We start from the raw sequence: 144,179 nt of genomic DNA on the forward strand, positions 1-144,179 counted from the left end.
ACCTTAGAATGGTAAGTACTGGGCAGGCCTGCACATTGGAAACAACCTAAAAGCTTAAAGAACTATAGATGTGTATGGACAACATCAGTTTTGTGGTTTTTTTTTTTTTTAAGATAATGTCTCATTAACGTTGGAATCCATTCCTTTAAATTAAAGAGGCTTTGAGAGTTAACAGAAAGGAAATGTTATCTAGTCAAATACATCTAATTCAAATCTTGTCCGCTATTATTCTTGAAAGAGAAGTGATCTTAAACCAGTGATCCTCAAATTCTGGTGACCAGTTTCCTCAAGAAACAGATTAGAAATGCAAATTATTGGTCTCCGCCCAAATCTATAAAATCAGAAACTTCTGGGAACAGTGTTCAGCAGGGTAAATTTTTTTTTTAAAGATTTATTTTTATTATTTTTTTTTTCATTGGAAAGGCGAATATACAGAGGAGAGACAGAGAGGAAGATCTTCCGTCCGATGATTCACTCCCCAAGTGAGCGCAACGGGTCGATACTATGCCGATCCGAAGCCAGGAGCCTCTTCCGGGTCTCCCACGCAGGTGCAAGTTCCCAAAGCTTTGGGCCGTCCTCGACTGCTTTCCCAGGCCACAGGCAGGGAGCTGGAAGGGAAGCGGGGCTGCCGGGATTAGAACCGGCGCCCATATGGGATCCCGGGCGTGCAAGGCGAGGACCTTTAACCACTTGTGCCACCGCGCCGGGCCCAAGGGTAAATTTTTTTAAGATTCATTTATTTTATTGGAAAGTCAGAGTTTTAGAAGAGGAGAGACAGAGAGAAACAGCTTCCATCTGCTGGTTCAAACCCTCACCCCACCCCAAGTGGCTACAAGAGCTGGAGCTGAGCCCATTTGAATCCAGAAGCTTACTCCAGGTCTCCCACTTGGATGCAGGATCCCAAGGCTTTGGGCCGTGCTCTACTGCTTTCCCAGGCTACAATCAGGGAGCTGGGAAGGGAAGAAGAGCATCCATATGGGATAATGGCATGTGGAAGGCAAAGACTTTAGCCACTAAGCTATCATGGTGGACCTGGAATTTTTAGTATGTCCCTCAGATACCCCAATAGACAGTAATTAGAGCCAAAAACTTAAGCCATTGTTTTCTGAAACTCAGTTTCCTTGCTTATCAAATACTCATGTCTTCTGTGTTGCTCCCCAAGTTCTGTAAAATGGTGTGGAAGAGTCAAGCATAGTTTCTATAAAATTGCGGGTGTTCAATAACTTTTTAAATTGAAGAGTAATCATTCTGAAAATATAATCCAAGTACTGTAGGTGGTCATGAAGCCCATTCTTTGATGCACTGATTTTTTTTTTAAAGTACTCTTTTCATTAGTATCTTCAAGATCCACAGTACAGGTGAAAATGTGAATGACACCGCAGATAGAACATCTTAACCATTTTCCCTCATGAGGTGTGCATTTAACCTGGCAGGTAAGAAGCCATTATCATATCTGTATTCTGTATTGGATCATGCGGGTTTGATACCCAGCTCCTGCTCCTTCCACTTCCTGCTGAATGCAGACCCCCAGAGGCAACCGTGATGGTTCAAGTGGTTTAATTTCTGACATGCACGTGGGACACCTAGATTGAATCCCTAGCTCCTAGCTTTCTTTGGCTCAGCCCAGTCCTGGCTATTGCAGGTTATTTGAGAATTTGCCAGTAGGTGGAATCTCTCTCTCTTTTTCTCCTTCCCTTTCAAATAAAATTAAAATTCTCCTTCCCCATCTTTTTTACTCCCTGGTTTTCATATAGGATGTCTCTTGCTCCTCCAGGCTCTCTCAAATTCATTACCAGCTGTTATCTGTGCACACATCCTGACTGCCTCCCTGTTTCATTTACTCTTCTCCACCTTAACAACGCTTTTTATCTTTAAAAAGCGTTGACTTTTCCAGTAGAAACACAATAAGTGATTTTTCTTTTCCTGGTTGGATAAAAGATTTTAATTTAAGGGAACAAATACATTATTTGTTCTCAACTACTGAGGTGATCAACATGTTGATCTAATAAAATACATTCCAAGGATAAAGTTTTTAGTACTATTTAATATGCATATACCTACAGACTGGAAACTCTCAAAAAGCATTAGCACAAGTTTTCAAAACCATAGTTACAAAGTTTCTGAAAATTCTGTTTTTTCCTCTTCTACAACTTTTCCTAAATTCTAGCATTAAAAATGTATCTAATGAGAGTTTGGGATGTGTTCAGTTCTGGTTGACACTTTGCAAATCATCCTCACAAGCAGTAACATTTGAATCTTACAGCATCTCTCAGGGCTGAAAAGCTGTCTCCTGTTATCCCATTTCCATCTCAGGCATCTTTGCTCTTACAAAGGCATGAGCATGAAAAGCAGGGTATCACAGACTCTTCTGCCAGCTACGACAAAAAGGTTCCATGCACCAGGCACTATTAACTGAGTGATCGCATTGAAAGGGCACTAACATGTGGGTTATATAGACTATAATATATATGTGCTTTTTTACATGTTAATTATTTATAGACAAATGTATACTTGGTATAAATATAAAGTAATAAGTATACCAGTAGGTATGTATTTCTTAATACACATGAAAAGATTAGTAATTCAGGATATATTCTTGCCCACTCTCTCACAGAATAGGCTGCTGCACTGCTTTGTTCCCTGCGCTCCTGCTGCCCTGACCAGTCCTGGTTAGAACTGGAGCCCCAGAGTCCAGCAAACACCCATGCAGTAAATACATCTGCAGCTTGTATCACCCTGGATGGGACCTCTCCAATCAATTATGGCTGGTGAAACAGGACAAGAGATCATATAGAAATCTAAGTAAATGACACACAGGGACAAGCAATTGACAGAGCTGCCATGTTAGGCTGGGAAGTGCCCCAGTTCCCAATGAGCTCTGGCGCTTCTATCCTGAGGCAGCATCTTGGCTTCCAAATTGTCGTATACACCTAAGGGAAGTCTGAGGTCGCAGGACATGGTTTTGCTCTTTTAACGTGGAAAAGTTGGCATACCGCTCTGATGTGGTAAAAGATTCTTAAGCATTATCTGAACTCATCTTTGTTTCATTCATTCCATCTTTGTTTCACTCTTTTTTTTTTCTTCTGAGAGACAGTCAACTTGATAAAGATCAAATAGTGCAGTATTGTGAGGAAATGCTTTCATTTTCCTAAACAGAATTTCTATTTCCAACTACTGAAGGGGAGAAAAAGCTTCAAAGAAGTTTCTTTCTCTTCACTACTCCAATTATGTAGATTATAAAGATAAGCAACAGAGCTCATGTTTGCTGTAAATAAGCCAAGCATGTGAGATCCAAACAATTAAATAGATTGGCCAGTTCCACTTAGGTCACTCTGCATGTTAATTGGTGATGCATCCAAATTGTTTTCTGTTTGTAGTTACACAACAATACTGCTAACCACATAAAGTCAGGAGTCTGTAATGAGCAAGCAAGGGTTGGGAGTGGCAAAGGAGACACAGGCATGCCACTGGGTACCAGTGGAACACGGGTGTTTGTCATCCAACACCGCTTACCTCAGAAATGCTTTAGCGTAAGAGGGCATGTTGCATGTTAAAGTCCCCCTCCCCGTTGGCTGACTCTGCATCAGAACAAATAAGCAGATAAATAGGGAATAGATATTTTTAAGTCAAATAGTGTATTATGTGAGTATACAGTGTTTCTTCTGCTACATAGTGCATGTCTAATGAAGTGAATGAAAAATGAATCAGGGAGGAAAATATAACCCCTTATTTGTGCCTGTTTCTAACAGATAATTAATCTCTATGTGTTGTTGACATTTAGGATTCTGGCTGACCTAAGACAACGAAATGGGGTTCTCTCTCTCTTGCTCTCATACACACACCCCCTTCCCCTCACACACCTGCAAGTAATAAGCCCCTAAGTGCCATGATAGTCACAAACACAATCTCTGTTTAAAAGATGATAACTCAGTTATTCCAAGATAGGAGGCTCTCTCCCACACCTGCATAAAAATGCCAGGGGGCTGTTAAAACAAGTGACCCGGTGTTTATTTCCAAATACCAACAGTGTTACTGCTGCAGCTAGATAAATACCACATGACACAAGGGATAGCATTCTGCCATGCCCTAGATAGATCCAGGTTTACAAAGATGAAGACAGACAACACTGAGAACTCAGACAAGCAAAAAAAAAAAGATGGGATTTCCTTCTGACAATGTAGAAAGCAGTGGATTTTTTTTAAGCTTCCTAGAAAGCTTTGTACAACCACAATGTGAAAAATCATTGTTAAATTACACAGATCTGGGGCCCGGCGCGGTGGCGCAAGTGGTTAAGTCCTCGCCTTGCACGCCCGGGATCCCATATGGGCGCCGGTTCTAATCCCGGCAGCCCCGCTTCCCTTCCAGCTCCCTGCCTGTGGCCTGGGAAGGCAGTTGAGGACGGCCCAAAGCTTTGGGACCCTGCACCCGCGTGGGAGACCCGGAAGAGGCTCCTGGCTTCGGATCGGCATAGTATCGACCCGTTGCGCTCACTTGGGGAGTGAATCATCGGATGGAAGATCTTCCTCTCTGTCTCTCCTCTGTGTATATCCGCCTTTCCAATGAAAAAATAATAAAAATAAATCTTTAAAAAAAAAAAAAAATTACACAGATCTGGAAGTGGACTTTGACTCAAACAAGTATAAAATTTTGAAGCTGGGACACTAAGAGCGGTGTTAAAATGACATGAAACTAACAGCAGCAGAGGCCTGGGAAGATTCCAAAGACCTTATTCACAAATGTAGAAAAGTTACAAATGCTCCTCTCCTCAAATACAAGGATTTTTATTGTGACGCAAAACTCATGACAAAGAGTTTTCTTCCCACGCTGTCCCTCTGTCCCTAAGGTTACTCCCCAGTTCCTGCCTCCCCTGGTACCTAGGGGCAAAGATGACATTGCTGTGCTTGTACGAATTTTCACCCATTTATATGAGAAAACTGACAGGTATCTACACCTCCAGACATTTAAGTACAATATTTTTTGAACCTGTGTGACCAGGAAGATTAATCTGTTATTGTGGATCAAAACCTTCAGTGTTCAAGATCTACACAAAGCAGAACTTTCAACAAATGCTTTCTAAACACTTACACATGCCAGACTCAGTGCTGGACACTGGAAGTCCTTAGAGGATGCAGGGCCATTCAGCAAGTGTTCATTGCTACTCACTAGATCCAATCAAGATGAAATTGGTGCAAGAGATATTGTGAGTTAAAATATCTTGATTGAAGACTTTTACCCAAAAAACGCACAATTTTATTCTTTTTCGTATAACTCAGACAACTAACAAAACTGTTGACAGAATGAAGTAAAAATAGTAGATGTGGATCATAATTTAGCAGCTTGATTTTCAACATGTAACTAAGTGCTCCTGAAATATTCAAAAAGCCTTTCTCAACTACTTTATTCTATCACGTGGTTCACACTACTGATATTGAATCTATTGAGCATTTTCTTCCAGTGTTGTGAAATCTGAGATTGTACTGGTGCATGCAAGTACCCAAACATTCAGGCTGCCATCGGAAGAGTTCCTCATAGCCCAAAGTATAAACGTTGGTATTCTCCAAGAAATAGGAGAGAGAAGAACACAAATGAAAATAACACAAATGCCCTTATGGCTTCTTAAATACCTGGTAATTTTAATCACTCTGCTAACAAAGATTGTAAACTAAACATATTCACATCAGAGAAAAATATGCCATGCTCATAACATCATCTTATTATTACACGTGATTAATAACCCTTAGTTTGTCAAACTCTTTTCTATTGAAGTAACTGAACCACATCAGGGCATTCATGATTTTAACAGAATTTTCCTGTTCATAAAAGCTTCTACTAAAATGTTATTCACACAATAAGTATAACTGTATGGTGTGTTTCCAGGGGAAATAAAATAGATATGGAATTGGAATTTATTCTGTTTAGAACCCAGAGAAAGAGAAAAGATTCCCCCTGCCTTAGCAGTTTGAAAGCAAGTGAAACAACCCTTTCCCTTCCCAGAGCTTTCTTTTCTTTAAAACACCACACAATTCAAATTCACTTCCCAGAATATTCAATCAGATCATTTAAGAGAAAGAGGAGGGGAAAAAAAGGCTGAAGGAAGCCAGGTGTCATTAATTCAGTTATAAATTATCAGCTGAAGGCTGCCTCTCAGCATTTATATTGCTGAACAAAAATTGATTGCTTCAAGGGCGTTTCAGACCTTTTGATGTTCCCATCTTTTAGCCCACCACAAATCTGAATCCTTAACAGAATGATTATAGCATTATAGTAATCCTGAGAGCCAATACTAAAGGATTTGCAAGAGCAATGGGGATCAATAGTTTGAAAAAGAATGTCTTTTTGAATTGACAGCACTGTCTCGCCTGATCGTGAACCTGAACAAAATCAGTGGAGACTAAGTACACAAGCAATGGAGCAGGCCAAGCAGAGCTGCTGCCATGAGCCCATTCCCGGAGCACTTGAATAGGCTTGAGCACTGAATATTTCCAAAGGATTAAACCCAAACTAATGGCAACCCAAAGATATTTTGCAAACAATCAGGCTGCCCGCCCACCCTGCCAAAATGGTTAAGATAATACATTATGTGTCTTGGTCTGTTATTCAAAAGACTAGCTTCAGCGACAGGTTCAACATTTGCTTTTGCATAGAGCTTGAGATTATGGAAAATTGGTTTAGAGGTAACTCTGTCTTAATGGCCGTCCCTTTTGAGCCACTTTGAAATTGAGAATCCCGACAGTATTATTACAGGATAGACTGAAAAGCACCACTTCCTTAACTCAACATGTTATAAAACCTATTGGGCCAGAATTGTTTAAAGACACAATTACCCACATTCATGAGACTTCCAACTTGTAACATTACTTGATACCTCAAAAGAAAGAGAAAGACAGCTGACTTTTAAAAACTCCTTGAACAATTCAAGGATTAGCATAAAATTATACATGAAAGAGAAGAAGTACAGCAGTGGCACTTGCTCACTACAGTGGGGCCATTGTTGGACATGCAAACAGACTCCGTGAAAGTGTGACGGCATCCTAACTTTGTCTGAGGTCTCACATGCTTGAACATTGATGTATATATTTTCCAGTTCTTTGTTTCCTCCATTAGAAGCCAGCTTAGTCCGTTGGAGAAAAGGATCAGGAGGCTTCAGATGGCCCACATCTGGAGAACATCCCATGGAAAATTGTGAATGGCTAAGTAATCTCTTTCAGTACCAAGACAAGGAGTGGTAATTTATGACTTAACAGACTACAAAACCTGCCATTAATTCTAGCATACAAACTTGAAACCAAATGGGTTGGAAGAATAAAATATGCAACAGCAATTAACAAATGGAAAAATTCATTTCAAATGACACAAGCATCACACTGCTTTCTATAGATGAACAACAGTTTTCCAATGAAGTTCATGATTTTGGCTTCTGCCTGGGAGAACCAGGCTGACCATTGCAGGGCTGTGGTGATGGTGGCCTCATATTTCTGGAATATAAAGAAGTGGTTCAGATTAAAAGCATGTTAGAGTTACAGTTCCTGAGTAGTGTACTGGAGCAGATGTAAACATTTTATTTGGAGGCTATGCAGAACATGTGATCCCTAAAGTTAACCTTTTTCTCAAGATGTTTAAAATGTTTTGTGGCTGTTCTTGTCTAAATGAATCAAAAGAGGGATAAGCAGGAACTAGCATAAATAATAGCTGCTGTAAAAGGGGGCAGCAAAATTGATAGCTCTACAAATGGCAGCCACCTGTACCAGGAAAACTCAAAGAGAATGAGTATTTGAAGAGAAAGAATAATTGGAGATGTGACAGCAAAGAATAGAAATCACTCCCCAGAAGGTATTTAAAAATCTCTTCTCTCTCCTACTCAATCATTGTTCCCTTAAAGTCCATAAATTAAAATGCAATGTGTATGTTATGTACGTTATGAGCATGAATACTCACGTAATCTAAATCATCTTAACTTCACCCAACTTGTTTTTATAATGCCAGACTCAATTCCATTAATGATGTAAGACTAAAAAAATCTTACAGTGAACTGTTAAGTAGCACATTCTCTCATAATCTTATTGTAGTAGTGAAGGTCTGTTAAATATGCCCCATTATAAATGCACAAGCAACTTCGACTTACCTAATTATTAAAGATTTGTTATTCTTTCCCTAACCAGAAGTATAGTGGATGTATTTCACTAGAGGTATAAGGAACTTGTAAAAGTTTTCTCTCCAAAAATTTAACCATCAGTTGGTGGAGCCAGTTCAATAATAGCTTTATTGAATTAAAATAAAAGTTTCAAATGAATCTATTATGGAAAAAGAAATGAGTTTCTAATTGTTAAGAGATGAAGACTATTTAGCCCTAAGTGTTCAATAAGTTAATAATTTCATTCAAGCAATGGGTTGATACCAACCTGTCCTGTAGTAAAGCCCCGGAGATGAATAAGGCATTTTGAAGAATGAGCAACATAACCAGAATAATCTATGCATCTTGAAACATGCCTGCAAATAGCACAAAAGTATATTTAGGCTTTGTTCCCTGGTTCCTGACATAGAGCTCCTAAAATTCACGCAATACCCTGAGTAATAGGGGAGGTTCTTGCTCACACCTGAGTTCATGTTAATAGGCAACTTAAAAGTGGATAGTCTAAAGATGAGTCTGATCACCAGAAAGACCCAAGGAATGAAGAGAACTGGATCACTCAGTCTTACTCACCAACCTTCAAGAGGGAAAGGAGGTATTGGAGATGAAGTTCTATTAAAAGTTCTTTAATAATTAACAAGATTTGATGGGCTTCTGATTGCAAACACACTAGCAAAGTGGTGTCCTGGAAAGGGCATAAGGGTTTTCTGCAAATACATACCTATCCACACTTTATTCTGTGTATCTCCTCCATTTGAGTATTACATTTCATCCTTGATAATGAACTACTAAAGTATCTTCCTAAGCTCTTCAGTTATCAACAAATTCTCAAATCTGGAAAAGCTCATGGAAATCCCTAATTTGTAGCTAAAATGTCAGAAGTTCAGGTAGAAATCTAAGACTAGTAATTGTCATCTAAATTGGGGGACAGTCTTGTGGGGCTTAGAATTTTAACTTGTGGGATATAGGAATACCTGGAGTGACACTAAGTACAGGTAGATAGCCTTAGAATTGAATTGAATGGTTTAACATCCAATTACTTTACACAGAAAACAAAAATCAGAGAATGGCTTAGTGTAAAAAAAAATTGTCAGAAGTTGTTATAAATAATGGGAATAGTTTTCATCAACTAGTGCAAGAATTGCCACAAGTTTGAACCAACTGAAGAATTATACTATGTCTTTACATTATAAAGTCTTTTCTAAAAATATCTTTAAATTACATTTGATCAGAGTATTTCACAGCATATTTTAACATGAAGCGCCTTTATTCATTACACTACTAACATTTTTGTCTTTTTTTAAGATTTATTTTTATTGGAAAGGCTGATTTACAGAGAGAAAAAAAATCTTCCATCTTCTGCTTCCTTGCCAAAATGGCTGCAACAGCAAAGGCTGAGCAGATTGGATGCCAGAAGCCAGCAGTTTCTTCTGGGTGCCCCACACAGGTATAGGGTCCCAAGGCTTTGGGTCATCCTCTACTGCTTCCCAAGTCAGATTCCACTACTTTTCAAGGGGACAATTAGCCAGCTGAGCCAATGTACTGGGCCTACAGCTAACATCTTTGAAAACAAGAGTCCTAGATCTGGCGTGGTAGCCTAGTTGCTAAAGTCCTGATTTTGCATGCGCCAGGTTCGCATATGGGCTCTAGTTCATGTCCCGGCTGCCCTACTTCCCATCCAGCTCCCTGCTTTTGGCCTAGGAAAGCAATTGAGCACAGCCCAGTCTTAGGGCCCTGCATCCAAATGGGGGGCTCTGGAAAGGGCTCAGCTCTGGCCATTGCAGCCACTTGAGGAATGAACCAATGGAAGGCAGATTTTTCACTACTTCTCTCTGTAAATATGACTTTTCAAAAATAATAATAAGTAAATCTTAAAGAAAAAGGAAGCAAGCGTCCTACAGCCACACTTCAGGTAATTCTGCTATTCATCACCCTCAAGGACCAGGCTCTGGTTTGAACCAAAATAGAGGCTCAGCATAGAGAATTTACCTGGGAGTATAAACACTGTACAGCTTCCTTTCTAGGTGTGAGCTAGTACTAATGCTTTGAAGTACTCTTCATTCAACCTGGGACACCCCTTCAAAAGCTGGGTTGGAAATAAATAAATTTAACTATCATTCCTTATATTTGCATCACACTTAAGTAAATTCTAAATCTACAAAACTAAAATAGGTAAAATGTTCTCTTTTAATTGTTGAAAAAAATAACTATTTTAGAAAACATATGGAGATGAAGCTCCACTTCACAGAAACCAAGCATCAGGTGAATGACACAAGAGCACAGGTTGAGTGGTGGATCTGGAGTTAGATGGCAGTGAATTTTTGTACTTGACCACAGATGAGAAGGAACTTTGAGTCTTTAAGCTATCTGGTTGCTACTCTGCAATTTTAATTAAAAACAGAGAATTAGTCATATAGATGGAAAATACTTCAAGAAACTAAAGGCTAAGAATGTAAATTGTGCTGCAAACCACTAAGACCTTGGGAAGTCAGTTTTTTTCAAATCTGTCCAATGACATTTTAGATTTTGTCTGCCTCTCCTCCATTAAATGTTCTCTCTGTAGGTAGCCTTTCTCTCACTTCTCTGTACGCATGTCCCCATACGTCAGCATCTCAGTTTTACATGTTACTATTCCAGAGCAAATACAGATCTCAGTGCCAAAGTGAAACTGTTGAGAGACACAATATGCTTGGTCCATCTTAGGCCAGGTGTCCTGGCAACCTTGGCTAAAGACACATGTAATAGCATATACAGATACCTTCAAGGACCTACCTTGTGGAGCTGTGAGATTCCCAAAGAACCAGAGATGATGAGCACTCTTTGAAAGGTGTTGGAGTTGTGGTTTAGCAATTTTTGTAAAGATAAGCTTTATTGCCCCATAAATCTATAAAGATTCATAAATAGCACCTAACATCAACAATGGAAATCCCTGAGAAACCAATTTTACTGGTTTGAGGGATACAACCTCACTTCTGGGAAGATGCACCAACTTTCTCCTTGTTATCTGGCTGTATGAACTAATTTTTCAAGAAAGAAACTTTTAAGGTTATTTTCAGATATAATCCCACTTAAGAAGAATTATCATTTTCCAAGGCATTGTCCAAAATTTACTAGGTATTATAACCCAATTTATAATCCAACAACTATTTAATGTGTTATTACCTTCATTTCCACCATATAAATCATACCACTGATGCTTAGAGATCTTAAATAAATCTGCAAAGGTCATACAGATAGAAAATGACAGAGTCAGGTTTAAAAAGAGGCTCATTGTGGAGACCACAGGGTAATCAGTCTGGCCAACCCAGAGTTAAGAACCGAAGTAAACTGAAGTCAGAGCTGTAGATTCACACACAGACACACAGCCAAGTACCAGCTCCCTTCCTCACAATACAAAAAAAAAAAAAAAGTTCAGAAATCCAACAAAGATTACAAGTAGCACACAAAACTTGTTTCCAACTCAAGACCAAAAAAAAAGTGGCCTTGGACAACAAGTAGGCTCATGTGCTTCATACTATATGTAAAGATACAGTCCACAGGCTCTAGAAATTAAGTTTTTCTTTGGTTCATAAGAATTAGAAAAAATCAAGAGAGTTTGTATTGGGATAAAAGCTTTACAACCAGGTTTTGTTCCCTGATGTTAAATTAGTTAATTTTAAAATATATGCACTTAAAAATAGCGTTTGATCTGCCCACAAGTAAACCAAGAATTTTCAGTAAAATGGAAAAAGTTTTAAAATCTGGAAGTGATATAACAGTGTCATGAAAAATAAAATGCATCAGTTGTTTGATAGCAGCTTGGTGCCAGGTCTGATAGACACTATAGGATCCAGAGATTTTCCAAACCAATGGCAGATGGTAGAGGATGGTTATGTATACTAATCAGGCCTGATAAAGTGTGAGACTTTTAGTGTGCATCCATTAGGAAATATGTAAACCTAGTCTAACCAAGCTTTACTTGGAAGGAAGAGAAATTCTCTCAGTACCAAAGTGGACCAGTGAAGGTCACTGTGACTTTCTAAGTATTATTGATTCCTCTGGAAACACTTCCAGGTGACTTTGCTGACTCTCACGGATGTTTGCATGTTGCTCCCAAATTACATAAATGCTGTCTATCAACACAATGATGTTCAGAGGTTAGTCCACAGTGAATCACATAGTCCTGTGCAGGAACTACAAAAACAACAAAATAACAACAGCTGAGGAGAGGAAAATAAAACTGCAGTGATTAGGAGAAATCAGGGCAGGGGACAAAGAGAGTCCTGTAGGGCTGAGCAGAAGCAGCTGGTAATGGCAGAAGCCTGACTGTGATTATCACAAGGCTTCCTAAGAGAAGAGCCTGTCTGGGATTTGAGGGAGAAGAATGCGCAGCGGGAAGACCTGCTATACACTTTGCTCTCTGGTTCTCTGCAAAGGAACCTCAACCTTATTCCTAGACTCCCCAGCAGAGCAGACTGGGAAGCTCCATTGCAAGGTGACAAGAGCATGAGTTAGAGAAACTGAGAGTTCACTGAGCATAAACTATTCACAGCCTTATTAGAAATAAAATGCCCTGGTTATTATATTAGTACATATGGTTTATCAGCGTTCAAAAAAAAAAAGGAGCTCAAGAAATTGCACTCACTGCATTAAATGGTGCAAAACTTTTCTTTCCCTTCCTGGTACAGGAGGCCCTTTAGAATGTCATTCTGTGGCAGGCATAACATCATTTGGACCATTTATCATACAGCTGAAGATGTGTGAAATTGCTAGTTAACACAATTCCCTCCGTTGCTCTGACAGATTAAAAACCAGCTCTCACTGTTTGCAAGATGTTGTTCTCTCTATAAATTAATATATTATAAGTGAAGCCAAAAACCACAGCTAATATTGACATTGCCATAATATTAGACAAAGGTCCATTACGTGCTCAGGAACTCCATGTTGCAGCCTTGCATAGATTATATCCACATTAACTAGCTCCACATTTCCCCATTTCTCTCTCTTCCTCTTCTGGAGTAACCCTTTGAATACTTACTCATCATATTCCCTTTGAACTTGGATGGCTGTCCTGTGTTTCTATGGGTTGTGGCACATAGTCTTCAAATTAGAATATTAAAAAATCAATCTACAAACAGTCGATTGATAGAATTACTACTGGAAAAAAAACTGGGCATGGGGGAGAAAGAGAAGGATTTAATGCTTTGCAAGAATGTAAACCATCTCTACAAGCAGAAAGTATAATCCATTAGCATTCCAAACAGGCTGTGCAAAGCTTTCAAATAGACTGAGCTGGTCTTGCCCCTCTCCCCATGTGCACACATCCCAGAGGTTGCTCCATTCTCAGAGCTTCCACACACATGGCTGGCACAGCATCTGGGATTTTATCACCACCACAGAGATTGGATCTGCACGGACCCACTGCTGGTTACTCCAAATTTTTCTCGTGACTGAATTGCTTGATATGCATTAACTTGCATGGTATTCTTTGTAGTTGATTTTTGCAGATATTTGCTCTTTCGACACATTTGTAATACAAAGAGGAACATATGGCCCCCAAAAGCTATTTCTATATGTATAGGTTCCAGAGTTTTCATATCTTTTTTGTTTCTAATTTAGCTCTCTTTTCTTTAAAAAAAGAATGCTGCTACTTTTTTTTACACTTTAAAGATGTTTTTGTACAAGGACCACATATAGTCATATTTAAAATTCCTGAAGGTCAGTGGTATTCTAGTGTATATATTTTACTTGGAGTTGAATAATTATCTTCAGGAGGCTTAACAATAAGTACAAAGAATGGATTCCTGTGGAATGGGAACACAGAGGGCTATATTTTTGTGGGATGGCTATCTTTTAACTGATATTTCTCCTATCCCTTACAACCCACATTCTCAAAGGCCATACCTACATCTCAACTAGGAATATCTAAAAGACTCCATTGGAAACTGAAGTAGAGACAAATGTGGAAAATGTACACTAATGGGAATAAAATAATCCTATCAAATAAAAATGAAAAATTAGGGTACTGATATTGTAGTGCAGCAAGTTGCCTGCAACATATCAGTCACTGGTTCATGTCCAAGATGCTCTAATTCTGATCCAGTTCCCTGCTAAGGCACCTGGGGAAGCAATGCAACATGAACCAAATACTTCATCCCGTGCCACCCACATGGGAGCTCTGGATGGAGTTTCTAATTCCTGGTTGCTGCCTCGCTGAGAGCTGCACATTGCAGCCATTTGGGAGAACGAACCAACAATTAGAAACCTGGCTTTCTCTCTGTGTCTCTCCTACCCATCACATAAGCTTTCAAATAAACCTTTCTGATACATATCATTTGAGGTTTCCTGATTCTCTATGCAAAAAAAAAAACCCTCTAGGGATGAAACTTATATATTTATATTATTTTAAATGCTGAAATAATTATTTAACAGTATGAGGATTGAAGTTCTCTGTTGCTAATAAATTATACAATACAATATTTTTTTAAAAAAATAAGAATTAGGGGAAATAGCTAAAGCTCACTCAATTCATCCAACATTTTGCTTTCACAATGCAAAAATAATAATAAAAAAATTTATACACAAATATAAGCAAATGGTTACATGCATGAGCTCCAAGGTTTCAATCATGATCTGTCATTGATTTGTTGGTGGCCTTATATAAGTAATTTAATCTCTATTTAATCTCTAATTTAATCACTATTAAGTGATTTGCATTTACTTAATAGTGGATGTTAGCATTTCTACTAAATATTTTAGACAGGATAAATGATATTAACTGGTACCACAAATAATTCCAAACTTTTAATGTACCCAACACAACAAAAAAATCTCACATTCATGTCATAGAACAGGATGTCCCAAGATTTCCCCTAGATAGTAACTTCTCCATAATCAATTACCTTGATCCATCATTAGATTCTTTTTGTCCTGTACACATAAAGAGATTGGGAAAAGGGAGGATATTTAAGGGCCTACATCACTTCCACCACATGACCACAATTCACTGGCCATGATTTAATCATATGGTTGTACCCATATGGAAAATATAGTCTTAACACACCAGATGAAAAGATAAATGTCTTTAAGTCTATCAAAAACAATGGTATATATACATATTATCCAGTGCTTATGAATATCAAATGAGAAACACATACAAGCAATCTGGCACGTAAAAGGTACTCAGTAATTGTCATCTGTTTCATTAATTATTGTATGAGTTTACGAATTTTAATCACATCATGTTTTCAAGACTGTAACATATCCCTTCCACAAAAATTTCAAAATCATTGTGTATATGTGCATTGTACACCCTTTTACTTGACTCAGGATAAAATTTTTTTGCAATAAGGAGATAAAAACAAAACCTGAAGCAGCACTGAGTTCTATATTTTCTAATAATGTCATTCCTTATTTTTCCTAGATCTGCTTTCATCTTAGTTATTTTTCTGAGCAGGGAAAAGAGTAATGGTGTGGGGATATTACCTGTAGCCTGATAGCACTATTGTGTTGCCAATCAAGAACATGATCTCCCCATCTATTTTATAGCTCTCATTTTAAACATGTTTCTAGGAGTCCATATATTTTCTTGAAGATCCTAAACATCACCTAAACTGAGACTACAATTTTTAAAAGTAATAAGCTTTGAGATAACTCACATCCACAAGATGTACACCTGTTAGAGCAGAGGAAAATAGAATTACATGATTCAAATCTAGAGGTAGTACATCTGGCAGACTACTGAAAAACATAAGCAAGTTGTTCCTTCCAGGATTACACTGTAGAAGTTAACTCGGAGATTACTGTTTTTCTTCAGAAGCTATAGTTATCACCATAGAAGCAAAACTGTGCAGAAATCGCTCCTTGTAGATATTTTTACTTGTTTTTGAAATATTCACTGCATTTATTTGAAAGACAGAGTGAGAGAGTGGGGTAGAGAAACAGAAAGGGGAAGAGAGAAAGAGATTTGCTAGTGTTTCACCTTCCAAAATGGTCACAATAGCTGGAGCTGGGCCAGTCCAAAACAAAGGTTTTAGAATTCAGTCCGGGTTTCCCGCATACATGCAAGGACACAGGTATTTGGGCCCTCCATCAGCTGCTTCCTGGGCACATCAGAAGAGAGCTGAACCAAAAGTGGAACAGCCAGGCCTCCCACAGTGTCCCATGAAATGGTGGCATTGCAGGTGGCATTTTAATCAAGTGCACTACACATTTACTATTTTGTCTTAGGGACTTTGTTTCAAGTACTTTCTAGCAAGAGATTAGCTACTGGGGTAATGTAGATTAAAATGGATCCCCCCCCAACAAAACTCAATTAATTTCCCTAAACTTGATGATGCTGTACACCAGAGGTAGGATGTAAGATAGTTTCTATTATATTTATCTCTATTTTACAATTGAAGAAATGGAGATCCAAAGAGTTAAGGGCTTGTACAAGATAATTTTGCTAATTAGCAGCAAAACTGGAATCTATATACAGGGAATCTGGCTTAGGAGCCCATTCATGTTCTCAAATACTGTCAGCCCTTAGTTACCTGAAGGTGATAAACTCCCTGAAATCAACAAATGCAATACACTACTTCCCATGCCATTTATGCATAGAATTGTCATTTGCTACTAAAAAGTCAATAACTGGGCCCTATGGGCCCTCTGGGCCTTAATACCTGAACATGGAAATCCTTAAGCTTTTACACATTGTTCTAAGACACTGAACTCAAGACATAGTTATTCAAATAGGAGTCAAATTAGGAACACTGCAAAGCATAGAAAAGAACTTGTACCCCATCGTCCTTACATAGGATCTGAATCTTGTGTTTCAACAAACTTTCTATGAAAAGATGACACTGAGACACAACTTTAGGAGGCTGACAAATTGATCTCCAGGGGGAGACAGACAGGTCACCAGCCTGACACTCCCAAGAGGAGGAACCCATTGTGTGACCAGTTACTTCAATATGGTAACAAAAATACTTACCTTGTCAGGTTTCCTGAGCTAATAACATTTCTCAGATTCTCTGAGTGGAAGCGCAAAAGAAATTCCAGGCCTGATTCAGTGGGCCATTAAAAAAGAAGGGCTTTACCCTAGCTGTGATAAGTGGAACTAAAGTTGCCTCCAGTCCCAAGAGTCCCATCTACTGGCTGTCCAAACACACTGATCTACGAAGAGCAGTCTCCACATTGCTATGGAGATTTGGATGTAACCAGGTGAACTACCCTTTAAAAGCAGTTTTCTCTGGCTGATAGCAGAGAAGGAAATTTGAGATGCCACGCAAGAGAAAATTTTTACAAGCCGTTGCTACTTTAAACTTGCAGAGAACTGGGTACCGGAGAGTGAGGACAGATATGAAGAGTAGAGACAGGCCTCCAACCCTAGCCTGTACTATGAACTCTAAGATCTCAGTTTCACAATCCCAAGGAACTGAATTTCACCAATAAGCTCAGTGAGCTTAGAAGCTGATTTTATCCCTGTGGCCTCCAGATAAAGAGCACAGCATGACCGAAACACTAGCATGGTTTTTACAGCCCTGAGCAGGGAACCCAGTTATGCCTTCCAGATTTCTGACCTACAGACCTGTGAGCTGATGCATGGGTTTTGCTTTAGGCTTTGACATTTGTGGTCATTTGTTATACAACAATAGAAAATGAACACATCTTCCCCAACTCTTGCTACTACCTTTGCTTAAAAATCCCTCCACCTCGACGATTCTCAGCACTTTCAAAATTTTGACAACTTTGAAAAAAAAACCTTCATTTGAGTGCTTAATGGCACTAAGACTGTCATATACTGAATGTTTTTGTCCTCCAAAACTGCTGTGTTGAAATCTAATACCCCAAGTGGGAGTGTTTGGAGAAGAGAGCTTTAGGTAACTAAATTGCTATGGTGATGTCCTCACGAATGGGACTAGTACCCACGTATGAAAAGAAGTCTTGGAAAATTTGATGCCTTTACAGCCCTGCGAGGCTCCAGTGAGAACACAACCATCTTTGAATTAGGAAAGGACCCCTAAAGACACTGAATCTCCCCGCATCTGGATCTTGGACTTAGCAGCCTCCAGAAATGTGAGAAATATCTCTCTGTCGTTTATAAGTCACCCAGTCTATGCCATTCTTTTACAGCAGCCCCAATCGATTAAAACAGAGGCTTTCGCTGAGCAACTCCCAGCCCTAGGTGACTATTTTTTACAAAAGAAAAAAAAAGGCAACTAAGCACTCTGAGCTTTGGTTGTTAGAGAAAAGAATCTCATCAGAGCACAGGAAGGCTTTCCAGCCCCCTGCTGTGTGTCACAGGCTGTGTGCCCAGTGCCACACTCCTCAAGTGTTGACTTGAAAAAGAAAATCTTTCTCTTCCCTGATGAGTCACATGAGTAGAAACTGCCTTGGTCTGCAGGATCATCACCCACTCATCTTACCTTTTCTGGGCTACAGATTGCATATATATCTCACATTTTGCTTTGGAAGATGTATTGATAGCATTAATGGATTATCAGCCAGAAATGCCTCTTTTCACATTTTTCTTCCTAAAAACAGGATACCAAACACTGAATGTGTACAAGTGAATAGGTGGACAGACGTACTGGTAGATAGATACAGAGAATATAAATGATACATAGGTACAGAAGTCTAAGAAGAAAATATACCAAAATGTTAAAAGTAACTGTCTAAATTCTAGACGGTGGGATCATGACTATTTTATAGGTTTTATTTTATTTCTACTCTTCTTCAAAGAACATACATTTCCAAGTCAGAAGTAAATTATCATTATTTTAAAAGGAGGAAATTGATAAGGCCTGAATCAGGCTTCCTTGGAATGATGGAGCTTATTTTGAATTTGCACTGCCCAAACCAGTGCACAGATAATTAGATGACTTGAGCTAGAAATTCAAGTCCTGACTTTGTCACTTAGCCATGGAGCCTTGAGAATGGTGATTTTCCTCAGCCCATCATCAATACTATGAAATGTTTTCCCATCATTCAAAAAATTTTTTAAAGTCCCATTTCTTTCTTCCCTTTATGGATTGTTCTTATGAAAAATTCTAGGCTAAAATATTTGAAGTATGAGCTTGGTGCCATGTAAACTAAACAAAATTATGAGTAAACATTTTTTCTATCGTTGCAAAAATAAACCAAGGTCTGGATTAGATTGTGTGAAGAAGACTAACTCCTGGGACCCAGATATTTTGAAAAGCACAATTTTGCGTTCACAGACTACCTTAGGGCAAAGTCTGTCTCCATGAATATACACCTTTCTAGATAGTTCCATTCAGCCATCATATCAATTTGTGTTTCCAGTATATTTGGCTACTTCCATAATACACAAAACTGTTCAAAGAAAAACAATCAATTTTCACTAAGCTACAGCAGGCCCTGGTTCCCCACTGCCACCAACTGACAAGAGGGAGTTGCTGATTAGAGTTGTAGGTCCCACAAAAAGGACCAAGAGTCCTTGGTGTTCCCAGGCCTTGCAAACACAAGCCCAGGGCTTCCTTCTCACCTCCAGCAACCTTGTCAGAGGTTTACCCTTTACCTCTCCCCGCCTCTCTCTCTTTCTCCTCTGTCTCACACACACATACACACAATCAGTATTGATATTCTTGATTACAAATTTCTAAATTTTAATGTTTAAGTGACTGATGATGTACCTTTTTCCAAGAACTTTTACATTCAAATTAATGGTTCTTTGTTACTAGGTATGACTGAATTTACTCAGTATTATCAACAAACTTTCCTATTTACTCCACATATCAGAAAACAGGTAGCAGTTCAGTTTGCTACTTTTGCACAGATTAGACCATGGACATAGGAGGCTTGAGCCTTGGTTTCCGTAATGTGGTGCTTCAGACCATCGGCTCTGCACTCAGAGCCTGCTTAAATCACAGCTTCATTGCTAACAGTGAAAACCTGAGCAAATATTTAACCTCCCAGACCCTCAGTTTGTTTGGTCTGCACAATGGAGATAATAATAGGACTTAATTCATAGGAGTTTAGTGAGGATCCAAGAAGATACTACATACAAAGTCCTCAGCACAATGTCTGGCATGCAGGAATAATTTCATAAATGTTAATCAGTATTCCAAGGAGCAGATTAGGCTAACAAAACCTACACTCCTTTTCCACTTGGATTTCACGATGAAACTAGGGTGACATACCAATGTCATTTCTCCCTAAAAACTGGAACTTATTTCAAACATTTTTATTCAGAATATGCAATGTGAGTTTCTTCTGCCCACTCTGCCTAGAGCTCTGTTTCCTTCTGAAAGGAATTTAGCTCACTACCTTTGCTGAGACAACAAGAAAGACAAAGAAACTTATCCCCAATTCTGTCACATTGTAGAAAAGTTGAAAAAAGGGACAAAGCCACCTCCCTCCCAAAAGAAATTTCCACTCAGTGATTCTATTCTAACCACTCCTTATCAAACTTCCCTCCTTCTGGAAATGTCAGTGTGCTTTGAGCATTGGTGGGACCATGAGCAGTTGAGAACATTGAAGAAGCCAAAGAGAAACTAACAACCCAGTGATGTACTCTCCCAGAAGCAGATTCACAGATGACAGTATCACTTCAGATGTTCAGGTACATATGCATCTGAAAACAGTGTCTCCATTCCCAAATGCCTGAACCCAGTTCCAACTGAGAGAGCTGGCTTTGATGAGAAGGCATACAGCTAGCAGCAAGAAGCAGGAGCCCCATGCAGACAATCTGTTGGAGAAAACTGGGGGCCACTCTGGGGAGGATGCCAGCTCTCCCCCAACCCCCACAAAGTGTAAGCAAAGCTCAAGTTTACAGGCAAGCCACAGAATATGTGTACTTTCTTGCAGTATGGGATAAATGGATAACAGAGGGATTGTGAGAAAGGATATTCAAATGTTCGTGTTCCTTTATACTTTTCCCAGTCGGTGTTTTCCTCGCAAAGGGTGAGAAGCTTGTTCTCTTTTTTGTACACTGAAGGGTATTAACGTTTTATGGAGAGGAGATGGATTGGTCTTTTTGAAGTGCTTGCTTTGCTATTATTGCTCAAAGAAAGAAATCAGTTCCGCATTAAGCCGAGGCTCTCAGGGTAGCCTGGGAGGCCATAGGGACGCCGCGTTTCCACTTTCTGAAGCCAACATGCAACTAAAGAGAAAGTCGTGGGATTCTTCAGGTCTGCTTATAGCCACTTGCAAATTAGTAGCTATAATTGGATCAACTCTACCCAGCTGTTGTTTGTTGCTAAATGGGTGGAGTAAGGAGGAACTCCTTTTGTCCCCTGTGGGACTATGGGATAGTAGGAAAATACCTCAATCAGACTGCAGATTAGACAGCAGTGAGGTGACCTCTAAGACCCCAGAGAGTCCACAGATTTCACTCAATGTTTCCCAATTACTACAGAGTGAGAAAACTCAAAAGGCCACTTTAAAAATGCAGCCAGCCACCAGCAAATGACAAAAGTATTGTCTCAACTTTCATCACCTTTTCTTGCTATCACATACCTAAAAGTTGAGTGTTCTTCCTTGCTTTGGCTGTGTATTTGAAATTATACAGACATGCCCTCTTGCTATTACAGCTAACTGCCCTTCTCACCCCAAATCTCTCTAACCATCTTCCCCACTCTCCCAATGTTGATATTCCCATCATGCCTGTTTCATGCAATGTTTGTTCCTGGGCTCACAGTTGCTGTCACAGTCCAGATTTTCACAACACACAGAGGAAACAGAGGTCCACTATTGTCATTTATGACCACAAATTATTAGAGTTTGTCTGTATGAGAAAACAGAAGTTCTGACTCATGACCCAAGTGGCCTAGGGAAAATCATTCAAAAATTTCCAGTCTCAGTTTCTTCAAGCCCTCTTCAAGCCCTCTTCCCTTTGTCTATTACCATGGTGATAAACTCTGTGCTTTGGGCACAATAGGATTCTTTGTATATCCTAGAAAAAATATGCAACCAGACTTAAAGCCATTAAGGACACTTCCCAATTCTTGGATACTTAAAAGAACGTAAATACTCAATTATATTTCTTGACGCTTATGGTTTTGGCAAGACAGGAATAAGAAACATGCAGGTGGAAATGAATTAATGGCATCAATACCCTAAATTTGTCCTCCTCTAAAGGGTTTTTGCATGGGTACCATCTTGACCAAAGAACAGTAGGTCCTGTAGGGCTCTCCTTTACGGACAAGAGGAACAAACAATGATGTGATCTACTGCCATATGCTCACTTTATCTTCACCAGGACTTACTGTCCATCAAGTGCTGATAAGATGCTATCTCTGAGACTTCAAGTCAAATTCATGTCAGAGAAAAGGAACAGTAAATCTGTTTCCTGTCTGGGCATTAGAACAACATATTTTACAGTAGACTACAGATGCTAAATTATTTGAATCCTCCTTCAGATGTTCCTAATTTACATTGTCTGTGGCAAATAAAAAGATAAGTACAATCCATATTGCAAATGCATCCTACCATGATAAATCTGTGGCCTTCTCTTCCTGAGCCTTGTCCACATCGCAGAATTTATACTGCAGTCATAATAATGTCAGACCCACACTATGAATATCTTCCTGCTAATTATGCCTAGTTTTTAAAACAGTGTCCATTTATGAAGACAGTATTATGGCATTCTTGATTACAACCTAAATAATTCTGTAAACATAAAACATGCTGAATAATATTGGAAATCCACTAAAGGACTACAATAAAAATAAAACTATCACATACATTCCAGTGAATCTTTTTCTTTTAGCAAAGAATGCTTTTGACTAGATATAATGTCCTCTAAAATCCCCAATCAAAAATTATCCAAAAACATTAATTGTGGCTTCAATTCAGCCATTCAAACAAAATTAATAGAATTTGAGCAAAGAACAGTGTAAAACTAATAATTGCAACTACCAAAGTTCTAATTATAGTAAACATTTGTTGGATGATGAGCTTATTATGGTGTTGTATTTCCACACTTTGAAAATATTACTTTTATAATCCTCATATATCAAAGTTTTCAAATAAATTCTTCCAAATTTTATAACTACAGATACTAAGAGTTTAAGTGCTTTGCTTCGGGTCATGCTGTTTAGGATGTAATGGAGTGAATTAAAAGATTTTGACCTTGAAATTACACTTAGGTTGAGTGATTTTGTGAATTCTCATATTCCAAAAATTCCAAAAGCAGAAATGACAGAGAATTTCCCCAAATGGACTTCTAGCCTATTGCGTCAACTCCTTTTTTTGCATACATGTATGTAAGCTTGGGAGATTTCACAAAAAGGTTATATTCAGGGGCTATAAGAATTTCATAATGTAAATATCTAAGAATCTGACTTTGTTCAAAGTCAGGTTGTGTTGATAAGTAGACATAATTAGATGGGAGATGGGGTTATCACCTCAACCTATGACAGGTACATGAGTAAGGAGAGTTCCATGAGCTGACCAGAGAAGCGTAGTACTAAGTTCAGAATTTTTAAATATGACAAATCCAATTCCATTCAAATGAACCATTCCAAACGTGGAGAACCAAGTAAATCATCAATACATATCGAACAAGTTAGGGATGCTAAAATGTGATTTTCTTCCTTTGATAAAAAGAAAAGTACAAATCGAATTTCCCATTTTAAATTCAAATTTTAATTTTAAAATCTTGTGCTTTAAAAAAAAACCTGAGAAGCTAATAGCTTCATTAAAATTGCATTTCTCCCCCTCCCCAATAAAATAGTCCTAACTTCTACTCAGTATAATGAATTGATCTGGCAACTTCTATATAAGGAAACTTAAAATTGCATGACAGCCTCTGTGTTACCCCACACCGCAGGACATCACCACAAACAAAATCTTACACTTGAAAAGAAAATTACTCCATGTGCCTTGGACTAAATTGAAAACATTAGCAAAGATCTGTGCAAATGAAATTTCACTGATCAATTATAACTTACTAAACAGGACTTAGTCTGAAGTGAAAATTGCAAGCTTTTGGTCTACTAATTTTTTAATATGCAAAAGGCTTATATCTTCACACCCTTAGAAGACTATTCCGCCCTCAGGGGATAAATGCAAATAAAAATCCAGTTCCATTCATTTCCTCCAATATCTCACATTAGGACTTATTCATTTAAACCACAGACAAGGAACCCTCTAGTCTCCTCCTCCCCTAAGCCTGAATCTAGGGAGACTCTCTCAATGTATGCTCAGCCACCAGCTACCACAAGTCACTTAAGTAAACACAGAGGCACCTTGGTGAAAGCAATTGCATGGTCTGAATACCATCAACCGACACTTCTATTCAGTGACCCTCTCAGGTCTCAGAAATGGTCTTTTCAAATTCCAGGTCTTGAGGTATTGATTTCAATCAGCAGCTTTTCCTAAGAGCATCATTTCAAAAATAGCCCTGTCACAATTTCTACTATCTCATCTTAGTTTTATCTGGGGTTTGTATTCCTATTTGAAACTGTTCAGCAAGATGACACCAGAGGGTTTCACTGAGGCATTGATTCAGCTTCATGCATAGGTAATAGAACATATTCTCCTGTATGTGATAAAACATTAGTATGTAAATTTGGTGGAGAAAGCTTTTAGACTTAAACAGTCCAATTTTTTTTTTTTGTCTTCTTGTAAAAATAAAAAGTCCGAATCAGATCAAACTCATCATAAAATTCTCAAGCTTACCACTGAACTGGCTACAATAAATCAGCATCGCTTCTATGCTTTGTGGACATGTGAAGATAGTCTGGAAGTGCGAAGGACTCACAAAGATGTGTATGTGTGCACACATGTGGATAAAGCAGGACACACGAAATCATGTCCTATAATTTCAAAGTGAATTTTTTTACTAAGTGCCTTTTTTCTTGCCAATTGCATCTCTACTCTCTTCAGTTTTCTAAAGTTATAACTATAAGCTGGTGAACAAATATTTATTTAAGATCAATGATTTTAAAAAGCAGCAAACATGCATCACTATACCTGCTTTGAGAATGTGGAGGCTGAGTCACCCAAGTTTGACCTGTTCAAATGCAGGCTTATAAAACATTTTTTTTAGACATTTGTCAAACCAGTGGTGATGACTGTTATACTACTATAGTATTAATAATCTGTTAAACTTTGCTGTATATAGTTGAAATGGTCATTTTCCATTCAATTGTTTTTACCCATTGCTTATGTTCCCACTAAACTAAAATCTTTTCATTTTTTACTAGGTAAACTTCGTAGTTGGTGGAACTCTAAGCCTGTTTCCTATAATGTAAACTTAAAATATATTATCTCCAAAAAGAATAAAGTGAAATTGGAAAAGAGAGCAAAAAAGAGCAAGTGATGAAGAAACAAGAAAGAAGAAATAAATAAATAAATAAATAAATAAATAAAAGATGAGGGAAGTAAGAAACCAGTTTAAGATTAAGTGATTTATCAACATATCAAATAAGACCCATAATGAGATTTGAAGCCAGATCTTCAGAAAACATATAGGGCTAGCATGATTGTGACCATGCCCCTACTGTTACATGTAATGTGGGGGACAAAACAAGAAAATGAATTATAATTAAAAATAATGGAGGAAAGGACCAGTTAGCCGGTAACACGGTGAATAAAGAAGTACATTAAAAGAATAACTTGAGTAAAGTATGATACCCTATGACAGTGCCAGCATGCTGTATGAATGCCAACTTGAGTCCCAACTCCTCAACTTCCCATCCAGATTCCTGCTAATGTGCTTAGGAGAGCAGCACAGCTTCAGGCACCCATGTGGGAGACAGGAGGAAGTTCTTAGGTCCCGGCTTTGGATTTATCCAGCTCCAACCATTGTAGCCATTTGGGCAGTAAATCAGCAGATGTAAGATCTCTCTCTGTCTCATTCTCTGTCCTCTCAGTCTCTATTTTTTTTCTCTCTCTTTCTCTCTCTTTCTCCAACTCTGCCTTTCAAACAAATAAAATAAACCTTAAAAAATAAATCAAGTAGATTCTGAGAAGGACACCTAACTAGATTTTGACCATTTGGAAAAAAATATATTTCAAATTAAGAATAAAATCACGTTATTATTTTGAATGTCAAAACGCAATTTGATAAAACACCATTACCGATGTTTTCAAATTTACTAATCTAAAAATTTTAAACAAAATTTAAAACAATTTTAAACAAAATTTAAAACAAATTTAAATATTGGAAAACAAATGTTATACACCAAGAAAAAAACATGATCCACTTAGAATATATAAAGGAATCAACAAAAATTTAAGAGGAATCACAAGTTTAATAAAAGGTGGTTAGAATAGGGTAAATATGCAAAACATCAAGAAATTCTCTCTATGATGTTAATTCCAAGCTGGAAAATAGTTATGGGGAAAAAACATGTCTTAATAGCTCACAAAATTATTAAATATATAAAATAAACTTAAGATTGACATGAGGCCTATACGAAACAAACCATGAAGCTATTTTCTTGGCAAGGAAAAGGGGTTATGCACAAATGTGGGTAGTGTCGAATTTTAAAATAACTTTGGAGGGAAATTTGATAACACTTTTTGAAAACACTTTTTAAATTAGCTATTATGCTTCTCAAAATCTATTCTATGGTGCCCAGCAAGGTAGCTAGTGCCTAGAGTCCTCACCTTGAATGCACCAGGATCCCATATGGGCACCGGTTCTAATCCCGGCAGCCTTGCTTCCCATCCAGCTCCCTGCTTGTAGCCTGGGAAAGCAGTCGAGGACAGCCCAAAGCCTTGGGCTCCTGCACCCACATGGGAGACCTGGAAGAAGCTCCTGGCTCCTGGCTTCAGATCAACTGAGCTCTAGCTGATGTGGCCACATGGGGAGTGAACCAGCAGATGGAAGATCCTCTTCTGTCTCTCCTCCTCTCTGTATATCTGAATTTCCAATGAAAATAAATAAATCTTTTAAAAAATCTATTCTATGGAAAGTCAGTCCCAGATAAATTGGGCTGGGCACCTAGATTGGTGGCTAAAATGTTGCTTCAGACACCTGCACCTCATAGCAGAGTAGCTGAGTTCTAGTTTCAGCTCCACTCAGGATTCCAGGCTCCTGTGGATGCATACCTGGGAGATAGCTCGTTACGGCTCAAGTATTTGGGTGCCTGCTACCCATAAGGGATGCCTAGATTATACTCCCAGCTCTTCCCAGCCTAGCCTCAGCCATTGTGGACATTTCAAAAATGAATCATCAGATTGGAGGTGTATCTGTGTGTGTGTGTCTGTGAAATAAAATTATTTCACAATACTATGAATAGACTGAAACACAACTACATTTACTGCTATAAAAACATTCCATAATCCATCACTGAATGAAAAACAAGTGGGGTTACCAAACTATATGTGTTCTCTTTGCTAATAAGCACACTTGTGTATTACATTCATTACAACTAGTCTAGTGCTTTTGTGATGTTTTTAAAATCTTGCCACTGGCAATACATTCAAATATAATAACATTGAACTATGTGCTGTGAGAGTCCAGTAAAAATTTCCTAAAGGGAATAAGATGCAGTTTCTGGCTTATCATAAGAACTGGGTGCCCTGAGGGATGATGAGGAATTTTCCCCAACTAAGAATGGCTATGGAGGATTCCAAAGAGAGAAATGTCTGCACCGATGTCCAGCATGGTGAAAGAAATGATACATCCCAAAAAGAGTGTAAAAACTTAGCACAGAAGAAATGCAGTGTTCAGGACGGAGGAAGTCTGGGGTGCAACCGTGAAGCACCTGATGTGACAAGCAAAGGGGTTTAAATTTCACTCAGCTGCAGTTGAGATGCAAAGGGGTTTTTTAGCAGGTGAATGATATAAATTTTTTTGAAAGAAGATCCTGCTGACAGTATGGGGATATGTGTTATCTGAACAGGCAGGGAAAACTTTGAGGGATAAAGTAAGGAAGTGGAATTTGTGACGGTATCTCATGCGATGATGGTAAGATTTGGGGAAAATATTTTTAAGTGGATCTATGTCATATAATACAACTTAGTGAAACACGGAATATGCATCAGACATGCAAGAGATTTAGGAGGGAATTAAGGGAAAAAGAGGATTTTAGAGGCGAGGAGGTTGAAACTCAAAGGCATGTGTATTTACCATTACCCAGGCACTGGGCCAAGGTGTCCTATATATCAGCTCCCTTACATACAAGTAGGTGATGTGATCATTAGCATGGGTGAAACTCAGAGGGATTGCTGCCCAGGTGTTAAAATCAGAAGGCGGAAAAAGATCGTTACTCCGATTCTACTCCTAAAACAGAAAACATGAAGAAGGCATAATAGTGCTTCTAGACTCTAGAGTACTATCTTGGGTAGCATAGGATATTTTGTATCAGTGACTATAGAGCCAGATGAGCTAGCCTGAACTGAGTCTCATTTCATTTATCATGCCCCATCATATGCCAGCCATTCTTCTGCAGGCTGTTGGAGACACTACAAAGCACAGGGAATAATCTCTGTGTTGAGGGTTTCATTGGCCCTTGCTGCTAATGAGAGAACTCATATTCTCTAGAGAGTATGAGGGATCAGCTGCCAAGACTCCTAAACATATCCAAAGCCAATTAAAAAAAAAAAAAGTGGTCTGAGAACAGTGGAGTGGTGCTCAGTCTTAAAGAGGCCACGAGAGGAAGGCTTCAAAGAAGGGCAGCATATACAAAGTTAGAAGAGGTGTGAGGATAGCTGGGTTCTCTCCAATGGTCTGCTTTTAGGGTTCTGTCTGTATTTCCAGTGGTCCACTGGATGTTGGAACATGGAGGAACTTGGCAAGAGTTAGCGGGTGTTGACTAGATGATGAATGAAGGGGAAATGGAAAATTGCTTGACTGTACTCTTGGAAACCCATAACCCTAAGAGCTATCTACTGAGCACCTGCTGTGTTCCAAGTGCTCCACAAGCATTGCATCACAGAAATCTCACCAAATGACTTTTCTGAAGCATGAGTTCTCAGCATCCCTATTTTACAGAGGAATACCAGACAGAGTGTTTGCAATTGTATTACAAGTAAGAAGTGGAGTTGGGATTCAAATTAAGGTTAAACTCAGATCGTAAGGACCCTATGCTGGCTATGCTGGTGCTCAAAGGCAAACTCTGCAATGAGGGAACACCTAATACACCTGTCCCCTGAGCATTTACTAATTCTATGAGATGAGAGATGATTTGAAAACAGCAGTAAAAACAGGAGTTCAGTAATACTTAAATTTGAACAAAGAGAAGGTCAGAATGCTATTTGAAAAACAGTGAGACATTGATGATGATTTGTACTTAAGAGAACAGCATGGTAAAAGGGGTATTTTAGAAACACTGTACCTTAAAGGGATGGGAAATAATGCAAGAGAGGTAAGAGTGTCGTATCTGTCTGTCTCTCTCTTTCTCCCTCTCTCTCTCACACACACACACTTTTTGTTGTTGGTAACATGAAGAAAGTGGATGCTGACCAGAGGACTACCTGTAAATTTTTTTCTTCTTCATTTCTATTCAAATTGTAGAGATTATAGCATATTCAGAAGCAGAGCTAAAAGATAAAAGATAAAAAATCTTTTATTCTCAAGAAGAGAATAATTAACAGTGTGATCAGTGTTACTGGAAAAAGAGTTACTCTTGTAAAGAAAAGTCACATGCTTCATGTAAGAAGCATGCAGAAAAGAAGAGAAAAAAACACAGACATATTTTGATGTGTTAAAGAGGGATATTGAAATATTTTAGGAAGGCAAAGACTACAAAGCACACAGCCTCCGATTTGGAGTAGGATTCAGGTTGCTTTCAGGATTTAAAACAGCTGCTGTAAGGTTTGAGTCAAGAACAGCTCAGTGACCACAAGACCCCAGTGCCTCCAAGGCTGGCCTTGTCTGAGGTGTGTGTGCCTGTAGGAAAGCATGTGTCAAAAGGATGCTAGTTTACTTTACAGTCCTAAGGAGGACCGGGGAGAAATCCTACAGAAATGTGAGGAAGGAGACAGGAGCAAGCATAGAAGGCTGGTAGTCAAAAGAGCAAACTTCATATCTCATCTAAGTGACACTGATACAAGAAGCTGTTGTTTTGTTGGTAAGTTGACAATGGCATGATGGCTATGGAGGGGTACTTCAAACAGTTCAGGGAAAATTGAATTAAAAGGTAAGTTGAGCACAAAAAAATCTTGAAATCCATTCATAATTCATAGCTTTTTGAAGAACCTTATGCCTTTAAAGTCCTTATCATTTGGAGATGATCATGGAAGTAAAATGACATGTCGTAAGAGCTGTAGAGCAGGTGAGCATTTGGAGCAAAGAGGCAGAAAACCTCTAAAGGGGGAAATCTAAACATAAGCCACACGGACAGTGTGCAAGAGTGCTCAGATTCTTAAGCATCCCAATCTCCTTTGGCGGACAGGAAGAGAAGCTATACTATTGTCCATAAAGGAAAAATTAATCTCAAAAATGAGACATTCAATGTCTTACATTAAAAGGACCTACATGATTTAATTTTATGCAGAACACCCATCAAGCTTATTTATGTAGCAGATGTGGGTATTTAAACAAAGGACATGTGTGACTGAAAGATATATCGGTAGTGTAAGAGCCTCCTTACCCTCAGGCCTCTTTTCCTCCCATCTGGAAAAAAAAATTTTTTTTTAACTATTGACAATCTTAAGTTATGTAACAGAATTGCAAGTGTGCATTAAGAAGGTGTCTCTGACCTTTTAAGTTAAGGGATTTAGCACGGCACCATGGACGAGCCCCGTCTAGCCTAACTAAGGGTGCATGTAATGAACACAGGCCAGAATCAGAAGTTAGAAATTCTCTGAATAATGAGCTCCAGTGATTATCAGGATTATTTCTTCTCATGTTAGATCCCAATTACTCATTCCAGGGTGAGCCCTGAAGACACTATTCATTAACAATTCTAGGTTCCGTTTTTATTTTATCAAAAATATATGCATACGTGTGTGTACATGCGCATGTGTGCGCACGTACCAAACAAAACTATCAGAAAATCCTCACCAGAAACTGAGAATGATTTCCTTATGGCTCAGGAGATACCGCTAAGATTTTCTTTGGGATTTACTTAGATGGCACTCAAGTAAGATTCCCATATGGAATTACTCCCCACACAGGAGCCTGACCTGGGGGAAGCTGAACAAAGCAGAGATTATTTACAAACTCCTAAAGCAGGGGCTGTTTTACATTTCCCCACCCTGGATCTAATTCCACTGGTGAATACAGCACATATTAAGTTATAAAGCATAATTACAAAAAAGCCAAGAAGTAGTACAGAAGGCCAACTTTTCTGACACTGCAAGATGGAAACCAGTGATGGTGGTGGATGTCTGGAAGGATGCTTCAGGTTCTGGCACCCATGAGTTGCCAGGTTCATTAAGGCAACCAGAGACAAACTGATCTCAGCAGGCGCATGCCTTTACTTGCAGCCACCTTACAGGATTCATCAGCCTTCCTATCAGATAACCTGCAAATAACATACTTTCATAAAATAAGGGAAGCACATAATGTCATAGTTACAACAGCCCCTTAAGATCTGTCTGCAGAGTACATTCAAAACAGGCCCTTAAATAACACAGCCATTACTGACACATATTGATTCTTGCTTGAGTGATATCTGGTTGGTTTTCATCCAAGGCAGAAGGACTTTTCCATGAACCAACAGATCATTTAATGACTGTCATAAAGAAGTAGTATTACATTCAGGTAAAAACAGATACCATGTCTAATTACTGTTTAAGTCATTTGTATTTTGTGAACTAAAAAAGTTTCAAAAACAAGTCAGCTATCATGGAGATTCCACTGAAATACTTTGCTTGTAAGCTTCTGGGTCCTACACATTATGGGGTCACAGCCATGAAAAATAAACACCAGGATATCACGCAACAGAAAGCCAACATGTGTACGGACAGCAGGAGTGGCCCCATCTCTTAGGATGGTTAATATTTGTATCTGTGTATTAGCAGAGATATAGCAATTGCAACTCACAGACCACACATGCATATTTTGGAGCCACCATTTGATTGGATGGATTGAGTGATCTGCTTTATACAACCACCATTTGGACAATGCTTTCTTTCATGCACTTCTTTTTTCTTTTAATTACATGAGGAAAGTAGAATGAAGAAAGGTGTAGTACTAGAGGAATCCTGCCTGGGTTTAAATTTCATCTCCACTACTTACTGATTTTGTGATTTAAATTACTTAGCTGTTCTAAGTCTGTTTTCTCACTAAATAAATGGGCTGTAATGATATCTTCTCTGTGTTGATCTCTACTCAGATTTCTACGAAAATTTCATTTCTATGGAAATCTGAGTTTGGTTCAGTGCCTGGCACATAATGATTCCATAATTCCATAAATGCCTGTCTTTCTATGATTATGTAAAGAATTTAAACTTTCAAAACACATAAGGAAAATTAAGGACCCACTGTATTTTTTTTTTGCAGTATCTTATAATGCAGAATATTCTTTATGCCTTTGAGGTTTTGGGTTAAATTGGAGGAACGGTTATTTTGGATAATAAAGCAGGTGTAAAAGAATTGCTTTCAGAAACAAAGCCACTGTGATAAATTTTTGAAGATTCCTGTTGTAAAATATCTGAGAGATGCTGTAAGTAATAATGATAATGGTATTTTGTTCAGTTTTGAGTTAACGAAAAAAAAAAAAACTTTACAAACTTTAAATAACATTTCCAAAGAATTTACGAAACAATATGTAGGTTGAGCTGTCCAATGGTACACAACGACTGGAATACATCTTTTTGCAAGAAAACAATAGGACCCGGCGCAATAGCATAGTGGTTAAAGTCTTTGCCTTGGACGCACTAGGATCCCATATGGGCACCGGTTCTAGTCCCAGCAGCCCCACTTCCCATCCAGCTCCCTGCTTGTGGCCTGAGAAAGCAGGTGAGGACGGCCCAAAGCCTTGGGACCCTGCACCTGCGTGGGAGACCTGGAAGAGTTCCTGGCTACTGGCTCCAGATCAGCACAGCAACGGCCATTGCACTCACTTGGGGAGTGAATCATCAGACAGAAGATCTTCCTCTCTGTCTCTCCTCTCTCTGTATATCTGCCTTTCAATAAAAATAAATAAATCTTTTTTTAAAAAAAAGAAAACAAAAAATATACATCAGGCACTATGGAAATGTGTGAAGGACAATTCCTCAGAAATCTATTTTTGGAAATTTTTAAAAAATATTTGAGATTCCAAAGCAAAATTGAGTTAGTATATGCTTTTGAATAACAGCAAACAAATCAATCTCAATATATTTTTTCCTTGGGCATTAAAAATATAACCAATACTTTCAAAGTTTTCAATTTATTAAGTGTGGACTGGAGAAGTACTGTTTGAGATGTTCTTTAAAAATATGGAAAAGCCATCTTCCAGAGTTTGATGAAAATCAGATCCATTACTTAGAAACTATGATGAATATATGTGTAAGTATCTAAGCCTGCGTCTCTTACGCATGCGTGCATTTATATGTGATAGATAGTAGATCCCAGCAGAATTACAAGCACCTCAAATGGAACTTGCCTCCTTACAGTACTTGTCTTCTAGGCGATAGCTTGTTATGTCACATATAGATTTATCTTCCAATGAATAATCAGACTCAAGCTGCATATTGGCAACTATATTTTAAACCAAAAAATTCCTCACATAATAAATACATTTTATGCACATTAACTTTGAATTTACTTCAGAAAGCTATTTACAATATAAATAATTATAAATGGGAACACTTTGCAAGATATCATTGACATAGCTAATATTTTCTACTTTACATTCCAAAGTAAAAGTTCAAATTACAGTTTTATACTACAACATTACTAAAAACTATACATTGCAAGATGATATTTGAAATATTGGCAATCAATATCTTCTCTCACAAATATAGTCCTTTTTATAGCATGTCAGTCAAAAATCAAACATAAAATATTTTTTCTTTATGAAGTGCCTACGCATACTTTTTTCGAAATACTTCCCTTTGGAAAAAAAATGGAAAAAGAGTTACAGTACTTCCAAATTTTTCCCATGCCTATTTTATTTCTTTTGAAATGTAAACACACCAGAGTTGCTGGGTAACAATTTTGCTTTAATTAAATGTGTCCCAAATCAGCAAATTAGAACAAACTTCCCCATTTAAGTTTATGAAAGTAAAGTCCCATGCAGTAAAATTGCAATAAATAAAACTACAAATGTTTGGTTTAAAACTATCAATTAGGATTTCTTGTGTGAACAACTATGTGTGTGTATGTTTATACACATACACACACATATATATCTCCCATCGTATATAGGATATGTATATATCCCATCATGTATATATACACACATATAAAATTGAATATGCCACATTTTATGAAGCCTCCAGATGATACAAAAATCATGCTTTTCTGTGTGTTTTCTTTCTACATACAGCGCTAGAGAATGAGCTCTGAATAAATGAGTACAGTCTCACCTTGGGAGTTAAGCACTACCCGTACAACCCTTGTGCACAGAAATGAGCACTACACGGAAATTTCCCCCTAGAAATGTTCTAAGTGTGACCTTTTACACGTGTCCATAGCTGTTCTGTCTCATAGTAAGAAGTAGCCAATAGAGTTTGCTGTTAGACTCGAATTCCTAGTCACAAAATCATGAAGTGTACATAACTTGAGTCTCTTATTTTAGGACTGTAGGATTTACACTCTGTATTAAGTTATTCAGCAAATAGGATGTCAGTCTACATCTATGATAGGAGTGAACCAGGAAACCAAATCCGGGCATTTGAACTTCTTAGATCAGAAAAATTATATGGAGGTATAATTTTCTCCATTAGGCAAGGTGAGTGATCCCAAAATGGTCAAATATCCTTTCAGTTTTCCAAATTGTATTCACTCTGTCATTTCCAAATATGAACAGAATTGCACAGAATATCTTAGTAATAATCTATTGGTTTAAAAGAGAAAGAGAGAGAACTACAAATTATTAAATCTAGATTTAGAATGTTTAGCTGTACTGTCTTTTAATCAAATAGTCTGGATCTTTAGGCAAAAAAAAAAAATTTCATTTCATTTCAAAGTGTCTATGCATTTTTTCCAAATGACCTTGTTTTGTAATTAATCCTCATCCCCCACTGGGGGAAAAAAAGGAATGGGAGGGAGGAGAAAATAGAAAAAGAAAATAAAATGGTGCATACTAACCTTTTCTAGAAGATCCCATTAAAGCTTACTTTAACTGGGATTCTTTGCCCAGAGGCAGCATGTGGCTGCAGAGTGCAGAGAGAATTAAGAACAGTACCCAGTGGAAATATCTGAGCCCTATAAAATATAATCAGGAAATAAGTGGGTTTTCTGTATAAACACTCGAGGCAAATCATTTATTGTATCCTGTCTCATTTTGAATGTCACAATCAGCACTCATATTTATCTTTTATCAGGCAATTATAGTTCAGAAAATCTAGGATGTTTTATTCAGCAGAGTATGTCAAAAGAACTGTGAAACTGAAGTGCAACAAAACATCTGGCCTATAATGATTGTGAAGTAACAGTGTGCATCCAAAAATAACATATTTTTAATCTGTATATTCTCAACCTACTGGTAATAGAATTTTCCCAAAAAATCACTAGGAAAAACTTATTTCTTTGGTCATCCATTTTTTAACAGAAATAGCAAGTAAAATGAAAAGTAAGATATTCCTAACATTACTAAAGAGCATGAACGTTATAGCATCTAATGAATTCATCCATATTGTACCAGTGTAACTGGATATAGCATAACACATTTTTATGAATCCTCAAAGTGGTATAAAAAAAAACATACTTCTTTCACAATTTCAGTTAAGTTTTGTGATTCTTAGTATTTTATCAAAGTTACAAAAATGAAAGATTAAAACTGAAGCTAAGTGCGGTTTAATGTTAAATGATTAGATTATTGGTAATTTATCTTTTATTTTATATCCTATATTTTTAAGACAAAATTAATATCTTCATTATGAGGAGATATGTTCCTGCAGAGCTTAATAATGTAGATTATATATTTTTAAACATCTATGTGTATATTAAGAGTGTACCTTGCCATAAAATGTTAGCATTTTAAAATCTTTCTGTAATAGTGATGCTATGTTGTAAAAAAAAAAAAGTAAATACTTAATACTGTGAGCGTATTAGGCATTATATGTAATGTTAAGAGAGTTGTTATGAAGTTATCGACATGAATTAAACTTTAAAATTATATATATATATATATATATATATATAAAACATGGTCTATCTAACCAAAATTTTAATCAAGATGTAATTTTGTTAATTTTGTATTACTTTTTAAAAGGCTGGCCATGCTAATTGAAAGAGCTTTGTCTCTTGTGATTATCTGCTAGCTTCAGAGTTCACAGTCTATTCCTTCTATGAATGAACTATTCTCCCTTCAAAAAACTCCACTGAAATCCTTCAGTAAGTCTTTCCTTTCGTATCATTTCATTTTCCATGGTTCTTAAACTATTCATTTCCTCCTAACACATCTGTCCCTGAAACATTTGGTAGAGTAGATCTATCAATAAAACTCATCTGTATATACTCCCTTTCCAAAATACTTCATATTATCCAGTTACAGAATTCTGCAGAAACCCTCAGCATAACTAAAACCTTACTTTATATTGCGAATTGGTTTAAAATCCACTCTAACAATTCCAGGGGTTTCCCAAAGTTAATTTTTTTTCAAAAATTGCTAAATACTTTGCTAATATAAACTTAAAATTTAGTTTCAATTATACTTTGAACATTTTTGCAGAGCACAGATGTGGCTTTGTTATACCCATGAAATAGTTATTTAATTTTATTGTAGCCTTTTCCCTAATGTACAAATAACCAAGGATTTAACCTTCAGTTATCATCAATCGGATTGTCACTTGCCTATGAACTACCACACAATTGTATTAAATGATGAAACTACTGTATAATCCCTGAGTGCTCAATGTCATGCTCTGTTTTAAGATCTTCAGAATATTCCATTCCTCCTTTATGGCAGAAGTATCAGGCATGGCCTCTAAGTGAAATTTCCCTAATTACTTAAATTGCTGTGCTTTGATTCCTGTAGAACAGAATATTCAAGAAATCCTACTATTTTTCTTCTTCCTTTTAAGTTTCTACCACCAATATGTTGGATGAATCTAGCAAAGTGACTATACTGTACATGACTAAAAGAGCTCACATACCTGCTTAGGCATACAGACTTCTGTTTGTAGTTAGAAAATTCAGAAATATCCCCCTTCACAACTCATAGTAGAGTTAGTTAACCAGATCATGCCTGCTGCACCCATGGACCATAAAGCATGAACACTGGAGCTGCCTTACAAACCAGGACACTGAAGCTCACAGTCAGGGTCTAGCCAGACCCCAGATATCTTAGCATCCAGTGCAGCACCCTTGCTGGCACACCAAACAGATATGAAACCCAGTTTACTGTTGTAATTGTTTACAAACAATAAGAAAAACAAATGCTTAGCCTATTCTTAAGCCAAGTATTCCTCTCATCTTTTTTAACCACTTCTCTATCGGTCTCTGCTTTTATCTTAGATGCTCTCCTGCGGCTTTCCACATGTTGTCACATTGGCACATCTGTGCTTTGAAATGTTCTCAAACACTTCCACTGCTGTCATGTAGCACTTCACTGATTTCCCTTCATTATTTTTGCACTTATCAGCCTTTTTTCTTGGTGAACTGGCTTGGATTTTGTGTTTGGCTGGTTTTATAACCAAGCCCCAAACATGTTCTTTACCTATTCTGAGCCTTAAATTGTTTATCTCGGGATATTGTTTCATTCCACTCTGCCTCTGGCCTTTCCATCTTCGAGAAACTACTTCCAATTGAGCACCCAGGTATTTTGATATGTTTCCCAACATCTCAGTGCTTTTACTGAGAAAAACCCTTACTGCTATGTCAGTATAATCCTGGTCCTTGTCTAACTCAAACGTAAGGTAAAAAATTGCCACTTCCTGATTGCTCATAATGGATACCAGGTGAAAACTCATTCTTGTACTACATCCAGAACCTTTTCTCTAATTTTACACCTGAGCCGAATGAGCTGATTGGTTTGCAATCACAAAGGGGAAAAAATCAGTTTAAAAAACTCTCTCTTTCTCAGTCATTTTTAGGAGTGTGAATTTCCTGAAGAAGTTCAATATGCTAAAGAAACTTGCCCATTGTTGGTGTGTTTATGATTAATTTTCCAAACTGTGTGTGTAATGTCTATTCAGCAGCTTGTGAATATCAATGTGTGTGTGTGTGAGTTTCACAGGATCATCACAATGTAAAGTTGTCACTCAGACATAAATGCTTATTCCATTTATGGATATTTCAATACAAAATTTATATATGCTGCTTCTCACGTAACCGTAGGGGCAATATGTGTATTTGTTTAGCTTCATTATCTGTGTATAACCCTGAATGCTAGTGCTATATTTTCTTTCATTTCATAGGAACACATGTCAAATACCCGGTGACTTAAATTATCCTAACAATCTGTGGCATAATAAATGCTGGTAATGGGGCATTAAAGTATAAATATGTTTCAGAGACCCTAACAGAACAAAACATTTTAGAAAAAACATCAGCTTCCATTGGTTATTATAACAGATGTTCCCTTGTGTCCTTGTGCTGGATCTGGCTGCATTCTTAGATGGGAAGTTACATCAAAGTGTGAGCCATTACAGCCCAAGGAATAGTTTCTAATGGTTTCAGTGTCATACAAATGTTCCAGGGCATATCCAGTTAATGTATAAGCATGCTTATCAAAATACTGCCGGTGAGAGCCAAAGCAGTTTGGAGAAATGGCAGGATGGTCTCCTGCTGTCTGATGAGGAGACATATCTGAATGTAGATAGTCTTTAGCTAGGATCAAACTGGATTTTGAAACACGATCCGAGTTGGGGCTGCTTATCCGAGACAGTGCAGTGGGACTGTTGTCATAGTCATTTTCATGGGGGCTCAGCATCTTTCCCTCTCTCTGCTGGATGTGGTCACATGGTGAAGTGTTGGCAAGAGCAGAGCTGTGGCAGACTTCGCCTGTCGGCAGGGGCTGTTGGTAATTTGCAAAACAGGGGGAGTGTTTTTTCCCAGCTCCATTAATGGATGCCAGTTGGTCTGGGGGTGCTTTCCTTAACTGCAATCTGTTCTCTTCCTCTTTAATCATTTGCTGGGTGGCTCGAATCAGAGTTTCAATTTTGCTAGGTTCATGAGGACTATTTTGATACTGCTCAGTGCGGTACCGGTCACCTGATTCACTAGCTGACCCAGGATCTGGAGAGCTGACCACACTATCTTCATCCCAATGGCCTCGTCCTAGAAATCAGAAAAAGTAAAAAGTAAATATTCCTAATATTCACAGAAAATCACACACATTTGTTGTTCATTTTAAAAGAAATCTGTGTCTTTCATTTCTAATCCATGTACCTATTTGACCCAGGCTCATATTTGTCAATTGGTTTTATAGAATTTTTATTTGTACTGGAATTCAGCAGTATCAGTGGGTTTTAAATGCAGGTAGAGTTTATACAAAGAATGTCAATTAGTGAAATGGTAAAGTTAGTTCATACTTCTCTGCATATATGCTATATTGGACCTGACTACAAATAATAACAGGATGGTATGTAGAATTTGACTTACAGAATATTACAATGTTAGATTCATGGTTAGAAAATATTATCAATGGAGTTTGAGGAACACATTTATATATAGGCAAAAATAACCAAAATATCACTTAAAATACAAATATTGCTCAATATGTTTAAAGTAGGATTACAATAAAATTCTAATTATAGCTTTTAGAGTAATTGTGGGTTTATATACACATATGTGTACATATAAATAGACATATACATATATCTTATCCAAATACAAAATTTCAATCAAATCTAGATACAAATATATAAGCTTTGTTGGTAATAATATAATAACTCACATTCTAAATTGTTTTGAAATAGATAAAAAGCAAATTAAAATAAACAAATAAATAAAATTAACAACACCAATTCTGCACCACAATTAAACTTTAGTATGGAGGAACAGTGCATTCAAAGCATATTTCGTAAGCCAAATTCTCTTTAAAACAGTCTGAAATCATTATGAAAGGCCAGAAGAAAAACAAGTAAGGACTTGTGAAGGCTGCTTAATGCAGCAAAGCAGCCCTGGATCATACCAGTCATTGCCTTCCTTTTCTGCTTTCTTCTTATTTTATTTCTAATATTTTCTTCCAGACCATGTAGGTTAAGCCAGGATTTTCACTTCACTCCTTTCTTTGGCAAGCAATTGCCCTTTGCCCTGGGTTTCCATTACCCATCTACTGAACTGTTCCTTCGCTCAGAACAGGTTATTTACTCAAAGTAAAAGCAGGAAAATCAAAAAAAAAAAAAAAAGAAGAAGAATGGGAACAAATTAAAATTACTCATAGCAGGCAGCCAGTGTCTGGGTGGTATTTGGCAGGACAGGTTTATGATACAGACAATATTGTCCAGCACATTTCTCATCCTGAAGACAAGAACAGTAATATCAGGGTCCACAGATCAATGTTTATATCTCTGAAAATAGGCAGTTTTCTAAAGTCTGCCTGGACCTAAAGCATAGAAAGAACAGAATGAGTCTCCTTAGCCAATTTACTATAAAATAAATATGGAAATGCATCATCAATAATCAAAGTTTTAACTGCAGTGCCCATTTCCCCGTGTTTGTAAAGCCATATAATAATCCAAATTGTATCACCCCATTCCTTACTCACAGGTGCATTGTAGATTGTCCTAACAGTGGGCAAATTGGGGGCAGAGGATTACTGGCATTTCAGATCTGAGAGGCTAAGCATTTGTGATATGAGGAACCATCCATAAAATAAAAACCAGCTTTCTCCCACCTGTCAATCACATCCCTCTTAAAAAAGATTACTATAACCTATAGCCAAATAAGCTCTAACTACCTGTCGGTACTTGAAGCCTAAAAGCACAAGAAATTTAAGTAACATACACGCAACAAGTTCAGTAGATGTATTCAATGATTTAACTTTCAATAATTTTTGCTGTTGAAACAATCATCAATTTTTACTCGCCTATGAAAAATACACGTCTCACAAATGTTAGCCAAACTAAGACATTTACAAGAATGGACTTGGTTTTTGAAAAACCTCCTTAAGTTTCTAATTTGTAAAGTAAAGGAGAAAACCACTAAGATCAGTCCCTCCTGCCGCACACCTTGGAGTGTTAGAATTCCAGCCCCGGGGCCGTGTCAGTTCACCTGCTCTTACCGTGGAGCCTATGCACAGAAGCGATGTGAGGCATGCTGTTTTCATAGCCGTCTCTGCTTTCCGGGGAGGCCTTGGTCAGAGGCAAGGCTGCACGAGAGCTCCACCAGGGCTCCCTCCCGGGCTGTGGCGTTCCCAGGAAGTACCTGCCAGCCTCACACCGGCCTCCCTCACAGGCCTGGCTATGGAAATGCCTCTCTTCAACCAGCCTAGAAGGGTCCAGGGCGAAGCTGTAGCAGAGGGAGCTGCGGTCTGAGAGCTGTCGGTAGGCGCAGGACACATCGTGCTGGGAACCCGGCCTGTCGCCAGGGTCCAGCAGCTGCGGAGAGGCAGAGTCCGTCAGGGGACTTCCGCCCCACTGGCTGTCGTGATCCGATTCCGACCTTTCCGTGTGAAACCCGGAGTACTGGAACCAAGAGGAGGAAAAAGGCCCATTTCAAAAATCAGTCAATAAAACAAAGAATGACACACAGACTATTCTGCATATACCCCAAGGTCATACTCGCCTTAGGCAGAAAAGAATATTTTAGTTTCATGACTGCACACCCCTAACTTGGAGTCCCCTAATTAATCACAACGAATTCAGAGCAAACCCTTTAGTCTGCTGAAAAGTGGTTTGCCTAAGCCTACACACAAAAGATAATAAAACAAAGATTCAAACCCAAATCCTTTTTCACTGCCCAAATGTTTTATCAAGGGAACTCTAGGAAAATTCTATATTTTATTTCTATTTGTTTTTCATATTTTTCCTAATCAGCAAAACAGCAGAAATGAAGGTTCAAGGACTCAATATGCTAAGTGTCAATTCAGTTAGGCTGTTAGCCATCTGAACGCCAGGCTGTGCGTGCCATAGAACGGTTAATAAATAACTACCTACTCCAATATTAGTATAAGTTTTAAAAAGTCATGCCCTAGATCAGGCCTACTCATGAGATGTACTTCTTTTTCTTTCCAGTTAATGCTGGAGATCACCAGAAATAAGTAGACCTCAGGCAACACTGCACCTTATTGGAATTGCGTTGCCCATCTACTTCAAAACTATTGAATTGGATATCGAAAAACATTAATGATGCTCAGCAAACCTCCCTAGGAAATATCATTAGTTTGGAGGTCCTCATGAACCACTCAAATTAGTAACATGGTAACTTTTCCCAATTTGGGATTGCCTGATGCCAAAGTAATTATGCCAAAAGTAACTGCCATTTACTGACAGCATATTGAATTATCTGCCTGCAAATCTGTTAATCATCAAAATTTATGTATTTTATATCAGTTAATGCTTATAACATCTGGACAGTCATGTAGCACTATTCAATAGATGAGGAAGAGTTTTAGTGAAAAGTCACAGACACCACACTGTCTAGCTGGTTTTAACACCTGCACTGCAATTTCCACTTTTACAATACAGATAAAAGCACAGTTTGGAAAAGGGAGGTGGGAAAAAGGATCCAATACCAGGAAGATCTGTAAAGAAGAAGTTGCCTCACAGTCCAGGAACAAAAATATATGCCAGCATTATGATCTTTTTTATCCCAGAATAAAACAGGATAAGAGAACGGTATGTGTGTATGTTGAGGAGGGGGTGAACAAGGAATTGCGAAAGAAAAAGCTCTGGGCTCCAATTGTTTTACTCGTATTTGCTGGTTAAGCAAGCTTCATCCGTAATGAAACCTTTGAACAGGACAAACTTTACCTTTCTCCCTTGGCCCTGAGCAAAAGGAAGAATCAAGACTTTCCCATATCACTGCAAAGAGGGACCTCAACCTGCAGCTCTCGTACTTCATCAGAGAGAAAAAGTATACAGGTTCCTTCCAGGAAGTTCTGAAGAATGCAAAGAAACATAGTACATACTTGGGCCAGGCACAATGTCTCTGTGGCTAAATCCTTGCCTTGCACATGCTAGGATCCCATATGTGAGCCAGCTCACATCTCAGCTGTTCCACTTCCCATCCAGCTCCCTCCAGCTCCCAGCTCCAGCTCCCTCCCTCCCTGGGAAGGCAGTAGAGGATAACCCAAAGCCTTTGGACCCTGCATCCGCATAGGAGACCTGGAAGAGACTTCTGGCTTCTAGCTTCAAATCAGCACAGGTCCAGCTGTTGTGACCACTTGGGGAGTGAACCAGTGGACAGAATATCTTCCTCTCTGATTCTCCTCTTTGTAGATCTGACTTTCTAACAAAAAATAAATAAATCTTTAAAAAAAATAAAGCACACTCTCAGGATAGAGGTCTGTGCAAATTCTAAATTCATGATCTTTGATTGTGTTGTCCAGATGTATCTATGGGCAATTTGTATATTACACTAATTTCAAAATAAACAGAAAAATCCAAGTTTTCCTGCTACAGTACCAAAAAAAGGGAAGACATCAAGAAATCTTGAATCCTAATTCCCTATGTCACAACTTCTACCTGCCTTGAGTCTGGTTTCCCACTGGATGTGGGCCTTTCTTAATACCAGACACCAGTTTCGATTTCACTGAATCGGAGAGCAGCACACCCTCACCTTTCAGGGTGGGGATTCCAATGCTATACTCCTGTCCCTTGATGACCTCACCATATGCTTAACTCCAAGAAATTCAGACCACCAGTGCTACTCTAAGCTAGGAGAGGCACAGATTCCACTTCTTTTTATAAAAGCATAAACCAGGCCTGTTTCTGAAGTACTCCAGTCAAGACTTCTGAGCTCTGTTGAGAGAGCAAAATGCTTTTCCTGAGTGTATATGGAAAGGTACTGCTGGCGCGGCAAAGAACATTCTGTCCTTCACTAACAAAGAAAAGTCAATACAAGGCAACTCTGGCACAAAGGAGGTGTACATTTCAAGAACACCTCCAAAATCTGGAAGGATAAGCCTCTTGCCAAGAGGCAGGAAGCTGCAACAGCTAGTGCACTGTCCTGAGAAACTGAAGTGGACAGGAATGTCTCCTTCGAACAAGAACTGAGACTGGTTTGATGGTAGGGATGAATTATCTAGCAATAAACTTTTGTTTCTAAACAAGATTTATTAATGTATTCCAGCAGTCACCATCTATCACTGAGCCACATTCATCTCCTATAATTGAACTTTACTAGGAAAAAACTATTATGAATGCTACAACCCCAATATTTGATCTGGAATATCTCAGATACTGTTTGAGTATCTGAAAAATAGAAAGGGCAGGAAGAGGGAGACGCAGCCCATGCATACACAGCCTATGCTGCACAGTCTCCATGTGAAACCTCAGGCAAATACTGCATTTCTTTTAGCAGGTAAAAATTCATGATATGCTTAAAGATCTTTTATACGACCAAAAGCTAAATCCAATTAGGATCATTTAATGTAAGGTGCCAGGGACAAGCAGCCAAGAGAACTTTCAGTTCTATCCCCACTGATAATTCTCTGGGTAACTGGGCAAATAACATCATCTTTCTTAGCCACCTCTGTAGAATGACATACAGAGTTAAATTAGACTTTTCCAAACATTTCCTTCAGCTTTAATGTTCTATACGATACGATATTATTTAGTCATATTAGTCTGTTATATATATGATACAATGTGATTCCATATCATCAAGTTATCATGTAAGCCACTTTTTTACTTTTATATAAATTTTTCCATATGGGATGTCCATCGACAGGTTACAAGATAAAGAAAATGAATGTGTGTGGAAAGAATGTATACTATATACATATATGTATATGTGTGTTTGTGTACACATATAATAGACATTGTATATGTGTAATAGTAGACACAAACTATGGAATACTACTCAGCCATAAAAAGAATGAAATCCTGTCTTTTGCAATAAAATAAATGTAACTCAAAACCATTATGCTTAGTGAAATAAGCCAGTCCCTACAAGACAATTATCATATGTTTTCCTTAATCTGTGGTAACCACTACACAGAGTACAAAAAATGTAATCTATATGACCGAGATGGACTTTGTGAGTTTTCTTTATTGTTTACAGCCTTTGTCTCTACTTTTGAAGAATTGTAGTTGTTGTTCTGCTTGGTAGATCTCTTTACCTGGTGGAGTGTTGGGCCTGTTTTTGTGAAATGAACTCAAAATTTGCCATTTAAAAAAATGTTTTAAAGGAAGGAAGAAGTGTGGGTATAGAGCGTGAGCAGGAGGAAGAGTAGGGTGGAAAGTATCACTGTGTTCCTAAATATTTATTGTGAAACGTGTGAATCTGTTCACTTTATATAAGAAAGAGTAGGGTGGAAAGTATCACTGTGTTCCTAAATATTTATTGTGAAACGTGTGAATCTGTTCACTTTATATAAGAAAGAGTAGGGTGGAAAGTATCACTGTGTTCCTAAATATTTATTGTGAAACGTGTGAATCTGTTCACTTTATATAAGTAAAAGTAAGTTTAAAATTTTTAAAAAATATTTTGCAAACTAAAAGAATAACTTTGAAATTATATCATAGTCTATGAAGTGCTAAGTAATGGGGGAAAATTAAACTTCATATAAAACACCTGTAGTAGGAAAACATGAAAATAGAAAAACAAATACCTCAGCTGTTTAAAAGTCTCATAAAATTATAAATAGTTTTAAATAGCACTCCAAACTTACTTAAGTCCCTTTACCCAACAGTGTGTGATACATATACAAATAAACACACATATATACACATGTGCAGGCACACATGCAGAAGCAGAGATCAGAAATTTTAAAACGAACAGTCTATTCAAAAAGAAAAAAAGAACATCACAACAACAAAGCAAATGGAAAGATACGACAAAACATGACCAAACTACATAAATTAAAAAATAAATTGTAAGCTTCAAAAGGAAAGATAGATTTGAATGAAAAGTTTAGTAATGGACATTTTAAGAAAGCTAGAAAACATCTAGAAAAATAAGTGAATTTTACAAAGTCAGAGAGAAAGCACACAGATTCAAATATATATAACATTTATGAAGAAGGCAACGAAATTAGAATTTTTAAACCAATTGTAAAGAAACAAAAGCATCTGTCTACCCTATTTCAAGACTTCCTATAAGGCTACTATAATTACTGTATAGTACCCATGTTGAGGAAGATGCACAAATCAACAGATCCAAGTGAAAAAACAGAAACAGGCCCACATAAATGTCCACCTGATTTTTGACATTTCAACATGTAAAGTTCAACTCTGAACAAATGGTGTTAGAAAAATTGGACATTCAGAACTACAAACTAAATAGAAGTCAATGTGTTACAACTTCTATAAAAATTCAAGGGATCATACATCTAAATATAAAACAAAATTACAAAACTTTTCAAAAGTAGCACAGAATAAAATCCTTAAGAGCCAGGACTAGAAAAGGAGTTCTAAGACTCGGAAAAAAAAAAAAGTCACAATCTAAACGAAAAACTAATAAATTGGATTTGATTGGTATTTTAAATTTTTATTCTATAGATGATTCTATTCATAGGATAACAAAACAATCTACAAGCCAGGAGAAAATACTTATAAACCATATTTCCTAAAAAGGACTAATATTTGGAATGCAAGATGAACTACCAAACTCAGTAAGTTTAAATATGGGCAAGAGACATGTATTGAGATTTCACCAAATAGAACACAGAAGTATAAGTCAAAAAGTTCATGGATAAGTGGAATAAAGGCTTCAAAATCTTCATAATTCCCATATAGCCTTTCTATACATACATATACATATGCATATGTATACATATAGTATGTATTTTCCATAAATTCTTGAAGACCTTCACACAGGCAGTCAATAATCACTTGAAAATTTTTTTCAATACCATCAGTGACTAGGGATTTGCAAATTAAAACCACAATGAAATATCACAAGACTCCAGCCAGGCCAACTAAAATAAAAAGAGTGACAATATCAAGTGCTAACAAAGACACAGAGCTATTGCATCACTTACACAGTGCTAATGGGAAAGTATTGTGTAGCCACTCTGGGAATCAACTTCGTAGCTTCTGGAAGAATCTCAATGTACAAGGTGGGCAGAATGGCATAGCAAGTAAAGCCAAACCTTGAAACACCATCATCCCATATCAGATGCCTGGGATCCAGTCCTGCCCCAAATCTAATCCAGCCTCCTCCTACTGCACACCTTGGTAGGCAGTAGATGATGGCGCAAAGTGCTTTGGTCCTGGTCATCCGCATGAGAGACCCAGATGACCATCCAAGTTCCTGGCTTCAGCCAGGACCAGCTCTGCTGTTGCAAGCATTTGGGGAGTGAATAAGCAAATGGGAGAATAATCTCTATCTCAAATAAATTATGCATAAATTCTAAAAAGTAAATTAAGGCAAGCTTTTTACATAACAGAACTCTCCATAATTTTTAAAATAAAATCAGCATTGTGGCACAACAGGTTAAGCAGCTGATTGCAACATTAGTATCCCACATAGGAGTGCAGATTTCTACACCAACTACTCTGCTTCCAATCCAGCTTCCTGTTAATACCCCTCAGAAAGCAGCAGCTGATGGCCCAAATGTTTGATTTCTTTCTTCCTCTGCATCTCCCTGCCTCTTGTTCAGTCTCGCCTCTTCCCTATAACTCTGCCAGATAGAAGATAGGCAGATAGATAGATAGATAGATAGATAGATAGATAGATAGATAGATAGATAGATAGGGACCAGCACTGTTACCAAACAGGTAAAGCCATCACCTGCAACAGTGGCACCCCATAAAGGCACTAGTTCATGCTCCAGGTGCTCAATTTCCAATTCAATTCCACATAGATGGCCTGGTGAAAGCAGCAGAAGATGGCCCAAGTGTTTAGAGTTTAGAGCTCTGATACTCCCATAGGAGACCCAGAAGAAGCTACTGGTTCCTGATTCTACTCTGGTCCAGCCTCGCCATGAAAACCTGCAGATGGAAAGTCTCTCTCTGTCTCTTTACCTCTCTCTCTCTCTCTCCCTCCCACCCTCTCTCTCCCGCTTTCTACCTCTCTCTCTATATATATATGTGTGTATATATATATAGTACATATACATATATGTGTATATATATGGACTATATGTATATGTGTAACTCTTTCAAAACAAATGGATAAATCTTTAATAAATTAAAATAACATTAAGAAGGACTGGGTAAGGTAGAGTTCTCCTCTGCTCTGCCACCTTCCAAATGTACCACAGTGGATCTAGAACCAGGAGTCAAATTGAACCCAAGTCTGCCACATGGGTGACAGAACCCCAATTAGGCCATCATCACCGTTTATCAGAGGTTGCACAGGCATCTGGAATCAAGAGCTGGATTAAAGAATAGAACCCAGGTATTTGTACATAGAGGACATCTTAATCACTAACGTATCTTCAGGATTTAAAAAAAAGAAGAAAGTTTAAATTTCATAGATACATATCACACTTTACATATTAATAATCTCAGTGTGTGCATCATTGAAATTTGCCTAATATTAAGTTACAAAGAAAATTTCAATACGTTTGATGAAATACAAATACTATAAACAATACTTTCTGATAACAATGAACAAAAAATGTGAACTAAAAACAAAATAAAGTCCTTTCTATCTTAAAAATACATAATAATTCTTGAGGTAATTGGAAAATACTTTTAAAATTACAGGATTTCTAGGGGGAAAAGGTAATGAAAATATTACATACCCACACCTATAGAATATACAGCAATAGACATCTCAATATACAAAAATGAAAGAATTGAATAAATTCAATTCCCATATCAAAGATAGAAAAAACAAATCAAAAGAAACTATACTGAAAAGTGATAAAAAAAGATACAAACTGACAATTCAATAAAAGTACAAAAGTAGCCTTTAAGACATGAAAAGATGTTTAACTTCTTTAAAACATAAATACAAATTAAAACATCACTGAGATGCAATTTTTCAGCCATCAGATCACCAAAACTCCTACAGCCTCACAACCTGTCACTTCGCAAGGTGTGAGGAAAGAAACACTCCCATATATTGCTGATAGAAAATGACAAACTGGTAACAACCCCACTGGAAGAGAACGTGGCAGCTCCAACAAAATTAGCATTTATGCTTTAACCAGTTTCTCCCTTCTTAACCAATGTCTCACTTCTAAGAAATTATTCTAAAAATACATCTCTAATAATGAAAATAATTATGTGTATTATTCATTACAGCACCATTTATGATGGTAAATTAGTAGAAATCACCCAGAGGTTCAAAATAAGAGATTAATTTAAAAACTCCAGTTTATGCACATATGGAGAACTAGGGAGAAGTAGGCACAGTTCTTTTTGAAAAGGTATATTCTCATATACCCACATATGAGAACCAAAAATATACACTATGTAATCTTGTATTTTAAAAATAAAAGTAAAATGTATAGTTATCTTCTAGCTTTGTAAAAATAAATACAAAACAATTAACAAAAAAAAACAGATACTGTTCAAGTCAGGGAGGAAGAGGGAAATACAAATGTATTTCTTAGCTCTTCGTAATGAAAAGTCCTAGAATCAATGTCATGCCAGGAGCATAAGCACACTTACTATTCAACACTTAGTTTCTAAATACCACTCTCTATAGATAGATAGATAGATAGATAGATAGATTTAACAAACCAACACAAAAGCTTCTGGAAGAAATAGCTGATTCCAGGACTGGAGCAAAGAATGTCCACAAGCAGCTTAGAATATGTTAATGCGCCACATGCAGAAAGTGCTCAAAAACAAATGATGTCAAAAAGATGAAGGAGACGGCTTGATTTGACCAAATGCAGGAAACTTGAGCAAAAGTAATAAGGACAGCAATCAATGAATTGTAATCTATTGCAAATACAGGAATCTGTGAGTTTAAAGTAAATAAAAGAAGGGAGAAGAGAGAATTCCTCCTTAGAGTGAAGCGCTAATTAATGAATGTAGGGGGGCAGTGGAGTTAAAACACAAGTATGTTACAATCACTGTAATAAAGATTTCGGTAAGCACAAATCATCATGGATAAGTCCACAAAAGAAAATTTGAAGAGGAAAATATTGTTTTTATGGTTTTAAAGCATATCCCTCGCAAATTGTATTGTAATTTAACTGAGACTCCAACATGGGACAAGCACAACTGTAACAGCTACTTAACCTGCTGTTCCACGACACCTACACTTATCACAGCACTTCTAAACATGTGAGCATGTCATACATATGCATATGTCATGTAAAGGTGATCAATTACTGTAGCTTAGGTGAGCAGGAATCATTACCATACTACAATCTTGTAAAAATGATTTTTACCTAGAATATACTATCCAGAGACCATATTTTCAAGCTCATCTTACAATGTAAGAGATAAAACATACATGACGAACATTCCCAAGTGAAAAAAGAAATCAAGCCCCTAGACAATCATCTAAATACTAGGGCTTTCCGGCAAATACTCCAATTGTCAAGCTGCTGGATACTTAGAATCACCGGTTCCTATCATTTACACTTACAAGCTAAAAATGTGTCTTAGGAACAAAGGAGAAATCCTGCCTGATTAGTTAATATGTAAGCCTGTGGATGGTTCTAGTCACTGTGGATATCTGCAGTATTTCAATTAAATTTTTAAAAAACACATTTTATGAGCTATGATGTATCTGCTCTTCTGCCTTTGAAAAGATAACATTTAGTCACTTAGTCAATATACTAAATTGTTTAATTCCTTATTTAAATTACGTTGCAGCAATCAAAGTTCACTAACAAGAAATTTTCATTAATTTTACTGAAAATTACTGGAATTTTTCATTCTGAATAGCTATACCTTAATGTGTCCCAGTTTTATTTAGTGGTTAATTTTTGAAATAAGTATTCATATTTACCAAGTTAGAAAGTGAATCATCAAAGTTCCTTGTTCACATGAAACATGAAGGTAAATACTACCCCCCTCAAAAAAAGAAGAGAGCTAAAGTTGGCAAGCAAAGAGCTTGAATGACTTCCAGAAGCAAATATAAGATGAAATCCACAGGCTCCTATGTGGGGAGCAGTCCATGAAAGGCCCACTCTTCTAGAAGACATTACCTCCTCAGGCTAGAGATCCAGGCCAACACTTGGGGCTTAATATGCACTCATGGGAACCATTTACCACCATTCATACTAATAATTCATTCTAATATTTATTAAGCACCTACCACCATCAAGGCTATATGCTAAATGATATAAAAAACACAGCCACAGTTTCAACATGTCTGTATATAAGTTTATAAACAATGGACAGAGCACAACCTTAAAACAAGTTAGAAAAATCAAAGGCATGAGTAGAAAAAATATTTAGTATAATTTGGAAATTCAAAGAAAGGCCAATTGCTTTATCCCTCAATATTGTAAGCTGTTGATGAAATGGAAATGAGCTGTGATGATTAAGAGGTCACTTACCATATTATTTGCAGATGATAGCTAATACCCAAAACAACAGTTACCATTTTAAAATACTTGCTATGCATTAGTCACTAAGCTAAGATTCCACAGATATTACTTTATTAAATGATAACAAAATCTTGAAAGTATACTAATCCCTTTAAAAACACAGCAAGCATGGCTCAAAAAAATATTTCCCAAACGCATCAAATTATAAAATGTAAGAGGAGAAATACAGCTCAGGTCCAGAGCCATTGTCCTTTCTCTGTCGCATGTTTAGATGTACTTAGATAAGGACAACAGTGCCCTACTCTCTAAGGAGTAAAGAGCGTAGATCCCCAAGTATGCATTTACAAAAGCAACTTTCTCCAACATCTTAATCCCAGGAAACCATGACCGCACTCTCAGGTGATACCCACTGATCACTAACATGGTTTTCTACCAAATTTACACTTGTAGATACTCTTCTGATAGGCAGTCATGAGATTAATTCCTCTTCAAAAGCATGTTCCAGGCAGGTGCTCTGCATGCATCTGGATGTGGCAGCAGCAATCCAGCCCAGGAAAGATGCCAGATGTTCCAAGAGATGCTAGAGCTATCTATTTTTATTCTGGCAGTCCATTGAGGTTTTTATCATTTTTAGCTGTAAAATATATAAAGAGACCCTCTTATGGTAAAGTCCTGTTTTCCATGAAAAACTTTCACTCTATCATGCATGAGCGGCTTTCCTCGTGATTTGTGTCTGAACCATGAGAAAAAAACATCACAGATGCAGACTGCATTGCACTTAGAACATATGCATGCTTTTAAATCACTTTTATCTTACTTTTTACTAATGTAACCCTGAAACATAAAATATGTTCTTTTTTCATTCACTGTTATGGGAAGAACAGATGGTCAAAGAGTTAGATTAAAGTAATACAGCATGTCCATTAAAATAACCCCACTGCCGGGGATGCTTCTCTCAAACAGGAGTCGTGTTTATTATAAAGAATGACTTTAACTTACACACACTGGAAATTGCCAGAACTGTAAGAAAAATCTAATGTCAGAATCAAATGCATTTCTAAATAAAAATAACGCAAGTTATTTTGCTAATCTGAAAGGCTAACTGAAAGCATATGCCTGTGATAATATAACTGAAAATGTAACTGCTGTTCAGTTATAAAAGTACTTTTCTAGCTTATCTTGTAACTAGAAAAACTAACAGCAAATGCCTCAAGAATATCAGTTATGTTCTATATTCCTGTATAGATAGAAATTTTTGTGGCTGCTTCATTTTTTATTTGTCTTACTAACAAATAGCAAAAGTGGTTCATGCTTAAGCACATGAAAAAAGATAAATATGATTTCAGCATGGCTCATAAACACCTAGTATTGGAAAAGACCTGGGATATTTAATATCCAGTTTAATCACAAATAGTTCCAAACTTAAACTTCAAAATTAGAGAACTATTCTAAAGAGAAAGAAAAATATTTGTAAATCTTGAGTCATATTCCAGGGCTGAGGATAATTACAGAAGAAGAAATGAATAAATATTTCTATCTATATCACAAGTAATTACAAGTCAAATGCCAAGTCAAAATTGAGTCCTTAGAAATTTGAAGCATTTGGAATATTTTAAATTTAAACTTTCTAAAATCAGTTTTTAAGAATATGTTCACAGTGCTTTTATTCATTGTTTTTTTGTGACTTAATCTATTTACATATAGTCTATTATTTATTGTGATGCTACTTTTTTCACTTTAATTATTTTAGTTACTTTTAGCTCCAAAAAATATTCTGGCAAGAAATCTCTCCTACCTGTAAATTTTCTGATCTATTTCATAAAGTGAAAGCATGGGAAGTTTTTTAATGGGCCTCAAATGTGGTTTGAAATGTCATAGGCCTTCTCTTAATCCACCCCCTACAGTTACAAAAATGTTCCTGGGATTCAGTTCTCTCATTTTTCTCACAGAAAAGTAACCATAGTCGACATCTCATTAGCTGTCAGAGTGATGTGCAGCTGGAAGCGAATCGGCACGCCAGACGAGGGGCTAGTTTCCTCTAACGTAATTCTATAAAGAATCTCCTATAGGATTCCATATGGAGAGAGCTGTTCCCAAAACCATGAAATCCACAATCCATCCCTTCTGCAAATCCAAAGGTAAAGTCCTAAAGACCTGCAGACATTTTCATTGCCCCAGAGATTTTAAGCAGATAAAGATGAACAGAATAAACATATAATTAAATCCAGTACTTCACAGCATTCACAGCAGTAAATGTTCAAGAATATCTCAACTCGAATACAGAAATAGTCTACGCCATTGGATAAACCCTGAGTTTCCAGGACCAGTAGCACTCATTTTAATGGTAATCCTCTTTCTTGATGGGCTTCAGGCATGAGCCAGAACTACTTCGATCCTTTTACTGATACTCTGACTCACTCTCTGATTTTCCACATATAAGTGGCAGATTAAATGGACTTGAATCAGATGGGTACAGGTGGTGCCACCTGCTCCAACCCCTTACCCTAGCTTTGTTTAGTGTGCACTACTTTATTCTGGGTCTGGACCAAAGAAGGGCTGTCCTAGCTGCTCTTGGCAGTGTCCTAAAAGTGGGCCAACATATTGGTAGGCATATTATCAGCCTCTGCATATTGGAAGAAAAGGTCTATCAGTTTGCAGTTTTGTGAAAAGAAATTGGAGAGCAAAGATTCTCCACTTGGTTAATCGGCTTCCAACTGGTGACCAAAAATGGAACAATGGGTCTACCTTTTATTCTCCCACAGTATGCACAATAAAAATTAAAGAATATACATCAGAACCTTTCCCCCTTTTCTTAAAGTATAAATAACAAATAAAAGCATATATATTTAAGGTGGACCACATGATAATTTCATGTATATTCACATTGTGAAATGAATATCACCATCAGGCTAGTTAACACATCCATCACTTCTCAGAATTACCTTGTGTGTGGCAAGGTCAGGCAGAGGGTAAAAAAAAACTTTAGATATTCTCTTAGCAACTGTTAAGCATGTAGTACAGTATCATTAACTATAATCATCATGCTCTACATTAGATCTGCAACACCCATCCATTTTACAATTGAAAAATATTTTTCCCTTTGGCCAACATCTCCCCATTTCCTCTACCCTGGAAACCGCTTTAGTACTCTTTTTCTATAATTTCAAAATTTTTAATCTGAAAAGTAAATTGAGTCATACAATACTTGCTTTTTTATGAATTGTTTCACTTAGCATAACACTCCCAATGTTCATACACTTTGCTAAAAATGACAGGATTCCCTTCCTTTTGAGACTGATTAATATTCCATTCTGTGTGAGTATATAGATGTATGTATCACAATTTCTGTATGGTTAAATCTATCAGTGGATATACAGGTTGTTTCCATTTGATTCATTGTGAATAATGTTGAGATAAACAAGAAAGTGCAGGGACCCTTTTGTGAAGATTTTACTTCCTTCAGGCACACACTGAGAAGTGGGGTCACCAAGTCATAGGACATCCCAGCTTTTAATTTGTGAAAGAATGTCTGGGAGTAGGTATTTGATCTAGTAATTAGGATACAGCTTGGCATGCCATATCCCATATTAGAGTATATGGTGATGTCTGGGCTCTTCTTCTCATTGCTGCTCTCACCCTAGCAAGCATCAAGTACTTGGGTCCTGCACACCCATGTGGGAGAACCAGACTGAACTGGCTCCATTCTTCCCAGGCCTGGGTGTTTGGAAGTGAATCAGCAGATGGGAGATATTCTGTCTCTGTGTGTGTGTATCTGCTCTCCTCTCCTCTCCTCTCCTCTCTTCTCCCTCTTTCCCTTCCTCCCCAGCTGTATTCTAGTACTACATTATCTTGATTAGTATACCTTTGTAACAGTTTGAAATCAAGGAGTGTAACATCTTTACTTTCTTGTTTCTCAAGACTGTTTTGACTACTTAAGGCATTTCATTATTATATATGAATTGTACTTATATTTCTGTCTAGTCTCATTCCCTTTCTAAGGGATGAAGCTTCTAACTCTTATTTATCAATGAGAATTGATGTTACCTGTGGGCTTGTCATTTAGCAGTTTCATTAACTTAAAATATTTCCATTCTATAGTCATTCCAAAAATAATATGCATGTATTAGGGACACTGTGTCATTTTATCCTTTGCTCTCTTACTGTGGTATATAATACTTACTAATTTGTGTGTGTTGAACCACCTTTACATCCCAAAGATAAACTCCACTTAATTGTAGTATGTGGTCCTTTGAACATGATGTTCAATTTGGATTGTTAGTGGTTTGTTGAGAATGTTTGTATCTATGCTTATCAAAGCTGTTGGCTTCTAATTTTCTTATGGTATCATATTCTGGCTATGGAATCAAGATAATGTTAGTCTCTTAAATAAGTTTGGAATTGCTTGATCTTTGATTTTTTAATAACTTGAGAATGATAGGGATAATTTATCTTTGAAAGTTTAGTAGAAATCACAAGGCAAACCATGAGGTCCTAAATATTTCTTGTCTGAATATAAACTCAATCTTCTAACTCACTATTGGTGTGTTCAGATTTCCTGTTTCTTAATTATTCAGACTTTCAAGTTTATGTCCTGAAAATTTATCTACTTCTAATTTATCCAATTTGTTAGCATATAGTTGACTCACAGACATCTGCTATGAATCATCGCATTTTTGTGGCATTAGTTGTAGTGTTGCCTCTTTCATTTCTGATTTTGTGTCCTTTTCTTCCTTTTTTGATTAGTCTAGCTAAAGACTTACCTATTTTGTGATCAAAAAAGCAACTCTGACTTTTGTTGATCTTTACTGTTTAACCTTCTATTTCAATTATTCCTGCTCTAATTTTATCACTGCCTTCTTTCTGCTATTCTTGGATTTAATGTATTCTTTATTTTACACATATTTGAAGTTCTTTTTCTCTTACAATATCTACTTACAAATTTACTTCTCAAAATTTATTTTGCTGCATCCTATACATTTTTATGTATCGAGGTTCTACTTTCATTTTTATTGTCTTTTTAATTTTTGTTGATCCTTTCATTTTTTTTTTTTTCCTTTTCAGCTCCTGGTTACCCAAGAGTGTGTTATTTGATTTCCACATATTTGTGAATTTTCTTCCTGTTACTGATTCTGAGTTTCATACCATGTGGTCAGATACAAAGACTGATATAATTCCAACCTCCTTGAGTCTATTAAGGTAAGGATGGGGAGAAGTCAAAATCCCTGGATACCACTGTTTATCCCTTCCCCCGGCCTTGTGCCTAAGGAATGAAAATTAAAAAGCTGAAGTTGTGACCTTGTGGCCCAACATGCTAAAAGTCCTCTTAAAGGGCTGGTTTTTGTCTCCCAACCAGCCTACAGACATAGTTCCCTAAGGAGTCACCTGTAGCATGTTATTATTACTTTTTAAGATCTATTTTTCTTTTTTTTTCTTTTTTTTTTTTTTTGGAAAGCCAGATACACAGATAGGAGAAGAGGCAGAGAAGAAGATATTTCATCCATCACTCCCCAGGTAGCCACATTGGCTGCAGCTGAGCCAGTCTGAAGCCAGGAGCCTGGAGCCTCTTCCGGGTCTCCCACATGGGTGCAGGGTCCCAAGGCTTTGGGCCATCCTTGACTGCTTTCTCAGGATACAAGTAGGGAGCTGGATGGAAATTAGGGCTGCTGGAATTAGAACTAGCACCCAAACAGGATCCCAGTGCATGCAAGGTGAGGACTCTGGCCACTAGGCTACTACACCAGATCCACATGTTATTATTTATAATAGGTATTTAACTAAATGACAGAGTTACTAAAAAAACTAGGGCACAATGCAAAACACATTGAGCCATTAAAAATCATTCCCAAGGCCAGTTCATACTAGGAAGAGATCTAAAAATTCACCTGCTATCACAATCTAGGTGAGAATTAATTATAAATTGTGCAGGTTTTAAATGTTCATACAGGGGTGACTAAATAATCCAAAAAAAAATTGTTGCTGCACAGTCCAGCACATCAGACATGTGCTAGAAATTTTAGATATGCCTAACACATGAAAATCAAACCAAAATAACTAATCAATACTATTGATAGAGCTATAAAATTACCCTTTGGGTAAATTTTTCTAGAAAGTCCTATTAAAAATGCTAAGAATTTACATGTTTAAAATATGTTAATATGAAAGCAACAAAAATATTATATCTTTACTTTTTAAAAATGAGTAGAAACAATTAAAATTATGTATAATTAAAAACTTCACCACTGAGTCACTAAAAAATGTACTGTGCATCAACTGACATGTAAGAAGCAATTCAATATAAATATGCCATTAACTACTGAAAGTAAGCTGTTGAAGCATAATTTCAAAATAAATCTATAATGACCAAAATATATCAATAAGAAGAAGTACATGTAACCAAGCATAAAAATAATCCTATACCTTCTTTCTCTATTTGCCTTTTGCATCACCAGAAAAAATTTCATTTTTATGGACTCAAATCAAGACATTTATGCTCTCATTTCTGTTTAAAAATATTTACTAGTTCTCCACAAATCAAAATTGGCCTAGCAAATACTTGTCATCAATGTTTTGGCACCAAGCTGTCTCCAATACCCACCTAACTCCCAGTCCTCATTCAAGAAAACACACACTTTCTGCTTCATGCCCAGTCCCAAGCACAGTAATTGTGTGTTCTTGTCTTTCCTCATATTCTCAGTCTTAAACCCTTTCTTCACTCCTTTATATCCACATACCTGAGTCCTACACTCAAGGCCAGGCCACCCAGCAAAACCCTAGTCAGCCAAACCAGAGTACCCACTACTGACAGCTATTGAGCATTCAGTCTTCTGTATACTTTGCCACTGTAGCTATCCTGCAAACAGTAAAAATATTTCATATTTCATTTCTTTCTATGTGTATACCTGTTACACAATAACTATATGGTCAGGTTAGTATCTTTCCACTCTAAGTACTCAACTGGCATCTGCTAAGTAAAAGGAACTCAATAGCAATGATGCAGTAAAATTAGAAGTTAGTTATTCTTTAATAATATAATGATGACTTTGACCAAAAAAGACTTTTGGATAGCTAATTTTTTCTTTAAAGGTTCTAAGTATTTGGAAGCCAAGATGGATGCGCTTGTTGATAAATTTTTCTTTCTATAGATACAATGAAGAATGTGCCATGGATATCATGCTTTTCCAACATGCACACAGAAGACACTCTCACTCCACGACGATTTATTGCAAATGCCTATTCATTTGTCAATCTGCATCAGTAACTCCTGATGTAAAAACAAAGGGAACATGTTTCATTTCTGAGTTCTATGCATACGCAGCCAACATAGTAAAACTCAGTCAACAACTGACTTAGCACCATGATTATCTAAAATAAACACAATTTTAAAATGATCTTTATGAGGCACATAAGTGTTAAGTAAACTTAATTTATGACTGTTTTTTCAAATAAAACATACGGCTAAAATTCTAAGGACTGAAGAGAAATCTTATGTGGACATTTATCTGCACATGAGCATGATTTTTATCTATCAGACATTTCACAAAAAAGTACAATTTTGGAGAGGTCAATGAGATAAAGACAGATTTTCCTACTTTCTGCTTATCTGTATTTGTTTTTTATTTTTTTTCAGCTATAAAACACTCATAACTTCCAGATTAACTCCTCCACACTGACACACACACCAGGAGTAAAATAATGAGAGTGAATGCATTTCTTTAAAGAATAGTTTACAGTAACTTAAAAGACAGCCGTCACTAGAGCATGAAAGAATATGGAGACTAAACAATAAGGTTTTGGAAATCTAACACAGAGATTTTGTTTTTATGGCTTAATTTTTAGAAACAATGCACAAACTTCTTCTTAATATTTCCCAACTTATTTCTTCTTTCATTAATGTGCTCATCACTCCTACATATTTAAGGAGATAACGACCCAAAGGCATATTACATTATTCAGAGTAAAAAGAGACGCTAAAATTTCTTCTCAAGACATTGGATAGAACAAGGAAAGCTTTTTATTAGATGGTCAATAAAAAGAAACAGTTCCAACTCCACAGTGACCTTCACTATAATTTACAAGTAAAGGGCTCATTGCTCCTAACAAAACTCTGAAAAAACCTAGGCATCAGACATCTATTATCCCATTTGCTACAGTGAAAAAAACTTGGTCTCTGCGCAAGATTTCAAGCCAAGTGATCTAAGCCTCAACTGCTTTTCCAGGCCATAAGTAGGCAGCTGGATGGAAAGTGGAGCAGCCAGGACATGAACCAGTACCCTCATGGGATCCTGGCACTTGCAAGTTGGGGATTTAGCCAAGGAGCCATCACATCGGGCCCAACAATGTGCACTTATGAAACAACAGAATAACACAGCTCTGACAAGTAATTAAATAATTATTCCTGCACCCACTATGTTGTCATTTTTTTTTTTAAAATATATTTAAAATGTAAATTATAAAAACACATTTTTTTTCCTTTCATGAATCAGGACTTGTCTTTGTTACTTTGCATTGTTTCTGAAATGCCTCTTTTTGACATCATCATTTCAGTACCTCACCAACATGAGAAAAGAGGTGCTTTTCCTACCTTTTATGCCATCTGGAAAGCCCGATCTATTTCATTCCTTCTCATAAATAGTAGATCTATGTGCAAGTCTCATGACAAAATACATCCTTAATTATTTGCCTCTGTCTGTGATTTTCTACTTCCTCTACTGTTCCACATCAAGCTCTTGTTTTCTATACATTGTTATCTGAATACATAACCTGACTAATAATTGCTGGAGAAAAAGAATATAGGATTAAATCCTTTTTAAAAAGGGGGGAGCAATACTTCTAATTCTAAAAGCAACCACACTCTAGTGACCTCTATATAAACTCAGTAAATCACAAAACCATTCCAAATTTTTATTAGCACAGTCATTTTAAAGAAAGAGGAGGAGAAAGGAGATAATTTTAGAAAGCCTTCCAGATGCATAGAAATTTCGAATTTATTAAAACCAGATAATTAATTTCAAACCATTTTCATACTTCCTTAACCTGAAGATCAAACGTTCACAAATAAAAAGAGCTGCAAAACAGCAATGCACTTACCTGGGGGTAAGGGGAAGTCCTGGATTTGGACTTTGAGCTGGAGAGCCGGGATTTGGCCCCCTTCCTGTTGTCAGTCAGGGTAGGTGTGGAGCTGCTGGCATAGGAGAAGGCTGGTTTGGAGGCTGAGATCTGATCCAGAGAAAGCTGTAGGCCTTTGTATTCCGTGTCTCTGTGGGATAGGAAGACAAAATCCTCAGTCAGCCACCAACGGAAATGGATCAATGCATTCTCTCATGAAGAAAAATAGTAATCCATATTTGAAAGGGAAGCAAACAAAAGTTAGCCATATAACTGGTTTTAAATACCTAATTTACTCCAGAATACTAATTTTTAATCAGTTTGTGTTAATGTAACTGCCACAGATATTAGCCAAACTACAAGATACTCCAATGTCTTGTTTTTAAAATGTATTTTAGGGCCTGGTAAGAGAGCCAAGTGGCCAAAGTCCTCATCTTGCATGAGCCAGGATCCCATATGGATGGCAGTTTGTGTCCCGGTTGCTCCTTTTCCCATCCAACTCCCTGCTTGTGGCCTCGGAAAGCAGTAGAGGATGGCCCAAGGCCTTGGGACCCTGCACCCGTGTGGGAGACCAGGAAGAGGCTCGGACTCCTGGCTTCAGATTGGCTCAGCTGCAGCCAATGCAGCCACTTAGCGAATGAACCAACAGAATAAAGAGCTTTCTGTGTCTCCTTCTCTCTGTATATCTGCCTTTCCAATAAAAATAAATCTCTCTTTAAAATGTGTTTTAATTACCTTTATTTGTTAAATAAGACCTGAACCCATAACTTATATTACTCAATTTCTTTCAGCTTTTGTATTCTCACTGATGAGATATGACATATGAAATTTACTCTAAAGGTGTTCCACATGGGGTGAACTCAGCGGACAGTGGTCAGCAGATGCTGTATGAATACTGTCAGCAAATATGTCTTCTACCATTTATTCTGAGGTCTGTCATTTTGTAAACTTTTCAAACATTCCTACAGCTATCTAACTGTGGAACAAGACTTACAAACAGTTAAAGAAAAATCTCTTTCAACAGGCTAGTTCAATCCCTTTAGGGTAGATTTTATCACCAGTTCTTTCCATTCCTTCTTTCACCCAATATACATTTATTGAACTCCTAATATATACCACATTTTGTGTTACATGGAGATGTAAGAATAAAAAAGACATCCAAAACCCTGCTCTTGCATAGAGATTATTTTATTAGAGAGTAAATAAACAATAAACAAAGATACACATGATTGCATTCAATGATGAAATGGATCAGGAGTCTTTTTGGAATTCCACTTCTTTTTTTTTTTTTAATTGATTGACTCGAAAGTCAAATTTACACAGAGGGAGAGACAGAGATCTATCTGCTGATTCACTCTCCAGTGGTCACAACAGCCAGTTCTAAACCCATCCAAAATCAAGAGTCTAGAGTATTTTTCAGATCTTCATGTGGATTCTAGGGCTCAAGCACTTGGGACATCTTCCATTGCTCTCCTAGGCACACTAGTAGGGATCTAAACTGGAAGCCAGGCAGATAGTCATAGAACTGGTGCCACCATGGGATACTAGCATCTTAGGCAATGGTCTCACTCACCTCACCACAATGCAGAGCTCAGAACTTGATTTCAGAGACACTGCTTGGCATACCTAGAAGCTAAAGATGAGAATCTTGACTCTACTCAGATACAGCCTCTCCCTCTTTTCCAGCAGCAGTAAATCTTGTCTAGCTCTTCAGTTTTCATGAAAGAACATGAACCCTTTCACTCCAAAGTTTCAGAGAGTCTTAGGAAGAATCATGGAAGAATTTTCTGTCAGTTTCCAGAACTAGTCAGGTTGCTTTTGGGCAACTGATTTCTTTTTAATCTCATGAACACTGAATCATATAACACACTACGTTATCTTCTTTGTGTGAGAAGTCAGAAAGTTCTAAGCTTTTTGTAATCACCTCTAACAAATGTTCAAAGTCTTCATGACAGATAATTTGTGACACTAACTCTAGTGCCTACCTTATTTTTATTATTTTTTCTTTCTTGAAATTCTCAAATAGGCTCACTTTTTAAAAGAACTGACATACTTTTTAATACTCTTTGGATTAATAAATATATATATAATTAAATTAATTAAATGATTAATATGTATGTTTGTGTGTGACAAGCACATTCAATGGATCTACAAATATTCATTTATCTTTCCCTGCTTTTAATATTTTTGTTTTCCATTTAAAAAAAACTAGGCAAAAGGAAAAACATGATTTGGTTTTTGAAAATTGTTGCAAGAGTAGATTTTAACAGTTCTCATCTTAAAAACAATGATAAATATATAACAATAATGCATATGTTCAATTTAGCCATTACACAATGTTTACCAAAATCTCCTATTGTATACCACTAATGTATCAGTTTTCATTTAGTAATTTAAAAAGGGAACATAGTATGATGCAGGTAACAAGTTCCTCAAGTGAGTGGGAGCAGTAGCCAATAAGATGATTCCAATATTAACACTGCCACAAACTATAGTGCAGTTAAACATATCCTCAAATTACAATGGCTTTGTATCAAATAGTTGGCTCCTTTATCCCCAGCTTCCACATCAGTGGATTCAACTCATTACAAATAAAAAATTTTCAGGGAAAAATATTGCACCTCTAGTGAACATGATTTTCCTCCCATTATTCCCTAACCAATGCAATTTTTTCCTTAGCATTTACATTGTACTGGGTTCTGAAAGTATCCTAAGGATAGTGTAAAGTATACAGGAAGATATTTACCATTTAGGTAAGGAACTTCCGCATCCTCATATTTTGATGCCTAAAGTAGACCCTACAACTGATTCCCCTTATACTGAGGGATGACTATAATCTACTCACTCAATGCAAATTTTTTTTATTGCATTTCATTTTATAACAACGTTTCATAGGCTCTGAGGTTCCCCCATCCCCTCGCCATGCCCTCCCCCCATGGTGGATTGCTCCACCTTATTGCAATATTGTAGTTCAAATCCAGTCTTGTTTCCTTCATTGCAAGCATGTGCCATGCATAGAGTCCAGTATCTTATTGCCCAACTGAATTCAACAGTTTCTTGGGGAGACCAATTCTGGTCTGAAGACATATCTGGCAGAATATCATTCTGACCAATTAAAAGCTATAACATAACATCAATAACAGTTTACAACATTATGGGGTTAATCAACATTGTATTGAGTGACTTATATGTTAGAAAATGCGAGTTCTTAACCACATCCTGTGACTACTCCATTAACATTTTAATTATAGTTTGTATACAACTGGCTTCTATCTACTTATATTGGCTATAGGATACTATTCAGCTGTCTCATGTCTATTTTCATTTTAGTATTTAGCAGTTTATTGTGTTGAAGCATAATTTTTACTGAACTTGGCAGATTTTAAGATAGTCTAAACTAGCTTATACCTTTAGCAAGGCATGTGACACCCGTTGAGGCATAGAACACTGTTGGAAGGGATGTACAGAGAAATCCTCCATACCCTAGTTAGGAATTGTTTATTTTCGTGTCCTACCTAGTAAGGTATGACTCAATGCAATTGTTTAAAATATTCTACATACCTAAAAACTTAGCAATCAATATGGCAACTTGTTTTCCAAGTCGCATCAAAAGTGTGTCATTAGTCTCTTCACACTCTACCAACTCCTTCTAATAATAATACAGGTTTGAACACTCATCATTCAGAAATTAGTTGCCCCCAAAATGTGGCCCCTGCCTTATGTTCATAACAATATTTCAATCTTTTCCTTCAGCAGGTCCTTACTTCTTCCAAATAGTTCTCCCCAAATAAACCTCACACTTTGTTGAGCTCTTTTCCTCCCTCAAACCATGACTATAAACTTCCTACAAAGAATCATCTGATATCCCCCTCGTGGCTCTGTAAAGCCCTCCTGACTGCTCATAGATCAGTTCCTGTTTGCTGAGTACCTCCTCCTTGTGGAGCCCTGTCCTAGAGACTGGGAGACATCAGTGAACAGAAGGGTCAAGTCACTGCCTCCTGTGAAGAAGACACCAGAACCAGTTCCTGAGAGAAGTTGGGAGAGATCCAGAAACTTTTTCTCCTCTAATCTTTTACAAATGACTATGTCTTGACCAAGTGCTCTCTAACTTCCAAAGAGTGAGTCAAGATGACACTGTTGTATTCCAAGGCTATTTGCACAATGTTACCACTGACAGAGGAGGAAGATGATAACAAGGATGCAATTAAGAAAGAATAATTTTCTCCAAAAGAATGTAAATAACTTGCAACCCAGCAAATAGTCTTTCTCTGTTGAAAAAAGACTTCAATGATCTGTGAATTCTCAGATTCACCAGCCCTGTGGCAGCAGGGAGTAGTCAAGCATTGAATGCTGACAGGAGGGGGGCCTCCACCCTTGGGTATCTCCTGTGTCAAATACTTTTTCTCTCTGTTCATCAGAGCATTTGTTCAATCCCTGTGTGGCGGAACCTAGACTAAGAATCAAAGTTGTGTTTCCCAGAAAATATGGTCAAACAGTTTTGTAATCCCATTCTTAATGAAACATTTCAGCACATGGATTTCATGGCTGTAAGTAGGGAGTAAACAAAGATTCATTTTTCTCTTACCCACTTTCAGATCCAAGACGTTGACAGTTCAACTACTGAAAAAGTTTTACAGAAAATGTTGCAAAGCTTCCAAGGGTAGACATACTCAAAAAAAATTTTTTTAAGTCAAATTTTAAATAATATTTTGAATAAATTTAAATAAGACACTAAATCAATAAATGGCTTAAAATTATACAAATCACATAAAGATTTTAATCAATATAAAAACGGTTCTACATATACTATCAATAAATTAATAAGATGTTGAAGTTTTATATATAAAAATATATAGGCAGGTTATTGATTTAATGGTTAGGAGATTTTGATTTAAGAGATTTGGGGTTTAAGTTTAAGTTCCATTCTTCACTCCAGCTTTCTCTACTAGTAGATAACATTAAAGGCAGCAGGCAATGGCACGAGTAGTTGGATCCCATCACATAAGAGACCCATATTGAATTCCTGCCACCCAGCTTCAACTTTGCCCTGCTTTAGTTAGTGAAAGAATTCAAGAGAGAAGCAGTAGACAGGAGATCTCTGTCTGTCTGCCTTTCAAATGAACTAAACTCTTATACATGTCAATGGGCATTGAAGCCTAGTTCAACCCAACCAACCTACTATCCAGCCCACACACTTACTGCCTTTCTGTCTAGCCACCTCTGCCCCTGTCCTGGCTTTCATGCTGTCCAGTGAGAGTGGTATTGACATATACAAGAGCTAAATGGGATGTGGGACAGACTGGACAATCCTGCGATACATACTGACAAGCATGGGAACCAGGGTAGTGGGCAGAACTGGTGGGGGTTATGGGGAGTCGCCCCAACCAGGCTGTAGTTTCCACTGGTTTGCATGAGGACCGAGTATGAAGTGGGCAGGATGGAGCTGGACTGCAACACCCGTTGGTTCACGAGGAAGACGGGGCTGGAAACAGAACTGACCCAGCAATAGCAACAACCAGCATGTGCATAAGCTGATTGGCGCGACAGACGGTGTTGGACCCTGTACTAGCAAACTCATACAAGAATCAGGTCTAGGATCATCTCAGATGAAGTTTCTTTAGAGATCCCTCCAAGTGAACTGCTGATCTCAGAACCCCAACCATGAAGAGACTATGTCAGCCAACGGACTCTGAATAGGTTTCATTGCAATTGGAACAGCGAGATTGGCAGGAATCCAGAACTGTTGAACTATCAAAACTGCTTGAGCAGGAGCCTTGGAGCGCTCCTCATGTTGGGGATCTAGGATGGGTAGGAGGCTGGCTGGGGCTTTTCCCTTTGTTTCTCCCCTGAACCCAAATACAGGGAAAAATGATATTAGTGTGGGAACAATAGTATTAGCCACTTTACCCTGTAACCCTTGACCCTTGGTACCCTAATCAACTAAGTAAGATTATTAAAAGATAATTTTTTAAAAAATGAACTAAACTAGCAGATAAATATATATATGAACATATATGCACACATACAGAATTCACCAAAATTCATAAGACTTTTAAGTTAAGTAAATCAAGGTTTAAGACCCTCTGCCTCTTATTGTGTAACAACCCACCTAGGCCTCAATTTTCTCTTCGTAATTCACAAAGATGTGGTGAGGTTTAGATCAAATATTATATAGAAAAATGACAATAAAGTACCCAGAATATAGTAAATGCCAAAAAAAAAATTTCTTAACTTCCAAACACTAACATTTGTACTTACATTTCCTACTGTACATCTTTGTACCCTACATTTATTTTAATTCTCTGTTGCATTTTAGTCTCTAGACTCTTACTGTCATACGGCCAAAATACTTATTAGGGTAAGTTCCTTTTTGTTAAGTTATCAAATGAAGGCCTTAGAGAAACATGGTCACTCTCAAAGGAAGTCAGTATTCCTGTTTCTCCATTGAAAACTCCAACAGTTCAAAAGATGTGTAATGATGAAAAGCACAATAAAAAAATACCCACTTAAAAACATTTCAAGTGTGCTTGATGTGCTGCCAAGAGCAACTCTGAATGGCAAATTCACTAACAACAAAGCATTTGTTTTACTTTTAGAATTCTATTAAGTTGAGCATTTCAATTGTATAGCTTAAAGGGCTGGATGCTGATGAGAATCACATTATGAGTTTCATTTCCCTCTTCCAAACTGAAAAACAAAGAAAAATCTGGCTCTTCTCTCTTTTCATGAATGGGGCATATTCTGCTATCATGTATGTCCTCAACTTATACGTATGCTTAATAAAGTCATTTGTTTAATGCTTCCCTCCAGAGCAAGACAAAATAAAATACTGACTTAGCTGATTTTAACTAAGGACATTGCCCTCCTATGCAGTTAACACTTTCTTAAAAACTGCCCCCATAGACCCTGTCTGGGGCTCCATAGATAGTATCTCAGTCTCTTAGACAAGTCTAGCCTATCAAAAGGAGAACTGTGGCATGTGCCACTTGGCGAGTTCTTCAAAAAGCTGTTGAAAACAATTTGCATTTGGGTACATTTTCTCCTTTTAATGATTTGTATAAGAGTTTCAGATATCCTCAGGCACCTCAGCACTAAAAGTAAAATGAAATGGGTAATTTGCAATCACTAGGACTTGCAGCTTGTCAATCTAACCCATATTTGCACAGACCAAAGTAATCCTCTTATTTCATTATGGACAGTCAGAAATCATTCAATTTGCAGAACTAACCATCTGAGTCTACTTTAAACTTTATAATAGTCATGTACATATTTGGAATAACTCAAATTTTAATAGAAAAAATGGAGGTCATTGCATCATTGGCCTGCCTCAGCTTTTCCTTAAGCAATATGCCACAACTACTCATATTAGGTCAGTATCAATCCTGTGATGTGGAAAGTCCAGTGTGATATACTTGCAGAGCTGAGGGAAGACATGTTCACCACTGAAGGTAGTATCAGCTTCAGAGAAATACACTGATAGTATTTCTATTATTTCAGCTGGGATACAGCCCTCCATAATGTCAACAGCCACACTAACATATTTATTGCCTTCAAATGGGCTGGAATGAGTGTACAGAGAAGCAATCAACAGTGTTTTATCAGCTGAGTCAAAATTATTTGCAAAAATTTTTTCCCTTCAATTGCACTACAGTATATTCCACTCTCATTTTAAATGGTTAAAATTTTACTTCTTTCATGTCAATTTTGAATCTTCTGGCCATTCTGAAACTCCTTTGTTAACTTTATGCTATGTGGCAATTCTTAAAAAGACCTTGCCAAATTTCACAATTGAGCATTTTTTTCAAACAGCTGAAGGTGATCAAATTACCCAGAAAAACGTGGAAACAAAGATATACAATTGATTTGGCTCCAAAGGCGCTGATTGAAATAAGCAGAGGATTGCATTAAACCGTGATCGGATTAAGTGGGAATGACTGTGCCTTACACTAAACTTTTTAATTGGATTCTAGAGTCACTGTTACACGAAGTGCATGACCTCCTTTATATTCTGGCAGCGTCGCTGCCTGGCCATTGGGTAAACCTTTACATCAGAGAGACCTGCTTTATGTTTCATTTTCAGGCTCCTGGGGAGCCCAGCAGAGAGAGCTGATAAGGAGGATTCCACACTGTGAGGGGCTCACAGACTCAAAACAATCTGCTGGGAAATTAGACTAAGGCAACCTTGGAAATGTAATAGTCTCACACTAATAAGTGGATTTCTGTCTGCCCCTTATAGTTTCCTCCATTTGATTTGGCAAATTTAGGGGGTCTGCCAAAAATCTTTGATTTTACATAAACATTGCCTCTTCCTGGAAACCATCTTTCTCTTCTATTTTGAAGATTTCAGATCATGTGCTATGGCATGATAGTGCCAAAAGGGTATAGAATGGCTTAACACAAAGTTTAATATCACACTGGGATTTCATGAAGGGGAGACATAGATACAATCAACAGGCAAACAGTAATTCCCAAAAAGGAAGGCAAAAAACTAATTCCAGCTCATTCCAGGCCTGCCACTGCACTGCATCTAACTTTATTTCCTCACTCTGTGACTTTCCCCAGCTGTATAGCACTCAGTTCCCTTACCCCTCCTTTGACACTTCCAACATATTCTCTCACAGTGTGATCAATGAATATCATATCTGGACAAACACTTTATAAATTGCCTTTCTCATAACATCTTTTATCTATGGTCTCATACCGTATCTTGAGTAGAACTGGTGCTCACTGAAAGTGCTTGACAAAGTAATTCTCATTAAAATTAAGTTGCACTCATCTCAAATCCAAATCACCAAAATTTCACAAAATAGGCAAGTCTACTCAGGTAAAGGAGAAATAGGTGCATGCTAAGTACGCAAATTTACATGAGAAGCTTCTTTAAGATTTATTTATTTGAAAGGCATATAGGGAGAGATCCACCTTTCAACCAGTGGTTCACTCCTCAAAGGTGACAATGACCAGGTCAAGGCCAAGCGAGGCAGGAGGCAGGAGTCCCACTCAGGAATCCCACAAGTTGCAGAGGCTTGGGCACTTGGACCATCTCTGTTGCTTTCCCTAGATCATCACTAGAAAGCTGGTCCAGAAGTGGAAGAGCCAGGACTTGAACTTGCACCCAAATGGGATACTGGCATTACAAGTAGCTTCCTAACCATGCCACAATGTCACCCCCAACATGAGAGATTGTTTTAATGCCTTGAGTATAATTAATGATAATTCTGAAATTCTGTGAAGTCTTAAATTAAGATAATATCTTATTGCCTTAGTATTCTGAACATTAATATGCACTCTTATCAGTTTATAATCCAGGCATACTTTATTTAATACTTCAGCAAAGCAGAATACTAAATAGATATTTAGTATTTTATACTCAACCATTATTTTTTAACTATTACAATTACACTGAAGAATTTAGGAGGAATAGTGCTTTAATTTCACAGAGATATAATTTCTATAAAACATTAATAAGAACAATAACTTCATGACCAAAAGATAACAAAAGAATGATGACAATGCAAAAATTACTAAGAAATATTTCAGATATAGCATCATAAGCAATATTCTATATGCATTAAAACAATTGACAGATTCTAGTTTCACTTTGAAATTGGTAAATATTTCTTATACGATGATAAATTAATGAAGATAAAATGATATAAGTGGTAAGTTTTTATATATTAGTAAGAAAGTAAAGAGTAAAATTTATAGAGAGTGTCATAAAAATAACTGAAGAGGGCCCAGTGTAGTAGCTCAGCAGCTAAAGCCCTCACCTTGAACACACATATGGGTGCTGGTTAGAATCCCAGTGGCCCACTTCCCACTCAGCTCCCTGCTTGTTGCCTGGGAAAGCAGTTCAGGACAGTCCAAAGGATTGGGACCCTGCACCCATTTAGGAGACCCAGAAGAGGCTCCTGGCTCCTGACTTCAGATTAACTCAGCTCCAGCTGTTGTCACCGCTTGAGGAGTGAATTAATGGACAGAAGATCTTGCTCTCTGTCTCTCCTCCTCTCTGTACATCTGACTTTCCAATTTAAAACAATAATAATAAATTTTTTAAGGTATTAAAAATAATTGAAGAAAAATATCAAAGGTCTATACACAGTGAACCTTCATTGTGCACAGTGGATTAATCCATCACTTTCAATCTCGACATCACATTTTGGCATGCCAGTTCAAGTCCCAGCTGCCTTACTTCTGATAGCTTCCTGCTAATGTGCCTAGGAAAGAAACAGATGATTCATGTACTTGCTTCCCCGACTCCCGTTTCCAGCCTTCTGGCTATTGCAAGCTTTCAAGAAGTGAACCAGGGCCCGCAACAGTAGCGTAACAGCTAAAGTCCTCGCCTTGCATGCACCAGGATTCCATATGGGAACTGGTTCTAATCCCAGCTGCCCCAGTTCCCATCCAGCTCCCTGCTTGTGGGTCTGGAAAAGCAGTTGAAGATAGCCCAACACCTTGGGACCCAACTTGGAAACCTGGAAGAGTCTCTGGGCTCCTGGCTTCAGATTGACTCAACTACAGCCACTGTGACCACTTGGGGAGTGAATCAACAGACAGAAGATCTTTCTCTCTCCTCCTCTCTGTATATCTGACTTTCCAATAAAAATAAATCTTTAAAACACAGAAAAAGAAGTGAACCAGTGGACTGAAAATAAGTCTCTCTCTCTTTCTTAAATAAAGTCCTTTAAAATTATGATTCCTTATGAAGGACTTTACCACTGTAGTAAAATGGGTAAAATCTGTCGGGGGTGGGAGTTTAGGGGGAAATCCCAGTCTATATGAAATTGTACCACATAATTCAAAAATTCAAAATAAAAATATATACTAAAAATTCTCTATGTCTGCTTATCACAGCATAATTTCTTATATTTAATTGGAAAACAAGAACCAACAATAAAGGAATTACTATAGTATACTTATGTGAAAAATGTTAAACACTCATTAAATTTGAGTCTATTAACGTGAAAAGCATTATGATTAAATGAAAAATTATCTCCTTTAACTTAACAAGTACTACATATGCATGGTAAAAGGTAAAAACCTAAAATGTTATCAGTGGATATTTGGAAAGCAGTATAAAAATTATTTTTGTTCTTCTTTTAGTATCTCTCTATATTATTCTATTTTTTTTCCATAAAAAGCACATTGACTTTTGTCACCAAGAAAAAAAAATAGAGCATTTCTTCAGGAAAACACTGAGGCAAATTTCAGCTACTTCATACTGAAACAATTCACCAGATGGGCATTGTGGCATAGGAGATAAAGTCACCATCTGCAATGCCAGCTTCCCAGACTGGTAACAATCGGAGTCCAGGCTGCCCTACTTCCAATCCAGCTCTCTGCTAATAGCCTGGGAAAAGCAGAAGAAGGTGGCTCAAGTGGTTAACTCGCATGGGAGATCCTGATGAAGCTTCTGGCTTTTGGTTCCTAGCTTTGACTCAGCTCAGCATGGAGCCCATGTATCCATTTGGGGAGTGAAACAACACACATGAAATATATCTCTCTTGTGCTCTCTCACTCTCTTTCTCTCTCTCTCTCTCTAACTCTGCCTTTCAAGTAAATGAATAAATCTTTAAAAAAGAAATAAAAGAAAGGGCTTAGATGTCAGGATGGCCCAGCGGTCTAAGAGCTGCGTTCAGAAAGGGCTCAACAACTTCTTTTCTTTATATTCCCAGGGTTCCTTCTATTTCGTTGTAAATTATAGCAAAGAAAGCACTACTAAGTTTCCTTTCCCATAGAATCAACTTCTCAGCATATTACTTTTAAATTTTTAAATGTCCAAAATGTCAGAGTTCTCTCTCAGTGCCTGCAAGTTTCACTTAACTTCTGATCCATTTCCCACCCTTATTATGTCTCTGAAAATTTTCAAATGAACTATGTAATCTTAAGTTTTCTATAAAGAACATAACAGTACAATTCGTTTAAAAAGGAAGTCCCGTCTCATAGTTTCTTAAATTCCATTGCATATGAATTATAAATTGCACTTATCATTGCTCAAGTGAAGTAATTCATAATTTGGGAATCATAATTGTTACTCTAAGTAACTTCAATGTGAGCTCAGAAATTCATTCCAAATTTTGTAACTAGTTTTAAATATATTTGTGATTTTCAGGTCTAAAGCTCAAATCCTGTTTTTTAGTGTCTTCAAATCAGCACAAATCAAACACAAAATGTGCTTCCTCCTTTCAAAAATATGTAAATTAGTGGTAGCTGTTTGGCATAAATGTTAACATGCCTCATGGGAGCCCTAAATATTATATTGTTTGTATGAGTTCATATCCCAGCTCCATTCGCAATTTTGCTCATGTACTTAGATTCTTGCTAACAAGGTGGGAGACCTAGACTGAACTTCCAGGCCCTAACTTTGGTTAAGCCACCACTGACTGTAGCAGGTAACCAGTTGATGGGAGATCTGTGAGTCTCTGTCTTCCTTCCCCCTTACTGTGTGTCTTAAAATAAATACTTAAAAGAATACATTAAAAATAATCAGAAGCCTCTCCTACAATATGAAAATTTTATTTTAATCCACTTCTAGAAGAATCAAATACAGCAAAAAACATTATTAACACTAACCAAATTTGTCTTCCTAAATTTGCAACAAATAGGAAATAAGATGAACAGATGTGAATCCAGCAGCTCTCTCTTTTGTTCATTCTTTCCCACCCCGTTATACTGTCTCTGTCTGTACCCCCTTCATCATGTAGTAAGCTGATGTCTGTGCTATAGAACTTTCAGAGTCATTGAGAGTGCATTTGAAACAGTGCTTAAGACACACTTGAAAAATCCACATTCCCTAAAAAATGCCTGGGTTCAAGTCCTGACTCTGTTTGCAATTGCAGCTTCCTGAAAATATGCACTCTGATAGAAGGTGATGCCAACTTGAGTCTCTGCATCCATATGGCAATTTGGGCTGAGTTCTTGGCTGCTGGCTTCAACCTCAACCAAACTAGCTGCTGCAGGCTTCTGGAGAGTAAACCACTGAGTGATGGATTGCTCTCTCCTTCCTTCACCCCACCCTCCAATCCCCTTTGACCTCTCCCTCCCTGTCTCTCTTCCTTTCAGATTAATAATACTGCAAAGAGAACCCCTCCAAGACATAAAATAGCTAAATAATGGGGGATTCCAGCACCAACATCTCATGTTTGTTTGATGCTATGGTCTCACAGGAACAGCTTTCTCATATGGTTATTTAGATTCTCAACAAATCTGAATCCTACCTCTAAAAATGCCCTCTGTCGGAGTAAATGAAAGAAGGACATTTCTTATTTCCAATCCTACACAAATCCTAAGAACATAAACATTCATAGCAGGACAATTTAGACTCCATGCTCAATGCCAAAGAGTCCCCAAATTCCCCCCACAGAGTCTCATGTGGAAGGATTCCATATGGCCAAACCTTTTGGAACTGCTGTAAGTTCTGGGTTTTTCTGTACAATGAAAGGTATTTTTGATTATACAAAAGTAGAACCTCAAACTTCAAACACTCAGGAAAAAAACAGCAAAAACATAATGTGATGCAATGTTTTCAAATGCACAAGCCTTGTTTGGTTAACTTTAATGTCTTTCAATATGTCCTATAACATTTATTCTTGATTAAACATCTTCTAGATAGTTAATCATTAATGGTTTCTTTACAGTTGCTATGCAAACAGTTCATTCATGCTCATAACATTCCAGATCTCAGACATATTATTTAATTGGATTCATTTATTTCTAATCTCCTTAAGCTCTTACAACTGTAATGCTTGACTAAATATACATTAAACTCTATGATTAAAGTGACTAAGATAAATTTGAGATATATTTTGAGAATACAAATTCACAATTCATTTAAATGTCAATCATCATCATGTCAATGTGCCTCAGTATTCAGACATTATTTTAAATTTCCTGATAGGTTGTATTTAAGCAAAAGTTCTGAATGCTTGCTGGAGATTCTGGATTGCCCAAGAAATGCCACGATTTTCATTGTCAATATCTTTGGAGTCAGAGAGCTTATATAATACTATATTGAGTATGTAGTTATAAATGGCACCTATGACCAAAAACAGATTAGACAGCAGCCTGTTTTTCTGGAGCTAGAGAAGCTTCTGAAGATGTCTCAGCAGAGTTTGATGGCTGAAGCTGAAAATCTATTTATTTACTTGACTTTAAAAAATGGCCCTGATAATGGTTATATGACTCATCTGCTAACTTTCATTCATACGATTTATCAGCTCCATTTCCTGAAGTAGTGGTTCTCAAACTTCATCATGCATAAATGCCCCCGAAGAACTTGTTATAATATAGCCTACCTGTTTCCACCCCTCATAGTTTCTCACGTGTAGGTCTAGGATACAACCCAGGACTTGGCAATTTTGAAATTCATTTACATTTAATCATGTGAAAGAAGCTAACTGACAAAGAGATCTCCACTCACTGATTTATTCCCCAGATGCCCAGAGTAGCAAGGCTTGGCCAGACCAAAGGCAGTGGCTGTGAACTCAATCCAGGTTTCCCACATATGTGGCAGGGACTCAAACATTCAGGCCATCAAACCCACCACCTTCCAGGGCACACCAGGAAGCCAGAAACAAAACAGGTCAGGCAGGACTCCAATCCAGGGATCTAAATACAGGATGAGGACATCCCAAAAGACCTCTTCAACACTACAAACCCTCCAATACTTCACCTGTTAAACAAGGTCTTAGTGGTGCTGATGCTACATTCACGAGCTGTACTTCAAGAACTGGAGCAGTTGTTGTGTGGGATGAGAAAGCCTAACAGTCAGGTGAAAGGGGACACAGGAAACTTAGAAATCCCTGAAAAGGGAAGGAATATTCAAAAGCCAAAGCTCAACTGCACTTTCCCTGATGCTTAACTTCACTCATTTTCTTGCATCAAACTACCCCTTCGCCCACCTCTGACTATCTTCTTCCTATATATAAACCTGCTTTTGGGCACTCTGATATCTGAAGACACTGAAACATTACAGAGCTGCTTGGCCACATCTTCAGGCTCATTCTCTTTCCTGTTAACTCTCTAGTGTAATTCATTCTATTAGGCTTAAATTCTAGGTGTTGATTACCCATCTCCAGTTCAAACCTCCCCGCTTTACAGACACCTAAATCCAACCAACCATGTACTGTTTTTACTCTGAAAACAAACATCTCAAAGGTAAGAATATTCACACTCAACTCAGGATGGAACCTATGAAGTCACTGAGGCTTGACAGAACCTGTTAGGTCAGTGGGCCTAAAGTCAGCCCTTCCATTCATCCAAGTGGCTCAGGACCTGTTTAGGAATGCTTCCATTTGCTCACATCTCAAATCCAATCCATTTGCAAATTCTACTGCAGGTCTACTTTCAGAGTATATCCCAAAGTTGACCTTTTACCACTACCTCCCTCTTCATCATCACCTTCCCTCACCTAAACAATTAAAATCACTTCCAAGTTCTTTTCCCTGTCCCTATTTCCACCTTCTACATTATTTTGTAAACTAATGAGAATGATCTTTTCCTATCACACATTGTACCACACTGTCTGTGTTCAGGACTGTCCAATAACTTCCCAAAGTATTCAAGAACAAATACAACAATCCTTTCTGTTGCTCTACGTCATCTCCCCAAGTCTTCCCTTCCTCCCCCTGCAACAGCCATCATGCCATCTCTGCTCCTCAGCAAGCCAATCTGCTTTCCACAGAGCCTTTACATCTCTTTCCCTCTCCCAGAAGTGCTCTCCCTGCAGATTTGAATCTGAATGACTCCCTTCTTCCTTCAGGACCACTCTCAGAAAGGCCTTTCTTGACCGTACCCACCTCTGATAACATTGCTGTATTGATTTTTTGTTTGTTTGGCATTTTAGTTGCTTCCACATAATGTCTTTTCACTAACAGGTATGCTCTAATTGGGTAAATGCTTTGTCTCTTCTGATCGTAAGTAATGCTAACACAAACCCTGGCAGATAGTAAGAGTTAGAGAATACTTGCTGAGTTACTGCATAAACCACCCCTAGGTTGCCAGAGAGAGGAATACACTCTAAAACATTTCTTATCATCCTATTAATTAGAGAAACAGAAATTAAACTGAACCTAATAATAGAAATTTGTTTGTAATGAAAGTCCTATTGAGTCAACCAAGCAGAGATACAAATAGAAAAGAGATCCTGCTATAAAATGCTGTGTAAAGACTCTAAATATTTCCTCCAGATTTCAATTAGCCTTCACAAAAAAACACTATCCTGCACTTAGCTATTCCTTTAACTACTCTAATTGGAGGAATGAAATTGACACCGCCTCTGCCCTCCCTTTGGTAGGCTTCATTCTTCCAGCATTTCTAAGCTGTAACCCTGTGGGAGTCTATTACCCATATCCAACACAACAAATACTTCCCTTTGCCAGGATTGTAGTTAGAGTTCAACAGCAAAATTGAATGCCATGACTTCCAATACTTAGTCTCTTAATGGCTTGTGAAAAATGCAGTGAAGAACTTTTTGCCACATTTGGTTACACCTGAAAAACGGCAGTTCTTCGTTTGTTGAGTATTTGAACACCAATATCAGTTAATGGTAGGTGTTGAAAGAAGTGAATCTCATAGGTTCTTACTTTCTGTTACCAGAACACATTCAAGTGATCACAAACAGAAAGAGCAAAATTAATGACTCAGGAACAGCAGCAATCTGCAAATAAGCTTGAACCCAAAGACACCACCTTTATAATGGTTTTCAGTAGGAAGACATAAGAGACATAAGATTACATTACATTACTAGAATATGTTTCTATTCTTTGTGAGATGTAAAAAGTGACAGGAGACTTGGTTTTAAAAGTACAAACAGAATCTCACCTTAATGGACACCATTATGTCATCCAGTTCAACACAATGAGACTATTTCCACAACTGGCCATCAGCCCGTATTAGCAAGACTTTAGTGTTTCAGAAACAATAAATTCTGTTTGAACAAAAAAAAAATCCCTGGAGGAAATAAAAAAGAGATTCTTTCACAGGCCCTATACATTTAGCAATCAATCAAAGGAAAAAATAGCCTTCTAGGAAACTCAGCAGCTCCTATCTGAGTCCTAGGAAAATTATAAATGTTCTAAATAAAATGATGTTTTATCAGCGATCCTTCATAATCACTCTTTTACAAAAACAGCATGACTGATAATGCTTAAGTCTGTGTAAAGGCGATGAATTAGGGCTAGGAGATGAGAATTTAACCTAACAAATTTCTAGGTGTTAAATATAAGGGTGCTTCAAAGGGTTCCTGCAAAATGGAATTAGAGGATATGAGTTTACTTTGGTGTAAAAATTTTGAAATCCAAGCATTTTTAATTGTTTACTGACTTATTTTCACATACTTGAAAGGGTACACACAACAGCTGAGCTGAGCTGGGCCAGGCTGAAGCCAGGAGCCCAGAATTATATCCAGGTCTTCTATATGGAGGGCAGAGTACAAGCACTTGAGTCATCTTGTTTCCTCCCAGATTGCATTAGGAAGAAGCTGGAATGGAAGCAAAGTAGCCAGGACTCATATTAGTCTTCTGATATGGAGTGTCGGCAGGCAGAGCCCCAGGCTTCCACAGCATACCACCAGAGGAACAGGCTTGGGACTCTGTGGGCCTGGAGGGCAGTGGATTGCTCAGGAAGTGAGTCTGGAGATGTGTGGGAGAGAGAACTGTAAGAGGAGAATTTGACAGGTGGGGAGTAACTTCTGGGGGACTTCCACCAACCTGGCTATTGCACTTACAGGTAAATGAGAAGGCTGAGTGGTAAGAGGACCTTTCTGGGCTGGGTCAGTGCCCACACCACATGGGAGACATGAACTGGGATTGTTGGTAAGAACCACCACCTACCAAAGCACACAAAAGCCATGGCTGGGAGGCCTGCCTGGCAGGGCTCAACCATAGTACTCACCAGTGTGTGTTGGGACAGAGGGTGCACCATGTTAGGCTAGGCCAGGACACTAGCCAACTCATGAGAGATTTGGGCCTGGGAGTAGATTCTGTGGGGGATTATGGGATCACCCCTATGAGACTGTCATATCAGCTGGTTTGCTTAAGGGCTGGGAGGGGCGATGGGATGAGCTAGCCATGACTATGGAATTAAACAACACTTATAGGAACTGAGGTTGGGAACAGGCTGGTCCAGGCTACAGCACTCACAAGCACACCCAAGAATTGGGTGTGGAGCAGGTCATTCTACAACATCCACCAGCATGCACAAACACTGACACTGGGGGACAGACCGCCAGGTAGCTATGTAAAGGCTGGGCAGTTCATAGCACCCACATGCATGAGATCTGGGTCTTGGAGTGGGCCTGGTGGGGGAACTTGGGGAACTCCCTTGGTAAGCCTTGTTCCTGCTTGTGAACATATGAGTCAGGGCTGGGTGTTAGTCAGGCCAGGCAAGGCTGCTTCACTTGTCATCAGATATGTGGGTTGGCTCTGCAGGGGGCAGACCAAGTCATAGAGCACTGGCATGTGCAGGAGCCAGGATGGGATGTGGGCCATGCTGAGATCGGCTATCACACCTACTAGTTTGCATGCAAGTCAGGAATGTGGGCAGACTGGGCCAGGCTAGACTGTTGCACCCACCAGCAAGAGCTGGGACTAGAGGCAAGCCAGGCCAGGCCAAGCCAGGCTGCAGCACCTGATGGCAAAGGCCAGAGCAACCACTGACATACTCAAGATCTGTGGCTGGGACCAAGCTTGGTGGGGAGCTAAGGGGAGCCCCCCCTACTGCACTATGGTTCCCAATAGTGAGCAAAGGAGGTGGAATGGGGAGAGCAACTGGGCTGGACATAGCTGCCATATCTCTCAGCAGAGGTGTGGACAGAGCCTGGGAGGTGGCAAACTGGGCTAGGCTCCAGCACCTGCCAGAGCTCACAAGGGCCAGGATAGGTATAGGACAGACTGGGCTATGCCTTTGTACCCACTTAACGAGGTGACAGCTGGTCTGGGGGTGAACCAGGCATAACTGGGCTATAGCACCAAACAGTAAGAATCAGAATGGATGTGGGATCATCAGACAATGCAACTGTACCTGTTAGAAAAAGAGGTAATCCAAGAATCCGCCAGTTCTTATATGCATGAGATCTGCCACAGAGAGGTGACCTGATAGAAGAGCTTGGTAACTCATCTGTCAGGACCCAGTCCCTGCAGGTGAGTACAAGAACCAAGACTGGGAGCAGCCCAGACTGCAGGTGAGTACAAGAACCAAGACTAGGAGCAGCCAAGACCAAGTCAGGTTACAGTACCCAGCTGGCATACGTGTGGATCAGATCTTTAAGCAGGCAAGGCCGGGCCAGTTCATAGCACCCACTGGCAGATCTGAGAACCAGGGCGGGGTTCAGAATGAGCTGTGTTGATCCACAATGCCAGTTAGATCACATTAGGCCAGAGCTTGGGGCTGACTGGGCTGGGCTAGACTGTATCACCCATGAGCATGAGCTGGAACTGGGAATAGACTGGAGTGAGCCAATCTACAGCACCCACTGGTGGATGCCAAGGTGAGGCAAGCCATTCCAGTCTGGGCCACACCTCCCACCAACAAATATGACTAGAAATGGAGGGAAGGGCGGAGATGAACCCAGAAGGGGAGCTACAGAAGCTCCCTGCTGGGCCACTGCTCCTGCTGGTGAGCGTGACAGCTGGAACTTGGGGCAAACCAGGTTGGGCAGGGCAACAACACCTGTTGGCCTACATGTGAGCTGGATTAAGGGGAAAGCCAAGATCGGCTAAGCGACCATATCCACTGGTACATGCATAAGCCAGAGTAAATGCAGACTGGTTGGACTTTGTCATAGTGTCAGCTGGCAAATGCTGAGACTAGGGGCAACTCCTATCAGATTATAACCTAGAACCACCTGGAGAATGCAAGATCCGGGGTCAGGAGTGGGCCCAGTATGAAAACTGTGGGCACCTCTCCGATGGTCTGCAACTCCCACTGGCATACATGAGAAGCAAGGTTGGAGGTGAGCCTGGATGAACAGGCAGTGGCAACTGCCAGAAGAAGTGTGGGCTGGACAGTGGCATCAGTTGAACAGGGCTGCAGCACCTATTGATGTGGACAAGAGCTGAATGGCATGTGGGGCACACTGGATGAGTCTGCTGCATATACTGGCATGCATGGAGACCAGGGCAGGTTACAGGCCTAGTAGGAGTTATTGGGGGTTGCTCAGGCTAGGCTGTAATTCCCACTGGTGTACATGAGAGCAGTGTTTGGTGGGCAGGATTGGACTGGGTCACAGCATCCATTGGTTTATGTATGAGACAGGACTGGAGACAGAACTGACCAGGTTATTGCAACCAGCAGTGTGTGCATAGGCTGATGTGAATGATGAACTTAGCAGGAACCCACATTGGCTTACACATACACAGGAGTCAGGTTGGGGTCATTTCTGGTGATATTTCTTTGGGTACCCCCTACGGATCACTGGACTTAGAATTCCAACCATGGTGAAGATCACAGGATTTGTGGTGTGACCAGGGAGAGCAGGTGTCAGAACTTGGTCTCCACAGTTGCTGAGGCCTGTGTGGTGGACAGCATGCCCAGATGCTCATGGGGGACATGACAATGAGTTCATTGAACCCTGCAGAGGATGTCTAGTACCACAGAGGGCAGAGCAAATTGGACATCTCTCCCAGACAAATGTCTGGGTGAATCAAGACTTTAAGGTGGATTATGTCAGCCAATGGACCTTGGAAGGATTTTCTTAACCTTGGAGCAACAAAATCAATAGTATCTCAGAATGATCAAAACCACTCAAGCAGTGTCCTCGGACCACACTCCACATCAGGTACCCTAGGATGACATCAAGTGGCCATCCCCAATTCCCTGGTGCTTATGCAGTTGGGCTGATGGGAGAGACCCTCTCTCCTTCTCTCTCCACTTCCCCCAGATCCCAGTTGTCTCATCCACTTTCCCCCATTTCTTGACCCTTCTCAGCCTAATTGGAGGCCCACATTGGCATGCATCCCACTTAACAATGTAAACATCATCAAAAATAAAATGAATTTATTATTAAAAGAATTGAGTCACTTTATGTATCTATATCAAACAAGGTAGTAAACTACTCATAAACCTTTAACAAAAACTCAGCAAAACCCATAGTAAGCACCTTATAAATATTATGAAATTAACATAAAATTGCCAATATTGGGATACTTTACTGTACAGAAATGGGAATTTTATATTAACTTGAATTAATATCTTAAAGAGAACACATCAAAGAGAAGCTCAAGAACACCACAGCCCCAACCCTCGATTCATATGCTCTCAGAACCACTCACTAGCTCAGTTGCATTGGCTATGTCATTTGGCATTCAGAGCCTCTCACACAAAGAGGCAGCCCCTCAAATACAAGTCCTTGCTTTTCCTCAGCCTCTTTAAGAAAGATAAAGAAAAGAGCAACTTGCCCCACATTCTTGTTTGGAACCAGCTGTGATTTTCTAGTCTCTGTAAGATAAAACAGCAATGTCTACAAATTATCCCTTATGGAAGAAAAGAAGTTATTAACAACATTTTTTAAAGTCTAATAAATCTGGAAAAACTAGTTTGGATTAGAGTAATTTGTCAATCTAACAATTCACTAAGATTTATAAACCTATTAGCCCACTAATTCCAAAATTTGAAAAATCTCATCTAAAGCAGGACACAAATTTAACTAAGCACAACTGCTCTCTCCCAGAGCCAGCCTAGGCACAGACACCACAAATAAGGTTACTGACAACGCACCAGCAAGAGAGCAAAACGCCATTTCAAACTCAGAATTAACTGAGAAAGACATCATGGAACTGTCAGAAAAAGAATTTTTTAAAAAAAACTGTAGGAAGGAAGGCAGCAACCCACTGCCACACTCCTGCACTGGTGAGTGCCAGCTGGGGAGGTGACAGGTACCCAGGGAGGCCTCAGGATGCAGGCTTGGGTGGGGAGAAGGCTAGCAGCATAGCACTTGTGGGTATGTGGAAACCTGGCAGCTCACCTCTAGGCAAGTGGAACTAACCTGGGGATTTCCTCATGTGTTTGGTCCTGAGCAAGATAAGGATAGCAGAAGGAAGAGCCCCAGGTCAACACACTGCTCTGGTGTGCTGGTGGACCAGGCCTGGAGACTTCAATGGATCTGAATCTTGAATGTGTGGAGGGGTAAGGCACACGGCCAGCATATGTGCCAGAAGATTGGCATCCTGGTGGATGGCAGAGCACCAGACCAACACACTACCCACTGGGCTTCTGAAGGTTGGGCTGGAAAACCCATGAACTCCTGGGCACAAAGATTGTGGATTGATTAAGGAAAGCAGCAAGGGGATACAGGTAGGGAAGACCATCCTAGGAATATCTTGAAAGTGAGGAATGACTCCTGAGTAACTTCCAATAACAAGGTCACTGTACTTGCAGGTAAGCAAGCGGACTGAGACATCATGGTTTGGAGGGTAGAGATCAGAAGACCTTTATGGGTAAGACCAATGCCCCAGCCCACATAGGAGACCTTAGCTTCGTTTGTTAGCATGAAACATTGCTAACCACCACATGCCAGCCCACACGCAAGCTAGGGCTGGGGCCTGACTGGCAGGGCTAGATCCCAGTACCTGATAGTGAGTGTTGGATCAGGGTATGGATCACATGAGGTTGGGCTATAACACCAACCAGCACAAAACAGAACCAGACCCAGGATTCTGTGAGGGATAAGTGGGCCCAACCCTATGGAATTACAAACCCCACTAACAAGTTTAGCTTGAGAGTTGGGATGGTGATGGGCTAAGTTAGGCATGATTATGGAACTCACCAACACTCACAGGTATTGGGGCTGGGAACAGGCTGGGTAGGTCCAGGCTGCAGCACCCACATAAGTGCCCTAAAACTGGGTGTCGTGCAGGCTGGGCTGCAACATGAACCAGCTCATACAAAGGCTGGGACAGATGGGGCAGGCCATGCCCAACATCCACTGATACGCGTGAGATCTGGGTCTGAAAGAGGACCAAACTGGGGGAACCTGAAAAACTCCCTTAGAGGGTCATAGCTCCAGTTGATGAGCACAGGATCCAGGCCTGGGTGTTAGGCAGGCTGGCAAGGTAGCTTCATCCATTGGCAAATGTATGAGTTGGTTTTGGAAGGGGGCAGACCGAGCAGAGCCAAGCAAACCTTATCTCACTGGCAAGTGCAGGATGAAGTACAGGTAGTGCCAGGCTAGACTGTCATACCTACTGGTTTGCATGAGCCAGGGATGGGAGCAGACTGAGCAGGGCCAGGGTCCAACACCCACCAGCAAGAGTTAGGACTGGGGGCAGGCCTGGCCTGGCCAGGCCAGGCTCCAGCATCCAAAGGCAAAGGCCAAGACAAGTGAGGAACTATGCCAACCTGGGTCAGAGCAACCATTGGCACATGTGAGATCTATGGCTGGGAACATGCCTGATTGGGAGCTAAGGGGACACCCTGGCTGGGTTATGAGAGTGGGGACCGAAGTGGTCTGGACATGGCTGCAGTGTCCCTCAGCATGGTTATGGACTGGCTATGGGGTGCACCAGACTGGGCTAGACTACAGCACCCACTAGTGCTCATGAGAACCAGGGTAGGTATAGGATAGGCTAGGTTAGATCTCTGCTCCTGCTGAGTCATGTGTGAGCTGTCTGAGAGTGGACTAGGCTTGGTTGGGCTGTAGAACCCAACAGTGAGAATCAGAATGGGTGAGGGCAAATCAGGAAAGGCTACTGTTCCTGCTAGGACAAAAGGTGGACTAAATAGGGTTGGGCCATAGACCCTCTGGTGGACGCCAAGATCAGGTACTGAGAGAGGTTCTGATGGAGGAGCTCGGGGAACTCCTCTGTCGGGACATATTCCCTGCAGGCAAGTGTGAGAACCAAGAAAGGGAGCAGACCAAACCAGGCCAGGTTACGGTACCCACCAGCATACATTTGTCATAGGTCTAGGGCAAGCCAGGCTGGGCTGGCAAATCTAAGAACCAGAATGTTGTGTGGGTCATGCCAGGTTGGGCTGTAATTCCAGCCAGTTTACATTAGGGCTAGGACTGGGGGCTGGCTGGGCTGGCTGTGCTGGCTGGGCTAGCTAGGCTATAGCCCCCACCTGCATGACTTGGAACTGGGGGATGGGCTAGGCTGGGCCAGGCTACAGGACTCACTGGCAAATACTGATATGAGTCAGGCCATGCCACACTGGGCTACAGTGTCCAATCAGCACAGGTAAGACCCAGGGGTGTGTGGGCGAACCTGGTAGTGGAGCTATAGGGGGCTACCCTGCTGGTTCACTACTCCCCCTGGGGAGCGTAAGAGCTGGGACTGGGGACAGACCATGCTGGGCAGGGTTACAGCTCCTGTTGGTCTGCATGTAGCCTGGATCGGGGGAAAGCCAGGATGGGTGCACTGCACCTACTGGAACATGCATCAGCCACAGAGTGGGTGTGAGTTGGTTGGGCTTTGCTGCAGAATCAGCTAGCAGATACTGGCACAGGGAGCAAACTCTGTCAAGCTAAACTGCAGAACCACCTAGAGAGTGCAAGATCTGGGAGTGGGAATGAGCCATTATGAAAATAGTGGGCACCTCTCTCAAGGGCTACAACTCTGACTGGTGGGCCTGGCACAGTGGCCTAGCAGCTAAAGTCCTCCCCTTGAATGTGCCGGGACCCCATATGGGCTCCTGTTCTAGTCTTAACAGCTCCACTTCCCATCCAGCTCCCTTTGTGGCCTGGGAAAGTAGTCGAGGACAGCCCAAAGCCTTGGGACCCTGCACCTGCGTGGGAGACCCTGAAGAAGTTCCTGGCAACTGGCTTCGGGATAGGCACAGCACCAGCCGTTGTGGTCACTTGAGAAGTGAATCATTGGACTGAAGATCTTCCTCTCTGTCTCTCCACCTCTCTGACTTTGTGATAAAAATAAAATAAGTCTTTAGAAAAAAAAAAAACTCCCACTGGTGAGCATGGAAACCAGGACTAGGGGTAGTCATGGCAATAGAAAATGGCACCTGCTGGCACTAATGTGGACTGGATGGTAGGGCTGGTTGGACTGAACTAGGCTTCAATTCCCACTGACATGTACAAGAGCAGAATGAGATGTGGGAGAGACTGGACCAGTCTGCTCTTCATGCTGGCAAACACAAAAACCAGGGCAGGTGGCAGGCCTGGTGGGAGTTATTACGGGTCACTCCAACTAGGCTGTAGCTTCCACTGATGTACGTCAAGGCCGGGTATGTGGTGGGCAGAACTATGCTGGACTGCAACACTCATCAGTTTGTGTAGACGACAGGCCTGGAGACAACTAACCCAGCAATTGCAACTAACAGTGTCCACATAAGCCAATTTGGGCAATGGACTGTACTGGAGCCTGTATTGGAATGCACATGCAAGAATCAGGTCTGGGATCACATTAGATGAAGTCTCTGGGGATTCCTCCAACTGAATTGCTGGACTCAGAACTCTAACCATGAGGAGAACTACAGGTTTCATCATCTGACTGTGGAGTACATGTGTCAGAGTTGGGCCTCCTCAGTGGCTTAGATGGAGCAGCAGAAAACATATTCAGATGTACCTTGAGGATATGGCAGTACATTGAAGCCTGCAGAGGACATTGGTACCATAACATAGGATGGAGGACAGAACAAATCGATCAACTACCCCAGCCAAGCGTTGGCAGTGAATACCTGGGCAAACAGAGTCTCTCAGGTAGACTATGTCAGCCAGTGGATTCTGGAAAGATTGCATCATGATTGGAGTGGCAAGATCAACAGCAATACAGAACTGTTGAACTATGAAAAACACTTCAGCAGGACTCTTGGAGCATGCCCCACATCACGTACCCTGGGATGTGTGGGAGGCCGAGTGTGGCTTCTCCCTTTATCTCCTCCCTTCACGCAGACACAGGAAGAAAAAGAGAATGAAAACAATGGTCTCACCCACTTTCCTCTAGAACTTGACCCTTCTCACCCTAATTAACTATGTAAATGTTATCAAAAATAAAATATTAAAGAATTGTTACAAAGCTCTTTGGAAATAATGAGAAGCACATACAAGAATTAAGGAATTTAAGAGATACATTACACAGAAATAGCAACACTGAAACAAAATCAAATACAATTATTAGAAATGAAGAATACAATGTGGCAAATTAAAAATTCAATGGAGAGGCTGGTGCAATGGCTCAACAGGCTAATCTTCCACTTCTAAGTGCCAACATTCCATATGGCTGTCAGTTTGTGTCCTGGCTGATCCTCTTCCAAACCGACTCTCTTATTATGATATGGGAAAACAGCAGAGGATGGCCACAGCCTTGGGAACCATGTAAGAGACCAGAAGAAACTCCTAGCCCTTGCCTTCGTAACAGCTCAGCTCCAGGTGTTGCAACCATTTGACAGTAAGCCAGCAGATGGAGGATCTTTCTACCTTGCCTTCTCTTTGTAATTCTACCTTCTCAATGAAAATAAAATTTTTAAAAACATGCAATGGCAAATCTTAATAATAGCATGAGTAAGGCAGAAGAAAGAATCTCAGTACTGGAAGACACCTCCTAGAAAATGCTGAAACAATCAGGAAGCTGGAAGAGGAACCGAGTAAAGCTAAGAAAAGCATCCAAGAATTAAATGACACTATCAAAAGGCTGAATGTAAGAGTTATGGGAGTTCCTGAAAGCACAGAAAGAGAGAATGGGTTAAAAGTTGTATCCAATGAAATAATAAAACAACTTCCCTAACAAAACCAAATGCAAAGAACCAGATACAAAAAAAGGCACAGAACCCTAAGTAGACTTTACCAGAAATTATTCCCGCCATGACACATCATAATCAAGCTCTCTTTGGTTGAACATAAAGAGAAGATACTTAAATATAAATATGAGAAAAGCCAATTAACTGATAGAGAAATTGCATTCAGACTCACAGCTAACCTCTCAGAGGAAACCCTATAGGCCAGAAGAGAATGAAGTGATGTAGTCTAGATACTAAAAGAAAAAAAAAATCACGCAGGAATAAAATACCCAGCAACATTTCCTTTGTATTTGAAAACAAAATACTTCCAAAGCAAACAGAAAATGAAAGTCTTCACTTCTACCAGATCTGCCCTACAAGTATTACTTAAAGATATGCTACAGACAAAAGGAATACCTACAAAAGTCAAAGGTATGAAGAGAGAATATCTCAATAAAACCACAAAAGAACCTAAATCAACCAATGAAAAGCCCAATGCTCAAATAGGAACAAATAACTACCTGTCCATATTAACCCAAAATATAAATGGCTTACATTCACCAATCAAATGACACAGATTAGCAGATTGTATCAAAAACACAGGACCCATCTATCTTGCTTACAGGAGACACATCTCACCAACAAAGATGCATGGAAACTGCAAGTGAAAGGATGTAAAAGATATTCTACACTAATGGAGAGGAAAAACAAGCTGGTATAACCATTCTAATATCAGTTAATATAAACTTCTATGTAGAAATCATTAAAAAAGATAAAAGGTCACCAAATAATGATTAAAGAATCCATTCAGCAAGAAGAAATCATATCAAAAAATGTAAATGCACCAAATGCCAAGGCACCTGACTACACAAAACAGATATTAATGGATTTTAAAGGAAGAAACAGACTCCAATACAATAATATTGGGGGACATTAACACCCCACTAGCAGCTTAATCCCTAACTAACCTCTATGGACTGAACAAGAAAGAAACTCAGCAAGGAAACAACAAGCCTCACCAAGATAATAGAACAAATGGATTTAGTTGATGTCAATATAACCTTTCATCCTACAGACACAGAATGCACTTTTTTCATCAGTATATGGAAACGTCTCCAGGATTGATTGTGTTATAGGCCACAAAACAAGATCCAATCAATCTCAAATTATGAACAATGGATTACAGAAGAAATCAAGGAGGAAATTTAAAAATTGCTTATAACAAATGATGACATCAACATCACATATCAAAACTTGTGGAATACAGTCAAGGTAGTGTTAAGAGGAAGAAAATTTAAAATTACCGAGGGAAAAATTTGGTCTCTTCAACAAGTGCTGTTGGGACAATTAGATCTCAGCCTGCAGAAGTAAGCAAGCAAGACCCCCATCTGTTACCATATACAATAATCAGCTCTAAATCAATCAGGGACCTAAATCTGCACCCACAAATCATCAAACTATTAGAGGAAAACATAAAAAGCACTCTACAAGATAAAGGCATTAGTAAAAAACTTCTCTTAGAAAAAGATTTATTTTTACTCAAAAGTCAGATTTATAGAGAGATAAAGAGAAACAGAAAGAAAGACATTCCATATGCTAATTCACTCTTCAAGTGGCCACAACAGCCAGAGCTGAGCCAAGCCAAGGTTTCACAGCCAGGAGATTTTGTGTCTCCCATACAGGTGCAGAATCCCAAGCCTTTGAGCTGCACTCTACTGCCTTCCTTGGCCACAAGCAGGGTGCTGGATGGAAAGTGAAGCAGGAGGCACAGGAACCGGTGCCCTTATGGGATCCTGGCACAAGCAAGGTGATGACCTTGGTCACTAGGCTACAGTGCCAGGCCCAAAACTTCTTTAAAAAGTCACAAAAGTACATGCGAAGCCAAAGTAAGCAAGTGGGACTGCCTCAAACTAAGAAGCTTCTGTTCAGCAAAGGAAATGATTAACAATGCAAAGAAGCAACCAACAGAATAGGAGAAAGTCTTTGCACACTACACAACAGATATGAACTAATATCCAAGATTACAAAGAGCTTCAGAAACTCAACAACAGAAAATCTGTGAAAAAATGGGCAAAGGAAGTGAGCAGACATTTTTTCAAAAGAACACATTCAAATGGCTGATAGACATATTTTAAAAATATTCAGGTTCCCTGGCTATTAGGGAAATACAAATAAAAAACACACTGAGGCTCCATATAACTCCAGTGAGATTAACCAACATTCCAAAATCTGCTAACAATGCCTGCTGGCAAGGTTGTGGGAGAAAGGTATTGTACTCCACTCTTTGTGGGAGTGCAGACTAGTATAACCACTACAGAAATCAGTGCACAGACATGAAAATTGATCTATCTTATGACCCAGCTATCTCACTTCCAGGAAAATATCCAAAAGAAGTAAAATCTGCATATGAGAAAGTAAACTGCAATCCTATATTTATAGCAGCACAATTTGCAATAGTGGAAATATAGAAACAACCCAGATACCTATGGATAAAGGAATGGATAAGAAACCACGGTACATCTACTCCATGGAATGCTATTCAGCCATTGAAAAGAACGGAATTCTACCATTTGCAACATTTGAGCATAATGGTCCCAACAAGAGACCATTTTGCTCAGTGAAATAAGCCAGTCTCAAAAGGATGAATATCATATGTTCTGTCTGATGTAAAGCAATATTCATGCAACATACAAAATAGATACATAAGTAAACATGTATATACATATATTCTCACAGATGAACTGCATAATGGAGACTAACATACCAGAAAATGAAGACGTTTTGCAATATGCATCTCTATTCCTGAATAAAAGGAAGACTCCCAAATGAAACTATTAAATATAACTTGATAACATAACACTAGATTGTCTACCATTTTCTATATCTACAATGTTCTCATACACTTAAATAGTAGAATGTTAGGCTTGTGACTGTTGTTGAAGGAGTATACTATTCTAATAATGTGGGAGAAAATCCTGGGCAGAGGGGAGGATGAGGAGGGAGTGAGGGAAGAATCCTTTCATCATATCGTGGAAAACAATAATTTAAAAAAGAATAAAAACAAAAAATAAAAAAAGAAACAAATAGGCTTCATTTTAAAAATGGTTGTAATGAATCTATATTGCAGAAATGACTATTAGAGTTTATACCTAAAAAAAAAGAATAGTGAAATTAATTTTCTCTCAGTCACAGAGCCCTTGATTGGCAGTACTAGGATTTGAATTTACACTGGACTCCAAAGCCCAAGCTCTCAAATAATACGTTCTATTCTATGATAGCATATTGTGATATCTCATTTTATAGCACATTTACCAAATACCTTGAAGTGCATTCCCAAGTTTCAGAGTTCAAAACATCCAACTAAGAAACCTAAGGGTTAGATTGCATCACATTCTGATAGTACAAGGGCTATAATGTTCATCAAAAGAATCTCGTCCTGCAAAAATGGAACAAACCAGATCTGCACTTCTATCTCCTCCAATCTGCAAGTGTTCACCACTGCAATATATATCTTATATTTATTCTTGAAAATAATGTTCAAAATAAAGCTATTACACATGTGGTAGAACTGTGCATTCATTTCATTAAGATTTATGTTCAATTAAAACACTGATGTTATCCCTGACACTTTACCAAAGAATGGTGCCCTCAGCCTAAACATTAAAAAAAAGTATGAATGAAAGTTAAGTGCACTTGTTGAAGATATACCAGAACTAATTTTAGAAAGTCAAGGGTCCAGCATAGTAGCCTAACAGCTAAAGTCCTTGCCTTGTATGCACTGGAGTCTCATTTGGACACCAGTTCTAATCCCGGCTGCCTCGCTTCCCATTCAGCTTCCTGCTTTTGGCCTGGGAAAGCAGTCGAAAACAGACCAAAGCCTTGGGATGGACCACGCACCCATGTGGGAGACCCAAAGGAAGCTCCTGGCTCTCGGCTCTTGCCTTTGGACTGGAGCAGCTCTGGCCGTTGTGGCCACTTGGGGAGTGAATCATCAGATGGAAGATTTCCCTCTCTCTCTCTCCTTATCTCTGTATATCTGACTTTCCAATAAAATAAATAAATCTTTAGAAAAAGAAAGAAAGAAAGTCAAGAAAAATCTATCCCTGGTTGTTACTCCTGATTCCAAGTGCTGTTAATAAATGATTTGGGCAAGCAGGTTTATGGCTCAACTAGATTAAATCTGAATTAAATTTCTGGCTACTGGATTTGTCCCAGTCTAGCAATAGTCATTTCAGGCACCTAAAAAGAGAAATGATAAATGGAAACTTTCCCTCCCTATCAAATAAATAACTTAAAATTAAAAAAAAAAAATCTTAGGGTCCCAGTCATGATGGACACGCTCAGTGCTATCAGAAAAAATTTACAATGGAGGGAAAGAAACTTCAGTTTATATGAGAGCTGTGAAACAATCACTGTTTGCATCTAAAAAGAGATCGTAATTATATTCATGGGATATTTACTGAGAAAAGAAGAGGATGACAAGTATACATAAGCCACTGGCCCAAGTCAAAAGATCCTATTTCTGCTTCTAACTCTTAAAATTCCAACACTTGCCTGATGGCTGCACACTCACTTTGAGCTCCTTTGAATTCCATGCCCTGAGCAAATAGTGTAAGAAGAATAAACAACTGGGCTGACTTGAGCTCTTAAATATTTAAATTGAACTCCTCTATTCTGTCAACTAAATTGTAAACCACTCAAGATATCCCAAGATTTCTTCTTCATGTGCTTATGCAATTAGCCAATGTGATCTTCCATAGTCTGAAACACTTGTGTTACAGCCATGCTCAGCTTATGTAGAACAATAAGGGAAATACAAAAGGCTCTATGTAACAACAGCAGAAATGCCAACACTTCATGATTTATGCACTTTACATTGCAAGAGCTATCTTTGGTAAAGCTGACAAAACACTGGCTTTAAATAACCTTGCAGATGTAGCAAAAGCTTAGTTTCTGGGTCTGGCACAATGGCTCAATTAGCTAATTCTTCCCCTTTCAAGCTTCCATATGGGCACCAGTTTGTGTTCCTGCCGCTCAGCTTCCGTTCTGGCTTCCTGTTTGTAGCCTAGAAGGCAGCAGAGGATGATCCAAAGCCTTTGGACCCTGCAGCCTCATGGGAGACTCAAAAGAAGTTCCTGGCTGCTGGCTTCGGATAAGCTCAGCTCCAGCTGTTGCAGCCACTTGGGGAGTGAACCAGCAAATGGAAAATCTTTCTTTCTGTCTCTCCTTCTCTCTGTAAGTCTGCATTTTCAATAAAGATAAATAGATCTTTAAAAAAATAAAAGTAATCGGGCCCGGCGCGGTGGCACAAGTGGTTAAAGGTCCTCGCCTTGCACGCCCAGGATCCCATATGGGCGCCGGTTCTAATCCCGCAAGCCCCGCTTCCCTTCCAGCTCCCTGCCTGTGGCCTGGGAAGGCAGTCAAGGACGGCCCAAAGCTTTGGGAACCTGCACCCGCGTGGGAGACCCGGAAGAGGCTCCTGGCTTCGGATTGGCATAGTATCGGCCCGTTGCCTGGCTTCGGATTGGCATAGTATCGGCCCGTTGCGCTCACTTGGGGAGTGAATCATCTGACGGAAGATCTTCCTCTCTGTCTCTCCTCTCTGTATATCCGCCTTTCCAATGAAAAAATAATAAAAATAAATCTTTAAAAAAAAAATAAATAAAAGTAATCTATGTAAAGCACCTTCTCCCATCTCTTGTCCAAAGAAGGCACTTGGTAAATTCTAGTTTACCCCTCTCCATGGAGGAATATCTGCTCCACTTGGTGTATATGAAAGCCTTCCAAGTACCCATGAAAATTTATGTGCATTTCCTGCCCATCAACAGAAGACTGGATAAGAAAACTTTGGTTCATCTACTCCATGGAATAGTACTCAGCTATTAAAAAAAAACAAATTGCAGTTCTTTGTGGCTAAATGGGCCCAACTGGAAACTATAATGCTAAGGGAAATGAGCGAATCCCAAAAGGTTAGATACCACATGTTTGCCTTAATTTAACCAGTAATTTTATTTGTTTGTTGGTTTATTTGTTTTTGAACCTGTCATTGATACTGTCTCAATCCATGTGTTGTGAAAAATTGAACTTGCATTACTTTTAACATATTGTTTACTCAATACTATGTCAATCAATTTCATAACATTGTAAATTGTTGCTGATGTTTTGTAGGGGCTTTTAACTGACAGGGACTTTACTGTTAGCTCTTCCTTCAGACCAGAGAAGGTCTCCCATAGAAACCGCTGAACTTATCTGGTCAATAAGATGCTGAACTCTATGCTGGGTATATGCATGCAATGAATGAATCCCAATTGAACTTCAACGGTGAATATGCAGCAAGGTGGAGGAATCCACCATGGGGGTAGGGTTGTGGGAGGGGTAGGGGGAATCCCAGTGCTTATAAAACTGTATCACATAATACAATGTGATTAACAATAAATAAATAAATAAATAAATAAAAAAGAAAATTTATGTGCATTTCCAAAAATATTTTTTCACCAAAATAAATTTAGCATCTAGTAAGGTTTTTCCATGAAATTTTGAGGTATTTGCTAATAATGATGATGATGATGATGATGAAAATCAGGATGAGCCCCATCAAACTTTAAGAATCACCACACACAAAGAGTATAAAGCCTGAGGATTTGTTTGTTGGGGGACTAGACAGGAAAGAGAAAATAAACAGTTAGGTTTAGAGATTTGAAAATATGGAAGTGCAAGTTGACATTATGTAATTGGCAAGAACTACGTCTAAAATATTTAAGCACCTAGTTTCTGCCAGGAACTCCACTAAGCACAACCTCATTTAATCTTGCCTAAGGATCTCATACCTACATGGAATCATCAGAAAATTTCTTGAAAATGCATATAATAAGACAACACATAAGGATTCAAAATGCTTACACCAAAGTAAATTTATCTTTTAATTTTATTTTTCCATAAACTCTGAACCACCATAGTATCACACAGCAGAATCTGAACACCAAGGCCCATCAATGTCTTCCCTCACAGGTTGATAACATGGGTCTTTATTTAAAAAAAAAAAAATCACTATCACCCCTGAAGTAAAAGTTGAAAATGGCAAACAGATGGGCCAAGCTCACTAAGACCTCAAACAATGTTAGTACCCTAAAGGTAAATTCTCCTCCAATCCCTCTCAGCTCTGTCATCACCAAAGATCACCCTCTTCCCTGCCGGTTCCCTGGACCTTGAAATGTCTGAAAAGTTGGGATGGAAGTAAGACAGAATGTATTCCAGATTTCATCTAAACTGCAACCAATCCTTAAGCACAGACAGCAGCATTTGAACACACAAATTTTTTTATCACCACCTGCTCATCTGGAAAGACATAAGCCAACAGGAAACAGAGGACAGAGATGGAAACACCGGGAAAGGAGGAAAGAAGGAATAGTGTTTTACTAAATCACATAGGTATAGGTATGCACCACTCCTTACTCTGCCCCAGATCTCCAAACCAGACACACAGATATCTTATGTCAAATGTAATGATGTACCCAAATTAGTAGACTTGCAGGAGAAAAGAGTAAACTTTCATGAAATCCAAAAAAGCCTCATTGGAATTTATTTATTCAAAATAATATGTATAAGCACACTTCAAAAACATTTGCAGAAAAGAGAAATCAAGATAACATTATGGAATGGTATTATAGCACAACACATGAAGTTATCAGCTATGACACTGACATCCAATATTAGAGCACCAGCTCCAGTCCTGGTTCCTCCATTTCAAATCCAGTTCATGTGCCTAGGAAAGCAGCTGAAGATGGCCTGAGTACTAAGACCCCTGTTACCAATGTGGGAGACCCAGATGAACTTCCTGGCTCTTGGCTTTGGCATGACCTAGCCAGAACTGTCATGGACAATTGGGAGTAAACCAGATGACAGATCTTTCTGTCTCTCCCTCTCTGTCTACCATTCTGTCTTTCAAATAAATAAATCTTTTAAAAGGGGAATTGAGGGGCAGGTGTTGTGTCATAATGTGGCAAACCACAGCCTGCAACACCAACATCTAATATGGGTGCCAGTTTGAGTCCCAGCTGCTCTACTTTCAATCCAGCTCCCTACTAATTCACCTGGGAAAGCACCAGAAGTTAGCCCAGTTCCTTAAGCCCCAAAATCTAAGTAGAAGACCCAGATAAAGTTCCTCATTCCCACCTTCAGCCTAGGCCATCCCTGGCCTCACAGTCATTTGGTGAATGGAATATTTCTCTGTGTGTCTTTCCCTCTGTCTCTCTCTCTGTAACTCTGCCTTTCAATGGAATAAAATAAAACTTCTAAAAACTTTTTTTTTAAAGAAAAAGAACTGAGGTCAAATGGGATGAATATTAGATCACTTGTTTTGTAAAAGAGTAATTTAATTTTGGTACAAAAACATCCTAACATCCATGTGTTGTTCTTTTATAACAAATTTCAAGGACCCTTGCGTGAGTACCCCATCTTCAAATAAGGCAATGATCCTTGTTATTCCATGATGTGACTCAAAATTTAGAATCCTTTCCTCCTGAGAGCAAACTAAGTAAGAGCCAGAGGAAAGTTGTCAGATTGGTTGGTCACTTAGCATATACCAAGTGGCCTCCATGTAGGAACTTAAGGAAAGGTTCCAAGTCAGTGCCCTTTAGGTCAGAGCAATAACAAGGCAAGCATCAAAGCCACAGAATTCTGGACGGGGGAAGCAACTGGACAGCAGTAATGCCAAGGGTCCAGAGGATAGCACGGCAATCCAGATCATGCTGTGAAGCTCCCATCCCCAGTCTCTGCGGAGAACCCCTGGGGACATCTGCTGCCAGCTGATCACCTCTATTCTCCCTCAAAGTCAGACAAGAACACATGCCTACCTTAAACACACACACACACACAAAGTACAAATGTCATCTAGGTAATACCCCGTGACCACAACAGATAATTTGTGTCATTTCCAGTGAAAAGAATAACTTGATTAGCACATCCACTGACATTTAATTTGACACTTTTGCTTAGCAAGAACATAAAATGCTAAATCTGGCTGTAAAATACAAAAATACAAATCAGTGACTGCAATAAATATCTGCATTTTAAGCAACCAATTCAATAAAAAAAAATGTTTGCAGGTTGTTTTTTTTTTTCTTTATCAAATGAGAAAGTCCTTAATGAGATTCGTGGGAAAAATCATATATTACTTGAATGTCATTGAGAAAATAGCAGTTAAACTTTAGCAAAATAACAGTATCTGCACATGCTTGTGGAGCAGCCATCCAGAGGCAGCTTTTTCATCACTGCCTGTACTGAAGTTGGGTGAACTGAGTACTAAAGGCTTTATTCATTTAAATCCATGTCTGTCTTCTCCACCACCCCACACAGAGAAGAGCAGGATGTCAACACACCAACCCCTACCCCTGCCTGCTCCACTTACTCCCCTAATCTGAACCTCAGCTTCTTCATGTCGAAAATGGGCAGAGCAATCTCTGATCCAACCACCACGACGGGGTACCAAACAGGCAAATGAGGTTATGAAAGAACACCTTTTGAAATACTGCACTCAGGATTTGGATTTCATTCATATTCATAAAATATGAATCCAAAACCAAATACAGATTATTTTGATAAAAATGAAACGAAAAACTATCAAAAGTAAAAGATTATTTAAGTGAGCACTTTTATGTATTTCAAAAATATGCTAAATCTCCCAGATCTTACTTTTAATAGAATGTTTTGGTAGCTACAAAATGTTTCCTAATAAAAATGTGTCTTCAATTTGTTTCTGTAAGCATTAAGTCACATAAAATACCACCTGAAAAAGACAACTGGGATTTTGATGTTCAGTATTGTCATAATAAAGATTAAGCACAATTAAGGACCAAATTTAATTTATGGGTATACATTTGAGCATGATGATTACTTCAAATAATTAGAAAGATTAAATCTATATAGTGTTCCACAGAAATGAAACATGAGAGTAAATTATATTTGCTGCAAGTTGCTAAGTCAAAGGTGCTTCATTTGACCTTATCTATAAAATGAGGAAGGATTTTGCTAATTTAGCCAATAAAAATTTATTTTGATAACTATACCTGTTACTGATCAAGCCTTTAAAATTTATTTTCTCAAATTTCCTATCAATAATGTGAGTAATACTACTGACATTTAATCAAACTTTTTAAAATTTTGAACACCTAAATTAACTCAGGATCATTAATGTAGCTGAAAGAGCAAACCAATATTTTAGTATTTGTTACTTTTTGTTCAGGATATTCACAAAAGTCATTAACACTTACAAATCCATTTTAATTATTGAAACTACACTAGTTCTTACAATGGCTAATTCTAACACAATTATATGTAAACAAAAACAAGAGCATTGAACCTGCAAAAGTAACATGTAGATAGTCTTTCTTTCCTTTTATATGAAGGAAATATGCCTTTTTTGACATTTATCCTAACTTTTCTATAAACTTGAAAGGGCATTTTATAAATAGCAAGTTATAGACCCTACCAGAAGTAGTAATACAGAAACAAAAAGCTTAACACAGAACACTATTTCCTCCTATACACTCAGAGAATCACTGGAAAACACCATTAAAGGAGTTCATTCTAAACTTAGGAACTAAACAAACAGAACTCCTCTTTACCAACCAAAATATGGTTGAATATATTTAACTTGTGTGGTTTCATTATTATCAAATCACTCACTAAATCTAATCTCTTTCACTTTCCAAGTACAATTTTAATGGACATATGCAGCAAAGTATTTTAAATGGCATTAGTGCATTGGTACTCATCAATATTTTTGCAAACACATAACAATTTTGAACATTTCAGTGGCTAAATAGGAGAATGATGCTGTAGGATGAAGTATCATGATGTCCATAACTTAGTTACTTAGTACTACATATTAAAGTACAGAGAGAGATACAGCAAATTTAGAAAATACTAACAGTTGCTAAATCTTACTAATGTGCATATGAATATACATTGTACTATTGTTTCAATTTTCTACTTGAAAAGGTAATACTTAAAAATTGAAATTTTAGGGACTAATGTGATTGTGCAATGGGTTAAGTGGCCATTTGAGATGCCAGCATCCCATATCAAAGTGCTGGTCTGAGTCTCAGCTTCCTGCTAACATGTATGGGAAGGCTGCAGATAACATACCAAGTACTGCATCTCTGCCATACATCTTGGAAGAGTTGGAAGAAGCTCCTGGTTTCTGGGGTTGACTTGGCCCAGGCCTGGCTAATGCTACCACATGGGGAGTGAACTTGTAAGTGGAAGATTTTTCTCCCTGTCTTTCCATAGCTCTGCTTTTCATATAAATAAATTTTTAGGAAAGTAGTAGTTTTATACTTCATTAGCATATCAGTAACATGACAAAATGATTCTTATTTTTTAATATACAGTGTTCAGAACTGGTGCAGTGGCTCAGCAGCCTAAACTTCCACATGCAGTACCAGCATGCCATATGGGCACCAATTCAAGTCCTGGCTGCTCCATTTATGATCCAGCTTCCTGCTTATTACCTGGGAAAGCACTGGAGGATAGCCCAAGGCTTTGGGTCCCTACACTCACATAGGAGACCAGGAAGAAGTAACTGATTTCCAGCTTAAGATGGCTCAGCTCTGGCTGTGGAGCCATTTGGTAGTCAACCAGCAAATGAAAGATCTTTCTCTCTCTCTCCCCCTCCCTCTGTGTGTGTGTGTGTATCATATTTTCTGTGTGAATTGGCCTTTCAAATAAATAACAATAACAACAAATATACAATGTTCTAAAAACATTGTGCTAGAATTTGCTTTCCATGATTATATACAACGTCTTTACTTTTTTCACATTAGGTATTGATGTTTTTCATGTGAAAGGACTATAAATAATTATTACTACCAACTAAACAAACTTTAAAAATCACGAATTCAAGAAAATCACTTAGGCATTTATACAATGTTTTTTTCATTTTCCTCTCCACACTTTCTGGATTTTCCCCAATATTCACTGTGTCTAAGCACAATTCCATTTACCTTTCTTCTTTAAAATAGCAGAAAGCAAGTTTTATTCACGGAATGCCTTCTTCAAAGAGCATAAGACCTCATAAGTCACAAGTAAGACTTTTTCATGTGCAAAACAAAACTACCAGAGAATGATATAAGAAAGCATAAATTGGTCAGTTTTTTGTCTTGTTTTAATGGTAAGAATAAAGAAGAGCTATAGATATTTCACTGAAGAAGAAAAATTCAGTTAATTTTTCTAAATTTTACCAAAACATTTCTTCACTTTTGTCCAGATTTTTCAGAACAGATGATAGTCCTACACAGACCAATAAAAGCCACCAGGTCGAATCACCACCTGCCTCTGAAATAATCCAGTTTTTCCATGTGGATTGTTGCTGCTGCTGCTTAGTAAAACTACTTAAAATTTAAAAAAAAAAAACAGCATGACTGAATAGTTCTGTTTATCACTTCTTTTGTTAGACACAACTAATTTTATACATATTTTAACTTTAGCAATGAACTTAAAATCAGACATTTAGAAAAATCAGCTGTTCACAAATGTTGCCATTACCAAAACTTCACACCTTCATCTGATCAGCGCTTATTTAAAAAACCCCTCTACTTTCATGATGTGAAAATCCCTTCAAAACGTTTGCTGCTAAAATGTTTAGATTTGAAAAGCATCTGGCAAGTCAAATTATTTCAGAGTTTGTGGCTTTAAGCATAATGTGTGAGGTGCTACATTTAGAAAGAAGTCACTGTTTCGTTTCAGGCTCCAAAGAGAAGCAGCCCTAAAAACAAACGTATGTGCTAGTTCACTGCCACCACAGAGAATCAATAGCCATCTATTTAATTTGCTAAGACAATGTAAATTAGTAACTTCCAGCCAGATGTGTGATATACACCTCAAATAAACTGCAACCTGTTCATTATGAAAATCCTGTCAACACTCACAGAGCCACTTAATGACATTTCGTTGCAAGCAGTTTCCATATTTGCGGCTATAAAAATCGTTCTAAGATATTTTTATACAAGGAATTAGAACCAAGACCCATAAAAAGGTAATCAATTACAGCTTTTCATCTTGTGTGCTTGTGTAAACATACTTGTGTCTGTTTATTTCTATTTTCATTCAGAGGTGTAAAATCAGAAAGCTGTGTACCATGCTATCTTTCCTTCTGTAAATCAGTAAATCACATATGCATCCTCATTACAACTGTTTAATCTCATGTAAAGTTGATCATCTAATTCTGCAGCTCTAAAGTGTGTAGAATGAAGAATGACACAGTCAACAGAAGAAAAAAGTATGCTTAGCCACTAAAAAACAAAACAGAATATTTCAAAATGACTCCAAACATAAATTAAGTTTACCCAATGGGAGGTCTAACTTGCATTCGGATCATTTATATGGGTCTGTGTGACTATATACCCTGCTGTTTGATAGAAATGATTACTAACCACAGGCACCCACCAGAGAATAGAGTGTATGTATAATGCCTGTGATGTCTCAGACATACAAAGCACCTTCTTAAAGAATTCCGCTTCCTTTTCATGGTAAGCAGACATAATTTTTCACCCTTTAATACTTTTGCTTCACAGAGTGACTTAGTTTATGAATTATGCCTTTGCCATTTTTTCTTACGTTTATTTTAGCAATATGAAAACCTGCATTCGCAAAATAGATGGTTTCATTTTATCATACTCAAAATAGTGGTATATTTTCTGTTCTGTGTTAAAATGCATGCATGGCTTTCTTGCTATCACTAAAGTCTACCAATGTTTATCTTAACATTCTACTAAAAAACAAAGGCAATGAAACAATTCTTAGTAACCATCTAGTAGTCTCAAACACTGAACCCTCATCTAAATTAAACCCATTTCCCAAGTCTATTGAATTAAATTTTCTTATTTAAAAGCAAATAATCATACTGCCCACCATAATATTACCAACTACTAAATTTTTAATTTGGTGATTTAAAACAATGTGGAATGCATCTACTTCTTTGTCTATAATGCAATCTGATCCCAAAGATCACCACTTAACCAACATCCTAAAGTCCAGGCACTATTTCTACAAGTGCTAGATGTCTCGGTTTTTACAACATAAATAATTCCTTTGCCCCACCAAATCAGAAGCATTTCAACGCTTCTTACCCCAAAACAAATCATCTGTTCATTCAAGAGTTCTTAAACACTTCAACTTTGAGCAATTCTACTCTTACAAACATGATCCAGAATGTGCTTTCTGCACCAGCCACCACATCAGGCCACATGACCTGTGTCTAGGGCCACACAAAATGACGATCATTTCTAGAAAGAATAAAGCTCTGTGGGTCTGGGCGCTGGCCAAGCTTTGCGCTTTTGGCAGTTCAAATCAGACCCTCCTGGTCACTTAGACTCCCTTTGTGGTTCAGGGCCAGAACCGCTCCCTCAAAATTCTTAACTTTGGAAACTCTGGTTGAAATTAAGAACTTCAAACCCCAGATTTGAAAAAGTGAAACAGATGTCCTGTTTGTTAACCATAAATGGCTCCGTTCCTCAAATCTCTTCCTCTCTTCTCCCTCCTCTCTTCTCTCTCTCTCTCTTCCTCTCTCATTAAGTTGTATTTAATGCAACATTCGCTTAAAGATTGAGAGAAAGGAGAGCAAACAGGGAATTGTGATGGGGAAAGTCCTAAACCTTTCTCAAGAGCCAAGGAAGCCCCCCGGCCCAAAAAAGAGAGATCAGAGTGCTCCATCTGCCTTCTCCCAGGGTAGCCAACAGCCGGCGTGCGCAGTGGACCCCACCGCGCACAGAGCGAGGTCGCCGGCAACAGTAGGCGAGGGGGCCCCCTGCGCTGGCACTCACGTGAGGACGTAGTTGACGCTGACGATGCAGTGCGGCCTGGAAGAGCGACTGTTGTGCACGATGGTTGCGTAGCTCTGCACCCACACCCAGCCGCCGTGCTTCGCCAAGAACCGGTAGTACTTGGTGGTCACCTGCCCCTTCACCAGCACTGAGGAAGAGACAGACGCACACACTGCGCTGAACTAGCGTGCCCCCGGCTCGTGCCAAAAGCAACCCCAGGCTGTGGGAGTGTGGGCCCCCTGTGGGCCTTCAATCACTGCGCCAGGCAGGAGGGAGAGGTAGCAAGCAAATTCCCAATCGAATTGATTGGCCTGTTAAATTGCATTGAGCCTTCCGCTCTCCCTTATAAGGGAGGGCCACTATTAACAAAAGCGAGAGCTGTGTGCGCTCAGGCTCAGTCCCTGGAGATCAAGCTCTAGCTAAGGCGAAGTCTGGGTGCGGAGACGTGAGCTGCGAGGCTGCAGGTGCAGGAGCGCGTCATTGGGAAAGCCTGATCCATCCTCTGCCAAGAGAAGGATTTCTTCCAGAAACAAAACCCTCCAGCGGTGCTAGCCGCCGGTGAGTGTCAGAGGAAAACTAAAACACGTAGGGTCCAGTATCTAAACAGGTTGTGGCATGGAGCGGCACGAGAATCACCCACCACTACCGCCAGGCTCCCGCCTGTCTGCTTGCGCGGACTTCAATCTCAACTCTCCCCCCGCCCGCCAGCCCCCGAAAGGCGATGGACTTGGGGTTGCACGGGAGCGGGAAAGGGTGGTCTCTTACGCAGGTGATGCGCACAGCGCAGGTGGAAGGTGTCACAGCCATGTACATGGTGGTATAGTGTTTTCTCGATCAGGTCCTGAGGTTCATACCCTGTCAGCTCCGCCACCCTGCGGAGAACAGAGCCCACAGGATGAGTAGGGGATGCGGGGTACACACACACACACACACACACACACACACGACAGCACTCTCAGATCTGGGTGGCCATCCTCTTCCTCTTTTCCCAGGGTCAGTGCTAGCTGCTTCTACCAAGTGGGTTCACAGGATGGGCAGAAAGTTCAGCCGCGTTCTGGAGCATGGCCGCCCTCCCTCACGCTAGAGCTGGCAGGTTTCGGTCCTGCCCACCCACCTGGAGTCCAGAAAAATGAGCTTCATGTCCAGGCTGGCGCGGAACATGAACATGTTGCTGTGCAGCTTGATCTCCGTGACAGCGCTGGGAGGCAGCGAGTGGCCCACGGCCACGAGGCCTACGTTCTGGTAGCAGCCGTCAAAGGGAGACATGTCCAGGCTGTATTGTCGGATCTTCAGGTAGCCACTGCAGTGAATGACCTGCGGCACAGGGGGAAGGGTGCCGCTGCAGCAGGAGGAGCCGCCTAAAGGTGGGCAAGGGGTCAGGTACCTCGGAAACTCTACTCGGAACGTGGGATGGCCCACTTGCACTAAGGGGTCCAAATGTATGGGTGCTCGAAGGAAGATGTCTCAGAGAGTGACCTGTGTTGGTCGGAGCTCCTGTCACTCCAGATCGCACAAGGACACCTGTTGAGTCAGGATTCAACTCCCTACTAATGGGTCTGGGAAAGCAGCAGAAGATGGCCAAAGTCCTTGCACATGGGATAAGGCGCCTGACACACTAATGGGCACTATGTCCATTTGAGGAGTAAAACTGTGTGGAAGATCTTTCTGTGTGTCTGCCTCTATGTATAACTCTTCCAAATAAATAGATTGAGAAGGAAGGAAGGAAGGAAGGAAGGAAGGAAGGAAGGAAGGAAGGAAGGAAGGAAGGAAGGAAGGAAGGAAGGAAGGAAGGAAGGAAAGAAAGAAAGAAGGAAGGAAAAGATTTCAGTGACACACTGAACTCACAAAGGAGCTAATGAAAATTGTACAACCCTGGGCCTCAATGGACCTAACGCTTCCAAATCGCGGAGTGGGTCCCTGGAATCCACTTTCCCTGGACATTCAGTTTGCTGCAACCTGAGAACTACAACTTCGTAGCTAAAGCCCTGGTTCTTAACATCTCCGGAAGTCATAACGTGACGCTACCAAAGCTTCCCGCTGCTTCAGAGGCCTTACGCACCCGTGGGGCCTTGTCTATGGAACACGGGTGAAAATACCCTCCACTTCCAACCCGTCGGGCAGCCTTGGGATCCCATCAGACTCAGTCTTTAAGCTTAGTCCCGGAAATGCTCGGTGGAGCTGCCGCGCCACGCCGTGCGCTGCCGGCGCCAGCGGGCTGTCCTGCTTTAGGACCGCCGCGCACGCTGCGCACGCCTGGGTCCCGCCTTGTCCGCCCACAGCCCACCACCAGGCGGAGTCTGTGCGCCAGTTCAGCCACGCACCTTGTAACCGCCGCAGGTGAGACCGGCGTTCCGCTTGGCCAAGACGCACTTCATCCTCAGGAAGAAGGAGCGCTCGATCTCATACTCTGCGTGAGGAGCGAAGGAATGCTCAGGGCTTGAGGCAGGCAGCCCGGCGGCAGTCCCTGCCATGACTAACAGGGAAACACACACAAACACAAGCGGAGGGCAATAGGCCCCAGCGTGACACAAGCACTCGTTCGCCCTACCCTGCACAAAATGAGAGTGGTAGGGCTGGTGGGCTGTGAGCACCGCAGTCATCTCGTCGTGGTCCGCTGGATGGATGTACTCATAAATGCTGTTTCCGGTCAGCTCTACCTGCAAAGAGGAGAGAATCACTATCTTCATAGCGGCTGGATGCCCTGTGCAGGGGTTGAAAGACCACGCTGAAGGGTGGTGGGGAGAGGAGCATGGACCCATTTCTCCGGACTGAGCTCTGAGTTCTGATGCCATCTCTGCTACTCTCTGCTTACTGTAGCCTGCCTAGCCTGTTTCCTTCTCTTGAAATGTTAATGCTTGTGGAGAGAATAGTAGTTACAGTAGCTCTCTAGCCGTGTTCTAGAAAATACATCTTCAGGAACTGTGTGACCTCTTACCAGAATGTCTGGTGTATGTAAGAACTCAAAAAACATTACCATTGTTTGGGCCTGTGGCAGAAACGAAAGGATAACAAAAGAATAAGAATAATGACAGTCTTTTAGTCATGAAAGGTTCGGGGAGTCCCTTCCCACCTGCTTCCAGCTCTGACTGTACACACTGCAGCCTGCAAGTGCGAGCCACTCACCTACCTGAGAAAGACCCAAGTGGACTGAGGCTGTCTCTGAAATGTACATGATCTTCCCATCTGGGGCCACCACGAAGATGAAGCCATCCAGGGTCTGAGGAGGGAAAACAGAGTAAATGAAGAGTAAATGAAGAGCCTTTTGGCTGCCTAAAGAAACGCAGGAATCAGAAGGCAGACAGAGATTGGAACCATTCAGCCAGAAGTGCAGGGAGATTGAGGGACATGGAAATAGCCATAGGAGTCTCCTCTTTTGTTCATTCCGAACGTAGACATATTGGGGGCATGCAGCACACAAGCAGAGACACCCCAGGAATGTGGTGAACAAGGTCAGTGCCCCCACAGACTGAGAATCCATGAAAATGGACAAAGACACACCTCTAACCCACACAGAAGTTCCACAGTGAGAGGGAAGCACAGCCTATGATAAGATATAGCTTAGGTTCTTGGGCTGACTGTCACTGAAAGAACTGGGGGTTCCGAAACAGTTCTGAAGGGCTTTATAATGACAGTGTTGTATAATGGAAAGAGTAACTGCAGGGTTTGGGAAGGACAGGCTGCATTAGACATGAGTTGACATGGAAGAGCTGGCAGACTGAAGTTTGTAGACAGAAGGAAGCAGGCCAGTAGCTCTGGAAGGAGTCCAGGAGAGGGGGGATTTAGGAGATGAGAGGCTTTACAAGCAGCAAGTCCATAGAGTAGTGCTATAGTGTGTATGTGTGTGCATGTTGACACTGAGGCATCAAACTGACAGGCTCTCAATGAGGAAAACTCTTTGACTTTCACTGTTCCTTTATCTCTGTGGACGAAGCTTCTTTCCAGGCAGTATAGACAGGGAATGATGAGTCAGACCCTGCTCTCAAAATGCTAGAAGTCCAGCAGGGGTGAATGGCCTGAAGGTGGACATAATTACAACACAACTACATACACAGAGTCAAATAGGCAGGGGTCAACAATCTCGGTGCCTTGGAAGCATGGGGAGAATCAAAAAGGAGGAAGAGGAGCCATTGCCTGCTCAAACCTTGACAAGGGAGTTTGGACTAAAGAAGAAAAGAGCTTGTGAAGCAGAAGGAATGACGCAGCAAGCACAGGGACAGGGCCTTGTGGGGTGTGGGGCGGGTACAAATCTTGTATATTCTGAGTTTTGTGTCCTGGAAATGATGCTGACGAAGCACACCTGCAATGGATTGATTTTTAGAGGATTTTTAAAGTTTCAATGTCAATATGAGACATCTGGAGTTGCTCTTATAGGTATCAGGGCTCCAATAGAGGTTTCAAAGTCAAAAGTATCAACCCTAGATGTGCTTTTCCATTTTTTTTCTCAAGGAGTATGGCTAGTGACCTACAGGAGAACGAGGTGATGAGAATAGAATGACAAGCTGTAGCAGAGATGATCAATGTTGAAACTAAGTGATCATAGAGGAAAAGAAAGGAAAGCATTTAATTCATGCTGGTTGGTAACACAGACAAAGAAGTTGACGTCGACTTCAAGGCTATACTAAGGGTATTGAGCGATGGTTTCATCATTAACCAAGACTGAAAACTTTGTGGGAACATTATAAGCTCTTGTATGAACCATGTTCCCTCCTGGAAGAGAGAAACGGCATTCTTGCCTTGGAGATGCTAAACCTGAAGGTGCAGGAATATTTCCACTTGTATATATGCAGTTGGTAATTTGACTTTCAGGATGGAGAGTCTGCACTGAAGTTACAGACTGAGGTGGAGAAAGGAATCAAGATAGTAAGTTGAGGTAGTGGTGTTTGCTGATACTATTCAAATGTTCTTGAAGCCATGAGGGGAGAAATGGGATAGGATCTTGGAAGCAATCGCAGCATTTGTATGGCAGCCATTAATAGAAAGAAAAATCAGAGGAGACAGAGAATGAGAATAAACTTTATAAATATAAGGAGAGAAATGTCAAATTATCCATGTCTTCTCCTTTCAGTCTCCAGTTGTTGCTTTTTCAGTGGCATTTGGCACTCAGATCCTTTCTAAGCATCCATATTTTACATAGCAAACAGCTCTAACACAGCCCTCTTCTCCACATTTTTCTCCATACCACCTACACCACCTAGTATATGATGCAGGACCCTATGTAGGTATATAAGGCTATTCTCCTTAGCATACAAACTCCGCAAGAGCAGGGCTCTCTTTCTAGCACACTATGGAGCCTACTGTTTGTGGAAAGAGTTTAGGTTTGGATAAGAGATGAACATATGATTCTCGCTATCCACGAGTGGTGGAGTCTGTGCACAACACAATGTTGGAATGGGTGAACATGAATAGAAAGGAGGATGAGTCAATGAAATTGGATCAGTAATCCCACCAGAAATTTGGGTTAAAGAAGAGGGAAAAGATTGGACAAAGTTACATGGAGTAAAGGATCATATGAGGTTTTGGGTCCTGTTGCTGCTACTGCTGAGAGAAATTCATTTAGGAAAATGGACAGATGTGGTGTCACTGGACATCTAATGCATAGTGTCTCAGGCAAGGGAGTTGCAATGCCTTATAGATAAACTTAGAGATGTGGAGGTCTGGATAGTGGGCTGAATGCTCATTCAAGCCTGCCTTTTCTTTGTTCTAGGAAGCTAACATTTCTTTGATCTCTGGGAGGAAGAAAGGAACTAGCTAGCAATGGGACAGAAAAGACATGGCCTCCTGCCAAGAGATGCCACTCAAGCTGACCCAGGAGGTGCAACTGGCTGGGATTTCCCCCTGTTCAAGGATGCTATGCCGGGTGTCTTTAATAATAAAAATGGTGCAGGGTGGAGGACAAGTGTCAAACCTAAAGATGGCATGGTGATTTTTGCTATTTAAAATATTTGCTCTTCAAGTTAAGCAGGCAAAAGTCCATTTCAAACAGGGCACTCTGTAAATAAGGTAAAGGATGCCTCACATTAATGATACTCATTACTGAGGTAGAGGGTGACCTGGAAGGTCTTTAGGTCGCCAGGATGTCCTAGATGAGAGGAGGGTGCCCAAAGGGGTGAGAGGAGGGTGCCCAAAAGGGGTGAGGAGAGATGACAGACACAGGTAGTTCCAGAACAAGTGGGCTTAAAAGGTAACAGATATTTCTACCAGGATTACAATTTCCTTCATAAACCCTTTGTTTCAAACAGTTGTAGGACACTGCTTTGGCTGTCTAGTCCAGGATGCTTCAGTTCTTCGGCCAAATGATGACAAATGCTGTCCCCTCCCCTGATCTGGAAGTCCTGGAGGATCCTGCCAGGCTGCTTTCATAGCACACAGTCTCTGAGAGTCGCCTTGTGTCCCTCTCAGCCTCTGGAGACACCATCTGCACCCAATGCACTTGAGGCCTTGAATTCCAATCTGGGAGAAGCTGTGTGTGGCTGAGAGTGGACCATATCCAGGTTGAGCTCCTGGTTTTTTGTTTGCTTACTAAGAAACTGGAAGCCCACCTCAGAGCCAGCCAGCCACCCCTCAAAGCAAATGCCCCCAGCAGACATTCCAGCACCTATACCTGGAGCAGATGGGAGCCCAGCTCACGGCCGACATTGTCCAGGGGGCTGGTCCTACTGGAGTGGCCCCAGGCCTCGCCGAGCCCTGCAGAAACACAGAAACATCCTTCAGCCATGGAAGGCAGGCACGATGGGATAGTCCTGGGCTTCCCCACCCCAGATCTCAGCCGACCAACACTGCCTAAGATGCGAGCTTTTAAATTCTGACTCCCTTCCATGCACCAGAACCTCCAGAATGGCTGTGTCCTCAAGGGGCACCCAGAAGGCAGGACCTCAAGGGACCTGAGGGTTTCCTAGAGGACGCCCCAACAAAGCACCCTAAGGTTCACTCGTGGAGCAGAGGAACACGTCTCTCTCCCGGAATTCTCATCAGCATCCAGGCCAATAGCTGGAGGATGTCCCCACCCCCAACAAAAGCCACAGTCCCAGAGACCCCAGAGTGACTGGGCTACTGGTCTGGGGCAGGCTTTCTGATTGGCTGTGGGGTTTCTCCATTCTCCTCCCCTTTGCCTCTGTCTTGAATTCCCCTTGGAAAAATTGGATTCCGTGCTGGTGACTTCCAGCTAGAAGCCCCCAGCTTCCTCACACAATCCTTTATCCTCTTTCCCCCTTTTATCCTTCTCCTCACAGCACCCCGGAAAAATAAAATTTAAAAAGTTATAAAGCCCTCTTTTTTTCCCCAAAGGCAGTTACTTTGCTAACTTTCCTTAGCTATATTTTGTTCCATTTTTGGACATAAAAGAATGAATCAATAGTTCTACTTTCCAGGGACTATCTCCTGTGAATAAAGTCAGTTCCTTCCTTCCTTGGATGCTACTATGTTAAATCTTCTTTTTTTTTTTTTTTTTTTTTGCCACGGACGGAGTATTTTTCTGATAAAGTCCCCCAAACAAAAGGCTCTGGGCTTTCATGCTGATTTTTTAAAAATTAATATGGAGCCTGTTCTACTACTTGTTTATATTTTTAAAAAGCAAGATGTGAGAAACTCGTGCAGAGCTATCAGAAAGCGCTTTTGGGCAATATTTTCTAACAGTGCTGCTGCCCAAATTATTTTAACTGGTTGGTTAAATCCATTAAATAATATTTAACACTTTTTAGATGGTGGTTTATTATTAAGGAATACGCACTACCAAATCTACAATGAAAAACATATGCTCCTTTTTTTTTTTTTTTTTTGAGGGGGTTAGGACGAAGGATCTTGCAAAATAAAAAACATGAATTGGATTTTGGAAGGTGTTAGCGAAGAGCTGCTCCCAGAGCAAGCAACGAAACCCCGGCCCCGGCGACTAACTGGGAGCTGCTCCCCATAAGCTCCAACCGGGTCTTTCTGGCTGTTTGCACTTCTAAATAAATCTTAACGATTTCCCTACCGCTCTGCAAACACTGACGCGCCCCGCCTGCGCCCGGATTCCTCTCCCTCCCTCGCGCCAGGTCAACTCCACCTTACTCTTTTCCCCGCCCCAATTTCCCTCCCCTTAGTAAGTCTCCTCCCCAGGTCCCAGTTGTCTTCCTGGCCCCCCGTCTCAGCCAATAGTGCACACTCCTTCCCCTGGTCACCTCTCCGTCGCTGCTCTAGTCTCAGCCAACTTCTCCTGCATAGTTTCTGACACTACAGGTTTTGTTTGTTTGAAAGCCTAGTTCAGACCTACCCACTCAGAAAGAGTAGCAGGAGAGGTTGCCTGCTACAAAGATTGCACTGGGAAGGGGAGAAGGACCCGGCAGGCAGTGCCAAGAATGCAGTGGCGCCGGCCACTGAAGCCCCAGGAGTTCCCTGGAGCGTAGGGCGTAGCGGGACTCGGCCGCGCTGCGTTCCGTCTGCAGACTCAGACTCTCGAAAGGATGCGAAGCCCCTGGCACGGGATCTACAAACACGCGCCATCTAAAATTTTTAAGGACTCCTAGGCGGCTGGAAGACGCCAGACAGCCGCCTTCCCATCGTCAGGTCCGATAATCCCCGGGGTTGGACTGGAGGGTTAAACTGGTTCCAAAGCCACCGCGCCGTCCTGCACCAGGAGTCTTTGGGTCTTCGGCCGTAGCGGCTCGTTATATGGGCCTACGAGGGAAAATATGAGACTTCCCCACAGGTTAATCAACAGCCCGTTCCGACGCAGGTTAACAGGGGCCTCCCTCGCGCTCTTTTGCCCACCCCGCCTTACGGGACCTTTTCCTTTCACGGAGCGATGCCTTCTCTTTATGTCCAGCCATCGAAATCTCCGTCACACGGCTATGCCTGGGTTAATATTTTACAAGGGGCTGGCTGCCTAGGCTACCTGTCGGGTTTTCCTGACTTAATTCTTGGGCTGAGCTTGCCCTTTAGGGGTGCTGAGGACTACTCCCCAAGACCCGGCCAGGGCTTTACCAGCCCCCTGAATGTCTTCAGGTGGCCAGCCGGAGACCCTCGTGCTCTCTTGTCTTGCCCCAGCACCCCTTTGGTTCCTGCCCTTAGTGACCCAATTTCACTTAGGCACCCAATTTCAGTTGGTGAGGGGGTAAGCCGAGATTTCGTTTCTGCACTTGACCTACCGCAGAAAATTCACAAATCCTTTGATTGTCTGTTTAAAATGAGGAGAAAACCAGCTCCCTTTGCGGTAGGATTACAGTGGGAACAAGATCTAAAGATTTTCTTGTAATTCGGTGAGGCCAAGGGAATGGGGGGTTTTGCAAAGGAGAAAAGGAGCTCTGTGAGGGAGGCGATAACTAAATCGGGTTTTAGACAAAAGGATTTTCCCCAGCTAAAGTGGCCGAAGACAAAGGAAAACATAATCTATTTTGGAAGATTTCCAAGATATGTCACGTTAACCTTCGCAGATAAATTTTTGGTTCTCCCAGAACCCCTCCCCTTCCCTTCAAGTCTGGTTTATCATATTTACATAAGTAGCATTAGAAGGGATGTATCTATTATGGATCTAAAGGGCTAGCTCACATTTCATGAGAAAGCCCGGCGAGTTTGACTGTTGCTTTACCCTGGGTGCTCGGTTGAGCCATTTCCATTTAAATACCCCCTGACCCAAGGATTACCTCAATGGACTGACTGCACGGGTTTTGTAATTTCCTGAAAATGAGATTTCGATTTATAAAACAAGAAACCAATTAGTAACCAAATGAGGCGAAGTAGATCCACTAAAATTGACCTAATCCCACAGGCACCATTTAGGCCTGTTCTTGGCGAATGAATGATGAGCCCCAGTCTAGCGTGAGCTCAAAGCATCATCCAGCTGTGTTATTGCAGGCAGCAAAAATAAATTGATCGAGCCGCTCCTTCGGAATGAATTTCATACCCTTGACAAAATATAGATTACAGACCCAGCATCATCATCACCCTTCCACTCAGCCAGGAAGAGGAGCAAGACAAGAGCTTGTTCTACTGTTCTGTTTTTCTTTCTTTCTCTTTAATAAATAAAACAAACTAAATCGCAATAGACCTGTGCCCTCCTTGTAGGCCTTCCCAGAAACCTTCTCCCCCGCAAAGGGTCGCCTTACATTGCCTTTTAGGGGTGAAGCCACAGGACCTGAACACAACAGGGTGACCCGAGGCAGTTCCACCTAGCTGAGGAGGAACTCCTGCACTCAGGTCCCAGAGCCGCTTGTCCTAAAGCTGTCTAGGCTGGGGAAGGGAGGCTAGTCTAGGGGACTAATCCTGAAACAGCCAAACCTCACCCCTTACAATCCCGTACCTCCCAAAGAGCCTTAGTGGTGTTAGAGCTCCGAGAATTCCCGAGGCTGGACTCTCTGGGGAAAGCCGGGACGCAGCAGAGTGGGCACTCCCTACAACTCCGGATCAGCAGCTGGACAAGAGGTCTCTCCCAGCCTGGGGCACACAATCCCACACCTCTGGCGCTGGGGACAGCTCCGCCCGCGGCGTTCTCTTGCCCCTGGGCGGGTATGGCTGAGCTTGCCCAGTGTCCCGGGCAAGCGCGAGGCCACGCAGCCCCGACCCCACGCGGGCCAGCCCGGACCCCACGGCATGCGCCTGCCCGCCTGCCCGCCTGCCCGCCTGCCCGCCTGCCCGCCTGCCCGCCTGCCCTCTGCAGTGTCCGTCCTGCCTTCCCCGCCTGGCCTGCAGCTCAAAAGCCAGAGACTGCAACCGCTAGCAGGAATTCCACCAATATGAATGTACATCTGGGGGCAGACTTGATGGTCACAGCGCTGACCGGTTCTCCCGGCTTGCTCGCCACGCCAGGTCCGGGCGCAGAGTGTAGGCTTCCTGCGCGGAGCGTTCCTGCGGACCTAAGTGAAGGTGAAATAGGACCTTCCGAAGCCAGAAAGGAGTACGTACAGGCCCATAGCTGGACCACCACTGGGGACGAAAACGCACTAGAGAGTGACCTACTGGGCGGCTGAAACGCGTCCAGCTATGTCTTCCCCAAGAGTTTAGGCCTTCAAGCGTGGCCGGAACTTGGCGAGACCAACTCCCCAGAGGCCCTGCATTGGTGACACTAAGTGCAGAGGAGCTGAGAATCCAGCATCAAGAGTACTTGGCGCGGGGACTCCAGCCGCTACAGAGTCCGCACCGCCAAGGAAGCCCAAATAGACATGAATCTCCGCTTACGGTTTAGCGCACTTGCAGCATGAGCAGTGGCTGGCCCCTTGGTGTGGCCTCTGTTCATTGCTGGGTGGGGAGGAGGGTGATCAGCCCTGGAAGACCTACTTCCCCGGGCTAGAGGAGTAGAGAGTTCCGTTGCCACAGAGAGAAAAGGGGACCTGGCCAGCAGCGTGCTTCTGACAGTGCAGCAGGGCCAGTGGTGGTCTAGAGTCCCTGGTCTCACCGAGCCACCGGGATGGAGAGACACTGGGAGGGAGCGGCCCAGTATGAGCTACCTGCCGAAGGAAGTTAGCTCCACTGCACACTCTCACAGCTCTGGCCCTTTCAGATGGGCAGAGTCACCTAGGTTTCCCTTCCTCTATACATTTTTTTAAAATTATGGATCAAAGACTAGCAATGAGTGGCTCACTAAAATCATTAGATGCAGCCCATGTTTCTGTTGAGAATTACATTGGACCAGCTGAGAAAAGCCTTACAATAATCCATGGGCTCATATTTTGTGTCCACATACATGTGTATAAAAGACTGCCTTAGATATCCGGGAAATGAAAAGCCACTCGTCCAGAAAATAAGTTTGCCTTCCACAAATTTAGACCAGTTTCAACTTTAAGTGAGCGAACAGACCCTACTTGAAATAATCCCATCATAGTTTATCAAGCCCTCTTGTTGTTGTTTGTGATCCCTCCTTTAAAGAAAACCGTATTTGTTTTCATTGATCTGATCTACAATTTCTAGCACATAAATCTGCCTTGCAAATTCTCTGCAGGGAGCTTAGCTCTGCAATCCACATTCTAAGTCTACATCAAAACTACAATTAAACAGAGAAAACCAGCGTGGAGCATAAACCGTGCTAAAAGGCTTTTAAATGAGAAAAACTTCTGTAGGAAAATAAACATGGAAACCTAATGCTCAATCATTTCCCTGGGCAGCGAGGAAAACAGCCTTAAATCACCGATCCACGTGGGAAATGAGGCCTCTTGTTTTTTCAGTTCTCAGTCTCAAAAAAAAAAAAAAATCTTGACATGAATATTGTAGCCAGTATCAGAGTTGGAGGTTTGTTAAGTCATTCTTGCCCTTTGCAGACTCTCTTTTCTGAGCAGTTGATAATTTCAACTCTATGATTGTTTTCATTTTCAGAAGACATCCTGACAATGGGATGGGACAGAGTGATGTCACTAAAATTTTGAGTTGTACACACTTAAAAACATGTATTTGTAGTTGAATCTGTACTATTTGTACACACAAACCATCATGCCACCTGTTTTTTACCCTGCCTTCTGACTTTGAAAGCATCACCATACTCTTCCTACATAGTATAATTTTTCCCTCGGAAGGCTATTTTGGAATTGGATATGTTCTCAGTTGTGAGAGAATGCAGTTTTCATGAGTTTACAGCAGCCTTCCCTGATTTTCTTTCATTTTTTACTGTGAAATCTCTGATCGAATGCTTTACTTATTCCAGGTACCTACAGTGCATCTGTATATGTGTCTACTGGGGAGGGGAGTTACTGTGGAACTTACCCCTCAATCATTCAGCATTATGAATTTAGGCAAATAAAATCTGAAACTTGTCCACAAACAAAGGCTACTAACTCCTGAAATTAAAATCCATAGTTAACAAACAGGGAGGGATACCTCTATGTTTTTCCTTTCTGAAAATGTAAATGTGGAAATATGGTTGGTTGGTCATTTAACTTACAGCCTTTTGGCATTAACAGGGTCTCACAGATGAAACAAACAATAGCAGAGATCTCTGATAACATACAAATCATGTGTCTCTCGCTATCTCAGCATATATTTACATATCTTGCAAAATTCATTGTTACATATAATAGGATGCTGAGCATAATGAAATAACTATCATCCCACTTTTTAATGCTAAGATGTGTTACAGATAAAGTTGAATTTCATTTTGAAATTCCATTTGTCAGTAATAAAAAAGATGACTCCAAAATAAGGTATTCGGTTAGCCTCACTGCCTAGGACCCCAGTCTGGTCCGTTCTCTGTTGTGACACCTCCATACCCAAATTCGGCACCCCCTGCAGGTCGTGCCTGGTTTTGCAGCACGCGACTACGGCGCTCCTTTGAAAGCTGGTTTGGTTTTGTTTTGTTTGTTTTGCTGTTGTTTGCTGTTCTTTAACATTCTGAAGGACTGTGTTTGGGTTTGGGGCCTTTGAAGCTCAAACAACCTCAAACTTACAATCTCACCCATAGGAAGCAGCTGTTGGAGTGACCCTATTTAACTCATCAGTGGAGGCTACCCTTGAGTTATGAGCTCAACAGTAGCAGGAGAAATAAATGAGGGGCCCAGAGTTCACACATCGCCCATCTCCACGTCCCCATAAACTCACACTCACCCACAGTGGAAGGGAGGTGAGCTAGAGGGTGGGGCTCCTGAGGTAGAGGGACTTGAGGAAACAGGTTGCCCTGTTAAGGGGACTGGCCCCCAAGGGGACTCCAGTGGGAGTCTTCAACGGTGATCTCTTCAAAAATAATAGGTTGGGGGAAAAAAATAGTAGGTTGGTCGGGCGAGTTTACTTTTTGTCCCTCCTATTTTTCTATAATGCAATTTATACAGCTAGTACTTCTAAATCAGCAAGAACGCTTGCTCTCTTAAAAACAACAACTGTCCGGCCGAAAGCTCCTTCAATAAGCCTGCCCGGGTTCTGCACCAAACGGACCAGCGTCCTTGGTCCTGGGCTCCCCAGGCTCTGGCGTGGTGCTCGGGCCGCCCGGAAACACAGACTCGCCCCGATTACTCACTGCCGCTGCAACAGCAGCACCATATGCTGCTTCTGATCAAACAGCGAGCTACATCGGCACCGATAATTGACGAGACCGTCTAGAAATCACGCAGAAAGGGAGCCCACTGCGACCGCAGGGGCTGACAAATCACTGCTAATAATCCTGTTTAGGAGCAGTGCAGCCAGCGGAGTTCTCAATAGCTTTATTTTTATAAAGTAGGCGCTGACAGTATAAAAGACAACGAGATCTCTTTTCTTTAAATAGAAGGCAGTATAGCATAATGGTAATTGTCCCACCAGCAGCTCTAGGCACACTTTGAGTGGAAAATATGATGTTTGGTGTGTAGGTCTGAGCTCCAAAGGCTTTTTTTTTTCTTTTAAAAAATTCTACAGATATTTTCAGGTTTCTACTGGTTTCCAGGCTCAGAGCAGAACTGTTTGAGGAACCACTTTAACAGGAAACGACTTTCACCCCACTTTTTGAGATAGAATGGAATGATACTTTGGAAGTTTTCCTTTTCCTATGCCTGAATAATTTGAAGCTGTTTTGCAAGGTTTTGCATTAAGATCGAGCAAAGTGAAACTCCAAGCTCAATTAATCACAGTTTCTTCCACCCTCACTCATTTGCTCTACAGAAAACAGCAAACTCCAAACAATCAAAATCAACAACACAGACCTGTGTGTCAGTCAAATAAGAAGTTTATGTTTGTAAAGAAATAAAAGGTTCTTTCTCTTGAATGTTTCCTTGCCTGCATAGCAATCCTTCCCTTTCCATTTCCGAATCCTCTCCCCCTGCTACAGTGGAGACAAGTCTAAAATATTTTTTTTTAAGTCTGTGTATGCTATTTGGATGCAAGCATAGCAAAAGAATGAAGAAATGGAAGCAAAAAGTGTCCTTTTTCTCATAAGTAGAAATGGTTTCAAACAGGACAGCGTCCTAGAAGTCTGTTCGGCTCTCACACCGTGAATCTTAGTCAGCTGGATGCAAGTTTTAAATCATGCCAACAACTCAACCATTCTCATTTCTAAACCTTATAAGACAATTTGCCTCAGGAACAACTTGCCAACCTGTTATCTGGAAGATATTCGCTGAGTAGGCTAGCTACGTTAATTCAATCTTATTTAAATTTTGGGACTAGTCTATTATCTTGCCGATAATATCAAAGCCAGAGTTTGCAAATCAATGGGCCCAGAATTCCTTTCAGAATCTCAAAATACTCAGAATAAATGTGCTATGAACAGCAGACTGGGTAAGTTCAGGGTACTTTTGCTTACAACTATGTCTGTTCCTCATTTACAGACTCAAGGACAGACAAATATCCTCTAACTCCGTGCATATATAGGTCTAACCCCTACCCAAACTACAGAATTTGGCAGTGTCACTGCTTTCTGGTGGATACAAATTCTAACAAAAGAAGTAAGGAAGAAAGTCTTGTTTAGATTAGTAGTACTCTCAACTGAGCCCAGTATCTGATCTGTTGACAAAAGCACTGTTTGGCTGCTTCCCAACCACACATATCCAATGGACTGGAGAGGAAAGTACTAATGGGGAGACAGAGGGAGTCTGGAAAGGGAAACAGGAATTACGAGTTCACAGAGGACCTTAGTCTAGCCACTGGGCAGGCGAAACTTCCCTGCGAGTGTATGGACACAGAGGTATGCACTTTCCTGCTCACTGGTGTGGGCTCCTCGCTTGGCAGACCCCCTGCCTGCCCCGTTGCCTTTGAAATTCCATCTGGGCAGAGTCACTTACCTTCTGGGAATACCACTCTCATTTTGAGATAGCTGGTGGTGAGCCTGATTATGGATGCTTTGTCCAGCTGTGAGGTGATAGCCGAGGGCAAAGGCAGTAATTTAGCCAGTTCATAAAATTCACTGTTTTCCTTCTCTCTCCTAGTCCGGGCAGCATTTTTGGACTTTTCTTTCATGGTGTCTCGTTCCCCCTTTCTTTTTACAACGTAAGCTCCACAGATTCATCCAAAACCAAAATAAAATAAAATAAAACTTTCAACTGGAGATCATATTTGGTAAACACCTAAAGCATATATTGAACGAGGAGGCTGCAGGCGCTCTGACCCGGGGAGAGTGTGTGGAGGGCACTGAAAGGCCAGTGCGACCAGCAGAAACTCTTTTCTTTGCAAATGCGGAAGCGAGTCTGGGGAAGTTGGAGTTGCGACTCCAGGACGACTTGGGCAGTCCTGCTTGTCTCCCGGAGATCAGAAGCCGGCGGGGCCCTTCAGGAGCCAGCCTCTGCTTCCATGCCGAGCCGCGAACCTCGCTCCTCGGAAGATCCACATAGTAAGCCCACCCGACAAGCGTTCTTCAGTCTCACGGCATTCCAGGCGGCTCCGAGTTCCTTTGGGAGGGACCGGAATCCCGACGACGCTCTCTGGGGCCACTACGAAGACAAGAGCATCGGAGCGTTAAGACATCGGCGCCCCACACTCATTCACTCAACCCGCCCCAAATCCAAAAAGAAAAAAAAAAAGTGACTGACAAGGGCTCCCTGCGCCCCAGCTTCCTCGCCAGGCTCCGTGGTTTGTTGTTGTTGCTGTCGTCGTTGTTGTTGTTTTAAGAAACCCGCAGTAAGACTAAGCCCCGCGCAAATTATGCTCTCAAGCCTTTACCCCTGTCAGTCACTTAGTCCATATAGCAACACCCCGCCTGCCCATACACACAGGGGAAACTGTCTCAATAACAAAACGCAAGCTGGGAGACCCTGGAGGAGACCCAGGCCCAGCGTGTGTCCCTGGAAGCGGGCTTCCTCCTCCACGCCGCCGCGCAACCCCGGACCTGGACAGACCTGGGCAGACCCGGAGGCGGCTGCCTCTCTCACTTGGATCTCAAGTCTGAGGAGATGCCTGCAAAAGTGGCCCTTACACATCAAGTCCCCGGGGACTCCCTGGACGACCCCGCGCTCTCCCTGCCCAGCAGGGGCAGCGACGCGCACGGGGCTCGGCAGCGCCGGGTTAACAGGTGGCCACGGTCCCCGGCGGGCGCGGGGAGGCTGCAGGGGACGTGTCCAGCCTCGCCGCTCCGCCGCAGCTCTCCGGCTTCACCTACCTTCAGTTCCCGCTGGCGGCAGAGGGTGCGAGAAGCCCACCTCTTAATTGCCCTCAGGCCTAGGGTCCAACTAAGCAACTCGGCTTCCCACCAAGCAGAGAGCAGCAGCGGAGCACCCCCCTGACTCCTTTTTCTTGGTCAAAAATCGGGGGCGGGGAGGGAGGGGTGTGTGGCAGGAGGAGGAGGAGGATGCGGGTTTGGGGACGGGTGAGGAGGTTTTAGAATGGTCCTCCTCAGTAGTTGCTACGAAGCCAGTATTATTCCTAATTGGAAGCCCAACGCGCTCCCCCCTCCCCCCCTTAACTTCTTTATAGCTTACGGGATTTAGCTTCAACTTCACTCCAGGGCTCCCTCTCTCCCGCCCGCCCTCCGTGCCACTCACACGACTCTCTCGCCTGCTATTGGTCCCGCGCGCGGCGGGGCGAGGCGCTCATTGGCCCCTGGGGCTGAGTGACGCGAGCCCGCCCTCGCCGCCCCCGGCGCCCCCGGCGCCCCCGGCTTGCGCCTGGCAGTCCAGCGCTGACGAGGCCGCCGCGCTCCTAACGAGCCCGGGGCGCGGGGGTCGGCGCTGCCCCGCCGCCGCCACGGCTGCCGGCCCCTGGGGCCCTCCGGGCGACCGGCGCGACCCGCGTTCCCTCGGTCTGTGGGGCCAGGGGCCGACGGCTCCCTCAGCGCAGGCGGCCCCGCGGAGCCTGAGGCGCCGGGCGGCCGAGGTCGGGGGGCGGCTGAGGCAGGAGTGGCCCCGAGCCCCGAGCGTGCGGCCGCGCCCCCGAGCGCTCGCCTGGGGCCGGGTTAGGTTTTATTCTCCTTTTCATACATCTTTTTTTTTTTTTTGAAACCACAATGACACCGGACTCACCGCCGGAAGACATCACCACAACACCTTTCAGTGCATCTTTTTCCGTAACGGGTCCTCCGTGAGGCTGTAGAGAGCTTTGCAGGACTGGGAAGGGGACTCAGCAAAGGGACAACAGGAGGGAAAAGGTGGCACTGCAGGTCCATGTGGAGTGAAAATGGTTGAGGTGTATCGCACGAGCTGCGGTTCCCTCAGACCGCAACCGCTCTTTGGTCCGGTTTGCCTCAGGAAACCAAGGCCGGCTTGATGTTCCTTGTTGAAAGCATAGATGTGCAAGGCGGGATCTTAGGACCTTCACAGTTCCTGCGTGGGGACTGTCACCACAAACTCCCGCGAGTCTCTAACGCGAATCACCTTCTCTTCCAGTCTTTTCGAGAAAAGGCGAGTTGCCCCCGCTAATTGTTGCCCACGACTCTGCCTTAGTAAGTGTACCCTGGGGTTGGCTCCTTTGTGGCACTCATTGCCTGCGAGAAAATAACTGTTTTGAAATATATGCTGTCCTGCTATATTCAGAACAATTTTAAGAGTTTGGTTTTTCTTCTTCCCCAAACAGACATTTGCCACCCCTTTTGCCGTCTTGTGTAGTAAGCATGTAGAAGGACAAAAGGAGCTTTTAGGGGAAAGAGGTGGGTATTTACACATCTGGGCAACACCTGTCGAAGGAGATGAACGGTTTGGATAAGAGCAAAGGAGAAGAGAGCTAAAGTTAACAGATTTCCTGGATGTTTCAAAAACCTGCATCTGGCGACTAGGATCTAATCTAGGAGCCATTTCTCCCGAGGGCTCTGGCCACTTAGAGAATCCCCGCTGTAGGAGTTCTGGCCACTAAAGGTGCACTTTTAACAAGAGGGGTGGGGAGAGAGACTGTATCTTGTAGCACCTGCACAAGAGTGCAGACAGATCACATCAAATCAAATCAACTGTTGCACGGAGAGGGGACAGGTCTGTGTGGGGACTAGGAGAGAACTTCCCTAAGCTTCTCTGCGGGGACCTGGACAGATCTGAGGGCCAAGATGGAGCTTCCAGGCAAAGAAAGGACACTTGGATTTAAGAAACAGTTTTCTCTTCCGACTGAGAGGAACAGCAGATCCTAGCCCAGTCTGCCCCTCCTACGTGGAGCATCATGCGGGTGTGAAAGTGCCTTTGGGGAGGTAGGTGTTGGTGTGTCTAATTCCTGCAGGGACCCTGGCGTGAGGGTGTCAAACGCCGAGCTTCCCTCTTCACGCTGAGGGAGAGGGAAGATTTTGGGAAAACACGGTATGCTGTTGTCAGAAACAGATGGACTAAGGATATACGGGAGTCTTCACAGCACAGACGACATCCTGGTTCCAGCCGCAACTGTATTACTAATGAACCCAGGAGAGGGTATTTAACAAACAAAAGTGAATGCCCGGCCTTGAAGTGAGCGCCCAGCGCTGAGTCCTGGGCACACAACGGTCTGAGCAGTGTTCACCAAGGGAGTGAATTAGTATGGTGAAAAAACACCTGGTTTTCTAATCTTTGAACCCAGGCTGCAGCCCAAACGTGCTCCTTCGCTCCCCCGCCCCGGTGCAGGGACCAGGTCAAGACCCCGCCAGTGAGCCCCGCCCCGCCCCTGCCATCCAGGGACGTGAACCCTGAATTGGAAACTCAGGTACCTCCCACGTTTTCTGGGAATCTGAGGTTGTCTGGAGTCTGAAAATTTCCTGGAAGCTTTCTGGGGGACCTGTGCTTAATTCTACCTACCTCTGTGCCAGCATAGGAAGAAAAACCCAGAGAGGAGGGGCACAGGCACCTGCACACCCACTAGACACGACCCTGGGGTGCCTCTTGCATCCAGGCCGCCACCTGCAGTCGTGAATGCTTTTTTAAAGGTAGCCCCACTGGCCCTCAGCCACTGTCTCTACAGTCCTAGAATGCGATCCTATCACCGGGAAGAAACCGATGCAGATCTATACGCATCTGCCTCCTTCCCAAAACAAGGATAGCCAACAACCTAGAGTGACTGAGATAGGGTTCCACCTGAGAGAGCCTTCCACCTCCGGGCGACCTGTGATGCTGTGGTAGCCCGGACGCCGGAGTGAACGACTCCACCCCGTGGGCGCGGCGAGCGGAGTATTCGGGAACCACGCGCCTGTGCGTCTGGAAAGCAGGGAGAGGACCTCCCAAGCCCATCTCATCCCACCAGGCAATAAACAAAGTCCGGGCTAGGAGCGTTCGCCACGTGAAGCTCAGGTGGAATCCTAGTGCCAATCACTGAGCCGGATTCCGCGGCGGCGGGAATCCTGGTCCCCAGAAGCGCCACCCCTGCTTCAGCGGAGACGTCCAATCTGCCAAATTGACCCTGGATATTTGAGCATCTTATTAAAACGAGAGTGCATCTGTCCCTCCCTCTTCTATCACAGTCTACTTAAGATGCATACTTCTACTCTGTCACATCACCATGCACAGTTGTGAAAAGCGCACAGACTTGGATTTTACTCCGTGGCCAAGGTCAGGGTGAAGGACAAATTTATTATCAAGAAAAGAAAATCTTGAAGATGGCCCAAGATTTAGCACGTTATGACCGGATGTTCATTTTCTTACCGCTGAAAAGGACAGTTTATCTTAGGAAATACTAACATTTTTTTCTTTCATGTGTAAAATCAATGTTAATTCTTTTCTAGTTTCATTTTATCACACAGCGACATTGACATCACTCTGAAGTGCTTGGATGTGAGGTTATCTTACAACTTTGATTTGGTGGGGTGAACCTACTAGAAAACAATGAACAGAGGGAATTTTTAAAAATGAAATGTTTCTGCTCAATATTTTTAAAGTTACTATAAATATTGTTTCTCTGATCATGACCTTTTGGCAAATATGAGTTATTTTATTTTTTAAAAAAGGAATGTTTCTGAGATACTGTTTTTCAGCCAGCTGTCTGAATTGACCCTTAAAATACCCAAAACAATTCATTTCTGTGGTATTACACTGACACACACATACAATGGAAATGCACCAAGTAGAAAAATGAAAGTGGAGAATACAAATAAGGATTTAAGGAATAGCTTCCCTAACTGCGCTCTTCACTCGGATTTTGAAACTATAGACTTAAACATGACCTTGAGCTGGTCATTGAGATGATGCTTTTGAGGCACTCATCCCCATAATTGTGGAAGCAACTGTTACACTTTAAAATAACAAATTTATTTTAAAAAAATAGTGGTAGCTGCACAAAGCACTTTATTCTGTGCCTCTCTGGTGATGAGAGTGACTGGAGTGAGCCTGGGAACTTTGAGTACTTTTTACAAGTGGAGCTCAGGACCAGGCGCCCACGAAATGCCTCAAAGCTGGGCTCATGAACACAGCCTAGGTTTTCAAAACCAGAGACAAACATGAATTTGCAACTTTGGATTGAAAGACAAAGCTTCCTAGATGGGTTCCCCAATTTTGAGCCACACCAGACTCTTGGTAAAACTGACCCTGCAAAGCTTGCACTCTGAGGCTGAGGCAGGTGCCGGTCATGGGGAAAGATGCTGGAGGCACAACAGGTGGTCTGCAGACTAGAAAAGGATGAGAGGCATCTTGATGGGTTGGTCCTGAAGGGGTGCATATTTGTGTCTCTTTAATGAGCTCATCCCATCTCAGGACTTTCAAATAGGATTCTAGCTAGCAATTTCTCCTCTTTTCTTAGCCCCAAAATTCTTTCAGCCTCTGTGTACCTGAAATAAGACCGTTCTGCACTCTGGTGAGGTAGGTTATTCTAACAGGTAAACCTGCTGGCATCCAGACTCAGCAGCTCCAGGATCATCTGGTAGTGGTTGTTGGTGTGTGTGTGTGGAGGGGGGGGGGGATGGGTATGGTGAGATGGAAGGTAGATTTTAAACATGGGCAGTGATTCAGAAATATAAAATCCCTGTGGCACTGAAGAATAGAAGTTCCACACGAAATGGGGAGGAGGTGAGGCGGAACCTGAGCCCTGGGCAACTCCCTGGGGGAGGGAGGAAGAGATCAGAGTTAGAGAGGTAACAGCACACCCTGGGCTGTGCTAGGATCAGCTGGGATCTGCCTGGCCAGAGGCAGCTTAATTCCAGGCAGGGGAGGAGGCAGTGCTGCCCAATCAGTGTTGCTGGGTCTCTTAGCTCCAGAGTCTTAAATAATAAGCTGGTCTCAGGAAACACAGCAGGGCATGGACAAGGTCCTCATGCTCTCCTGGGCAAGAAGCTAAACTGCTTGGCTGCTCAGCTTCTGGAGAGCATTCCTAGAACCCAGATTTTAATTTACTACCTCTGGGCCCTGGACATGCTTCTCTGTCCTTGAACATCTGGGCACAGTGGTTTAGAACTTGAGTTTGCATGGATATTGCCTGGAGGACAGATGTCTGAGCCCCTTGCCCAGAGTTTCCAATTCAGTAGAGCTGGAGAAAAACCCAATAGTTTGAATTTCCAGCAAGTTTCCAGGTGATGCCACTGCTGCTGCTCTCGGCTACAGTGACAAGGGAATCACACTTCGAGAATCATCGCCCTTGTTGGCTTTTTTCCCCCATCAGTGTGGGGAGGAAATGACCATAATGGGAGAGAGGAGGGATAATTGGACATAATGGTCCCAATCCTGTAGGAGGATGTACAATGATCTATGTGTATAATGATAATGATACGGTTGTCCAGCTGTGGCCAGAAAGTAGTATCTCTTCAGGAGGGTTCACTCCTACCTCCTGAGAGAAAAGGATGGCTTCTGAAAAAGGAAGAAGAAGCTGGGACCCCACTTGGACCACCCTCTGTGGAAGCTTTAACTTCTTCCAGAAGAAGAGAGAAGGGCGCCCTGAAGACTTCAGGGTTCCAGAGTTCTCAACCATGCTGCAGAAAGGAAAACCAGAGAGAGGCAATGGGTCTCCCATGGCCTCTGATCTGTTCCGCAAGGATACTTCATCATGAAAGGCACAAGGTATATGTTGGTACGGGGGAGAGATCAGTAGTGGAAGAAATCCTTGGGTGTTATTGATGAGTGAAGTCTAAGCCTCTCATCAGGGGTGAATGGTCATTCCCTGCCTTGTAGGACCAAATGATGACATAATTTGTAGGCCCGCAGGCACTCGAGTCACAATTTTGCAAGCCTTTTCCTCCTGAAGAAAATATTTTTAAAACTATGGCTTGCAACTGAATTGGCATAAAGAAGAGTGTAACTCAGGCTAGAATTGTTATGTATTCACTACACATATTTCTGTTCTTTGTGGCTATAAAATAAATCAGAATTAAAGCATCTTGTATGGGTTCCAGGCACTGTGCCAATTGCAACAAATGCATAAGTTGGTGCCACCTTTGTGAAGCATGCGTTTCCTGGGCAGGCCTTTTCCCAGCAATGGCTCCCAATGCCTCTTTTGCAAATTTGTAGAAAGGTTTGGAATGGAGGTATTTATGGATCACATCTTCTATTCTAGCATAAAACCAGACAGACCCTCATGTTCTCACTGCAGAGCCCCTTCAACAAAACTGGGTTGAAAATCCACACAGATTAGGTTACCAGCACCATTTTGTTTTCAATACCTGGCCCATCTCACTTACTTTTCCTACATGAAAATCCCGTTAATTAAGTGAAATACAATTTTAAAACACTAAGCAATCTGATGAAATGCAGCTTTGGGTTGCCAGCTTGTGTCTGTTGCTGTATAACTACCTGATTTTTAGTTGTCTTTCTGGAATTTCTTTATGTAAATACAAGCAAGCATTAGGATTGATATTTTACACATTTTTCTGCAGCTTGACTTTTTTCACTTTCCATGCAGAGCTTCTTCATCCTTTCTTTCCTATGCATCTGCATAGAGCATTATCTTATGAATGTAACAGTACAATTTATCTAACCTGTCATTTTCTGAGGGCATCTAGATTTGTTCCCACTATTGCTATCACAAATAGTGCTACAATGAATAACACTTTATGCCTGGGCTTTGCTTGTATTCAAGGCATCTGCATAACAAATTCTCAGAAGTGAAGTTGGTAAGTCAAAGGAAGGAGTCTACAGATTTACATTCTTGATAGAAACATTAAATTGTCTCCCAGGAAAGCTGTGCCAATTGTTACTACCACCAACAATGTGTGAGGGTGACATTTACTCCCAACCTTAACATGAAGCACATGACATCTTTTTTTGCTCCAGTCTGAGAGGTGAAAATACCAGTTAACTTTGTTTCTCTTTTATTATGAATATGTAGACTACAGGTCATTTTAATTTATCTTCTGTGAACTATGAACCCTAGAAGTATTTAGGAGTGGGACTGTCTTGATCCTCGGGTGTGTTATTGTCCTCTTGATAGGATGAAGGGATGGGACCTGATTTTAAATAGGGAAAGATTTCTGGAACCCCTGAGCTAAAGGTAACAAAAGTTAAAACAGAAGCAGAGAATCAAGGTTCAGAAGTCAACACTTTTTCATCTCATATGAAACATCTGATACTCTTTGAATGTATTTTATTTTACTATTTTTTTACTCTTGAATATAAAACACAAATATTCAAATGTATTAATATTATATATTAATATGTAAATATTCAAATATATTTCTAATGTGTATGCATCCAACAGACCTCCTGACTAATTAATTAATTAATGCCGGACTCAGAACCCTAACCATCAAAGGACAGAAGATGGAACAAGTTAATCAACCACCCCAGCTATGGGTTGGCAGTGAAATACCGGGCAAATAGAGATGCTATGATGGACAATGTCAATCAGTGGATTTTTCAACAACCTCATCGTGTTTGGAGAGGCGAGATTGGCAGAGATTCACAACTGGTGAACTATCGAAACCACTTGAGCGAATATCTCAGAACATGCCCCACATGCGGGACTTGGGGTGGGAAATCGGGCGGGGCTTCTCCCTCAATATCCCCCTCTACCTCAGATACATGAAGGAAACAATATGGAAATAATAATCTTACCCACTTTCCTGTAGCCCTTGAACCTTTTAACCCAAATTAACTATGTAAAGATTGTCAAAATAAAAGAAAAAAAAAATCAGTTATACCATACCGTTTGTTAAATAGTATTTAATTTATGCATTCTGTATGTTTTGAAATTCAGTTGTCCCAGGTTGCTATTTGATGAACCTGTTTCTTTATTTTACCTATAAACACACAGGGACTTCACGGCAAAAACAACTCAAGCGTTAACATATGCTAGCCAACCACTTCTCATGATTTGAACAAATAACTTGGAGAAAACAAGGGGATAGATTGATCCTAGCTGCAGTTTCACAAGAGAAAAAGCAATAACAGCCTGGTTAAAAATCTAAATAAAAATGAAATGTAGAAAACAGAGGAAAACAAGCACTTTGCAAATGTGCAACCTATAGTGGTTTATATGTAATTTGATATTATTTTCATTCCTGAATCCCTGTAACTTGTTTGTGAAGATAAATGTTGTACTATAAGCCATCGTTCAGTGTCCCTAAATAATCTTGGCGGGAATATGATTGTTTGATTCCAAGCCAGACAGCAATATAATGAGTATTAAATTTTTATATTAATTTTCCTTGAAAATTTTAATTTGTTGTTCATTTTAGGGCCTAAGTGCACTGGAATTATAATACTGAAATAATAGTCTATCAGACAGCATTCTCTTTCTTTCTTCCTCTCTCTTCCACTCCGCCTCCCCCTCCCCCTTAAGAAAGACATGATAATGAGAAACTATTCCAGCAGGAGGAGCTGGTTTAGAAACAAATGGATTCCATGGCAACTCCTGACTCCACATGACTTCTAATAACTGGCATTTCAGTTGAAAATTGTCTGCCTGATATTCTGCCCAACACTGGTGCTTTATGTGGGGTTTTCCCTAGTTTACATCTCACAAGCAGAGTCTTCACCTCCAGTTTCATGAATAAACAGCAGCAGCAGCAGCGATATGTCACCACCTGTAACCATGATGTGGCCAGTGATTTGTCAAGTATTTCTGGTTCCAATTTTCAGACTAGCTGACAGGGATGAACACTGAATGACAAATGTCCCAAGCTAGTGCCTTATAGTGCAGGAAATCTGGGAGGTGTGTTCTACTGCAAACTGACAAAAAGTGTCAAAATGTTCTCACTCAGACTCAGACCATGCAAGCATTGGGTCCCTGCAAGTAGCTTGTGGATCCTGAATTGGGAGTCACAAATCGCTGCCCTGCCAAGGCAAAACTAAATAAAGACAAAAATAGCCAAAGTTCCCCTTTCTTATCAAAGAAAACCAAAAGCTATTTGAATTGTCCCAGAGTTGAGTAATCTGAATGTCAGCACTGCTGTCATCTTTATAAAAAAAAAAAAAAAAGGAAGAAACGTGTATCAGGAAAACCTTCTAAAATCTCATGTCTATGTATTTTGTAGAGTTTCACTGTGACTTAGAAAAAAATTGTGTTACAAAAGAGTCAAGTGATTTCCCTTGAAAAGCCTGGAAGTCAAAGCTATGGGCAGGTGCAAAGGTGGCCTTGAGGTGAGCTTGTGTTACTTCCTCAGCGTTTAGGGTTGGTGGGGAGGTTGTTCCTTGCCTGCACAAGTAACCGTACTTCAGCCTTGTACAGGTCAGTCTTCAGAGGTGCCATCTTCTATTTGTAAAAAGGCACTATATATTTTGGGACCAGTTCTGCCATGCTATCCTCCTTGCTGATCAAGGCTTGTGTGGCAAACATTATGTATATTCATTATGATGCACTGGAAATAATGTCAGAGTTTCAGGGGTTAATGGGTGACAAGTAAATTACTTTTTCTTCTAGTTGTGTGAAGGAATAGATGTGAGAGGGGCCAGTGCCTGTGGCTACAGTATCTTATATGGGTACCAGTTCGAGTCCCTCTGACCCCACTTCTGATATAGCTCTCTGCTAATGACTTGGGAAGGCAGCAGAAAATGACCCAAAATTTGGGTCCCCTGCATCCACATGGGAAACCCAGAAGAAGCTCCAGGCTTTGGGGACTGTCATATCTTTGTAGAGCAAGCTGAAATCTGAACAGTGAGGCTGGGTATCTGAAGCACCTATTCAGAGACCAGACCTCAGTGGGTGCTCAGTGGATGGGATTTCCACTTGCTCCATGATTTCAGCATAAAAGGAGTTAATTGGAGCATCTGTGACCTTGCAATCCTTTACTTTCCTGCATGGAAGTGTACTGATTCTGTTTCCCCAAGTTTGCAAAGCAAAGTCTGAAGAAAAGAGAAGGTTGAGTGGTTTTCCCAGAATCACAGGGATTCACACTTTCCTTTGAAAAGTAGAAAAGATCAGTATTGTGGCACAAGGGGTTAAGCTGCAGCCTTCAAAATTTGATCCCATCTGGGTGCCAGTTTGGGTCCTACCTGCACTATTTCTGATCTGACTCCCTGCTAATGTGCCTGGGAAGGCAGTGGAAGATGGCGCAAGTACTTGGGCTCCTGCTACTTACATGTGAGACCTGGATGGAGTTCCATGTTCTTGGCTTCACTTGGCTTCACTTCAGCCCAGCTGAAAATGACCCAAGTATTTGAATTCCTTCTCTCAAATGAAATACCTCGACGGACTTCCAGGGTCTAAGCTTCAATACAACCGGCCACCACCAGTGAGGAAAAAAATCAACATAAAGTGAGATTCTCTCTGTGTGTGTGTGTCTTCTTTTTCTCTCCGTAACTCTGTCTCTCAAATAAAAATTAAATATTTTAGTATGTCATATTATACCCAAATATTTTTTAAAGTGAAGTAGAAGAAGTGTTCCTACTTTCCAGGGAAGAACCCAGGAGGCCATTCTATTCAGAAAGGCTCTGGCAGAACCTATAGAACTTCTTTGTGAGTGATAAAATCCCTGAAGAGTTATTGCAATGCCCACATCTTGGGCCCTTTTCTACCTTTCGTGAGGCAGCATAGATTGATAGAAACAAAGAGCTGGGCTCCAGTCTGTCACTTCCTTGATGTCTCTGAGTTCCTGCCTCTTCAGCTGTGACATCAAGGACGGCAGCAATGCTCAGGTGAGAGCTACTGCTGGATACGCTGTGCAGGTGAAGGGCCCCAGGCTGTCCAGCACTCTCCAGGAAAGGATTTTTCTTTTCCATTCAAAGCCATGGGGTGCTATGCCGTAGGGACTGCTGTAAATATACACTGAATAAATGCATTTGGTGCAATCTGGCAAGGTATTTGTAGAGATAAGACTGTCTTATGAAATTATCACAGTTTTAAACTTTTATGTATGAATATTATATCTGAGTTCATTTCAGTTTCTTTTTTTTTTTTTTCTTCAAATTTCACTCTCCATTCTCAATGACAGTTGTTGGCAAGGACACCCAAGGACAAAATGCCAGCAGTACAAGTGTGCCACCTATAGGTGAACATTTTCATTACAAGTATTTTCCTGTAAGGGAGTGATCTTAAAACAAAAACAAAAATAAAAACACAGAAAAATCAGTAATGCACAAATTTTCTTTTTGGTTTCTACTCCAAAAACAATCTGTGCATATTTGCTTTTATTATTCTTACAATCATTTATGCTCATTATATTCATTAGAATCACCAATCTGACCTCTCACTGCAAACCAAACTTCTGGTATACGAAAATTCAGGTTAAAGATTTTATGATATCTTTCTGCTTGAATTCATTTTATCTGCTTGGCAAATCTCGGATGTGGGTGTCACTGTAATAAGAAAGCCGAGGGTCGATGTTGTGGCAAAGCAAACAAAGCCCCCTCCCGTAACACCAATATCCCGTCATCATGTTGGTTTACGTCCTGGCTGCTCCACTTCTGATACAGTTCCTTGCTAATGTGCCTGGAAAATTCCTGAGGGAAAGCAGAAGTGCCCAGGTCTCTGCCACTTGTGGGAGAGAAACAGGTGAAGCTCCTGGCTTTTTGCCTGCCTCAACTCTGGCTGTTATGGCAATCTGGAGAGTGAACCAGCAGATAAAAGCATTTCTCTCTCCCTCTCTCCCTCTTGTCTTTCCCCCTCTCTCTAACTCTTAACTTTCAAGTAAGTAAATAAATGTTTTTAAAAAATGAAAACTAATACAGAGATTTAGAGAGCCATGCCAACCTGCAAGAAGGTGAGAACGAATTTCAACATAGCTAATCTGAATACTGAGCCCGTTATGCTTTAAGCCGCTCTAATGTACATCCTAGTAATTGTTCCCTTTCATGAAGCCATTTTTGTAATATGCCCACATATTCTAATAGTACTCCTTTTACTATTTTTGTAGCATTGTTTCAGATACAATAAACTAGCCCAAACTGGTAGGTATATCAAACAAGAATGTTGTTCTTACAATTGGCCACCTTCATCATAAGTGATTGAGCCAAGTTGTGAATTTTGATCTATCTATATTCACACGTATTGAGAACTAATTCTATAAACAGATGACAACAGAAGTCTTATGATCTAAAGGACAGCAGTGCTGTGCTCTGAAGGCTTGAGAACTACTGAGAGTCAAAGAGAGCCACCACCCAAGTCAAAGTATTCAAACAGGAAAAGTGGAACCCTGAACAAACAAGGCTTGGTATGCAGGGAGCACAGAACTGCCAGGAAAATAAGTAGGTTTACTCATAATAGAGGGTTCATCTCTGGAACTAGTGAGAACGAATGTTGAAGAATGGGTTATAGGACCTGGGGGAGGGAAACCTTTTTTTGCCAACTTAAGCAGAACAAAATTCCGTTGGTATGAGGAATTTTGCCATTTCCTAGAGTCTTGGATGGTCCTGCTTAAGTCTTTGCCACAACTTTGCCTGGCATTAGGCCACACTTAATGCCTTAGGGGATGTCTTTTGCCCTCAAGGTATTAGCAGTGTCTCATATACATGGCTTTCAAGATTTCTTTCTAGCTTTGGACTCTCAGATTCTCAAGATATACATTCACATTGCAGGTTGTACCATCCACCTAGTGGCTGCTGCTCTGAGTAGAAGACTCAGATTCACATGTGTTCATAAACCTCTTCTGCCCCTCCTTAGTTTTCCCTTTCGGTTCATTCCCTCAACTTGATGGAAGTCCTGGGGATCAACCACTGACACACATCGCCACACCTCCCTCTTCTTGCTTCTGCCGATCTCACCAAAAACCAAGTCCTAGCAAGAGTTCCAATTTCCTGGTTCTATCACGCACTTCAGGGTCAGGCAGATATGAGTTTGAATCCTGACTACTACTGCTACCTGTGAAGCCTGGGCCAACATACATGATCTGACTAAGCCTCATTTTTTCCATCTGTAAAGTGGATAAAAATGCATATCCAAAATTTCTATTATAGGAATTAAATACATTCAAGTGCATTACAGAAATTTGAGGTAATATTGTGGTAGTTTGAATCATTGAGAACGAATAACTGTCCATTAAATTGAGGGTCACATTCTTGCTAAGAGCTAGTATTCTCTATCTGCGGCCTTCTGCCTGCTTTCAGAGCCATTTTCTGCTCTTTCTACCCTGCTACTGTCCCCAGACAATGAATATCTGCAGAGTCCCCAGAGGGAAGCTGGGATCCATTCAAGCCTCTGTTTGGGTGTAACAAATGAAGTCATTGGAGTATTGGGAGAAAAAGGTTGGACTGTTACCTTATTGTCTTCCTCCCATGGCTTTGAGGGTGGCCCTATTCTTGCTACGATTCCCGTGGCAGACCCTCTTGTAAATATGGTTTTCATCAGTTTGGAGTATTCTTTTCCTTCCCTTCCCCCTCAGACTTAGGGAAAATTTTACCTTCACAACTCTCCAGGTATTTTGCCATCCTTTGCTTGTGTTCATCACCCTGCCTCACTTCTGTGTACAAGTTCCTTCATTCAACTCTTTCCAGTTAAACCATATACATATGTCCATCTATTTTTGTTGCACAAAGTGCAAATGGCCTTTAGGACAGAATGACATGGTAGTGGTCCACAGGATGGATATCAGGATCCCTCTGGACAAAGAGTATTGCTGAGGGACTGGGCTAGCAGCGGCAGTGAAGTGAGGATGAAAAGGAAAAGCAGCTGTAAACTGTCTCCTTGTTTAGCACAGTGCTTGCTTCTGTTGCTGGCCATGTTGTCAATGACCCACAAGTTCAAAATGCCACTATTAGGTGACTGATACGGTAATCGAAAGTTCAGTCTGAGGAACTCAGCATCTGATGGGTTCCCATAGCAACAAACAAAGCTCTAATCCTGTTTTGCCTGCTCTGTCCCTGCCATGGATCTAGTTGTAGTTAGTGTTATATATAATTGGGACTACGGATGCCTTTATTTATGGCTCACTGCTCTGGCTGGCATATACTTTGTTTCACATAGGTCTGTATACTGCAAGTTTGGAACATGGTGTGCAGAACTTTCAGAAGGTGGAGCCTTAGATAGAAGTGGCTGGTCAAAGGGAGTAATGTTCCCAGGGAATGCATTCTCACTCACCGAAAAAGTCTTATAAGACTAGGTTGTCATTAGCGGTTGCTACCACCCCTGATTCTTGAATGCTTCTTATCCTGCCATGTGACACACTCTTTCTCTCTCTCTTTCTCTCTCTCTTTTTCTCTCTCTCTCTCTCTCTCACACACACACACACACACTTTCCTGCTGCGCTATCATCAATCATATCACAATGTCACTAGAAGCCCCTCACTGGATGCCAAAGAGATGCTCACTCCTGTGAAGATGCTGCAATGTATAGAGTAGAAGGGAAGACTGAATTTTTACCCTAGTTTCTCTTGCGCTTCCTAGTGCTTAGCATGATTCAGGCTCTGCAGAGATGCATAGTATATGTTGGAAAATAAAAAACAAATAAAGGCCAAATTATTCAAAGATTGACCAAGACACTGTAGTATTTTATTCTGGAAAAATACTGTCTTACCTCTTCAGGGATTTTTAAGGATAATTGATAAGATACATTGATTTGGACAGGATACATGATGAATTTGTTGTGTTTTCATAAGACTTAGAGTACAGTTGTCACATAAAAGACTTAAATGTATAGTTGTTCATTTATTTTCTTGACTTCCTTTCTCTTTCCTGTCACCATCACCAGGAAATTTGCATCTTGTACTTAATCTTTTAAGCACTTAACACCAGATCTATTCGTCTGAATCATGGGAGCTCATTGTATACCCTAAGCCATAGGTGAAATCCTGTAATACAGGCCAGCTTGATCAACGAGTGCCTTGGATAGTGCTCAGAAGTGCCTACATCTCACCAAGGATGCCACTCAATGGTGATATCAAAAATAACTCACAAAAACAAAACAAACAAATCAGATTTGTCCTAATGGAGGCTTTCTTAGCAATTTGCATTTGCTTTCTTACTTTCGGCTGTGTTTGCCTCTTTCCACCCTCTACCTGCAGAAGCAGGACTCACCTAGAGAAATGTTGTTGTCGCAGTGGGAGTTGTCTGGCACTGCCCATCACTGTGTCCTCCATGCCCGCTCCCTCACCTTTTACCCTGGCTCTCACACCCTGAGTTTCAGGACTAGGAAACACATTGTAAAGACTGCTCTAATCGATTCCTGGATTAAAAGGGACGGCCTGAAAATGCCGTGATAATCTCAAGAGGAGAGGGAGTCCCTGTCCCAAGTAGACATTTTCCTCTTTGATTTTCATGTTTTGATCTTATGAGCCTTGACTAGGCCCAATTAAAAACAATGGCAACCTCTTCAAAGGCGAATACCAAACCCTTTGAATGGGCTGTCTGCTCTAGGTTCCCGCCATCTATCCACCCTTGACAAGCTCCAGTAAAAGTCAACAGGTGGTTGTCCAAATATAAACGAAAAGGCTTAACTCTAAAACATCAGTGTCTGAGTGGGTTTTAGAAGACTTTACTCTGTGGTTTTTGGCAGTGACTATATGTTTCTTTGCCAGTAATCAAAGAAATTTGACCTGTGTCTCTCATGAGTTAGAGATTTTCATCTTTTCTATCCCTTCACAAAACTTATCCACCCTTTCTCCTCCCCAATAAACCTGGAAACTCAAAAATTAAAAGTGAGGAGAGATAAGAAAAGAGAGACTGAGGAAATAAACTAGCAATGCTTAAGCAGTCTATATTTTATTCTTGTAGTAAAGTCACACACCTGTTAAAAAACAGAAGGTATTACTGTGATACGTGTGTGGGGAATAGGAGAGGTATTTTGCAAGCAGATTTTTCTCAGTAAAATTTTATCTGTGTTGACAAAACTATTAGAATTCACTGCATTTTAAAAATGTGCATTTAAGCTGCTACCTTAAGCAAGGGTTGAGAAACCAAGCAGTGGGGAAGCAGAGGAGGGAAGGGTCACAGGGTGTCATCCTTGCAGTTGAACTTTCTTTGGTGTTTTTCTCCTTCTTACCTCTCTTGGGCAGCTAACTGAGCAGAGGCGGTCATATGCTCTGACAGGAAAACATCACTACAGAAAATAAAACATTCTTCAAATCAGATTCTTTGGTTTTCAAAAGTGTAATGAAATTTTTATTAGAATGGATCAAATAGCCATATGAAGAAGATTTTAGGGACTCCATTCAGAATGTACTTTTATATTCTACTTATGGAGCAAGCAATTCACTTGACACTGGTTTAGAAGAATAACTGGGCTTTTGGAAAGCCATCCTGGACTGTTAGCAATTTCAAACAACCACTGCAAAGAGATAACTCTGAGGCTATTTTCTCACCTACGGGCATACAATTTTGTCTAAGTAAAGAAATACAAAATTAGAGCTCAACTTACATAGAAAGTTACATGGATAAAACAAAATCTCCAGATAAAAATAAATGACAAAAGTAGACACTCACATTACCCATAGGCCAGCATGAAGCACTTCATCCTCCTTCTTTTCAAAGGGTGGAAAACCTCACTCCTCAGTCTCAAAGTATTTGGTGGGCTCAGTAGGCAGAACACCTACTTTAAGAGCTGCAGTTCAAAAACTCAGTGCAGGCAGGTCCCAGCGCCTCTCAGCTTGGAGTTTTCTAAGATGCCCGAGGCTCCTCCCAGCTCTCATCTCTGATATTGCCCAAGGGAACAAGCGCACACCCTGTTTAAGTCTGATGCTGACTTCAGATGGACTTAGGACAGCTGACCACTGCACGACAGGCACCCCTGGTAGCCTGGGTAACTCCATTGTGTTCCTAAACATTCAGCCAGGATCCCATCTCAGTCTGCTGTGGCTGAGGCTGCAATGCGGAGCAGGGAAAACAGCCGCATGCTGTCTTCGTGGTTGGAGAAGAGGGCCAGGCATATGTTACAGGAAGTATACAGGTGTACCAAAGGAGTTGAGAATAATAAATAATGCTCATAATTTAGAAACAACTTCATCATTTTATATGAGCCAGGCTAGATCTTCCGATTCTACAAGAGCAAGCCAAAAGCATGCACAAACACAGTAGGTATAGAAAGATTTTGATCCTCAGTGCATACTGAGGCAAGGCAGAATTACACTTGAAAAATATTTGCATTATGATACAGAGTATTACGCTGCTGCCTGCAATGCCAGAATTCCATATGGGCACCTGTTTGAGTCCTGGATACTTTTTATTTTAAAAAAGATTTTGTTTATTTTACTTTTGTTTATTTGTTTTATTGGAAAGTCAGACATACAGAGAGGAGGAGAGACAGAGAGGAAAATTTTCCGTCCAATGATTCACTCCTCAAGTGACCACAATGACTAGAGCTGTGCCAATCTAAAGCCAGGAGCCTCTTCCAGGTCTCCCACATGGATGCAGGGTCCCAGGGCTTTGGGCTGTCCTCTTCTGCTTTTCCAGTCCACAAGCAGGGAGCTGGATAGGAAGTAAAGCAGCTAGGACACGAACCAGTGCCCATATGGGATCCCAGTGCATGCAAGGGGAGGAGGAATTTAGCCACTAGGCTACCATACTGGGCCCCAAGTCCTGACCACTTTACTTCTGATTCAGCTCCTTGGTAATTTGCCAGAGAAAGCTGTGGAAAATGATCCAAGAGTTTGGGCTCCTGCCATTCATGTGTGAGATCTGAATGCAATTCCAGGCTTCTGGTGTGACCAAGCCCCAGCCAACTGTGGTCATTTGGGGGAATGAAAACCAGCAAGTGGGAAGTCTCTGTCCAGTCTCCCTTTCTCTCTGTAACTCTGACTTCCAAATAAACCTTTAAAAAAAAAAAAGAAAGAAAAGAATTGTCTCCAGATGTAGGGAACTGCCTAAGTTACCTTGTACCTAGGCAAGTGTTACAATGTTAGGAGAAAAGCAGCCAGTAGCTAGTGAGCATTCTGGGCCTGGTTAATGCCAACTTTGCATTGACTATACCAGTGTGCCAGCATAGTTGCCTATTCTACTCTTTCTTTCCTTTCTTTAAAAGATATATAGAAAAGGCAGGAACTTGGGGCCAGGACACATCACTCTGGCCCTCAGATGGGAGGCTGTAGATTTCCCTGGGGAAGGGGGTCTGGGGACATGTTGGGGTGGGAGTAGATGAGGGCGTGTTTAAGAGGGAAGGAATGATTTCTGGGGGCTTCCATGAATCGGACCAATGCACTAACAGGTAGGCATGGGAGCTGGGAATGGGGTGGTTCAGAGGGGAGAAACCGGAGGGCATGTCTAGGTCAGGCCAAGGCACCCACCCACATGGGAGATCTGGGCTGGGTTAAGTAGCATTGCCCATCACTCATCAATGCATGTGAAAGCTGGGAGCAGACCTTATAGGAGACCTTGGGGAACTCTACTAATTGGCCGCAGCTCCCATTGGGGAACACAAGAGCCCGGGCTGGGTGTGGGCCAGGCCAGGTAAATCTGCAGCACCTGTTGGCATACACAAGATCCAGGGCTGGGAGCAGGCCTGGTAGGGGACCCCAGGGATTCTCCTGCTAGGCTGCAGTTTCCACTGGTGAGCATGAGAGCTGGGACTGGGGCAGGCCAATCTGGGCAGGGCTATAGCATCCATCACCCAGTACTTGGGCTGGGTCAGGGTGCAGACCTGGTTGAGCTATGCTGTAATACTCACTGACATGAAAGCCAGAATGGGTGCAGGCCAGCCAGGCTAGGCTGCAGAACCAGCTGGCAAGTGCTATAGTTGAGTGTAAGTCGTGTCATGCTTGACTGAAGTAATTCTCTGGCAAGTGCAAGATCCAGAGCTACGAGCTGGCCCTGAAGGGGAAGCTGTGGGCACTCTCCCATTGTGCTGCTACTCCTGCTGGTGAGCCAGAGAGCCAGGGCTAGGGCAGGTCAGGTTGATCAAGGCAGCAGCAATCATCAGCCTATGCTTGGGCTGGGTCTGGGGGTGGGTCAGGCTGAGCTAAGCTGCAGCACTCATGGATATGCACAAGAGCCAGATGGGATGTGGGACAGATCAGGCTAGCCTGCAGCACATTCTAGCACTTGGAAAAAGCAGGACTGGGAGCAGGTCTTCTGGGGATTATCCCAACTGGGCAGTGACACCCACTGATGTGCACAAAGATTGGGCCTTTGGTGGGTTGCATTGGGTTAAGCCACAGCACCTGTCACTTTGCGTGAGAAATGGGACTGAGGTGGAACTGACAGTCAGCTGTATGCACCAGTATGTGTATTGGCTGGTATAGGTAACAGACTGAACCTGACTGCACTAACTGGCACATACAAGAGTGAAGTCTGAAGTTATGCCAGACAAAGTTTCTTGGGGGTTCTCCCCAGTTAGATCCCTAGACTCTAATCCTGGCCATGGGAAAAATCACAAGATGCGTGGTCTGACCTTGGAGAGCATGGAGGGCCTCTTCAGCTGCTGATGGCTACGTGGTGGACAGCATGCTCAGATACTCACTGGGGACAGAAGGGCCAGTTCATCCAGGGCGGCAGAGGGAGTTGAGTGCCTTGTAGAGGCAGGAAAACAAAACAGGTAGGGTAACTCTCCTGGCCAGATTTGCAACAAATGTCTGGGTCTGTGGATGCACACTGAGGAGAACTTGGTCAGCCAAAAGACTTTGGAAAGATTTTCTCAATCCTGGGATATTTCAGAACTATCAAAAACCTCTGAAATAACATTCTTGGAGCATTCTTCACCAGATAGGGGTCTTTAAACTGTCATCAAATGACCTTGCCCCATCCCCAGGTGCTGGTGTAGTTTGACAGCAAGGAGACATCTCTCCCTTCCCTGCCTGCAGGAGTTCAGGAGAATAAAAAGAGTAGAATGGAAACATTTGCCCCACCCACTTTCCTCCATACCTTGACGGTCCTCACCCTGTGAGTGTGCAACACTCTTAACTATGTAAACAATATTAAAAAGAAGATATACATTTTTTTAAAAAAATTGCACTTCATAACCTTGATTGTCATGCAACTTTGAAGGAAAAAAACAGTCTAATGAGCTCCCCCATTGGAGAGGAGGCCCTGGTAACCTTCACTTGCTATTGGCATCAGAAGCGTGGTAAAGCTACCACTTAGCACTAATCTTAATGGCTTAGGGATGTGGTAAACTAAAGAATCAGTCTGAAATCCACAGTGCCCCTCTGCTAGATAATTAGCTCTATATGCCCTGAGAGAACTAATTTTGTACATTAGAAAAAAAATGACTGATCCTAGGTGAAAGGGGAAAATGGTCGCATCAAGTTGTAAGCACCTAATTAAAAACTTTGAAAGAAGCACCTAGCAAAAACCAGAACACTGTGATTTAGGCGCAAAAAGAGAAGAAAATGACTTCACACAGCGAAATGAACATACTCCATCCTAGGAAAGCAATCTGTTTGCTTTTGCGGAAAAGACACTTTTCTTTTTTTTAAAGATTTATCTATTTTTATTGGAAAGTCAGACATACAGAGAGGAGGAGAGACAGAGAGGAAGATCTTCCATCTGATCATTTACTCCCCAAGCAGCCGCAACAGCTGGAGCTGAGCCAAACCGAAGCCAGGAGCCAGGAGCTTCTTCCAGGTTTCCCACGCGGTGCAGAGTCCCAAAGCATTGGGCTGTCCTCGACTGCTTTCCCAGGCCACAAGCAGGGAGCTGGATGGGAAGCGGGGCTGCCGGGATTAGAACCAGTGCCCATATGGGATCCAGGGAATGCAAGGCGAGGATTTTAACCACTACACTATTGCACCGGGCCCAGAAAAAAATTTTTCAATTCAATTACTACAGCATCTCACTCTCATATTGGTTTTAGTTAAAGCTCTCTTTTTCTTTTCTTTCTTTCTTTTTCTTTTTTTTTTTTTTACCTATTTTGGGGTCATTTTAAAAAACTAGGTTATCTGTGACAAAATAAGTGTTTCGGTTGAGTAAAAATCACCCCCAGGTGATAAGAGGAATTAAAAATCTGGGTGGGGCCAACAGGTTTCAAATGTAGCAAATGGCTACATTGTTGTCGTAAGAATAGACTACCTGGGGCCCAGCGCCTTGGCCTAGCAGGTAAAGTCCTCGCCTTGAACCATACCATATGGGCGCCATTTCTAATCCCAGCTGTTCCACTTCCCATCCAGCTCCCTGCTTTTGGCCTGGGAAAGCAGTTGAGGTCGGCCCAAAGCCTTGGGACCCTGCACCTAAGTGGGAGGCCTGGAGGAAGCTCCTGGCTCCTGGCTTCGGATCGGTGCAACACCAGCTGTTGTGGTCACTTGGAGAGTGAATCACCGGATGGAAGATCTTTCCTTTCTATCTCTTCTCTCTGTATATCTGACTTTGTAATAAAAAACAAACAAACAAAAAAACAGAAATAGACTACCTGGACCTTGACTTTCAAGAAGGTACTATTCAAATGTGGTTTTTGAAATCTGCTGGAAGTCAGGTTTCTTTATAATCACCCCTTGTAAATGTGAGCATATGTATAAAACCAAACTCATGAAGACCATTTTTAGGCATGGAAAAGACCTGTAAGTTATACAGTTCATTTCAAGTTTCAAGAGCAAAAGATGTATCTTTTCACTTCCCCATTTAAAAAGCACCAGCACGTTATGAATTCTGCTTTTGGGTTTTTAGTTTTTATGAGAATACATTGCTTCTCGGCCTTTTGGCTAAGATCAAGTGTAGTTTTTATGAAAATACCTGCCAGGTTGGTGAGCATTACCAAGAAAAATTATTTTCCTCTATTTTTCATTCTTCCTACACTTTATCTTTCACAGACCTTGGCAATCTTTGATCTGCAAATTTTGGAGATTTAAAACAGATTCTGTGTTTCTTTGAAATCACTTCTTCATAATAATTCTTCAGCAGCTGGAGTGATGGGGCCTATCTAGGGAAAATGTAGGTGACTAACACTAAAAGAATCACAAAACATCTGAAGTCCTGTAAGAGTCCATTAATTCTATTTCCAAGACCTTTACTCACAGAATTTCCCAGATATCAATTGTAGCAATATGGGAGCAGGAATTATCTCAACTGTCAATCTTTCTCCCTCCTTCCCTCCCACCCCCTACCGCAACCCAGTGTTTCTGAAAGTCACACTGACATCGCTGGAGCTGTTGGAAAATTTTCAAAGTCCTAAAGTTTTCCAAAGTGCTGACTTAGAAAGCCAGATTTCTCTGTGTGTATTTGGAGAACTTTTCCACAGGTTTCCTGGTCATGTGGTAAAGCAGTAAATACGAAGTGCTAACATAAAGCTCAACTCTTTGCCTCATTGTGAAGTAAACATGTAAATCTGGAGAGAGGAGCAGGATGAGGTGGGCGGGCAGATGGTGGTAGTTTCTGGGAAGTGATGGCAGTCAGGCCTGAAGGTGTTCACACGGTCTGTTTAGAAGCCACTGGGGTAGGGATAAGCAGGCAAGCAAGGCTGTTCTCTGAGCAGGGAGATGCCAGGGGGAAAGGTGCACAACAGGCAAGCAATTCAAATTCAGGGCCTCCGTAGTGGCCCTGGCCTCAACTCCAAACTCACTTGTTTGAAACCTGAGGGTGGAAAGCTTGGGCAGCTGCTATGATTAACAGCTAAATTTGCAGGCATATGAACTTTCCATGTGGCAGTCTGAAATAGTTAATCTTTAAAGTCAATGTGCTGGAGTGGACAGTGTAGCAGAATTGAACACTTTGACTTCAAAGTCTCAAAGCTTTCCCTTGTCTTACTCAAGAGTACTTCCAAAATGAGACTGTTCTCCATGGGTCACCATCTCACTAGCCAGTGTTTGCACTTAAGCTGATTATCGGGAAACTTACGATTTGTTAACCCCTCAATAACACCTTTCAGGTGGGCAGCACAGGAAATGCCCAGCCATTCTCTAGCTGGTGAGTGACCACCAATGGGGAAAGTTTTCTATAGGTTTCTACCCAAACAAAGAGGAGTCAGGGAAACCTTGAAATCTCAAGACACTTCCACAAACTCCAGAGTCTCTCTCTCTCCTTTCAAGAGACACCCCATCTTCCAGATCTCTCCCAAGAGGTGCTTTCCCATCATTCTTTTCATGGTCACTTGTTCACTTTGCAAATGAAACTTTTTCTCTATCTGCAACTGATTCCTGTTTTGTTTTGTTTTTAAAATCTCTATACTAAGCTGAGAAAAAGAACCTACAGAGCTTTGCCAGAATAAAAATGTTCATGGAAAATGAAATTAAAATATAAATTTGTCTTGGTCCAAAAAATTTAAAAGCCACACAGTTTTTTTTTCTTTAAATTTTTTTTTTATTTATATGAAGGTAACACATTTTCTTATATGTTCAACATACAGGTTTAAGAACACAGTGATACTTCCCACTATACCTCCCCCCTACACTCTTCTTTTTTCATTTTACTTTTAATTTTGTTTTTATTAGAAAGACAGGCTGAGAAGAGGAGAGACAAAGAGGAAAATCTTCCGTCTGCTGATTTACTCCTCAAGTAGTTGCAATGATCAGAGCTGAGTCAATCCAAAGCCAGGAGTCAAGAGTTTCTTCCTGGTCTCCACCCGGGTGGAGGGTCCCAAGGCTTTGGGTCATCCTCGACTGCTTTCCCGGACCACGAGCAGGGAGCTTGATAGGAATTGAGGCTGCCAGGACATGAACCAGCACCCAAATGGGATCTGGACTTGAGCTGCTAGACTACCACGCCGGGCCCCTCCCTTGTTTTAATTATATATAAACTGAAATTGAGATGTCAATGAAGTAGTCACAGGATGTGGTTAAGAACTTGCATTTTCTAACATATCAGTCACTCAATACCATGTTAATTAACCCCATAATGTTGTAAACTGTTATTGATGTTATGTTATGGCTTTTAATTGATCTGAACAATATTCTGCCAGCTCTGCCTTTAGACTAGAGATGGTCTCCCCAAGAAACTGTTGAATTTATCTGGATAATAAGATGCTGGACTCTATGCATGGCACATGCTTGCAATGAAAGAAACAAGACTGGATTTGACCTGAATACTGCAATAAGGTAGAGTAATCCACCATGGGGGAGGGCAATCTACCATGGGGGGAGGGCACGGTGAGGGATTGGGGGAACCTCAGAGCCTATGAAATGATGTCATAAAATGAAATGCAATGAAAACAAAGTCAAAAGAAAAAGGAGACTACTAGGACCACAGCCACCACCAAGAGGAGGATCAAAGCTTCGGTGGGATCTGCAGGAGGAGTCTCAGTTCCCACAGTACCCAGACAGAGACCCCAGCCTGCACACCTGCAAAGTGACCGCAGAAGCTCCCCCTGGGGCAGGTGAAGATGAATCTGCAGCCTGAGCTTCCTGACAATTTCTAGTTTCTTGAGTCATTTGCATTGTTTCTCATAAATACAAGTCCTAACTGCATGTAAAAAAAAAAAGAAAATGACATACTTTCAATTTACTTTATAATCACGAGCTTACCTCTTCACTAAATAAAGAATTCAAAAAGTGGTAAATAACAAAAAATTGTTGTTACTCAAGAGCACGGATAAGGGGTGTAAGCAAGAATCAAATCTCAAAATGTCAGGTTGGCTCATATATTATATATTTATTAACTCTGTATATTAGTTAACACAAATCATGGAAAACATAATATTTGTCCTTTTGAGACTTGTTTGTTTCACCAAACATAATGATCTCCACTTACATCCATTTTGTTGCAAAAGACAAGATTTTTTTTTTACAACTGGGTAGTAAGTAGTATTCCTTTGTGTACATATATCAGTTGGTAGACAAACTCAATAAAGAGTTTATTCTGTATGTCAGTTACTGTGAGTTAAGCTGCTCTTTTGCGTGCTGGTTTCCTTTGGTTAAATGCCCGTCTCCCGTGGACTTTCAGAAGGTTCCTCAGAGTTGCATTAGTTGTCCAGAAGCTGGCTTTGCTTCTCTGAATGCCTTGATGCATAATGGGCAGGAATGACAGTTTCACATTGTTGTTGATAGGACTCCAAGCAGAAAGCAAATAGTAATAAAACAGCAAGCAATCACTTTTACCAAGATGCCATGTAACCCCTTTGAAAGCAGGTGTTTCAGTTTCATCGTTCATCTGGGAATCCAGATCCAGATAACCAAGCCACACAGGTAGTAAGCAGTACAGGCATAATTCGCCACTGGC

The 144,179-nt window shown here is 40.7% G+C and overlaps 1 protein-coding gene and 1 pseudogene across 1 annotated transcript; one reads left to right on the forward strand and one right to left on the reverse strand.

The window, feature by feature from the left end:
• Positions 1 to 38,391: 38,391 nt before the first annotated feature.
• Positions 38,392 to 118,427, reverse strand: SIM1 (SIM bHLH transcription factor 1). The gene is made up of 11 exons (XM_040983110.1): positions 117,794 to 118,427; positions 108,754 to 108,836; positions 105,280 to 105,369; positions 104,701 to 104,809; positions 104,474 to 104,559; positions 103,267 to 103,466; positions 102,918 to 103,024; positions 102,153 to 102,300; positions 60,655 to 60,823; positions 41,278 to 41,680; positions 38,392 to 39,329 (listed from the first exon to the last, which is right to left on the reverse strand). Exons 1-11 carry the CDS (start codon positions 117,966 to 117,968, stop codon positions 38,599 to 38,601), a joined length of 2,301 nt encoding a protein of 766 aa, XP_040839044.1. The 5' UTR covers positions 117,969 to 118,427; the 3' UTR covers positions 38,392 to 38,598.
• Positions 118,428 to 140,711: 22,284 nt separating this feature from the next.
• LOC121158873 lies at positions 140,712 to 140,828 on the forward strand (annotated as a pseudogene).
• The last annotated feature ends 3,351 nt before the right edge of the window (positions 140,829 to 144,179 follow it).

The sequence above is a fragment of the Ochotona curzoniae genome, unplaced genomic scaffold, assembly GCF_017591425.1.
Source record: "Ochotona curzoniae isolate NIBS_2020 unplaced genomic scaffold, NIBS_Ocur_1.0 contig_3819, whole genome shotgun sequence".
NCBI classification, from domain to species: domain Eukaryota; kingdom Metazoa; phylum Chordata; class Mammalia; order Lagomorpha; family Ochotonidae; genus Ochotona; species Ochotona curzoniae.

Bases quoted from the DNA above. Each gene is read 5' to 3' on its own strand.
- SIM1 (XM_040983110.1), bottom strand. From the start codon at position 117,968: ATGAAAGAAAAGTCCAAAAATGCTGCCCGGACTAGGAGAGAGAAGGAA. The intron at 104,560-104,700 runs GTAGGGCGAACG...CTCCTCACGCAG, and splicing joins CCACTCTCATTTTGTGCAGG to AGTATGAGATCGAGCGCTCC. The intron at 41,681-60,654 runs GTAAGTGCATTG...TCTTGGTTCCAG, and splicing joins GGACTTCCCCTTACCCCCAG to TACTCCGGGTTTCACACGGA.